This window comes from Anarhichas minor, unplaced genomic scaffold (assembly GCF_050575085.1).
Source record: "Anarhichas minor isolate MPS153535 unplaced genomic scaffold, ASM5057508v1 ptg000017l, whole genome shotgun sequence".
Lineage (NCBI taxonomy): Eukaryota > Metazoa > Chordata > Actinopteri > Perciformes > Anarhichadidae > Anarhichas > Anarhichas minor.
Genome location: NW_027466463.1, coordinates 17,038,084 through 17,170,937, shown reverse-complemented (window position 1 = coordinate 17,170,937; position 132,854 = coordinate 17,038,084). Strand labels below are relative to the sequence as shown.

The following is a 132,854-nucleotide window of genomic DNA, read 5'->3' as shown; positions in this document are numbered from 1 at the left end:
GACGTGTGAGCGTGTGTGTTATCCATCCGATGTGTCTCAGTGTTGTGCTTTTTTTGTGTAGTTCTAAATAATGAAGTGTGAGCCTGAAAGCTCTTTTGTTTCTGTGAGTGGGTTACTGGGGCTTGAGTCGCTCCACGGTGAACCTGTGAATGAGTATGTTTCATATTTAGCTCCACTATCATTCCCATGGTCTTTGTCAAACTTCAGCTGATGCCATTAGAGCTCCTGGTGCGTTCGATCAAGACGACCATGGCCACGTGAACGCTCAAACCAATTATGGCCCCTGGCAGCGGCTTACGATCAGGCTCATCTTGTGTAGAGGGATTTATGCAAATTGGATCAGGCCGCTTACAGGGACTTAGCATGACGTACTGCAACTTTGAGTTTAATCATGAGGATCCTCGGCAATCCTCCGCCTCTCCTGGAGAACGGAACATCACGATTAGCCTCACCTGTGTGTTAAGGAAGACAAAAAACGGTACAAGTTTTGGGAAATTAAGCCGTTTGTAATTTTAAGTTTCTGTCACAATGGGAGAGGAGATAGTTTTCAAGAAATAACACTCCTGCGCTGCTCCCCGGGTCCTCCTGGGTTCTTTATCTCTGTTGTTCTTGCTGTGGGATGGATCACAGGCTGAGCTGACTCTCCTGTCCCGTTGGACCAGCCAGAGGAGACTCTGACAGCAAAGAGACCGGGAAACAGGAACATCTCGGAGCTCCTGCCGTTCTAGATTATCAGTCGGCTCATCTTCACGGGCGAGCACAAATCTCAGGTTGAACAATGGCGTTGATGTTGATCAAGTTTGACCTGAAGAAGCGAGTGAAGCTCGCCCAGACAGTCTGGTTCATGTACTGGTTCGCCGTAATGGCCAGCGTGCTGGTCTTCAGCATGGGCCTGTTCTTTAAGATCGAGCTGCGGAAGCGCTCAGAACTTATGGACAACAACGAGAGCCACTTCCTGCCCAACCTGCTCATATTTATGGGTCTAGTGGCCTGCGGCATCAACGCCTTTGGAGGCAAAGTCTGCTACGACTCACTGGACCCTAGCAAGTTTGTAAAGTGGAAGCCCATGTTGAAGGGCTTTTTGTTTTGCTGCGTGGGGTTCAACGCCCTGCTGCTGGTGACGGCCCTGCTGTGCTTCTTAATGAGGATCCCTCTGCAGTTCACCCTGGCCGAGGGGCTGAAGAACGGCATGAGGTACTACAAGGACACGGACACGCCGGGACGCTGCTACATGAAGAGGACCCTGGACCTGATGCAGATAGAGTTTCGTTGCTGCGGAAATGACAACTACAGAGATTGGTTTGAGATTCAGTGGGTTAGCAACCGCTACCTGGACTTCAGCGCGAAGGAAGTCAAAGAGTAAGTGACAAGAAATCCAAACTAAATTCCTCTTAAAAACCTTATAGAGATTAATGTGTGAGATGGCGTGAAGAGGTTGTCATTAAGGCGTTTCAAGGTGGAGGCCGATGAGGTGGGGTCCTTTAGGGGTTGTCTCTAAATTGTTTAAGTTCAGTGTAAGTGGATTTGAGGTGAAGGAAAGTCAGGGCAGGTGTATTATTCACTTTCCTCCACTAAGGATTATCGTCACAGAAAGGGTGAGCCTCAGGGGCTGCAAGGGCGGAAGAGGTTACTATGCAGTTTTATGGATAAGGTTGAGGAGGAGGGACTTGAGGAGGTGATTAGGACCAGAAAAAGATACACAAGGTCAATAAGGCACGAGCAGGATTATAAGTGCATTGTTCCAGTACAGTCATACGAGGCCTCTTTGTGAAGTACCTGTTCATTTTGAGAGGACAATACATGGAGAGGACCATTTTGAGCGTTGGCACGTAGGTCGTGTTTAATCTCAAGGATTACGGCGTCCATGTCCTTCAAGAATCAGTGTCCTGTCCAATCAGCAGAAGACCTGGCAACACGCCAGGGACGGCACTGCACAATAAAATAATTTGTACCTGGGATTTTAAAATGAGTGTAAACACTGGGTGTCTGATTACAATAATACTGGGCTGTAACGTATGGAGATGACTGGCGAAAACTCATGCGATGCCATTACAGGACAGTAATCATGGAAAAGACCTTTATTTATGGCTCATTTTAAAGTTCCAAAGAGGCAAAGTTTTTTCAATCCTTCCTTAAATATCCTTAAATATCAGTACAGCCATCTTTCTAATTCATAACGTCGTGATTAGTATCCAGAACTTCTCCCACATAGTGTAGTATTTTACTGTTTGTTCTCTCGTATTGACCAAAGTTATCCGGGACATTATTTTGGGTGATCAGGTGTTGTCGTTTCCAGAAATCACTGATCCATATCTGACCCTCTCCGGTCTTAGTAATCCAATCATACACGTCTTTCCATTGACCTACTACCATCAATCTATCACAGGTGACCTGATTTGGGTCAATCCCATTAAGTATAGTTGATTTCCCATGTATTGAGTTTGTGTGACCTGTAGGACCCTGTGATAGCGATGGATCAGTATTAATCAATGACGCCTGATTAATACTGGAGTGGTTCTTCAGAAACACAACAAAAAAAGAGTACAAATGAAGCACTAGCACAATAAAATCAATACAAACCACTTCATCAGTCTGCAGTAATGCCACCTGTGTGAAGCTTAAAAGGTTTGATCTATGTTTAGCCTCTTTGAGAGAGCTGGGTAATTGTTTATTGTTGAGGAAACACTTGAAGAAACACTTTATTCCTTGAATTTGGTTCAATCTGATTGTATTTAGTAACTGAAAAGATGAAAAGCACAAAGCTCGGCAACAATAAACATCAAACCTTACAGTTGTTTTAGCATAAGTCATAGTGATAGTTCAGGTACAAATATAGTTCCTGACCATTAATCCCGTCTCACTTTCACCTCCAACCCATCATAACGTGACATTAACGTGACACTCCGTCTCATCCTCTTAGCCGCATTGGGAGCAACGTGGACGGCCAGTATCTGATGGACGGAGTCCCGTTCAGCTGCTGCAACCCCAGCTCCCCCAGACCCTGCATCCAGCTCCAGATGACCAACAACTCTGCATACTACAGCTACGACCACTACACGGAGGAGCTCAACGTGTGGAAGCGCGGCTGCCGCTACGCCATGCTGTCCTACTACGGAGGCATGATGAACACCATCGGAATCCTGGTGGTGCTGGTCACGATGCTGGAGGTCAGGGCCAGAGATGCACCAACACAGATATTCACGCAAATGTGAAATCAGTTTCTACCTCACATCTAACTGTTCAGTTTAAGAATAATGTTTACTCCATCATGTTAAATTTCAGTAGAATACATACACCATCACTCAGCGTTGTGGAGGAGATAATCCCACTGCACTTTAGAGGTGGGGAAGTTTATCATCCAACAAACCAATCAGTTAGTCTTTTCTCTTGTAACTCGGAAAAATACAGTTTAAAAACACTTTTTTAAAGCCTAAATTTTACATTTTTGTCAAGTTGTCAAAGTAAGTTTTGTAGTGCGGCGTCTTCTTCCCCTCGTTGTGGTGTGCCAAGCAAGGGAAACCCACAGTGTTTTTTTTTTATCCCCAACTGCCACAAGGGGCAACAATGAGCCCATTCTACTCTCAAAAACAAATGTCAGCAAGCGACACAAAGGTGTATGGAAGAGGATTAGGGCCTCGCGAGTAAAGAGTAAAGTTTATCTGAGATTATTCTACTGACTTTAAACTCAGAATTCTAAACTAAGAATTTAAAAACTATTTTATAGATATATATTATATGATCTATTACTACATTTTATATCCTATTTGCTTCATAGATATTATTTTTCTTTTTTTTTTAAATAGAGAATTCAGAGAATAAAGTCAGAATTTAGAGATTCATGTTTATAACTGTGTTTTATTTTAACGTCCTTACCTCTGTTAAAAAACACTTCCCTTTTCTATGAAACCATCCAGGACCCTCTCACACAGTGGAATAGACAAACGTGGCTCACTGTCCCTTTGCTATAAAATGTGACACTTAAATGGTATGTTTTAAGACAAATAGGAATACACTGCTTTTTTATGTGCTTTTTATATTTGAAAAAAAGGTAAATTACTTTTTGAATATGCAAATATTTTCATAATAACATCAAAAGTTGGACTGCTGGACACATACATGCTGGATACTTACCAAAATAAAAGATGTATCAGTGTGTATGTGCTGGAGGTTTCCAGTTTCCTCATCACTCGTGTGTACGTCACATATTGGTCCAAGCTTCCAAACTGTTGCCATAAACTCCCATTTGTATTTGAGAGACATCTCTGTGGCCACTATCTTCAAAACCACCTCACATAAACGCAAATCTGGGCCGATAACTACAGGTAAGAAAAAAAAAATGTATTTTTGATTTCAGGGCGAACCGTTCTCTTAAACTCAGACTTAAAGTGACCTCAGAGAAACTTCCCTCCGCCAGTTGATGAAAGTGAACACAGCCTTCTAGTGTCAACCTTCTGCACAGTGAAGAAATAATAATTTAATGAGATCAATTGCTCAGCTATTGACCAATGAACCCAGGGACGGCTCAGTACAATTGTTCAGGAGTCAGGTGAGGACTTCGATGGCCTGGCATCAAGCGGTGGGGTGAAGAGCTCGTGCACAAAAATGCAAAGCCTTGACCCAGTTGGCACATCTCCTCCCTCCTTTCCTTTTCCCTCCTTTTCCCACTCCGCCCCGCTATCATCTATATATTCCCAAACAACTATATCCTTTTTTCCTACTGTCAGATATCCCTGCATGTACATACCTTCAGCATTTTACTTTCTGAACGCTCAAGCAGCCAAATGGCACCTCACTGCTTGTCAACTTTCCCCTGAGCCTCCACTGCCAACATCTGTTGTTGTTGTTGTTGTTGTTGTTGTTGTTGTTTAAGGTCCAAGAAGCTGAGCAGTGACAAACAAGTACGGATAAATCCTTAAAGCCTGTGATCGTCAGTGTGTCCCTGTATCACCTCAAGCCGATATTATAGCGACACATAGATAACCCTCTGTCCCAGAAATTCAGCAGACTAACCCTTACCCTAAAAACCTTTTAGATTTATAAGGCGACCCCCTGGAGGCTGATCAGACGCACGGTCAGAGGAATGTCAGAATTAAGAGTACTTATGCAAGCGTCTCTGACACAGATAGTGGGCTCAGAGATGGAGTAATGGGTTAATCTAAGGTGAAGAGGACAGACCCTCTTCCTGGTGCGTGAGCTCTCTGATCTGAAGCCAGCAGTCTTAAATTAGGTCTTAACATTTCTCATGATAGAGGCGTCATTTAGTGTGAAGATTTAATTCAAGAATATTAATATTCAGTATAAATGTTATTTGTTTTTCATTTAAAACATGTTTGCACACCTATCCCTTTCAACGCTCACACACAGACCACTTACGTTACATGCTTTCACACATGCACATAAATATACAAATACAATAATACGTGTGTTGTTTTTTTAAAGCAAACATACATCAAACTAACAACTCTTAACCTCTGTTTTCTTTGTCCTCTTGTTGATGTCTGTACATGTTGTCGTCTTATTAAAACCTTTATAATCATGATGATAAAACCGGTTTTAATGTACTTGTTCTTTATAAACATTAATCTAGATTATTATTGGTTCCTTAAATCAAACAACATGTTATTAATTGAAATGGACTTTTTCTGTATAATTTTCTTTTCACCATCTGTTGCAGTTCATTTTGTCCTGTGACAACACAAGCAGTTTTAATTCTTCTGTTTTTATGTCGTACGGTTGCAAACGAGACTCAAAGACACGCTTTCATTGTACCGTCCTCATTAGAAGATGATTTGTCTGATATGTGTTCCTGTCCGCTGCAGGTCGCCGTGACCATCGGCCTGCAGTACATCGACAGCTCCCTGTCCACGCTGGTTAACCCGGAGGACCCGGAGAGCGAGAGCGAGGGCTGGATCCTGGAGAAGACGGTGAAGGAGACGTTCACCGACATCATGGACAAAATGAAGTCCGTGGGTAAAGGCACCAAGGTGGAGGAGGGGGGCGAGGCAGCTGTCGCCACGGTGAGCTGAGCCGACCCCTCCTGCAAAAAACTGACATCACTCCCACCTGAAGAGGAGAGGAAGGGGACGTGTGAGATCACTACATTTTTCTACCAACTCTTATTATGTAGACACACTCACATGTTCAGCTGTGAATGGACTCCTTTCAAATGGACTCCTTGCATAATTAATTATAAACTGTATATTCACACATAGCGAGAGATAATGTGTAGGCTGAGTTAAGTTATGGTTCGTCATTTTGGGTTTTTCCCCAACCAAACACATCCGTCTCGTCTTTGCTTCACAGCATACTTTTGAAGAGATTTACTGTTTTGGTTCCCAACACTCGGTGGGGTTTGGATCTTTAAAAAAAAAAAAAAAATTATAATTCAAGTAAATGTGATATGTATTGATAAATGTCAGATGCTTGGCAATCACAAGTAAAGATGTAATTTTTTTCCCGTTGTGTTGTTTGTCGGATAGTTTGGCGGGGATGGTGGTTGCTATGCAACCCCCCCTCTCATGGAAGATGATACTTACAGCACAAAAAACATTTTTATTTTTATTTTTGTTGACCGGTCTATAGTACTTTGGCTTGTAGCTGATACCGTTCATAGACAAAGCAAACAAATTAAACCCTCCACGCAGCTCTTTTTTATACTCCAGTCCACCTTTGTCCACAACGAGGACTGGATAAGCTCCTGAGATGGAGTCAAATTATGAATTGAATGACTCGCGCATGGTCGGAGAGTGAGGCATGGGAACGTGGATTTGAGCCCCGTAGAGAGGCAGGGACAACTCCAAACCTGTGGAGGATGACTGAAATTGGCAGCTAAATCTTGGCTCCTGACCCCTGTACTGTAATCTCAGATCCTCTTTGGTGTTTTCCTTCAGTATCTGTATATTGACACACATTTATGTATATTCCAACACTGTTTTGCTGTCTTTGTACATAGTGTAGAAAGGAAGACAGAGGTTCACTTTTTTTAAAGAAATATAATGTAATTAAGCAAAATATTTTATTTAAATCCATGTAAAGTTTTTTTTTTTTGCGTTTTTTTTTGTCTTTGTGTGTCTTTGTAGAAGAAGAGATTATGCTGATTGTAAAAACGAATAAAGAATTTTAGAGATGTGATTTGATGGTGAAATAATTACGTTGTGTTGCCTCGACCTTGAGTCACACAGACCTGAGATCAGGAGGCGAGGCATGCTGTGTGTGCTGCAGGGTTCCTGATTAAGGCGACAGGATAAGGGCAATCATGGCATTACTGCTTTCACATGGACATCGGATGATTCTTCAGATGTCCAATGTAAAGAGGAGGGGGGGGGGGGGGGGGTTAACACCAGATGCTTTCACCAACAAAATAGAGCCTGCACATGTGTTTGTGAGTGAGTTTTCTTTGGGAAATGTATTGATTTCATGCACAACCTGATATTTGTGTGCCTTAAATCAGCTCTAAAATGAGCTGTGACCTCAGAAGGTCCAAGATACAAATCCTTTGATCCCTTCAGGCCATACATTGATCAATAGCAACCAGTGAGGTATTGTTTATCCATTCTCTTGAAACACAGTCCACCGTAAACATTGTAGATCTGAACTGAGATCCACATGTGCTGCTAACTCCACACACGAGGAGCCATGATATTAAAGCTAGTATGGTTTAGTCAGAGCAGATGGGGGGGGGGGGGGCTGTGGAGAGTCAGCAGGAAAAGTAAAGAGGCCAACTCTGCACGGTATTTTTGTTGGACCAAAGCACATAACCAGCGCTGAGTAGATAAGAGGCCTAATCGGCTTTAGATTAGCATGAGCCCCTCGGCCAGGTGAGCAGGTGATGTCCTGCTGCAGGACTGGCGTCACGGAGACACACAAAGACGAAGATAGAAGGACAAACAAGAGAAAGTAACGATCTGAGAGGGATTAGCAAGGCTGATTTTGAGACAAATGAGGATTCACTTGAGGGACTGCAGACAAAAGAAATGTACAAACGGTGGTGGAAGAAGTAATCAGATAAGTAAAGTGAAAATCCTGCATTAAAAATCTCACTTGATTAAAAGTACACAAGTATTTTCAAACTGGTTGAGAAGGAGCTAACTGTGACTATTTTAAACATTTTATATCAGTAGAGTCAACAATGATAGATTCAACAATGCATGCAGTGTTTTTTGTAAACATGTTTTAATTTAATGCAAAGTAAATAGTAGTATAGTTATCAAATAAATATAGTCTAGTGAAAAGTACAACATTTTATAGTTATAGTACTTGAGTAAATAGTATACCAAGAAAAACACTGAAATATATCCCTAGATATATTAAATATCAGCTCAAAGTGTTGAGCAGTGTTAATCAGTATTCAGATCATTTACTCTTAAACCCCCAGGCGCCTGGCTCAGGCCCCTGCTCGGAAATGGCATTCCCAAAATGAAGTAAGTGTATCTCTGTGACTACAAGGTCTATTTGTATAGCCTTAGCATTGTAAAGAAGGTAAAACATAAGAGATTGTTGCAGAGGTGTAAGTTTCAGTATATGTGTTATTGGGTAAATGAAGATGGAACAGAATAAATTAAAGATTTAATTCCCGTCTAACAACAGTTTACATTTTTAGAGTGAATATCCCTTCGGAGTGATGCAGTTGCTGCCCAAAACCTCTAGCAAACCATATCACAACATCTGAATCTTACCTGATGCTAATAAAGTGAAGCAGAGAGGTCTTAGTAGATGCACGTTAAGGCGGAATCTTCCATTTGAATAATAATTAATGAATCAGTTAATAATAATAAAATAATTCCATCTTGTCAGGCTTCAAGTCATGCGTTTGTGTCTGTCCAGCCAGCGATCAGACCAATCAGCGTCCTGTAAGGGGCCACTGGCAGCTACGGGTGTGGCTTATGTGTTGGTGTGATGCATAACTGTCAGTTTAAAACAACAATGGCGGCTCTTGAAGAGGTCAGCGTAACTGCAATAGCATCAGAACTAGAGAGTATTTCTTCATGAAGACTGGCATGAAAACGCTCTTCTCCCGACTGATTAAAAGATGGTTCATCCAATGACCAGCCAAATGTTTTTTCGAAGTTGCTCAATTTGTTTCTCAGATGGTAACTGTAAAACTAATTTAATTCCATTTACATGTAACCATAGGTATTACATCTAAATACAACTGTGATGTGAATGTTTTCCATTCAAAGGAAACCATAACCCATTGGTCTATTAGACCAGCTCAAGGCTGTATTGAAGGCCAATGCCTTATGGATGAGTGCAGTGCAACGATTCATCCACCAGATGGAGACATAGACCGTGATTTCACTTGCAAGGCTGAGGATAGGCTGTTCGATACTGGACAAACGCAGTCTGCAAATGCTCCTCCATGCCATGCAAGTGAATGCAGACGGCTGGAATCAGCTAAAAAATGATCCAGAAAGCGTTGATATCCCCTCGAATACAACTTTTGTCCACATGTGTAAGACACGATTTATGGTTTACGTTTTTCACTTCTTCGGCTGCTAGTTCAAGTGCGAGTGATAAGACTTATACAGTCGGAATCTATGTTGTCTCAACTTTAATAACATATAGTTTGCGCAGGTAGCATGAAGAAGCAAAAAATCGCTAGCTCCACTGGCGTGCATGCACCGTTAGCAGTTTTTGCTGTGTGCTCATTTAGTTGGTTGGTGTTGTAATTGTGTGTTGCTTTGATATAAATGGTTATCATGGGCTTTTAGCCATCCAAATTTATTTGTTAATTATATTCTGTATTAATCATCAAAATGGATTATAAGGTATAATGCTTTCTTCTAATATGTAGTGGAGTAGATGTATAAAGTAGCAGAAAAATGGAAATACAGTTAGCTTAAACTCAAACTTGTACTTTATTAGTTACTTTTAAACAGCATCTAAACAGCGCTACTTTTGTTTGATACTAATCCACTTGAAGCTAAAACTAAACTCCCTTTATAATACATATTTCACCAAATAAAACCTTGCTTTCGATGTTCTTTCCAAACAATTCATACTCACAAAAAAGACTGAAGCTTTCTCCCACAGAGCCAACATCTGTTCACTGTCCTGTAAGAGACACAAACAAGCTGCAGACAGCATCCGGAGTGTCTTCTGTATTCTGCTGCTCTCTGTTGGTGACTGCAGGTAATAAAGAGAGATACAAAAAAAAAATACTGACTAATCCGTTAACGAGCTCTTACAGTGTTCTCACATGTAGTTAGGTTTCCAGCTGATTCACTTTCTTCTCTATGACAGTCTGATTTGTGATCTCACCAACACTCCCACTGCTTTGTTCGACTTTTAAACTAGTCTTTGGGTGTGATTTATTTTGACTCCAAATGTCTTCCAAACTTCCTCTTTGTTGTTGCCAAATTTGCTGGCATGCATGAACTCTTTGGGCTTCCCACTGTGAAAGGTTTCAGTTACATTAAAAGTCCACAAGAGGGTGTCTTTCCATCAATGATAATGTAACAGGAGTGGCCTCCCCACTGCTGGAAAACATTAAAGATCAAGAAAATGTTTAACTTTGGCTTGATTATAATTACAAAGAAATACATATGAGACAATTGAAATGTAGTCCCTTTATATGTAATGACGTGAACTCCTTAATAAGACCCATTTTTTTCTAGTACCGATGATGAGAGTTCCTCTCTTTCTGCAGCAGAACCCTCCAAATATAGTCGAGAAAACAAAATGGATTCAGGCTGGATATAAATGTTATTTTCATCACCCTCTGATTTGTTGATTACTTTCATGATTAATCAATTAATTGTTTATTGTATAAAATGTAACAAATGAGTGAAAAAATAACCACCACATGTTTCCAAACATTTTCAGTTCTGCTCAAATCCAGAGTGACATCTTTTGATGTCTTCTTTTTCCTGACCAACACTCCAAAACCCCAAAATATTAAATTTAACAGAGCATTTTTGCTTGATAAGTTACTAAAAATAATTAATTGATTATCAAATTTGTTGCCGATTTATTTTCTGTCAAACGAATAATCCTTACAGCTCTAAAAATGACAATCACAAGTGTCCAGAAACCAATATAGTAATAATATTCATATTACTTGTTTTGTCCTTCTAACAGTCCAAAACATACAAAAATATTTAATTTATAATGATTTAAAGCAAAAAAGTAGAGAAAAACAACAAATCCTCACACTTGAGAAGCTAAAACCAGAGAGTGTTTGGCAATCAATAAACGATCAGCTGTTTCAGAATAAAGAGATATAGATAGATTGCTTTGCATTCAGAATGTGACAAAAAAAATGAAGTGAGCAAATAAATATGCATAAAGGAGCTGCAGTGAGGGATACACGCAACATTTGAGGCATTTATTGATGATTTAAAGTGATATTGAACAGGTGTGACGTCTTCATGTTGACATGTGCTCTCATATATATTAAGTTGATCTTGTCCTTTCAGCCAAAAGGTCAGGGACGGTACTACGTATCACATCTCACTCCAAACTTCACTATGGGCTGAATAAATATGGCAGACAGAAAGAAAAGCAGAGGCAGAGGCAGAGAGAGAGAGAGAGGCCCGTGACTGGTAGATGTGTGGCCATGCTCAGAGGGGCATTGTTGGAGTTATGAGAGGACAATGCACTGCCCCCGCCCTGAATACTCGCCATACCAGCTGACCAGCCATTACCGACACTGCGGCTACCCTGTTACAATTCCTGCTGCTCTCTCCCTCTCTCACACACACACACACACACACACACACACACACACACACACACACACACACACACACACACACACACACACACTGCATCCCACCCAGTCTCCATCGTAAGTTTAAACAAGGCAAAACCATACTTTGTGTATAACAGTGGACAGAGGAGAGAGACCAGGTGGGAGGCCAGCAGCGCCTGACAAAAGGCTTAAGTCAAGGCATGCATGGGCACACATGTTGTCTCGCCTCTGTGTGTGTGTGTGTGTGTGTGTGTGTGCACATGCGTGTGATTTACAGCAAGTTAAGTTTAGCCACTAGCACCTATCTGTTCCTTCAGCAATAATGTTTCTCTTCCAGCCACCCAGAGAGCACCAACTCACACATCGCACCTTCTTATTATTTCAGGATCCTTGACAAAAGTCCTGAAAGTGGAGGGTGTGAACAGGAGAGGGGGGAAGGGGGGGGGGGTTCATGTTGTTTGAAAGGTGGACGTTAAGTCAAAGTGCCAGTACTACAGTGCAAAAATACTTCATCACAAGTACAAGCTATTTAATGCTGAAGTAAAAGTGCAGAAGTAGTATCAGCAAAGTGTACTTAGAGTGTCAAAAGGGAAAGTTGATTTGTCAATTAACAAGTAAAAATTTGATTTCATACGAATAAAATATAAGATTAAACCAGTGGTTCCTGATCGCTTGTCATATTTTAGATATTTATGACACCAAACTTCTCAGAGGGTTGAATTTAAATTACTTTTGGAGGCCCAAATAGGTAAACATATGCAATACTTCAGAATAGAAGCACAAATCAGGAATAAATCCGCACAAAAATGAATATCTCTTCTTATTTCCTCTCCCACTAGTCATGTCACGACCCCTCAGATTTATCTAGTGACCCTTTGGAGGGGCCCGACCCCTAACTAAACTATCTAACTAAATAAAGTTAAACTAGCTCCACCTTGACCAGCTACAACAATTTGCTGCTTGTACATTGATGCATCAATATCAACAATCAAATAATGTAATATACAACCAAATCCAATATAATTTGTCAGTAGAACCAGTACTTTTACTTTTGATATAATTTGCTAATGATAATTTTTTACTTTAGCAGGATTTTGAATGCAGGACTTTAACTTGTATTTCTAAATTGTTGTATTAGTACTTTTACCCAAGTAGAGGATAGTGATATTTGCTTCTTTTGTATCAGAAGTAGAGGCTAAAGTCGCATGAAATGGAAGTACTCAAGTACAAATACGTCAAAATTGATGTTCAGTACATGAGGGCACCTGGAAACACACACATACACACGCGCACACACACACACACACACACACACACACACACACACACACACACACACACACACACACACTTCACAGGACAAGTGATGCACAGTAACAAGTGTGAATACATATGTGGAGCTGTTATATTGTTATACTGTGGGTGTATGGTGTGTGTGTGTGTGTGTGTGTGTGTGTGTGTGTGTGTGTGTGTGTGTGTGTATGTGTGCGCGCGAGAGAGAGGCGGGGGCTCTGTGGGGACGAGCACGAGCCTCCTCCCCTGAGATAGCGGCGACGCGCGGCGCGCTCTTGACATCCCACTCGTGCTGCTGCTGTACTGTAATCATATGATAGGGAGTCGATACCCGCTGCAGAATACCGACACACCGGGCGGACACTAGCGGAGCAGCCGGGGCCAGTTGATGGGCGATTGTTTATTTTAGTGCGTGGAGTCCTTTGAAGTGTCGCCTGAAGTCTCAAAAAAGAGCCAAACTCCACTCCAAAAAGGAACTTTTTCAAACTCTGGAGAGAGTTGGACACAGGGGGGGGAGAAAAGAAGGGCACGCAGACGAAACGTTAACCGAAGGACAGTCGGTTTAACCGGAGCTGATATTTGAATTTGATCAGCTAACAGAGAGGCCGGTGGAAACCCCTGGGGTCCTCGCATCGCTTGTGTCGGAGCGCGCGTGTGCGTGTGTGTGTGTGTTTTGGGTGAATTTCCCCACAAGTTTCTCCACTAACGTCAGCTAGGTCACTTTATTGTATAAGCTAAAGCCATGGTCGGAGAGACAGAGGTGAAGGAGAGACCCAAGTCCAACCCGGACTACCTGATGCAGCTGATGAACGACAGGAAGGTGATGAGCTCCCTGCCCAACTTCAGCGGCATCTTTACGCATCTGGAGCGGCTGCTGGATGAAGGTAACTCGGCTTCAGTTCGGGTGTTTTAACCCCCTTCACTGAAGACTCTAAGCACTTGTCAAACAAATGTCATCCCATCAAACACTGAGATATGCTAATGATGAATTATTAACCCACATTGTATATATGTTGCTTTACACTGAATTCCTTCATAGAGATGTGGTTGTAAATTAAAAATGAGCGCGTGAATTGGATGTTTGCTTTACCTCAAGTCACATTTTAATTTTGTTGAGAGCAGCACACACACACACACACAGACACACACACACACACACACACAGTTGGTGATGGGAACAAACAGACAGTTGTTAGTCCAGTGACCTAATGCGCAGGCTTATGTGAATGATGCAGCCCATCCCTGAGCAGGAACGAGAGCGTGTCACTGTGTAAAATATTTGATTTGAGGCTGCTTACATGCTGTCTGTACAACTTATCAATGCACTTCACTTGTTGATATCTTACAATTCTTGCAAGCACTTCAGAAATGACGACAAAAGACTGGCATCAATGCAAAAAAAAAAAAAAAAAAAAGTTTAAAAGTGGCATCTTATTTTTCAAGGGCACGCTTTTTTTTAAATGTCAGTTCCCACAAGTTCCCGAGGCCTGTTGTTGCTACTGTTGTTGCACATCAGGATCACCGAGGTCCTGACTTTGTGCTCTGTGACATGTCTCATGACGCAGCAAGGTTGTTCTTATACCAGACAACCTCTGCAGCCTGACACATGGGTCAACCTCACATCTCTGGTCGTGTTCATGTAGTGTTCATCCCTCACCCACGATAATGTGACACCCTCGGTTAGAATGAAAGGCATTGTACCGTGCTCGTTTTTCAGCCTGGCTGTATCTCCTGCCTGAGTAATGTGGACAAGGGCACAGCACCAACAAAGTTTGTGCCGGGTAATAAGAAAGCCTGCCAGTCACAATACTGTCAGGGTGCATGTTTGTGGCATATTCGGAAACACTCCGGTGGAGTCCGGTCTATATATAATCCAATGACAGGTTGAAGTGTTAAGATAAGGCCTGCTACAGCTTTCCCCCCCCCCCCCCCCCCCCCCCCCCTTTATCTCTATTTCCTTCGACTCTCTTGTTCTTGTTCTTCTTTCACTTCTCAATTCCCTCCCTGTTTTAGCTGAAGTGTGACAAAAGCCCTGCTTGGCTGTGCAGATTTGTTTGTGTGTGTTTTTTTTTTTAATTGTCACTTTTGGTCTGTAACAGGTCAGAGTGGGTTATTAGAGGATCATCATTGTCCCTGTAGCTGTGGCTTTAATTATAGGATCCTACTGTAGTTATTATGGTCAGACTTATCACTCTCAGAGCGGGGAGACATGCCTGTCAGCCTGCTTAGGTCAGATGATATTTGTGCCTCGAGGCAGTTATTCTGCAATGTGTGTGTGGGTGTGTGTGTGAGAGTTGAAGCCGGGTGTCTGTGTGTATGTGTTGCATATATTTGTGTAGTGCAGTAGTCAGTTATTATTGTGCTAGCGTGTCATTACAAAGGCATCAAAGGCTAACGTCGGCCATTGAGACAACACTAAACAAGCAGACAGGCAGACAAACATAGTCTCACTTATGTTGGTGCTTCTGCACCAAACCTAAGACAAGAACTTGATCGTTTAAGTCATTTTGCAGCTTTTCTGTGGTTTATATCATTCATTTGAAGATGTCAAAAACTCTGGAAAAACTTTATATGCCAGAAGATGTATCAGTTAATCAAGACAATGGTGTGTAAATAATCACTAGTTGCAGTCTTCTTGCTTTTTAAAAATTTAGATTTTTGTGGTTGTTGAATAACTGTCCTGTACTAGAACTTCATAAAAACTGGTGGGTAAAGTAGGTCACTTTGACCCCCACTGACATGTATGTTTTTCCTTGTGTTATTTACAGACTGAAGTGGGGAGCAGTGTGCGTGTGTGTGTGTGTGTGCGTGTGTGTGTGTGTGTGTGTGTGTTAAACACAGTTGGAGAAAGAAATAGAAAGACAGAAATTGTCAGTAATAGAGGAGGCCTGATTGCAAAGCAGTCAGTGGTTAGATACTACATTGTGGTGCAGAATGCTTGTGACCGTCTCCCTGCCTCCCTGTCTATCTGTCTTAATTGTCTGTCTGCTGTCACACTCAGAGCCTCCCGTAATCCTGGTGACCGTGACTCATCGTTCTAAGAAATAGACGGTCTGAAGAAACGTGACACTTGCGGTTGCTCCTCGACACTTTCACGGACACCTTCGGTTAAACTTTGCTCCCTCTTTCTGTCTCTGTCTCCCAGAAATCGGCAGGGTACGCAAGGACATGTACAACGACACAGTGAACGGTGGCATGTTCAACGGGCGGGACATGGAGGAGCTTCCCGAAGCTGTCGGCCCCGTCGCTCAGCTGCAGGAGAAGCTCTACGTGCCTGTCAAAGAGTACCCCGACGTGAGTGGACGAATCCATGACATTTGACCTTTCAGAAGCGTTTCTGTTTACTTTGTCCGGTGACTTTATCTCCTCGTGGTTACAGAGGGGCGGCCAGAGGGTCAGTGAGGCTTTTAATCATAGCTTTACATTTTATCTACAAGCTGATTTCATTCTGAGATCATCTGTGCTCACACCCAATGATGTAATCGAGACTTGATTGATAATAAACCCTGGCCAGTGTTTCCAATAAGATAAAAATTCATAATTTACAGTAATATTTTAAGATTCAGATTTGTTTTTCTCAAAAAGGCAATATTCCCTTACTTCCTGATTACGTACGATTACACCATAAATATTTACACCACTCTTAAAAAGGTGGATGAAGTCTTTCCCCCAAATATAAAGACAAGTGCACGGCAGTCAGTGAAGGGACCAGTACGCCGCTGCTCCCGCCAAGTACAGTTAAGCACTTCGATATGAGTTGCGTTGATCCTCATGCTCACATGATTTACCCCACGCATCAGCTCGCCAATCACCGAATACAATGACAGGCTGTCCTCACTCACATGACAGGAGGCTAACAGGAGACACACACACACACACACACACTGGAAAACGGTTGAGATCAGGGTTAAATTTAGAGAGAGGTTCCTCTATCTGGATTTGCGGCCATGTCTCGGAGAGACTCTGGGGTCGCCCCTGAGCCCGGAGCGAATATGTTGCAACTGAAGATAACATTAGGTCAAATAAAGTGAAGTTAGAAAAGTAGGAAGAGGCTGGACAAATGCTATGAGAGACAAATGCTATGAGAGACAGAGGGACAGTGGCAAGGAAACAATCGCACACACACACTCACTCACAGAGGGGCAGCTGTCTAGTTAATCACTCAGTCTTAGTGACAGATAAGGTTAAGAGAACGGCGCTGTCCTGTTATGCCACCAGCACCAGCCAGCACCCGTATAATGAGCTATTTTTGTCTCTCTGAGTAACACATCACAGATGCACAAACACTGACACGCAGCACATGCAAATACACACACATTGTAAAAAAGACAGTCTGAGAATGTGATGTGAAATGTGTCTGTCTTCCTTCAGGCCTGTTTTTTTTTTACTATCATGTGTGTTTTTTTTCTTGCTCTTTTGCGTAGTTTAACTTTGTAGGGAGGATCCTGGGCCCACGTGGACTGACGGCCAAACAACTGGAGGCAGAGACCGGATGCAAGATTATGGTGCGAGGAAAGGGGTCCATGAGAGACAAGAAGAAGGTAAAAAAAACACTCACAAAAACGCACAAGACACACGCCTTCATTGTCATCTGTATGGCTCTGTTACAGGCCGTGAGAATTATTTTGCATACGCACATCGCATTTATTTTCACGATTAGTTTGCAATTCTTGAGAGTTAAAAGAGAAGATTGATACAAACTTTTATGTTTGTATGCTAAATATGAAGCTGCAGCCATGAGTTAGCTTAGCTTAGCACAAACATGGAATCTGGGGGAAACAGCTAGCCCGGCTCTGTCCGAAATCCTCAAAGTCTTGTTTTAGGTTAAAGAAATAATCCCACACATAACCACGGTTAAAACACAACATGTCATTTTTACACTGCAGTTTTTTGAACGAGCGAGATAACGAGTTAAATCTGTGCTCCTTAGAGGTGCCGGCAGGCGGATTTTGTTACCTTCAGACCGCGAAGACGAAAGCGAATAAGCATATTTCACAAAATGTCAAACTATTCCTTTAAATAGCTTTTTTTTACTTTCAGCCATTGGTTTCCATTCATATTAGCATGGTCTAAAAAGTCGGGTTGCTCCGTCATGCTGAACATTATGTGTACTTTCAATACTGTCGAAGTTACTTTCTTGGAGTGCCTCACATTGATTAGGACATGATGTTAGGATGCACATTTGAGAGGACTTTCAGCAGCTTTGGAATAAATAGATTCCAATAGCAGCCTGCAGACTGAGAAAGATAAACATTAGAAATGTAAAATATTCATGATTTGCTTTGGAAAATGTTTAGTAGTGAAATGGAGTCTATGTGAGTGAAACATGCAAGACTCTTTTAGCTTGTGGTCCTTAATTTACCAAAAACACAGATCTTCTCTCTCTCTCTCTCTCTCTCTCTCTCTCTCTCTCTCTCTCTCTCTCTCTCTCTCTCTCTTCTCTTTCTCTCTCTCTGCCCGCCCGTCCATCCGCCCTCATTCCTATCCAGCCATTCATCCCTCCCAACATCTGTCTGTCTGTCTTTCTATCCATCTATCTGTGTATCCATCCATCCAACCAACCCTTCTCTCGAAATTAGTTTTTGGATGTCAGTTTTTCTGTCCTGGTGTTCGGTCCATCTGTTCCCCCTTCCTCTCCCATGGTGTCTGCTGTTGGACGGAGTCGGCACAAGCTTTCCAAACGGCAGGTGGAGCAAGTCCAGCATTCCTCCCCCTCCCCTTGTTTCTCTCTCTCCAGAACATTCCCAACCCCGCACGCCCCTCAGAGAAAGAGAGAGACGCACAGACACACACAGAGACAGAGAGGAAGGAAAACAGAGACACAGTGGGAGGCAACGGGGGAGAAGGGAGAAAGATGTTGACTTTTGGTGTTTTTCAAAATGATACATCTCACTTGACAAAACATCCACAGAGGATAGAATGTCCCAGCTCGCAATACTGAGTTAAAAGACTTCATGATTTCGGTTTTAACTTGGGCTACGACTAACGAGTTTTGGGAAATATGTGTATTTGCCTTCCGCCGAGAGTTATATGAGAAGATTGACAACACTTTCATTCTTCCTTTCTGCAATCAGGAGGAGATGCTTAGCTTAGCTTAGCATAAAGACTGGAAACAAGGGGGGGAAACAGCTGGTCTGGCTACAAAGTCACTCCGCCTTGCCAAGAAATAGTTCCAGCGCATAAAGGTCAGGTTATGGTCAAACAGAGATAGTTCTTACGGCGTAATGTTCAACCACAATGGCAATTAAAGTGTTTATAGTTGTTGTGAACGACCTCACCCGAAGGTGGAGTGAAAGGCCTGCTGTCAATGAGATGTAATATCGTTAAAATATGGGGATAACTCTGCACAATTACAGTCTGTCATGGAAAACATGCACAGCGTTGCACTTGTTTGTACACATAAATAGTGACAGAAATAGTTGTATAATTTAAAAAAAAAAGAGAGATTTGGAGCAAAATTGAAACCCAGCTCACCTCAGCGGAGCCAATCACAGCATGCAGTGGGTGTGAATATCGAATTATCGGTATCAGAAAGTGATTGGACCCAGCTCCGCCTACTCTGACGTTGGAAAGGTGTGAGGGAGTGGGTTTCTGAAGCTATTCGACCATCTGACAAAGAGTTCTGTAAAAACATACAGGCTGCTGAACCCCCTAGAAAACCACAACAGGTTTAACAGATTAAACAAACAAAATATACTTTCCTAATTAGTGAGCTTTAGAGATGCTAGTGGGTGGATTTTGTAACCATTGGACCAAACAAAGTGAGCTGTTTCCAGTCTTTATGCTCAGCTTCCTCATATTCATAGCATATAGATATGAGAGTGGTACTGATATTCTCCTTTAACTCTCAGCAACAAAACAAATAAACATATGTCCCAAAATGTCCAGTTTTTCCTTTGAGCACAGCGGTGCTTTGAGCTAATTGCTAACGTCAGCAATGCTAACATGCTGATGTTTAGCAGGTAATGTTTACATGGAAAGCATCTTACTTTAGCGAATTAGCATGCTAACATTTACTAATTATCACTGAACACAATAAAGCTAAGGCCATTTGTTTTGCAGCTATTTAATTATAAATGAAAGTAGTGGACAGATTTCAATTTTGATCCAGTTCAGGATCACCAGAGTTATGAAGATTCATCCTCTGAGAACCATGAACATGTAATCAAAATTTCACAAAAATCCATTTAATAATTAGCAGTTATTTCAGTCTGGACCGAAGTAGTAGAATGACCGACAGACAACGTCATTCCTAGAGCCTAAAACTAATAACTAATGTATCACATAAGCCCAAACAGACTTTCTTCAAATTCTTTATTTGTCTGATGAACTTGCAAAAGAAACAAAATATTGCAATAATCTGATAAGCAGCGGATCCAGCTTGGGTTTGGTATTTTTTTCTAACTATTTGGAACACAAAGTTATCCAAACCTTCAGGAGACCAACAAACACGACCAGCAACAGGGCCCATAATCTGGTATTTTTACCTACGAAATGATTATTATTGTTATTTAATCAACATCAGAATATTTAATTGATTTTTTTGACATGGACAATGCACAGATTATTTAGCTGTACCAGAGTTAGCTATACTGATTTACATCTTCAGGACAAGAAACAGATAAAAAAAATCTCTGTTAAGAAAATGAACACTGTAAAAACACAAAGTATATTCACTATACAACAAGAACATTAAGGAAGCACAACAGCAACCACCAGATTTTACAACATTAAGTCACATCGTGTGTTTGTGTTCAGGCCTAAATTTAAAATAGTACGGCTGCAGCACTGTCTTATTAATTTGGTACTGAGCTCCAACAGTTTATCAATGAATGGACCATATGTTCGGCACTAGTTTTGATTAAGTGTCAGCGAGAGATTAGAAGGGAATAGATAAGATTTAAAAAAGTGAAGAATGGTGTGATTTGGGGGAGTGCCTTCAATGAAATGCAACTCCAAACTTGTGTAACCACCGAAGAGCAAAATGGTTATTTCGTGAGTTTGATAACGAACAAAGCTGCATTGCACGACCTTGAGCCTCGAGAGTGTGTGTGTGTGTGTGTGTGTGTGTGTGTGTGTGTAGTTTGAGGCCGATCCAAGAGCCGAGCCAAACAAGAAGAATAGTGAAATCCTGTTCCCTCTGTGCCGGTAATGGACCGAGCTTGTGTGGCGCATTCAAACAGAGCTTTTAAAATGTTTTTCAGGAGGAGATGAACCGAGGGAAGCCCAACTGGGAGCACCTCAGCGAGGACCTCCACGTCCTGATCACAGTGGAGGACACACACAACCGGGCCAAGATCAAACTCCAGCGGGCCATCAACGAGGTCAAGAAACTTCTCGTGCCAGCTGTGAGTATCAGTCCGTAAACCCCTTTGGACGGCAAATATTATGGTCTGGACTGACGGAAAAACTGCGTGTGACTGGATGAGAGTTCACTGTGTTGGTATGCATGGAAGGGGGGAAGGGGATTGTCAGTCCAAAAAACTGTGTGTTTGTGTCTTTTCTGTGTTTTTTGTGTGTCTCTGTGTGTATGAGAGAGTATGTGTAAGGGGTTAGGGTAATTAGGGAACACGTATAAAGGGGTTTCCATGGTAACCCCGGGTTGTTTGAAAGGCTGAGGGAATGAATGGAGAGTCTGTTCACTTGTTCTCCCCACTCCATCACTCCTTTCACTCGTTCACAACTCACTTCATTCCCAACTACTGGCTACAGTATTCCTTTTTTCGCCCTGTTTTTTTTTTTTTTTGTTGTCCGCACAAGGGGACGTTTTGATTGCACTCCTCAACATTTCTCACATTCTCCAGCCCACCTACATCCCCCCCCCCCCCCCCCCCCACAGACATACATACATGCATAAACGTGCACAAACATGACGACAAGAAACACACTGCACATAGATATACACACACGCACGCACACACACACGCATGCTCTAAAACATCCTGTTTTACACAGAAACACAAAAGCACATATTTTGAAAATCACAAGGCTCCTTCCTTTTTTTTTTTCTTCTGCATTATTTGCAACAATAGAAACAGACTGAAAAGACCAGCAGGGGGATTTCTATTGCAGCAATCAGCCGTCACTTCCACTCTAATCACAGCACGGTATCGGCAAACCCTCGAAGTTTAAGGATGTAAGAAGTGTCTGCAGGCAATCAGGAGCTGAGCACCTGTTCACTTCCGTTTGTAAATCCGTGTGTGTGGAGGGTTAAGTTAATGATATGTGTTGGTTTAACCCAGCCGACCTGGCTTTTCGACTGTAAATCAGTCAAGCTTTTCACCGAGCTGTAACCGGAGCTAAGAAGTTAAATGTGTCCTGTATGGTGGAGCGGCTGTGTACAAAGTCTGGTCATCTTTGTTTCAGTCTATGTTATTATTAAGGGTGTGAATCTCTCCGTATCTCACAATTCCATTAAAAAATCAGTTCTCGATTCAGTACGTAGGAATGCTAATTTCAGGATGTGCGCCAGTCTTCTGTGCGCTAATGATGGCATGAAAGCAGAGTTAAGTGTGTATAAGATTATGTTTTTATATTTGAAAAACTTATATCAACTGATTGCAATCATGTAAACACACACCTAAGACAAAAAAAGCAACATTTATTCATGCTAAACTTGCACAAATAAAAATGTTTAATTTCTATCAATATCTTATTGACTTTAAGAATAACAATTCAAGTGCTACAAAAACTAAAAATGCTGCCTGTTACATAAATAAAATTGGTAGGCCAACTTCAAAAGATAATTCTACTCAAAATAACACTTTAAAACTATGTTTTGAGGGATTTTCCAACAAATCACAGAATAATCCTTTGACACAACTTTGACTTGGTGTGTAGAATAACTGTCCATCAGCAGCAATATCTGCGTTTGTTTATAGAAACAGTGGAGGTTCCTAATCAATTCGAAATATAAGAATAAGGGAATCGTGATTTTTGCAAACAAAAAACAATTCCCTCTCGCATCATAATTAGTGTCCGCATACTGTAACATTTGCTGACTTTTTGACGCCCACAAAAGTTAATTCATTCACTTGTCGAATGGCAGTCCTGGCTAAGTGAGCTGATTGTGCTGCTCTGCTCTGTAGGCTGAGGGGGAGGACAACCTGAAGAAAATGCAGTTGATGGAGCTGGCCATTCTCAATGGGACCTACAGAGACGCCAATGTCAAGACGCGTAAGGATGACATCATAGTTAACTTGTGGAGGAGGGTTGGTGGGTGACAAAGGAGGGGTCTCGGTACAGGAGTCCACTGTATATATGAACAATGCCTCTGTTCCTCCTGTTAAATAGACTGTTTGTCCTCTCCTCTTCTCCCCTGTCTATTGTTTGTGTGTGCCTGCTTGTGGGTGTGCGCATACTTGCGTTATTGTATGTTCGTGTGCCGCACAGTCACCGCCGGCTTCCCACTCGGGACACCTCAGGCGCCTCGGCTCATCACAGGCCCGACGCCCATCCTGCCTCCTTCCCTGCGCAACACCGCCCCCGTCAACACGCAGACCATCATGCCTCTGATTCGTCAGATCCAGAGCTCCGCCCTCATGCAGGGAGGCAATCCGCACCAGACGCTGATGCAGCAAGGGCCCGAATCTGGAATCATCTACACGCCCTACGAGTATCCGTACACACTCACGCCCTCCATATTGGAATACCCGATTGACTCAACTGGAGTTTTAGGTATTTGGAGATCAAACGCTCATCAGTTCTTATAGAGTCAATGATGTATTATGAGAACTGGATAGCGGACTCCAATGAAAGTTGCTCAGCAATCTCGTACGTCAAAAATCCTCTTTGTTAGTCTCTGTCGCCGCCCACTTGTCCCATAGACGACAACTTTAGACGACAAATTGCTTTTTGCGCCACAACTGCACAACAGTTCTGCACTTGAACATGGCTTATACAGTACCTGCGTCTATGAGGGTGTGTTACGTTGACTCTTTTAACTCGTTAACTCTTCATTTATGCAGTCATGCTATCAATTGACTCGACTCAACGGTCTATATACACAAAGGTCTGGTAATGACAAATTTCAGAGCTGAATTTCATCCGTTGCTAACTGTTAGCTTGCGAGGCTAAAGCCACACGTTGGCTTTCCTTTTGTAAATGATCTCTTTTATACGAGAGTAGAGTAGTTAACACAGTCACATACAAGCTCACCCACAATTAATTTACACAATGAACATATTGCACTACAGGACAGGACCCTGAGAGACATGAAAGACGAGAAGTGTGCATTTGTGCTTGAAAAACATGACGTGCATGCACGCGGAGGACAGTTACTGACTGAGAACAAAACTGGGAAATTACTTTGCAAGGTGCTTTTGAAATCTTAACAGCCAGAACGCGATCAAAAACCTGACGTTTTCTGTTATTGACGGGTTAGGAAGCAGAACCGCACGATTTCTTTTCTGCTGCATTACCACGGTTCTCTACTGGGACAAATTGGCATCCATATCCAGCTCTTGTAATACATCCGCAACATATATAGAAGAATGCTGAAGCTCATTGCTGGGCTAACAGTCCCTTCTTCCTGTGTTTTTGCAGGTATGGCTTTCCCAACCAAAGGCTAAGCGATAGCAACCCTTCCTAGCACACACACGGACTGGCTTGCAGAGACCCCCCACCCCACCCCCCAACACATACTTATCCCACAGAGCAAACACTCAAAGTTTGCTCATACTTTAGGATGACAGATTCCTCGACAGTCATTCTGTCGTCAAGTGTCCATTCCTGTTCATTTCCTCTTTGTATTAGCAGACTAGTGTTGTGGTGTGACAGCTATTTAACTTCTTTTAATAGTTCAGCTTCTGCTTGTAATTTTAACACATTTTAGTGAACCGATAGATATTTTAGCGCCGCTGTTTGTGATTTAATATATGTTAAAGCTTATTTTAATCACAGAGCTATAGAGTGACTTTGCTTACAGCCGATGTTGAATCTACTAGTGAAGCTTAGTGAGAAATTAGTGGTTTGGATTAATATTTTCTTTAGAGAACAGAAGACCACGAAACAACAAGAACTCTGTCTCTTAGAAGTGAGATGTTTTGATTTACTTTCACCCTCAGCCTTGAACACTTTGTAGATTCCTGGTTTCACTGATGTTGGTGCCATGAGCGGACTGTTTGATGTCTTTCTGATGAGTAACCTTCTGTGTTCTGTTTTGGCGATGTCAATGGCTGTTAGCAGGTGCCATGACCACTAAGGTACGACGCTACGACAAGAGAATCCATCCTTACCAAAGGGTAGTGACCCCAGACAGAGGTTAGTTAGCTCACCAGCCACTTTATGTGTATGTGTATGTGTGTGTGTTAGTGTGGGTGCATGCAGACCAATGGACCAATTTCAGTTTACATGCGTCTGTAATACGGCATGCCTTAAAAAACGGGGGGGAAAAAGAAAGAACTGCATCAGACGAAAAAGGTCACACGCTGACACGGCATCGGCGTAAAATGTGAAAGGTATTTGTTGCAGTGAAAGTGAAATAAGTGAGCAGATTGGGAGGAACCATGTGAATGGTGACAGCTGCAGCGGTTATCTTTGCTCGCCTGGTAGATAAACTGGACGGCTTGCAGGCCGGGACCCTCTCAATTAGAATGGATCGCTCCATTCATGTGACTCGATCCTTGTGACTCTGGATTTGAAGTCCTCTCTCTCAGAACCGTTTGTGGGTTTTTTTTCGTTGTTGTTTTTATCTCTTCACTACTACTTTTGACCCGACAAATAACTGTGGGAAATTTTATTTATACCCAACTTCATTCCAGTAGATTTCCACAAATGTTTTTTTTAATTAAATCCTGTGTTGTGCCCAATGACTATATGACACTTAAAGTAACAGTGATTGTCTTTTCTCTGAAGGTCATTCAATTCAATATGATCTTTGGTCTTTACTACTAAAACACAGCGTGTGATAACTACTGAAGTCTGTGTTACAAGCTCTTTTGTATGAAATACTGTTGTTTTGGTCTTATCAGTCGCCCACTGGACTTTATCATTGGGGCTGTTTACATCTTTCATATATTTCCTAGCCAGAGGGGTGCTGTTACCATGTATTTAGCTGCAAAATAAATTTGTATATAGGAATTTTAAGGATTTAAGTGCTTATATGAAGCTTATGGAACAAGATCGCTTTGGAAATACTTGTAGTACTTTTTTTTTAGTTTTTTTTAGTTTGTAAAATTTTATTTTTGTTTTTACGATACGCTTTTTATAGATGAAGTGTCTCCATGTAAACTTCAAACTTTTGTTCAAGGTGTGTAGCTACTACTGTTTTAGTCACCGCGAAAGGTGGCAATGAAGGCAGTGTTTTGCTCTGTCTATTTAAGATGAGGTGACCTTCTGGATTCACAGGCCTCGTGACTGTTTTATGCAATAGAAATGGACTAGCTAGCTACATTATATGTGTGTGTGTGTGTGTATGTGTGTGTATTTGTGTGTGTGCTTGTGTGTGTGTGTGTGTGTGAGAGCGGTGGTGCTCTTGTTGTACACGATGGACAAAAAACACTAAAAGGCAATAAAGATGACTATTGAAAAAAAATCTCTAAAGGAAACCAAAGCCTCTAAATTCTTGTAGTTAGTCTGTCTATTGTTAAATTGTTTCTTAAGTCCCTCTAAAATCACCATCTCTTAACCTCTCATCGCTATCTCTTATGGTGCCTCTTTGCTTAGTCATTAGGTGCTCTTCTAATACTTCATAGCAAATAGATCAAACCATAATCAATAATCAGTTAATCACAACTGTTAATCACCCTGATTTTACGCCTGCTGCTAAACAATAGCTGGACTTGTCAGTAAGTGAAAGTATATCTGAGGCCCAGACACTGTTCTGTGGACATAAAGGTCACTCTCTCACCCACATGAAACCATGCTGTCTCTCTCTCTCTGTCCATGGTTTCACTGTCTGTCTGTGCTAGACGTAGTCCGGCTAGCACGAGTAGTATCACTATAGCAGCGGCCACTCGACAGGAGGGGCATCTCCTAAAGCTTAACCCTGCGGACACCTTCATGAGCGTACGAGAGCATCGCTAACCAGCCATTCCTCGTGTCACCACCCGGTGGTTGATGCGAGTCCTCCTGAATGGTTATGCAGGGCTCATGAAGGTGTTGTGCAGCTCGTAGGTAGCGCCCCTCCTGCTGTGTGACTGCAGTAGATCTGCCTTGTTGTCATCCTGACGCCACTAGCTGACACTAATCTCTCTTCTATCTTTTTTTCTTTTTATGTCCCCTTTTATGTGCCCTTTTTGTTTCCTTTCCACGTCTGTCCGTCTCTGTCTGTCTAACTCTAGCTGCCACGGCAACTAACCCATGACCCCTTGACCTTCTGACCTTTCCGCCCACTGATGACCCGCCCATCTCTGCCCGCTGGCGTTCTCATTGGCCCGCGGCCCCCGTCACTCCCCCAGCTCAGCCAACCAGACCAGCACATTGGGAACATCCCGGCTGCTTCTGTCTAACCAGCCAACCAGACGACAGCGATCATGGGAATAGACCTCAGGACCCCGCCCATCACCAAGTCCTAACCTAAACTTTACCAAACGTGCCTTCCACTCCAAAAGCCCAACGCCAGTCTGAGCATGTTTTACAACCAGTCCAAATCCCCGATCTGTAACAGCTGTTGCATAACCAGTAGACTTAACTGGGGCCAGGCCCGAAACTGGTGAAGAGCTCCTAAACCAATCCCTGTCTGTGCCCAGCTGTCAATCTGAGCTGCCCTCCCCTCAGTCCATGTGATGCAATAATAATGACTCTATTAATAACATGGTAACTATACTGATGATAATGGTACTTATCCAGCACTCCATAAACACTAAAACTAAATGAGATATGTTGATATTTTGAAACATCTTTCCTCTTCGGGCACCTCTTACTTCACTTTTCTGCACACTCTTTCAGGGGAACGGCCATTTTCAGGGCCGACCATTTCAATTAATTTATATGTCAAAGTTGGTGTTGTGATAACGACATATTAACACACTTTCCCTTCACTTGTAACACCAACAGGTGGTGTGATGTGTTGCCAGTGATGTGTTTAAAATGTCACTCGTGTTTCAAAGAGTGTGTTATTTTATGAATCTTTTCCGAGATTTCCAATTCTCCCGTTCACACGTTGGAACAAGGAAAACAAAACAACACAAAAGTGAAAGCAACAGGTGCTCGGTAAGGAAACGAGAACAAACTGGAATCCAAAATGCCAAAGTATCTTTTGAGTTTTTCTTAATAAGTCAAGTTTCCCAATACGGAGTCAACATATGCAGTGTAAATGCCAAGTCTGTACGGTGCAGATCCGCACACACAGAAGGAAGGTTGCACTTCCTTTGTCTAAATCGAGAGGACTTACACAACGATGCCTTTGCCTTTTTCACACTACAGTATTGTATGAGCTTGAACAACAGTGCCTTTATTTATTTGAGAGCAATGGAACAATGTTGCACCTAAATCTTTTGCTACCACATCGTGGGTTTGTGCCCAGCATGAAATTATGTCCTTTTGGGTTTATGCAGATTAATTGTAATCGTCTGCATTTGATGTCTTTACACCCATAACTCTTCTCAATTCAGATTTTAGTGCCAAAAAAGTTGAAAAAAAGTGGGTCATTTGAATTGGAAGTGCTGCGCAGTATTGAAGCTACCGTGTCTGAAATGTATATGTGAGGTTCGGATACCTCGAGAGAACAGTGTTATATTTTATCTATTTTTTGTGTTTGTTTGTTTGATTGTTTTGTTGGAGATGAAGTCGTCCATTTCTTTATTTCTGCATGAGTATCCTCCTATTCAGAAGGTGTGGTACAGTTACACACACACACATACACACAAACCAGCTGATGCCTTGACTTAAGAAAAAAAGAAGAAAAAAAAATCATGGAGCCGTAACATCTGTAACAAGTTTATAATGTATTTTTATATTCTATTTTGTACCTGAAAATAACATTAAATGACCTTTTCAGATAAGAACATTATGCCTTATTACGGAGAGTAATTGGATGAATATAACTATCCTTGGTGTGTCATTAGTAATCAATGTCCTGATATACTGGAGTCTCTGATGTCCTCTGTATTAACTTGAGCCTTTGACATCAACATTGCTTGCCCTCTGTGCCTTTTGTATACTATGAGTGTGACAATTAACAGTGTAGTACAACATTAATATACTCTTCAGTGCCAAGGTTACTAACTGTTACCACTTCTGTGATTATTAACCTCTTTAATGGTATCTGTCTCTGCTTTGGATTCCTTTAAAAAAAAAAAAAAAAATTACATGTGTGTCTAAAAGAAATGAAAAAGAAAGATATGTGTTGAACCATGAACGTTTAACTTTTCAAGTGAGCAGGAATAACTCTTTGTACACTATTAAACTCATAGTTGTAAAACTAACAAACTTTGTTGCTTTTTCTCTGTAGCACTTAATTATGCAAATCAGCTTCCTTTCTGCATACTAATCACCAAACACGCCTAAGACACGGAAGGGGGAAAGAAACCCAAGGAAAGGGCCAAAACATGTTTTTTTCCCACTTCTCCTTTTCTGCGCTCTGTCTCTTGTTCTCTATACTCCCGCTATTTAAGTAGACATTACACACAGCGATGTGTGTAATAAGAGAGAACAAAACACACCCAACTCACCATGGTTTCTCAGAGGCATGCACATGTATAACAGAAAAAAAGGAAGGGGAGGGGGGGGGGGGGGGGATCAGGTTTGGAGGACTAGATGGCTTGGGAATTAAAGGGAAATTGATTGTGCAAGCTCGCCCTCAAACATCTGCAGAGTAAATATTACACAGTCTGTCCCTGAAGTCTGAAAACCCACCAATAATAACCTAGATTTGTCATGGTAACTGCATTTGTGGTAATTAGGCTCCTTTTTGTCTCGGGGTGCAAAAACATTAAAATATAAAGAGGGGTGAGTAAATGTGTGGGTAATTGGAGCCTTTGACACTTGAAGTTCCCTTTAAACTGCACATTTAAGGTTTCACACGCCAAAGAGAAGAAAAAAAAAAGGAGAAAATCACACGGGGGTTTTCTGTGGTGAATGCAGCAGTGGGTGGCTCATTCGTCCTCTCCCTGCCCTTCCTGCCTTCATTGTGGAGTTGAGGGGTGATATTGAACTTCAGGCTTGGAGTTGAGCCGGGCTCTGTGGCCGCAACCCCAACACCCCCTGATCACAGAGAGAGAGAAAGGACATAATGTGACCGCTGCTGACAACCCTCTGGACAGGAAGAAGCAGAGCGGAGACAGCGAGAGAAAGTACAAGGGAAACTGTGTGGATATAAATGGGTGGGGGTGCATGGTGTGTGTTTGGATGGGTGTGTACTCTTCTCTGTGTTTTTCCTGTTTTCAGTCAAGTTCTGTGCTTTTTTTCTTCTTCTCCTAGTCTGGTATGAAACACTCTTCAAGCATCTGGTAATGTATTCTGCAGTCAGCTCTTCGCCATTGCCAACACTGGGGCCCAGAGCTCCCAGCACTTACATTCAAAGTGTGTGTGTGTGTGTGTGTGTGTGTGTGTGTGGGTGAGATAAAGAGAGAAAGTGAGAGGAAAAGACAGGTTGATTTACATTACTATGTATGCACAACATTCTCCACATAATGAACAGCTCCGGATTCTCTCCGCTTGGTAAATATTTGATGGCCGAGCGGCGGAATGATTTTAGCTGAATAACAGGAGTCCTATAAGCTGCTCAAAAGTTGTATTTCAAACCCCGTCTCTCCCTTGTCCTCTTCCCATGTAAATAAGGCCAACTCCCCCTAACTCCGCACACCCCTCTGAGGCCGTTTAAAGACCCAACACTGTCTCCTTGTCTCCTTGACAACCAGCATACACTGGGGTCCTGTCGTGGCCTCTCTGTCTTTTGTGTTTGGGAGCTCAGAGAGACAGAAAGAAAGAGAGAGAGAAAGAAAGAAAGAGAGAGAGAGAGAAAGAAAGAAAGAGAGAGGAAATGGAGGATGAAAAACGGACGGGAAAAAAAAGATAACAAAGATGACATCACAGCTATTTTATGCCACAACTGAAAATTTGGTTCGTAGCCGAATGATGAGGATGATGATGATGATTAGCCAGAGGCACAAAATGGGTGGCAGCTTACTGTGAGAGTGTGTGACCAGAGTTACAGAGAGAGAGAGAGAGAGAGAGAGAGAGAGAGAGAGGCCCGGGACTGAATGGAGCATTGTGGCAAAGACAGTGGGCACACTGGGCAGTAACACAGAGAACACTAACTCACAGATCATGCCAGAGAGTCTGAAAACACCCACACTGGGCGACAATGGCAAACTTCATCGCTCCACTTGGCCCCGTCTGAATACACACATACAATGGCAGAATCCAAATAAGATGCTCTGTTATTCGTGAAATTCAACACACTGAATTCCTTCAGTGCCTCTCTGTCCCTTTGACTGGCAGCAGATGGCCCGGGGCTGCGCTGCATAGATGTGCGCGTACGTGTGCATGTGTCTGTGTGGTCTTCACCCCCCTGTTGCATCATGGGGGAGCACCCTGTAGGTTTGCAAGGTGAGAAAGCACGCATCCAAAGGCCCGACAGGTGTCATGTTTATTTAAGCCAGCTCTACCTCTCTTCTTCAAGCTATGCAAACAGTCCAACAAATTTACCTTGCACTTGGACCTGAGAACCAATTTAACTAAATCATTCAATCAAAGCAGGAGTAACTGTAGTGAGGAGGAGTGAGGAGTATCAGAAGCAACAGGTTTGACTCTTATGAAGCTGGTCTGTTTTTACTATCAGCTCTCTGTTGCCTCCCTGTGTAGCTTGTGAGGAACTCCACTATTTTATCTGACAAGATGCATGAACTGCAACAGGTGTGCAGCAAAAAACGGTATGATAGAGCTGAAACATTCACATGTACCAGCTTCCTAAACACAAGTATTTTGGGGGGGATTTTTGTGTCTTTATTACAGATGGAAAAGAGATAACAGAGAGATGTAAGAAAGGTCTTCAGTCAGTCTCAAATTGCTGACATTTCTGTTTATAGTTGGTGTCTAAATCCACAGGGGCGCCCCGTTGTATGCAATTGTCAATACCTTTCAATTTATAACTGTTGGTCAGAGTAAAATGAGCAATTTCAAGAACTCACTTTGGGTTCTGAGAAGTTGGGATGGCCATTTTTCAACATTATAAACACAAAATGATTAATCACTAATGAAAAAGAATCATTAGTTGCTGCATCAAACAATAGATGTACTAAATTGTTAAATTACCCCATATTGCCCAAGGCTAAATAATACATGCTGTACATGTGTATACATCCAGTTTCAAATCCAGATTCAACAGCAATGTCTTTTTTTCTGCAAAGCAAACATTGAAACCACTGAACATCTTGTGTCTTGATGTCACTCCCAGAAAAGCTGTCAGCAAAAACATTTTCAGTTTGACTCTCATCACTTACTGTATGTATATAATGTACGAATGGGTAATGAAGGAGAAACTGGAATATTTACTGATTAAAAATGTAAATACTGCAGGAGAACAGTTATAATATCTGTAAGGCTTACTGGCCTTGTAAACAGACCACTTTATATTTTTATTTCATATATTAATTCAAGGTTTTTGATATTCATGTATTTTGTTCTATTTTATTTGTTATGTTTGTTTCAAGGATTTGTACATGCTTTTTGTAAATTCATTGTTCAATATTTTTTTATTGAGTTATTATAAGGCAAAATAAATACTATGATGTCAGACTCCAACTCACTTAACGGAAAGTTAAAAACATGATTTCATATATTGTATTTTATAATCCATATGTATGTAGTGTTGGTATATATCAATTTAACGACGTCGTGATAACGTTTTCTCTTTTCTTCGCCTGGAGTCAGTTTTGTAATGTCCTGGTCGTTTCATACCTCTTGCCCTGGAGGTGTCGTAAAGTCATAGGGCTTTCAAATTGTTATCAAAACGGCTTTGTAGCTTTATTTGTCACATTTAAAAGAGTTATGGTCTTGAAATCATGAGATTCAATTGATGTTTATGACAGTATTGTATGTTTTTTCCCCACATGTCATGGTACATTATGTTGACGTAACGACAGCTCAACGTCAGTTGTCGCTTTACGGCAGAGCGTGCTGCTGGACTGGAGGTCAGGGGTTTGAAGAGAAGGCGAGCTCAGTCGTCTGTAACGTAAAGCCTGTGTTTTCACCCGTAAAACGAATCCGTAATTACTAGTCCGTAATACTCTCCGTTAACATTCAACGTACACGTTAACAGGACAACGTCTGTTTGTGTCGGTGAATCCAGCCGTTTGTCGTTGATAATTTTTTCTTTGATTTTGAGCATTTTGCGACATAGCTAGCGCTTGCTAACGTTAGCCAGCTCGGCTAGTGGATCCGGTTTTCCCCAGGTGACCCGTCGAGGATCCTCCACAGCCATGGACAGCAGCTCACAAGGATCGGGAGGAATGAAAGGAGGTATCGGGGGTCTCTTTGGAGGCGGTGCACCCGAATACTCCAACACAGAGCTCGCCGGTGTTCCCTGTAAGCGTTCACATAGCTTTAGCTAGTTAGCTTAAAACCGGTAACAGCTGTACTGTTACAGCTTCATTACCTTAAAAACATTGTAAATACAACTTTCTCAATGTATATATATAAATGTAACAAGTGATCTAATATGTCTGTTGTATTGTCATTTCAGTGACTGGAATGAGTCCTCTGTCCCCTTACCTCAATGTCGACCCTCGTTACCTGGTTCAGGTAAGCTACTAAGCTAAAGTAGCATTTTAGCTCTTTTTGGTGTTAAATGAATGTGTTTTTATGTATTTTTTTCTGACTGTAACGTCTGTTGATCTTTTGTTTCAGGACACAGATGAGTTTATTCTTCCCACAGGCGCCAATAAAACAAGAGGGAGGTTTGAACTGGCTTTCTTCACCATTGGAGGATCCTGCATGACTGGTAAGAGATGAGTAACACCAGCAACATCATAGTGTCACAATTTCCCGAAATTGTACCTAAAACTAAATGTATTCTGTTTAATTGGAACATTTTATCTATAATTGGGACAAATGTAGTGAAAATAAGAGTATATTTGTACAGTGTAGGTCAGAAGTATGTGGACACAGCTGCTGTTCACTTAGATTTTTGTACTTTCTCCACTACTTTGTGTCTGTTTTTGTGTTTTGACTTGGTTCCTTAGTAGTGTAGTGAAATACAACATGCAATGATACTCGGACAACCATGTGGTTCCAACAAACTGTTTTAGAAAGGTTTTTGTTTGACCCAAAATCAATGGCTGACCCTAATAATGCCCTTGTGACTGAATGGGAGCAAATCCCTTCAGCTAGGATCCCAAAATCTTGAAAAAACCTTCCCAGAAAAGAGGAGGTTGTTACAGCAGCAGATTGTGTCTCATAGTTTGGGAATTACATGTTAAAAAGTCACATTTTTTTTTTAACCTAATGTCTCACTAGGCCTTTCTGCCTCTTTGTTGTGACTGTAGGAGCAGCATTTGGAGCTGTGAATGGCCTCAGAATGAGCATCAAGGACACTAGAGACATGGGATGGTCAAAACCTCGTAATGTACAGTAAGTGTGGAGACAGAGTTCAGTTAACCCAGCAGTATTATTCCTGTTCCTACACCTAGATCTAAATGTGAGCTTTCTCTCCTCAGGATTCTCAACATGGTGACCAGACAGGGTGCTTCATGGGCCAACTCTCTTGGCTCTGTTGGTAAGACAAAAGATAATCTCAACTAGTATATTCACTAATCTCATGGATACAAATCACATTGCAACATGTAAGCAAGCATTATCTATTTAAATGTATAATATTGTTGATGTTGGGTATATGTTCATTTTCAAGTTTCCCTCTTTTGAATGGCTTGACTCTTGTGTAAATCTGGATTTTTCTCTGCCATTGCAGCCTTGTTGTACAGTGTGTTTGGGGTGGCGATAGAGAAGGCCAGAGGAGCAGAGGACGACATCAACACAGTGGCTGCTGGGACACTAACTGGGATGCTCTTCAAATCAGGCAGTAAGTGTCTTTTCTTCTTTTATTATCTTCCATTACTGTGTAGTGTTATTGACTTCAACCCAAGAGTGCCTCTCTGTATAAAATCCTCCTGTTGAAATATTTGTGGTTTCACAAGTTGTCGTCTAAGTGAGTGATCTTACTGAACGACGACAGCATGCAAAATGTTGAATACTATTTATTATGCTAAGAATTATTTGTTGTTAGACAGATGTTTTTAATGCATGTTTGTTTTATGTTCACTCACACCCATTCTGTCACTACTGTATGTTTGCAGGTGGCCTAAAGGGTGTATCCCGAGGAGGCCTGGCTGGTTTAGCCTTGTCTGGGGCCTACGCTCTCTACAGCAACTGGGACCACCTCACAGGCTCCTCATCCTCCTCCTCATCCTCCAGGCTGTATTAGTCCTCTCCCACACTCATCTGCTTCTATATTAGGGCCAAATGTCACACAGCCTTTAACCACAGCGCTAAGAGGGATTAGACTCTGGTCAAACGCAGTGTGCTTTTCAGGGAAGTGTGGGTTGGTCCCGGTTCGCTGGTCCCCCCCCCTGTAGACACTTTCCAGGAGCACTCCTGGGGAATTAAATGAAAAAGAAGATTGGACTAAATTCCACCGGAAATCTAGATTTAGACCATCCTATAACACCCCTCTCTTTCTTTATCCTCTGACGTGTTTCTGTAAGTGATCTGATCAGTAATAAGAAAACACCGTGAGGATATTTTATAAAGATGTCATTTGTTATATCATTGTTTATGGGAGACTTGGTAGTCTTCTTTGATGCTATTCTTGAAATCAATGAACCCATGACATTTGGGTTAAAAGAGCCGATTTATAAGAGGACATACTTTCCAAGAAGTGATCACTGTAAAGCTGTTTATGTGTCTCCATCAAACCCGCTGTACTAAAGACTATATTAAAAAATGGGAAATGTTGACAAAGATTTAGCTTTTAACCAATTTTATTGCGTGAATGTAGACTGGATGCAAAAGGACGTGAGTCGTGTATACTATGCAGTGCTCTGCCACAACTTTCTGCTGTTGTAAAACCAGAGTAGTGCATAGTGAAGACTAAAATATGGTGTGTCAGAAAACAATAATTTCACATTCAGAATGTGCATTTAAATCTTGAAGTGGAAGAAACAGATTGTAAGTCAGACATGAAACGGAGCAGAGCTTATGTTTGCTGTCGGCGCTGAGTCAGGCGCTCGCTTAGTGCAGGAAGAAGTCCCTGATACGCGTGGCCTCGATCCAGGGGATGTAGGCGGCGGTGCGGGTGAAGACGCTGGGTTTGTTCTCCACGGTGCAGCCGATCGGGCCGAAGCTCACCACGCCGTGAACCTCCCAGCTGTCCTGCCCCTGCTGGCACAGCAGAGGACCACCAGAGTCGCCCTGGGAGAGAGGAAGAAGGGGAGAGACGGGTCGTGAGGTAAAAAGTCATTCTCACTTCTACCTCCAACTCTGTGTGTAAATCTCAGTCCTACCTGGCAGGCAGCAGGCGGGCCCTCGGTGTCCCTGAACCCGGCACAGATCATGGAGTCTCGGACACGGTCGCCCCAGAATTTCTTCTGCCGACAGGTCTTGAAGTCAATGATGGGCAGGCGGGCTTGATTCAAGGCTTCTGCGAGAGACACATTCTCCTTCCCACCTGAAATGTGTTCAAGAACAACAATTTAAGTTTAAACCTATTTATCAACGCTAGCCAGACTGAAATATCTCCACAACTGTTGTACAGATGGTGACAACATTGTTTTACACACATTCATGATCCCCAGAGGATGAATCCTATTGATTCACTGGCTTTTCCTATTACACAACCAGCAGTGGACCAAATAACTTTTTCCCCTTCTCATTTACATCCCCTCTCCTCCACTCACCCCGGGTGTCCCCCCAGCCTGTGACCCAGCAGTAGTGTCCTGGATTGAGGCTGGTCTGCTTGCGCGGCAGGCAGGCGTAGCGGATGAAGTTTGAAGGGACGATGTCTGTGGCAGCCTTCACCAGGGCGATGTCGTAGTCCAGCTCGCTGTGAGCCGGGTAGCGGAAGTTCTCGTGCCGGTAGATTCTCTTCACGGGGAAAATCCTCTCTGCCTTCTCTGAGCGCTTCAGCTGGTGCTTCCCCACGACGATCCTCCAGCTCCCAGCATCCTCAGCTTTACCTCTAATAGGCCAAAAAAATAGTTAAAGCACGGCCTTCGTGGTTTTCACAAAAACGTATTCAAATCACAACTAAATCCTCTACTCTGTGCTCAGAGTTTCTTACTTTTGGAAGCAGTGAGCAGCAGTTAGGATCCAGTTCTTGTGGATGAGAGTTCCTCCACAGACGTGGATGTAATGTTTGCTTCCCCTGGGACGAACCTACGAGAAACAACCAGACAGATCAGTGATGAGAAATTACTTGGTAACACTTTATAATAAGGGTACAAATCATATACTTAGGTAATACTTAACTATTGTATGACACATGGGGATTTAATGCAGGACTTGATTACAGTTACAAGTTAATTTCAGACCTGTGCATTTGCTCAGCCTCTCCATTGTTAGTATATAACTATACTACTAGTCCTGAAGTAAATATTCTCATAGAAATATGAAGCTATTTTTAAAAATCTTTGTTGGTGCCGACAATTGTTGCAGAGATGGTGAGAAATCAAGACACAACTACACCAACAGATGATCAGAAACCTGGATACTGTTATGATCATGTACACAGTGAGATGAAGATTTTGTAAACAGGAATCAGAATACAATCAAAACCAAGATAAGGCTCGAAACTGGGATACTAGAACTACTAATGTAAGCACACTCCTGTTAAAATATTAATTGAAAACATCAATCAACACATAAAGTAATCATGACAATAATTGTTTGTCGCAGCCCTAGAAGGGATAAGAGTTTGGCCGGGGTTCAGTGTGCTGGAGTTTTTTATGTTAAATTTCATACAGTCAATTCAAGACCTCCCAATACTGAACCACACCAACCCAAAGAAGTTTACCTGCAGAGAGACCTGCCAGGGCCAAGAGTGAGGTCTGGCCTCATTCCCAGACACAATCCTCTCAGCCATGTTGGGCTTAAAGTGAGCCATACCACAGTCCCTAGGCCAGTCTAAGAGGAGAAGAAGACCAGATGAAGCTCTTAAAACACAGAGAACAGACATTCAAATCAAAAAAATGTTAAAGTATGTTCTAACACGAGCCTTGGAGGTGTGTGTTTGTGCATGTGTTTTGTCCTCACCCAGGTGGAGGAGCTTGTGCTGCGGCTGTCGTCCGGGGGTGAGTGTGTATGCAGCTGCAGGCAGCGATGCCTTGCTCAACAGCAGCGGCAGCAGCAGAGACAGAAGGAGGAGCAGAGGAGGTCCCGGTACAGCCATCGTCTATCGCAGAATCAGAGGCCGGCACACATCCCACGCTATTTATACCAGGCAGCAATCGCACGCAGGTGTACACATACAGTACACACATATAACGGTAGGACAATGAGCGGTGTCACAACAAAGGCCGAGCGCTGGATCGTTCTCCTGTAGCTGCGGGTTTCCACTGCCGCTGAGAAGAAGGGGGATTTCGGGGAGTCCCATCAGCACTTTCACATACATATAGTATGCTCAAAGTACACTCACACGCACGCAGCACAAAGGCAATGCAGCACTGTACACAAACATCACATCATGTCACGTGACTTACAGCGATGACACAGTGACCTGAACATGACCTTCATCTCTGAGATAAAAAATCTCCTCTATAGTTCATCCTGTGTAAACATGACTCAGTCACTTTGATGGATCGGCATAACATCTTGTACAGACGTTCATGATGACGATGCAACATGGCGGACTCCATGAAGAGGACCCGCTCCCTCTGTAGATATGAACGACTCATTCTAAGCTCACGAAAACACAACAATTCTTAGTTTAAGATGATTGAACACTAATGAAAACATAGTTATGAATACTACATTTAACTTCTGCTAACAGATCCCAGAAATGCTACACACTGGCCCTGAAATATATCGACAACTTTTGGATGGATTGCCAGTAAATTTGGTACGGACATAAATGTTCCCCCTCAGGAGGAATTGTAAAAACTTTGGTGATCATTTGTCATCATCATGTCAAAATGTCAATGCGTCCAATACTTATGTTTGTGTTGTTACTACTCTTTATAATCCATTTTGGAGCATATTTACAGTTGCCAGATGCTGACGGTTGTTGGTGTAACGACTCACCACAGAAGAAATAGTATTTGGTGGATGGTTCAGAGTGACAGCTGCTCTTATTTGACCTGAAAGCCCGAGCTTTGAAACCAAATCGTACAAGAGGGCAATGGAATATCTTTGTCATTTTGGTGCATTGACCCTTTATGGCCAGAAGAATATAAAGTAACATAAATGAAAAGCAATAGTGACCTTCATGCCCGCTCCACTTCTGTGAAAATATGACAACAATAACTGCAGGTGGAAGCCACTAGTGAGTTGAGTCTGTGGTGAATGAGAGAGAATGTGCCCGCTCATCTGAATGGCAGCGCCTGAACCACTGTGGTTCACCAAGTTTACATGCAACTCAACTTTGTGTATGTTTTCCACAGTGAATGAGTTGAGCGAGTATGGGATGATGAGGGAGGCGGAGTTCAGTGGTGTGTTTTTGAGTTGGTGTGCTCAAACAACATAATTGAGCTGAGTCACCTCCTGCGTGATTATCTGTGTAAATATTTGTAAATCCTGACATGTGCTTTCACAGCTCTTCCCTTATTTTGTTGGATCTTGGCTGCACCTTTTATTCTTATGTCTAGAGGAATACATGACAAATAAAGTCTCAAAAGTGTGCAAAACCACAAATAGAAGTGGTGGCAAGTATACAGTGATTTTACTTGAGTATATAATTAATGTCAGCTGAATGTACTTACATTTTCAAAAGTTTAAGCATTTATTATGCAGAATTGCACCTCTCACAAGGTTATGTTATTAGAAATATTATGTAATGTGTAAGCAGCATTTTACTGATGTCAGCTGAGGAGGCGGAATTAATTACTTTATATCCTACTTAGTTACAGTGTATCATATTCTTTAAACACATTTTGTGTTTAAACTCAAGCAAAGAAACCAGTAACTTTAATAATGCTGTGGAGTAAAATGTACAATATTTCCCTCTGAAATGAAGTAGACAGATCACAGCTTTATCTGTGTACGGCCGTTAAGTAACAAGACATTGCGAGATATGTTTGAGGTAATTTAGTGTCACAGTTATTAAATAAATCAAATTTAAAGGTTGATATTTGAGAGTATCAGTATACTTAGAAATTCCATATTGGTAAGGCTCAAGTAAAGTACAAGTACATCCAAAACTGTGCTTATCATAATGATAATGTTTCAACTGCCATCTTAAACAAAACAAACACGTTGAGAGCAACAGACAAAATGTGGTTTTATTGAACATCTTGATGAAGAACTGTATTCCCTCCTGGTAGCTTTAGTCTTAGTCTGAGTAAATTGCAGGTAATTCTTTACTTTCATGAAGACCTCACAAGAAAATGCATCTACCCATCATTAAACTGCAAAGTGTAGGTTTGTTTTTAGAAAATAAATAAGTAAAATAAAAAATAATTGAGTAATATATTCTTTATAGAAATGATGGATACTTTCATTGCATATTTACAACAAGCAACTCTTTACTGGCTTTTTTGATTGATGTTTTGTTCAAGCATGTTTTAGAAGAATAGTAACTGTAAATATAAAGAGAGATTACATTTAGTTTTTTATCACTTTTTGTGTCTATAAGAGTATCTTCAGGTCGTATTCCTTTCATACAGCACTAACAACCTCAACACATTAGTGAGAGCAGCCTTTTTGGGACTTTTCCATCCAATAGAAATTACACCCTCTCTAAAAAGTATATAGATCCTAATGAGTGGAGGAACAACACTTCTAACATTGTATCTCATCTTTTTACCAAATGACAAAGAGAAAGTCTCAACAGCAGGATAAAAAACACATGAAAGTGAGAGCTGCTCCCAACGTCAATGAGTTTATTAGCAGTTAATCTGTGCATATTGAGGACTTGATCAGCCATAGATTTTAGTCTCCTAAATCAGTCAACTGCCTTGCTGGAGCCTCCACACCACCCAGGCTTCTTCAGTGACCTGATCACGCTCTTCTTGCGGATGGGTCCACTCCCACTCGAAGGTGATTTAGGATAGGTGGTGCCTTCCTCTCCGTACACCTCGTCCTCTTCTTTTGCATAAACTGCCTCTGCTCTGCTTATTCTACGAACAGCTTCTGCAGTTTCCTCCTTTTTCCGTCTGCATTCCTCTTCCACCTCCCTCCTCACTCCGTCTTCCTCTGGTGTCCCCTCGCTGTCTGTACAAGTCGAGGTAATAATCATCACAGACGGATGAAGATCCGGGGCGATGGCCTTCACCACGTTCGATATGAGAGGAGGCTTCGGTGCTTTCTTCTTCTTCGAGGTACGTCTCGGCGTTCGAGGGCTGTTCTGGAGCTCCAGATGTTTCCGTATGGCCGTGCTCAGCACCTCGGGGTCCAGCGATGCTCCGTGAACGTCCCATGTCATCCCGTCCTCGTCCCACTGCACCTGCTTCATGCTGCCCCTCCTTCCCATCACGTCACCGTCCTCTCCCATCTTCATCTTCAGACACGACCTCCTCCTCTCCAGTTCGTGTAAGGAGGCAGAGTTGACGTCCCACGTCTGGTCATCTCCTCGCCTCACCACCTCCTCCTCGCCGCTGCTCACCGGGAACATGCTGGAGGACGCAGACACCAGATTGGAGTTGGACCCCACTGAGGACTTCAGGTTCAGTCTTGATCCAGGCGGCGAGCCCAAGAAGGAGTGGGAGCCCATGTTGGAGTTGGACGTGTTCCTCCTGAGGCCCCACAAGGAGCCGACGGGAGACGTCTGCACCGCTGCATCCACCAGCTCCAGCTGTGAAGTCATTGTCCCTTCCTCCCTGAACACATGTGCCCTTGTGATGCCCTCTCTGGTGTTGAAGTTGGACCTGCAGCAGTCCCCCAATAGCGAGTCGCTCAAGGAAGAAACCAGGGGTGACTTCCAACCACGGCCTGTCGGACAGCTTGGCCCCGGCTGCCATGGCAGCTCAAGATGGCAAACTGAGGCTTCTCTTCCTGATTCCTGTTCATCTGCTGGAGAAGTAGGCGTCAAGTAGTTTAACATTTGGCCCAGGCTTCTGTCTCCTCCACCCTCCAACAGCTCCGTGCCATCAGGACTGTGCAGCTCCTCTATCACGTCATCAACAAGGCATCCAGCATCTGATGACACGCCTGCTTCTCCTAAGCTAACAGACGACGGGATCGGGGATGGGAATGTAAAAGAATTCTCCAGGAAGCCCTCGTCCTCTGTGCTGGTGAGCTGGAGGAGATCGGGGGAGTACGACGGCAACGGTGAGGAGGTGTGAGCCTGCAGGGGTGACGGCAGGGGAGAGAGTTTGGGGGAGTCTCCCTGCTGAAGTGTGCTCAGCATTAGTGTTGAAGAAGAAGAAGTTAAAAGATCTTCAGGTGGTAGAGTTGGTGTCTGTAGGGGGGAGATGAAGTGAGAGGGTGTGGTTGGTGAAGAGGTTGATCCGAACACTGGAGAACAAGGGGTTTCCTGGGTTAGACTCGAGGGCCGTGAGGTCCCACCTTTCCACACAATTGTGTCTGGAGTGCTGCTGCGGCTGTGTGTGCTGCTGCTGCACGCGCTCCAGCGATGCATGTTGGTGATCCAGCGCTCGCTGAGGGCAGGAGGGCTGTGCACGTCTGCGTGCTGGTCAGAGAGCGATGACTGGTGGCTGTTGGTGGAGTTGATGTGCTGCCACATGTGAGGGTGCAGCTGCTGCAGCGTCACCGAGTTCCGCTCGGAGTGAGTGTTGGTGCTGGAGCTGCGTTTCAGGTCCACGCGGGTCCAGGACGGGTCCTGCTTGTGCGACGGCCCCGTCGCCATCACCACATCCATGGAGCTCTTAGAGAGGGAGAAAATGGGTGCCTGGTCATCGCCATCCTCTGGTCCCAGAATCTTGGCTTCACTGGAGTAAGAGGCCGACTGACTGACTGAACGACAGACGGGCTGGTAGCTCTCAGATACGGGACGTCCGGGCCTCGCCATTGCAACAGCACCAACCTGTAAAGAAGACACAGATTTGATTTTTATCCTTAAACCTTTTAATTACTTTTTTTTTTTTTAACTAAACTAAACCTAATTCTAACCTGAACCTTAAAACCAAGACAGAACCATCAAATAGGCCTTTGAAGAAGTGAGGACCGGCCAAAATGTCCTCACCCTGAAGGTCTAAAACTCAACCTGGTCCTCACAAAGATAGATATACAAGTCTAAACACACAAAGACTCCTGAAGACAGGCACTCCCAGATTACCCTAATGGGATTACACAATCCAGATTAATTGATTATTGAGACAAACTGTAGATTGATTGAGACAGCTTAAGTGAGCATTTGGCCTTCAGTTAACAGAAGACAAAGAAAGGCAGGGGCAGTGAGAATGAATGGTCGAAATTATAACAAATTACAATTTTTGTACACACAAATTTTTTCGTATCTGCCAATAGCATGCGGTGCCTAATTTTATTCTACTGTGTATTTATGCTTTTAAAAAGATGATTATCCTTATTGTTCAGTCCCTCGCTTACTAAAAATCAATATCATCCGCCTGATTTAGTGGAGGCAAAACATGTAATTCCATATTAAACTGACCTAGCAGAGTTTCGACCACTGCTATACCTTTTATAATGTGTATGTACTGAAAGAATAAACAGCCAGTTAACGCGCAGATATGACAGCGCAATAAAAGTGCCAATAAAAGAGAAAAACAACGCCTTACCTTTTGCGATCACACCGTGTGTGCTGTTTTGCCCCCTCTGTCCTGGCAGAGAGAAGGTAGTGCTAAATGGCGTCTCTCCTTCCTCCCCTCATTCCTCCCACTCTTCCTCCCTCACTTCTTAAGACAATCTGTCTTGTTTCCAGCCGCCCTCCGATCCTCGGACACTGCTGTGACTCGTCTTCAGCTTGATGTCTTTCCTCTTTCTCTTCTCTCGTAAAAGGACCCCATGTGAAGTTGTCATCAGAGTGAAAAGGAGGATTTCTCTTTGTGCATGCGTTGTGCACATATGCGTGTGTAGCTGAGAGAGGGCCATTACTCTACCTTTAGCTCTGAGGATTAGCTGTCAATCCCATTAGCTGCCGTCCAATCTCTGAACAGTCTGTGTGTGTGTGGCGACAAGCTAATGAGCATTTTGATTCTGAACTAAGCTCAGGTCAGAGGTCAGAGCAGCCATGTTGCATGTATATTATTTAGTTTCATGTTTCACATTTAAATGTTTTCTTCCCAACAGTCAAACAAGTTTTTTGCTGGTAGTTTCTCCCCTTAAAGCGAGAGCAGCCGCCAGATAACAGCATGACGCGGTGAGAATCATCCAGCTGTGTCGTTCTCTCTCTGCTCTCCAGGGTCACATCACCTCACAGCTAAACAGGTCGACAACAAGAGACACACACGTTATAGTCACTAATGCTAAAAAGTAGCTTCAGACTGAGGAATAATCATGGCAGGTAAGCGGTAAACTGCATTAGATCCAGTGTATTTGACAGATGCCTGGACTTAATTTCCCTGTTAATGTGTTCGTTTGTTCAGACCAGGTGTTACTGCTGGCTGTTGGTGTGTCCGTGGGTCTCCTGCTGCTCGGTCTGATTGTCTATTATCTGTGGAGGAGGAAGAGGAGGAAGAAGGGTCGTAGTCAATACGAGGAGCTGATCTCTACAGTGCCTTCAGTACCGGCATGCTCTGCTCCAGTGATGCTGGTGTCTCAGGGCTCCTTGGCCACGTTAGTACCACGAAATAAACATGCACGCAGTCCTAGATATTATCGAGTTTTATGTGAAACGGTACAAACGTTATACTTTCCCAGCTAGCCAACATACATATTTCTGAAGCACTTATTTGCCTTTTTGATCATTAGATAGTTTACAGAAATGAGAGGAGATAAGACACGTGAGAAAAGAAAGAAGGATGAACAGTGATAATAACGATAATAGACATTCACAACAATCATTAGACTCATACATATCGATTACAAAGGATATGTTGCATATTATTAAATGATTTTTACAGCACGATAGAACCAGATGACCGAAGAAATCTGATCTAACATATATGGGGCAAGGCTACTCAGAGTTTTAGAGACAAGCAGGAGAACCTTACAGTCTAAGTGCAAATACTTGAAGCCAATAATGTAGTGATTTAAGGACAGGTGTAATGCGCTCTTTAAGGCACAAAATCAGTTCAAACACAAACAGGATTGAAACAATGAAAAAATATCCTTTACAACACGTTGATGCTGCTAAGCAAAGCAAAAAAGTGACCCTCTCGGTGAAGAACGGCATCCTTTACGTGGAAGCATCAGAGATTTTGTGACCTGTGGTCTTGATTTAAGTTGATATTATAAAATGCTGCAGAAGCCACAATTAATAACGTGTGTGTGTATATGTGTTTATGTGTGAAAGGCCCCGTGAGATCCCTTTCACCTTGCCTCCTCGCTTCACGACACAAAACCATGGTGATGTGAAAAATGAAGAGGAGAGGGAAGAGGAGGAGGAGGAGATGAAGATGAAGATGAAGATGAAGATGGAGGCCCACAGGGACATACTAGCTCATCGTGGGTCACTCTCAGTAGGGAGTAGGTCATCACTGCCATTATATGACAGCATGTCAAGATGGGTTTAGTCCTTTAAATGAAAGTCATTGGTAAACCTAAATTCATGGATAACTCTGGTGCTACCTCATGTGGTTTACTTCCTATGTTGTTGTTAGGATGGTACCCAGTGGGGACGGTGCTGGCCGGTCTCTACGCTGTTCCTCCTCTCAACGAGGTGGTGGCACCTCCACCCGGCATGGCCACCCGTCTCTGCTTCTCTGTGGAGTACCGACACAGCAGCGAGCAGCTCATGGTCTCCCTGCTCCGCCTCGGCAACCTCCCTCCCCGCTTTCACGGCAACGTCACGCTGGTGGAGCTGCGGCGTCTCCCTGATGACCGGCGGCCCCGCCAGGCCAAGGCCCGGGGCACGGGGCCCGACCCGGAGTTCAACGACTGCTTTGTTTTCCAGGCGAGGACACACGGAAGAATGAATGCAACCGTAGCGACAGAAGAACCATTCGTATCTCACACGCTTCCTGTGTGTTTCCCTCCACACAGGTGTCAGGTGTGTGCGTGCCTCAGAGCACCCTGAGCGTGTGTGTGCTGAGTGTGGAGCAAGACGGCAAACGCCACGCGGTGGGCAGGGTGCTGTTTCCTCTGGAGGGGGAGCTCGGTCAGGCTGGCAGGGTGCTCTGGAGGGACCTGGAGACAGAGGACGACACACAGGTACCAGTGGTGCAATGTAATTAAGTGCTTTTACTTAAGTAGCCTACTGTGCTTGAGAACACATTTAAAGTACTTGTACTAAACTTGAATATTTCCATTTCATGCAACTTTACACTTCTACTCCATTACATATTTCTGACTGTTTTACTTACTGTTCACCATTTTTCTCCACATTTGGTGATTTTTTTTTACATTTAATGTTTGTGATGAACTGAAGAAGGAAGTTCTTTTATGTGTTCAGAAAATTCTTCACTTCTTTAGTAAATTCACTTTTTAAAAATCCTGTTGGATCAGCTGATAAATGCATCATCATCACAAAGCTGAAAAGAACAAAATGTGACTATTTAGAGACCCGTGATTCTTACAGGACAGTGACGCTACAAACATGTGATGACACATAACATACATAAACATACAACATGATGCATTGCTGTAGATCAAACTTCCCAGCAGTAAATATAGGAGTTAAAATGTGCACGACCTACAGCAGTAAAAAAAATGTTTCCATATTGCCAAGCGCTGGAGTATTTTCATACTTTTACTGAAGTAAAGGATCTGAATACTTCCTCCACCACTGACAGGTACACACAGAAACACACAGGATGTCTGCATGTGTGCAAAAATTAAAATCGTTTTGTCATCTCTGATCTGTCTCAGTGTTCAGAGCTGGGTGATGTGCAGATTTCTCTCAGCTACAGTCCATGTGTGCAGCGCCTCTCTGTGGTCGTTCTGAGGGCTCGAGGCCTACAGCTGCTCACGGATGCAGGTAAGTGTTTCAGGTTAGAAGCTTGTGGACATGTGTCCATGTATGCACTGGTCATCGGACGTCTTCACAGGTTCGAAAATATGAAAACAAATCTATTTAAATCTCAGCTGAGTCGCTGGGGTAGTAACTTTGCATCTGACGTTTCCCCCAGGTGTGTGTGTCCAGGTGAGCTTACAGATACACACTCAGGTGGTGAAGATGAAGCGCAGCTGCTTGATGAAGAGTCAAAACAACCCCTATTTCCACCACAGGGTGACCTTTAAACTGCGCTCGCAGCACCTGGACGAGGCCTGTCTGAGATTTGAGCTGCAGCAGCCAAACGTCGTCCGCTCAGGTGAAACTTAATGTGCTTGCTATATATCTGATGTCCTGCTACATAAACTTCAGTGTTAAATCAGCTGTGTATTCACCTTGGCTCTGCTCCGCCTGTGTCGTTCTCCCAGAGCCTCCGGCCCTGCTGGGAGTGCTGGTGTTGGGCCCCTTCATGTACGCCAGGGGCCAACAGCTGCAGCACTGGATGGACATGGTCAACACACCACAGGAGCCGGTTGAACTGTGGCACGGACTAGGCAGAGCCACTTAAACACATAAAAACCCTGCCTTGAAGGGGCAGAAAGCAGATCGGAAGCAACTTTAATATCTTATCAACTAGAGAAGATTTTACATGTTTTTTTTTTTTTTTTAAACAAGCTCAGTTTTGCAACCAACAATTAAGTATTTTGCATCTTAAAATTGAAAGATAATTCATATTTTACACCTTTGTAACATTTCACAGTATCATTTATTTAAATATGCATACAAGATTTAATGTGAATAATAAAGTGACAGAGTTAAATTTTCAGTGTCATCATTGCTGTTTTTATAACCGTTATAACACATCTTTTTGGTTTATAATTTAGAAACTGAAAAACTCAAAGTTATCTGTTTGTGAACTAAGCGTCAATAGAAATATGTTTTATACAGCATTAAATATGAATGTAGATTGGGGAGGAAACTAGGAACGTCCACTGTGGAAAAAATAAATACAACTTGGTCGTAAGAAGACAAATGTGGACAATAAAAGCATGGTTTAATTTGACAAGTACCAGTATATTGCATAGTTAAAGTAGTTGACAGAATTAAAATACTGTTTACATGAATGCATCAATAATATTATTACAATATATATATATAAAGTTACTTTTTAGAAGCATAAAATCAGGAAAAGTACTTCCTAATGTTGTCCATTAGGTGGCGCCCTCTACTTTTATGTCATTGAGCGCAGCCGCAGTTTAAACCACCGAGTGTTGAAGCGGAAGTGAAAGAAACGTCAACATTACGGACGTGGAGGTGATTTAAATTTGTATCGGTGCTTTACATCTGGATTTTAACACCATGAAGATAAACGAGAACACTTTACTGGAGGGAAACAAAGTCGTGTTGGTTCCTTACAATGCAGAGCACGTGCCCAGGTAATACCAACGCGTGAGACGCACGAGAGCGTCTCCGTCTGTTATCTTTATTCATTCATTCAGTTTGCTCATTTCTTTAAGTTGCTCTTCTGCTGATGTTTTCTTGTTCGTAGTGTTTGGCTTCATGTTTAAATATGATGATTTGGCTCCTTAATAACAGCTTCTTTCTATTTTTGACACATTTTATTTTAACAAATTAAATATAGTAATAACTCAAGTGCTGTACTTAAGTACAAGTTTAGGTACTTGAACTTTACATGACCAGTACAAGTGAATGCTGCTACTCCACTACATTTAAATTAAAACTAAATATAAATCAACTAATAAATGATGATGTATTATTATAGGTTTAGCTATAGTGTTTGAAATTAGTCCCACCTTTACCAGCTGAAATATTAAAGTGCATGCTTAATGTATTATAATCCAGTAATAATGTATAAATTATTCTTGTATGGGCCATTCTGCAGAATGAGTACTTACACTTTTGGTAAATGATGTGTCTGTATTTGGATGCTAATACTTTTGTACTTTACCTTAAGTAAGATTTTTAAATACAGGACTTGTAACAGAGGATTTTACTTCAGTAAAAGATCCGAGTTTGTCTTCCACCACTGGATTAGTGTCATACAAGTCAGCCACGTTTCAAAAATAATAAAGACTGCGCAGACTGTTTATCTGACGTCTGAATATTAGTCACATCTAAATCGTGAATGAAGTCTATCTTTGTGAAAGCATTTAACCTGGTCTCAGTTTTTGTCTTGATTACATCAAAGACTTCATCATGTCTGTGTCTTTCATCTGTTTCAGGTATCACGAGTGGATGAAGTCTCCTGAGCTGCAGCAGCTGACCGCTTCAGAGCCGCTGACCCTGGAGCAGGAGTACGACATGCAGAGGAGCTGGAGGGAAGATAATGACAGTAAGTGTTCATCTTCCTGCAATGTGCACACAGAAAATAACCCTTCCGGTCCTTATAAAGAGCCGACATGTCTTAACAAACATCCTTTTGCCCCTAACTTTTAATTGGAGGTCGTAGACATGTAAAATATTTAGATATTTACGTCAAGAAAAGCTGTTTCGTTATTATAATCAGTCTTGAATCTGTCTTTCCAGAGTGCACGTTCATCATCCTGGACAAGCAGCGGTGGGCAGACAGCAGTGTCGAAGAGGAGCAGTGCATGGTGGGAGATGTCAACATCTTCCTGACTGACCCCACAGACCCAACACTGGCTGAGCTGGAGATCATGATAGCAGGTGACGCTCGACGCGTTATACAAACGCAAAAGCTTTATAAAACATCTGCAATCAACCTGTGCTTTGATTTTCACACATTAACCATTCATCGCACTGTTTCTTGTTCTGATCAGAGCCCAGTCACAGAGGCAAAGGCATCGGGAACGAGGTGACACGCATGATGATGAGCTACGGTGAGCATCTTATACAGTCTGTCAGAAGATTTGTTGTTTCAAACCTCTTGAATTCTCTTTCAAGTGGCTCTTGTGTTGTGCTCGTTGTCGGCTGTTTTCCTAGTCGGAAAAATAGCAACTAAAAACACATACTGCACCGACTCCCGCCCGAATTATCAGAATTTTCAGCAAGCAAAAACTTTTTGGGAAAAATTTGGAAGATGCTTTAATAATCAAATGAAAATTCTACACAACATTTTTTTTTTCTGGGTTTTCAAATCACGTTTTGCCGAGATCTGCAGCTGTAATTCCCTACATTTCATTCATGTTGCACTTCAGAGTTCACCAGCTCTGTGGAGCAGATTGTGAATGACAGTTTGTGAGTGATGGTGATCTTGTCTTCCACCAGGAGTCACCAAACTTGGGGTCAAAAAGTTTGAGGCGAAAATTGGGCTGAACAACCAGGTCAGCATCGCCATGTTCAAGAAACTCCACTTCCAGGAGGTAATACGATCACATGATCTCACTGAGTGAGACGACCCCAGAATATGAACATTTTCTGAGTATAAACCGTCGTCCTCGTGTCGGTTACAGGTGTCGGTGTGCGAGGTGTTCAAAGAGGTGACCCTCGGGATGACGGTGGACGAGTCCGTTCGTTCGAGGCTGCTGGAGGACACGGCCGACATGAAGGAGAGAGACTACAGCCAGACGTGCAGCAACAGACGGGAACAAGTTCCACAGTGAAGTGCCGAGCTGCACTAAAGACCTCCAGCTGTGACGGAGATCGTTCTTCACGGTGAAGGAAAATCTGAGCTGAGAACCAGTGTGTGCATTAAACTTTTCAGACATTTACACACATCTGCAGAGGCGGGAAGTCGATTTAATCAAGTGCAATTTGGAGGTTCTGGTTCTTTATGTAAGTATTTTAATTTTGGGTTATAATCTACTTTTCCACTGCTACATTTCAGAGGGAAATACTGTCAGGTGTTGTCGTGTTGAAACAGGAAAGGATTTTCTCCCAAAGTTTATCATTGTTTACTGCATTGAGGTTTCCCTTAATTGAAACTAAGGCTAACCCAAACCATATAAACTACCCCTGCTCCATATACTGTTGGTCATATATTGTGTATTGCCGGTTCAGATCTTACTATCAACATGAGATAAATATCTAATTTTTAAGTGTATTTCCTCTTTCCTTTTTCTGTCTCTTTTAGTCCTCTCTGATCGAGGGACATGACACTTTGCTCTTCTTTTTTTTCTTTTGATACATCGGCCCATTTTACTGATGATACTAGAGTAAAAATTCTGACTGTTAAACTTCTACTTGTGGAGTATTTTTCCGTTTCAGTATTGCAACTTTATTGCAATGCTGTACAGATTAAACAAACAAGGTGTTAATTAGTGAGCTTTAGAAGTGCTGGTCGGTGTATTTAGTTACTTTTGAATGAATATATTTTTGTTTCTAGTGTGTGTTAATTCTATTTGGATTGTCATCCAATTGAATCCTCATCAATTGAAAACACAAAACCTCATAATTTAGTTTGAGGAAACCATTTTAAGATACTTAAATCACACCGTCCACAGGAGCGTGTTTTATACGAGCATGACATGTAAAACATAACTGTGAAGTGAATGAACATATAAAGGTGAAAGGCAAGTTTGTGCCTCTTTACATTTGGTTAAATGTAACATTATTCTTTCTTTTTGGTAGTGAACTCCAAACAGTTACAGAAGAGACCAAACCATTTATCTTAGTATGCTTGTTAAGGGGTTGACTAAAACATTTAAAGTGCAGAATAAATCATGTAGGAAAGTGTAACATTTCCATTTTGTGGTGCACAATGGCTGAGGCGTAATCGGAGTGAAACATTTCTTATACGTCTCATGTTCCTCCTAATTGCCACTTTAGTCTGCTGCGTTTCTCATCATTTTCTCCTTCGAAACCGGAAGGCTGGTTGTTGAGATCAAATGCCCACTGCATAATTGAACAGCTTTCATATCGCACCACATGACCCCAAATGTGTTTGCATATAATTCTAAGTTCTTGTATCCTCTCAAACCTCTGTGTGCTATTTCCTCCTATTACAGTCAAGTAATTCAGTGTGGCTTTGTAGCACAAAGGCAGTAAAACTACCTGTGCAAAAGCACAGTGACTATAATCCTGCAGGCTGATTCAGCATTCCAAGTATTGTTCTTCTAATCTTTATTCTTCTTTTTAATTAATTTTTTTTAGTTTAATTTAAATTTTTTAGGTTAATTCAATGACATTTTTAAGTTTGTTCAATTACATTTTTTAAGTTGGTTCAATAAATTTTTAATGTAGTGTAATTTTTTTTTACATTGGTTCAATTAATTAATTAAAGTTGTTTCAATTCAATTTTTTTAATGTAGTGTCATTTTTTAAGTTGGTTCAATTTAATGTTTTAAGTTGGTTCAATTCAATTTTTTAAGTTGGTTCAATTTACATTTTTTAACGTAAGTGTAATTTTTTACATTGGTTCAATTACATTTTTTACGGTGATTCATGCTATATATGACCTTTTATGACTTTTTTCGACATGCTATACTATGACTTTTTTATCGCTTTTTTCGACATGCTATGCTATGACTTTTTGATCGCTTTTTTTGACATAGTATACGATGACTTATAGAGGGGTCTTTCTTAAGACCAACATGGTGGTAGTCAGCACCTGCAGGATAAGAGTTTACAAATTTCCCTTCGAAGTTCAGAGCTACAAACTAACTTTTAAGTCCTACATACACTCTGGTGAGCCCTTAACCTGTTGTGTTCAAAGATTTATGAATTCCTATGCGTTGTTTGAGTGTTCTTATGTCTGTTTGAGTTTGAATGTGTGTGCTTTAATGACTTGTACAGTTTTACAGAAGGACAATCTGTTTGTTTTGTTTTTTACATGAATGAATGGCTGAGAGGTTTGTATTTATTTATTGTACATTGTTTGCATCTTGTAATACATATTGATATGTTCTTGATCACTTTGTGTTTTGTCTATTTGACTGAGACTTTTGTGGGTTTTGAGGCACTGGTGGCCATTCAATGTCTTTTATAAATGCTTTGTAAAGCATATATAGTCCTCACTTTAGATGAGGTCACACAAAATGCTTACCTAACGACTAGTAACTACCTGAATTAATCGTGAATTACAGTGTAAATACGCATGTATAAAGCATATATTATCATAGTCCCTAACCATTAGTGCATAACTAAATCAATATATATATAAATGCATGAATAATGTACATCTAAATAAGTTCTTAATCATTTGCTAACACTTTATAAAGGATGTTATTAATCATCTACAACTCCTTAATAATTGGTTTGTGTATATATATATATATATATATATATATATATATATATATATATATATATATATATATATATATATATATATATATATATATACAAACACAAAGGGTTGGCCTTAAATTTGCCCGTCCCTCTTCCAATAAAAGGAGGGGTTATTATTACTGCATTAAACATTTCCAGACAACACAGAGGACAGGGAGGCTCATCAAGTGAGCAGATCTCTCACAGTCATGATGCTTGCAGGTTTCTTCTTTCTGCTCCTCGTCACAGGTAAGATGTAACATTTCTGTATGATGTATGCAGGAGGGAAATATCTTTTGCTACCCTAATACAAGTTTGTTTATGATACAGAATTTAAAAAAGACTAAAAATAATAACACTATTAGCAACATCTATTTCCTAAAGCTTTTCAGTGTGGTAAGTGGATAATTCAGCAGAACAGGGACACTGTTATTGAACGTTGCTGTTAAAATGTTAAGTTGTCATTTTACAGGGCTGTGAGCTCCACTAACAAAATCCCACTCTGCTCTATTTTTTTTAGGGTAGAAGCAAACATCTCAGAGACTGATATCTGAAAACCCACCAGAGCTCAGTGGGAAAATATTTATTAATCACTTTTGGTTTACTGATCATATTATTTATTCAAAGGAAAAATAAGTCAAAACCTTTTAGCAAAGGCTATCTAACAACACAAACGTTTCTTGTGTTCTGAGAGAGTTTTTGTTAAATGTTAACAATTTAAACTTCTGCAATTGAATCAGAGTAGAATCTGTACACCTTTTATTTTTTTTTTGTCAGATGGAAGTACCAACAATTCCTCAGAACATCCAAATCTTCAGATGAACTATGAGGACGATGTGAATAGTACAGACATGGCTGACACAAATCAACGATCTGAAGGTATAATTTAAAGAAAGAATTAAGAACATTACATTTCCTGATTTCTTTACTATTAAGATGAAACTTTCTCATATATGTCACGAGAAATATGTCATGATGTTTTCGCTGTAGATGGGAAATCCTCCAAATCTAGGTGCACCCCTCTGGATGTTTTTAAGTACTTGAACCTGACCAAAAACAGTGACCACACCATGATCCGGCCTAGTCGTGATGAATTGCACACGCAGATAGTCCTGGATGTACTGCTCTATGCCATTCTAGATGTGGTAAGTTGTTGCTTATGATAAAAAAACTTAAATTTCTTGTTGAAGTTATATTAGTTCCATTCTGTTTGTCTGTGACATATCAGGATATTACAAAACCTAATTGTATCTACTGGAAAGTTAGTCCGTAGGCCAACGATCAAGTAATTATTTTTCTGTGTTTAATCAACATGTGGCAATTTATGAAGAACTTTGCTTCACATTAGTACGCATCATAACCCTGGACATTCTGCTCTATGCCATTCTGAAGGTAGTAAGAGGTTAGAGCTTTTAAGTTCTTATTTATTTATTATTTAATTCACTCTCCCGGGGAGGATTTGTTTATTCGTTAGCAGGTAAGGAGATTTTTTGGTGTTTTAAATATTTTGCAGAACCGTTTTTTTGCCTACAAATGTTAATATTTCTTACAGTTTTCCTAGAATTGTTTGCCAAATTATTGAATGAACTGCATTTATATAGCACTTTTTTCCAAAGTGCTTTACAATTTTTGCTTCTCATTCACACATTCACACTCACACAAAGATGGCAGTGAGATGTAAACGCTGGGCTAACCATCTCCCCTTTACTGGTGTTGACCAGTGCTTGACTTGTGACCCTGTACGTTTTTTCAACTTCTCTTTAAAATCTTTGAACAGATCCCGTTGCTGCGTTTGGGTCCAAGATATTCTTTAAAAACCATAGTTGCTGTCAGCCATTCAGCAGCCTGATTGTCTGTTATCATGCTGATTTGTGGCAGATCCAAATGCAGTTGAAGAATGTCCAAACTAAGTCAGTCAATGAAATTCATATTGATTAGTTGGACTGGGTGTTGCAATCCCTGACGTTTCTGAACTACAATTGAATTGAGTGGGGTTGTTGTTGGAGATGACCACTATGTGATGTTGCTACTATTCAGACAGATCTATAATTGCGTACCTCGACGTCCCTGGGTGTTTCAGCCTTTTATCACAAGAGACTCAACCGAGGCAGACCCACCGCAGCATGATTAGACCTGGGTGTGTGTCTTATGTTCACTTGGCAGCCCAGACAGTGTTGCTTTGTCTTCAGGTCAGCATTAGTGATTGTGTTAGTGGAGGGGCGCGTAACAGCAGCATGAACGTACTGAAGGTAGAGAGACAATCAAATTTGAAAGAGACAGCAGCAAGATGATACGCTAACGATGTAATTGTGTCGCTGTGCTATTGGATAGAAGAGACCAGCTGATCTAAACAGCTGATATCATGATTCACAGCCCCAAACAATGACAGCAAGGAAAGTATGAGTGAGCATGACTGAGAAGTGAATGGCAGATGTACGAAAGAAATACGAACTTAAGCATGCAAGAGTATAGTCTTCCTGAATGAGCTTATGCTAGAGCTTCATAAAGCCCTATGCTGCTGCCTCTTCCCCACTTATAAGTTTACTAGTCTCTTCAGCCTATTGGTGTGAGAAACAGTGACCTCATAGATTTGAAAATTAAAACACCAAAGCCTCGTCTTATGGTGGTGATGTATGGTGATTTATATTCATGTAAAGCTTGCCGTTGTTATCACATTTAACTGTGATTGGCACAGCTGTTTTATAGCCATTAGACCAGTGCTGTGACTGTGTGAGAGAGTATTTAATAATCACCACACCCGCTGATCAATATTCACCTCAACCCAGTCCTTTTGCACGTTGCAGCGCTGCACATAAATTAAGCAAAATAGAAGGTGCGCATGGAGGTGCTCACACAGTCCTTACACCTGATTTCAACTGAGGGGGCAAAATATAAAACTGAGTATCTGACTGATCTGGAGGGCCTTTTAAAAACTGTCTTCTGAAATGTGATGTTTGCAAACTTTTAGAAACTTGTATTACCACTGAATCTGTGCTGAGTTTTATGACCGTTGTCAGGATGTCTGGCTGACAAATCTTTTAACACATATTTGTTTTCTCACAGAACGAGAAGGACGAGCAATTTGTTTCCTACCTTTGGGTTGATTTGGTGAGTTCTCTCGGACAAAGAAAGCACATTTTGACTGAAATAATTCCCACCTCTCACTTTTTTGGGAAACTCAAATGTCTTTTGTTTCAATGCACTTTCCTTTGTTTTCCCCTGTAGCAGTGGTACGATCATAGCATTTATTGGGATCCTGAAGATTTCTGTAATATTTCTAAGATTCATCCTCCTTCGAGTGTATTGTGGACGCCAGATATAACTATTGAAGAGATGTAAGTTTGAATCTGCATACTCTCATCCTCACAAATCCACATATGCCCACAACAGTAACTGGTGGTGGAGCATCATGTCACTGTTTAGAAACAATCAGACGTATTTAGATGCAAAAACATGTTTAATTAATTTACTATAATATTTATTGCATAAATGTATTGTATTTTAACTGTGTCAGTGAATTGGTGAAAAGTCCTCAATATACACAGTATATATAAGTACAATTGGTAAGTTATTTATTTCATAGAGTTATTGTTATGTTGAATATCATTGTGTTCAGGGATCTTGATCTAGTTTGAATATAAAGTATTGTTTTAGTGGAGCTACTGATGTTTTCTTTTGACGTTAGCTACAGCACAATATGTTCTGTGAAACCAGGTAGCGTCTCTTTGTCTCTGAGGTGGTTTGAGATTTAAATGTTGTTGTCGCCACAATCGTTCTCCTCCTTTCATTAATTATACCATAACTAACCAAGTATGTTATGAGGGAATGTAGTGTGACTGTAACTTTTGGTAAACAGCAGCCACAAGTAAAACATGTTTAATGCTAAAGTCTATTGTAACAGTAGTAGAAGTACAGAAGAGTCATAAAGTCAGCAAACTGACTAATATCAACATCAGCCACCATAAGATACTGTACCGGTCACACCAGACCGACCAACACGGCAGAAGCAAACCCCCTGAGTGTATTGAATTGAGCTATTTTGTTTCTTATGAATTTAAGTTTTCATGTGTAAAAAGTTTATATGAGTTAGTCTCGCTTTACAATTTCTTCTTTTATAAGTTACTAGTCTCGCTTTAAACAGTATTTAGATTGTAATTTATTTGAAGGTCAAACGTGTTACTCCTTTACTTTCTGTCTTCCCTTTCCTGCCAGTAGCTGTCCAGTATTGAATTGGTTCCCCATGTGCACAGAATATTTACATAGTAATTTGCAAACTGTATTGTGAAGTGTTGCCAAATATTGTAACCAGTGTGAGCTTGATTGTACAAATGTGGGAACAAGCAGACATGTGATATGATTATACATGTGTAGATGGTGTTTTCTATATCAAAAGAAACAATGGGTGACATTTGGACTTTGTCCGTTATAACATGCAACAAATGTCTCCAGGCAGAGTTGAACCAGTGATATTTTATTTACATGGTTTGGTGGTTCATACTTGTTATATTGTATAGTGTTATAGATAATACATTATGTGAAATTCAGTTCGAAGAATTTGTGTTTGTTCTCATTCAGGATAGAGAGTAATAAGATGGTTGAGAGTCCTTATGTCTCCCTTGGCTATCGCGGAATAATCTTTAGTAGGACCAACATGGTGGTGGTCACCAGCTGCAGGATAAGAGTTTACAAATTTCCCTTCGACATTCAGAGCTGCAACCTAACTTTCAAGTCCTACATACACTCTGGTGAGCCCTTAACCTGTTGTGTTCAAAGATTTATGAATTCCTCTGCATTGTTTATGTTCTTATGTCTGTTTGAGTTTGAATGTGTGTGCTTTAATGACTTTTACAGTTTATTGTCACCTGAACACACATACCATACAATCCTTTGTTAACATGCAAGGAAACCTGACAGTTTTATTTTATCTCCCAACTCAGAGGATGAAATAAAGCTTTATGCTTATGATAGCAAATGGAGCATTGAGTGGTCTCTCAAGAAGATGACCCAGACCGAGTGGCTGTTCACCAACTTGACCATCAGTAGAGAAACTGTCGACAATTTTGGCCCGACTCAAACCGTGATTGTTTACACTGTAAGTATCTCTGGACACAGACGGAAAGTAAATGTTCTACGGCCGCCTCACTATAATATATTACATTACATTAATTTATTTAATTGTAAGTCGCTTTTATCCAAAGCAACTTACAATTCACATTCTATCACACCATAGGAAGCAATTTTTGGGGTTAAGTGTCTTGCTCAAGGACACATTGACATGCGACTAGCGGAGACAGAGCCGGGGATCGAACCGCCGATCCTCTGATTAAAAGACGGCCCTGCTCTCCACTTATCCACCGTCGCCCATATAAGCATAAAGAAAATTGGAAATGATATGTGGAAAATGTGGAGAATAGATACATTATTAAATCTTTGTCAATATAGGAAAACTAAACAAAAAAAGTGAGTGATAGATTAATAGAAGTTTCAGTTCCAAAATCGAAAGAATAAGTCAAGTAGTAAGATGTGTTGCTTTCTTAATCCGACCACACTGGTGCACTCGGGTGATGAGAAACGAAGAAAGGCTTGTTTTCTCCTCAGCAACAAAGAGAATGTCGATCCTACTCCTCGGGGTAAGGAGGTGATCGGTTCAGTGGTCGCTCGCCATCTCCCTCGTCAGGAAGAGTTCAATATCCAGAACCAAAGGTATCCAGGGAACCCCAAAAACCTAGCCTGTATAAGTCAAGGCTATTACGATCATGAAATTCCAACCTATGTTATGGCCATAATGAATTACATATCAAACTTCTCAAAATAATTCACATCAATTATCACATGGAGCATTTCATCCTTCTTTAATTAACCAATTAGGATATATTTTTAAGCTATTTAACCATGAATTATGATTATCTAACGTTTTACCCCTAGATTAAACATATTGTTTCTCTTTTAAATCATGAACTGAGTAACAACAAAAATAATTTTACCAACTTCACATTCATGTTTTTAAGATGGTCTCAACAACAGTAGCAAAACAACCAACAGCAAATAATTAAGCTACAACCCATATCCACATTTTCCAGTAAATTATCAATGCACAAATATGCTGCTTTAAGTAAACATGCAACACTCTCCATTTCACAGCAGTCGTTTTAGCGCCAGCTTCACATATCAAGGCCTTCACGTCGACAGACAACGTGGCCAATACGGTTAGCATGCTAGCTGAATTTAGCAAAAACTCACCAAGACGCTGACAAAAGTTGTAAAGTCGTGGCACAAAGGTCTCTGAATCACCTCTGTCACGTTGCATGAGTGCAGTCTCACAAAGCGCTGTTTCTGACAGTTTTAACAGTTTTAACAGTTATCACTTGTGACGGCTGAACTCATTTATGAAACGAATGGCGCTCGTTCCCTCGCGTTATCTCTCACTCAGTAACATCAAAAATGTTCTGCTAGGGCGGGACTTATTTTCTTTCCCCAATCGGGAGTCTGCATTCCCCGAAATAACCAATGAGAAGCTTATCTGGGTAAAACTGCTGTGATTGAAACTTTGCTTATCAACAGAAATAAAGTTAAATTAAAATGCCATTAAAGGCTTAAATGATCTGCTGGGTTACGTCACAAATAGAAAGATAATCCTAAAAATAGAAATATTAGGGACTTAAATTCTCTACCTGGTTACACTGACAACACAACTCCCAGAGTCAAGAAGCATATTTCAAATTCAAGAAAATGAAAAACTATTGGAGCGCTAGCTTTAGTGCCGCAAAGAAAATAGATCAAGAGATTTCTAAAAACTCAACAATTAAATGTCTTCTGTCACGATCAGGCTTTGCCTTGTGTGTTCTGTGTGTCTTTGTTTAGCTTCAGCCTACCTCCCTTCACCTACCACTAATCAAGCACTCTACCTGTCAGCCACTCCCTCAGCACCAGTCCAACTCAGCCACTCCCTCAGCACCAGTCCAACTCCCTTCACCTGTCCCTGATCAGTAATCAAGCTCTCCCTCATCAGCACTACTCTCCTCACCTGTTCAAGTCACCTTATAAACCCCTGTCTCTCAGTCACTCACTGCCAGGCCATTGTTTGTGTTGTGCCCGCCTGTTTGTCTTGTCCTGCTCCCGGTTTCCCACGTCTGCCTGCCCTGCCTCGTCCTGCTGGATTTGCCCCCTTGTCTCTTGTCTCGTCCTTGGATTCCCTGTGTGTGTTTGTATTTCATTAAAACCCTTTATCTCACTGCATCTGGCTGTCTGCGCTTGAGTCCTCACCATTCCCCGTGACATATTCTTTCTTTCTTTCCTCTCTGCCTCACTTTTGTCTTTCTTTGTTTACCTTCATCCGTCCCATTTATTACATTTTTTTCCTTTTCATCCTGAGTTTTACCTGTATTTGTCTTATTTCTTCCTTCTACTTTTAGTTCTCTTTCCTCCCTTTCTTGATTGAATTGATTGATAATTGATCTAAAGATTCATAGTTTCCAGAGACTCTGCTCATCTTTCCAATGTGTACTTTTACTTTGGTTAAGTATATTTCCCTGTTTGTTTTCTTGAGCAGAAATCTGAAGGAATAATTCCACTCTTCTTATTTCATTACTACTTTTATCTAATAAACAACTTGAGTGCTTTTTGCTCCACTGTTGAAGACATGGGCAGGTTGGGTCAGATTACCTTGTAGACCTGTATTTGATTGGGTTCAGCCTTTGATGAATGTAAACTGACTGACCTCTGAACATCATTTCACAGATCAGCATGAAGAGGCGGTCTGCCCTCTACGTCGCCAACTTCTTGGTACCGATCCTCTTCTTCTTGTGTCTGGACTTGACCTCCTTCCTGATCTCAAACACTGGGGGGGAGAAGCTCAGCTTCAAGGTCACTGTGCTGCTTGCCATCACTGTGATGCAGCTTATTCTCAATGAAATTCTGCCCTCTTCTTCAGACAGGATTCCTCTTATAGGTAAGGACGGTCAGAGTCTTGCCTACACTTCACAAGAGCAGGAACAGCACATGTACTGATGCATGTGTGGTTATTTGTCCACATAATGATGCTGCCTTCCCTCGTTAGTCATCTTCTGCATTGGGATTTTTGGTTTGATGATGGTGAGCCTCCTGGAGACCATTGTGGTGATGCGTCTGTTGGAGAAAGACTCTGCATCCCAAGCCAATAAGGCAGATGAAGACCAAAGCCTGAGTGAGGACTGTGGAGACAAAGTTGGCAAAGCTAACTGTTGTACACGTGAGATTATGCATACATTCTACAAACTTCTGCTTCAAATCTACAATCTCAACTTTCATTGAATCAAACGTATTCTTTCAGAGCTGGAGAACAGGACTCCTTCTGTCTGCAATGTGTCTGTTGATGAAACTCCATCTGAACAACTTTCCAAAGAGGTGAGGATTGTGTTGCATTTTAAAAGGTCTGTTCACCTAAATTAGAAAAACAAACAAAAATAAGAAAGTATAAAAACTGTTGAAGGACTAATTTGGATGAACCAACCCTTTTAATCTCATCACAGTGGACAGAAAACAGAATATCAAATGTAGCAGCTTGCAATCTTTTATGCTCCATAATCTCATTAATTACCAATCTACTAAACCACTTCTGCAGGACAACAGCAGCCAACCGACTGAGGAGTTCAATGCTTTGGAAAAGATCTCAGATGAGCTGAAGGAGATGGAGAAAACACTGACTCAGGTTCTTCACAGCACGAAGGAAGAAGGGAAGCCCGGCTACTGGACCAGAGTGGCTAAAATAGTCAACATAGTTTTCTTCTTTTTCTATGTCACAGCTGTCAGTGTGTTGTTGAGTGTTCTCTTTATACTATGGAACAAACCAGAAGACCAGTAGTGCTCGTCGAGTTGTTAAGTGATTGCTCCAATTACCATGGACATTCATTGCTCTCATTACAGAACTGCCACAATCAACAGATTATTATTATTATTATTATTATTATTATTATTATCGATATCTTAAGCCGGTCAGACACTCTGATTTGGTCTTCTTGATTCGAGCGGTCACACTGAACTCAAAAAACATTTAAATTATGTTTCGTAAATTATATATTATCAGAAATAAAATCAAAAAAACCTTTGATGAACAGTTCTAATCATTTTACAGAAAGGAAGTGAACATGGTATCGATAAATTACAGAACCCTCGTCCTCACCCCCCCTCTACCTTGTCCTGCCGTGTGTCGGCTCACAATTTGCATGTCATAATTTCTCCTCTGATATTCTACTGTATGATGTAACGTATACGTGTTTTGGTCAATTACAGATTTGCATGAGAAATATTACATTAAATTGTTGGAAGAGGTCCCGCCCTAAGGGAGACAGCAGGAGCCCGTCCTCCTCTGTCCTTAACCACTTTCTTCACTATCCTGCAGGTGTCATGGTTTAAGCATTTTAATCAGAATTTCAATCATGGATTTTTTGTGTGGATTATACTGGGATTTGGTAATGGTTTATTTCAACAAACTACTTTTTTTAAAATGTATTTTGATCTTTGTCTTGCCTCTCAAAAAAGGGGAGGAGTAACCTCTTCTGCCTCTGATGTAGTCAATGCCCTGTTTATTTAAGGATTTTAGTTTGTTCACTCATTATACTCAGCATGCATACTATATAACAAATGAACAATTATTTGAAGACATGTAATTGTGTTTTTTCTTTTATGGTTTGTGATTTATGGAGTTTTCTATATCTGCATCTTCAATAAAGTCTTTATGTATCATACATGCTCTCCGTAAACTTGAAGATCATTTTAATATTTATATCATGATGTGTTTTCTTCTGAGGAAATAAAATGTAGTTAATGTTATTTGCTTCAGTCAATCAATTAATTTTCCAAGTTGCTATGATGTCCGCTGCGGGACTAACCATCGTCTACAGATGGATGTAAGGGAACACATCTAAAGTAGCAACCAGAGCACCTCAGCTGACTGACATTAATTTTCTATTATTATATTGTTATATCGGGCTAATACATTCAAAGCTATACATTTCTGCTACGGTTTTGTATACATTTGGTGGTTTTAGCTCCACTGGTGACGTGGCTCAGTGGATGTAAAATAATCCTAATGACTTAGTGATCCACTGACTTTTTTTCTAACGTGACATTTGTGGTTTCGATTGAAATGTCTCAAACTATTGGAAATTTGGTTTCGACATCCATGCATGTCCTTCTCAGGGTGAGTTGTGATAGACTTATCCTCTAGCGCCATCATCAGGTCAAAACCTTTATTTCTCTAATACTTCGGTTAACGATTAAACATCTTCAAACTGTCCTAGGGTACTTCTCAAGTCTCTTAAATGATAAAGCTCATCAAACACTCAGGAATTATGTAAAAAGTGTTTTGTCTCTCCAGCTCTCTCTGACTTTAATTGTATTCATAATAAAAGTTATTGAGGGAAATATCAGATCATGAAAACACAAATCTTTCTAATAAATGAAGAAAGTTGTTTGTGGTCGTTTTGTTGTTCAGACTACAATGAACATTTATTTAAACCAGATGGTGAATCAGAAACCTAATCAAATATAAAGCTTGAGTTTATTCTGTGATCTGTCTTCACTCTGGTGTTAAACTCATTCAGTCAGTCCGATAGGCTGCAGCGTCCAATCACATAACTGATGAACAATGAGGGGGCGTGTCGGCCGTTAAAAGACTTCCTGGAAGTCTGTTCTCGTGGTTCCTCGCTCATGGCTCCTCTGAGGTCCCTCCTCACATCCAGCCACTCCCTCCTGCAGTAACCACCTTTCCCTCCAGTCCCAGTCACCTGAACTTCCCCACCCTCATGCTCACCTGAATCCACTTTCCAGCCCTGCAGATATTTAATTGGCCCTTTTCTCCTCATCCCAATCTCACTTCATCCAATCAGGACAATCGATTGCAGGAGATTACATGTTTCTGCCTCCAGTTCAATCCTTCACTTTGTCGACAGTCTTAGTCAGACTCACTGACCTCACTGATGGCATATCTTTTACACTGGAACATTATCTCACTCTCCTCTCAGACAAACAGATCTGTCCATCTTGTGCTGTTTCTGTCTACTTTCACCTCACAGCTCATCTGTCACTCAGACTTTAAACCAATCACGTTCGTCCTCTCCAGCCTGATATCCTCTATGTCATGAGTACATCATCAGAAAGGGCACTCTGGCGTTATTGCAGTGGATGCAATAACAAGAGGAGACATAAACACGTGCACACTCATCACTCAGGTTTACATGTTTCGATGTTTCACCACATTCAATTGCAGTCGATGCAATTTTTATTTTAGGCATGTTTGCAGGAAATGTTGGTGATTTTGGTTGTTTTTCTTTGGATGCTGAGGAGCACTTAATGTAGCAGAGAGACCTGATTACTTCACAGATTACCTGTCTCATGTACAATCAGGATATTCTAACAGTTTGAGCAAATATGACGAAAAATATATATTTTTAATATTTCCATCTGTAATTTGAGTTTCAAGTTGTTCAATATTTTGGTTTATGACCAAATACCTGCTCAGCATCAGCATGTGAGAGCATGTTGGACGTTAGCTCCTCCTCCCTCTCCTCTCCTGCCACCTCCTCTCACATCCAGCCACTCCCTCCTGCAGTAACCACCTTTCCCTCCAGTCCCAGTCACCTGAACTTCCCCACCCTCATGCTCACCTGAATCCACTTTCCAGCCCTGCAGATATTTAATTGGCCCTTTTCTCCTCACTTCTTGTTAAATCATCAACTTTGTCATAGTTGCTTTGTCTTTTAATTCCTTTGCTTTGGTCCTCTGATCCCTCTATCCTGAATCCTGGAATCTGGAACCAGCTGTCTGCACCTCTTTCGTTTGGACTTCATACTCATGCCAGTAAGCTTATGTCTCTACACCTTTTCTATGAATCCCTGAACTCTTCCTGTCTGCATGTGTTTGGGTCGTCCTCACTTTGTTGATGAATCTCATACAACAACTCTGCCAGAGGAGTTGGGAGAAAAACTAAATTATTGTTTAATTTATATAAAGTCTTCACTCGGCTGATTAAACCCTTGACCAAAACCAAAAAGTGTCATTGTTTGTGAAATAATACCTCCGGTTCTTATGTTGACATGATCAAAAGAAAAGTACTTCATGTAAAGATGAAAAAGATCCACAATCTGTAACACAGAAGAAAACAGGGTGATTGAGCTCTTATTAATCATGCCATCATCGTTATCGACACATCACTTCCTGGTAAAAGCAACTCATTTGTATGCCATCATCATATGAAACATGCTTCTTGGACGTTTTTGAATCCTTAACAAAACCAGGAGTAAAAGATATTAGTTTCAATGTGTCCCTGACTTCCTTCACCAGATTTGATCCCATCAGCATCCGCTGGCTGTTTCTTTGTACCGCCACACGGTGGTGAGCTCTACTTTTTGCAGACGGCCAGCTTTGTGTTTTCACATTCCTCTCAATGGTACTGGTCTTTTCCCAGTAGGAGTGAGATCAAAGTTGATGATTACAGAAACTGACTAAGCAATTATTTGACTGAAATGAAAGCTACAAAATGTTAAACAAAACTTTACCTCCAAATGCAACTATATTATATTATTATATTACCTGCAACCTTACAACCTAATATGACACTTGTGTCGATAAAGAATGTGATAAAAGACATTTTATATAATTAATCATCAATTAAACATATCAGTAAAAGAATAATCCACTTCAATAACTTGTTATGCATTCTAAAAACAGGGTTGAGTTAAAAGTGGGTTGATGTTCATGAAATTTAATATAAAGTTATAACTCTGAACAGATTTCAGTATTTAAAGAGTTTGCCAAACAAAAAGTCAGCCATTTGTGATCGATGCTCAAAAACTCATGACACTTATGACCCATAGTCAAACTGGTTTATATTTGATTTGATGAGCTTAATCGTGGCACGTTGACTCTATACCCCCCCCAATTACGATTAGCCTTCCGTTGCATTTCTGGTGCATGACACTTGGCCCACACATCAAAACCTGTGGCCATTGAAAGGATATAAGACGATTGGGTTCATGTGTGTTTTGGCTCCGTAGCCCCTCTTATGTTTGCATGGCCTTATGATGGGCAAAGTTGCTCAGATATTCACCATATTTGGTATTCTCATTGCTCTAATCATTCTGACATATTTGACATTGGTTTGAATTAACTCCGCCCAACCGGTAGTAATAATTTAGGATTTTGCATGTTTTTCCTGTTTTATGCTAACTTTTTTTGAACTCCTGCGAGACGGTTTATTGGATCCATTTGACATTTGGTTGGTATTACTCTTCAACTAATGTGATGCTAAATTGCAAATGAATAGTTAATACCTCAGACGATGATGTCATGGAACAATACACCATTTTAGGTATTTTATACGTATCAAGCTTTTATTTTTCTGCTAATTTAGCTTTTAACTTACTGCAGATGTGGAACAATGAACACAGCTCATGGGACCTCGCTTAGTTTTGTGGAATTTTAAAGTTTCTAGGGAAATGCTCTGGTAACCAGACCTCTTCATTTATGAGATGTGAGCCTGCAGTTTGTTAAAAAGAAATGCGAAAACAAACTCAAATCTGATTTTCGACCTCAGGCTGGCATGGTTCTGCAATACTCCACCTCGCAACTCCTCCAACTCAACAACTTCTCTGCTCCTCCGTGTATCTCAGCCATCAAAACACTTGGACTCCTCCGTCGGCCCCGGTACATCCACAGAGCCTCCCGCAGAAAGTTTGTTTACTCCTGGCCTGATCACTCCACTCTTTCCATCCCCTCCCTCTGGTCAGCCGAGCGCACTATGAACACATCACACAGCACCCTACCCTCCCATTCCGCACAGCTTCTCCAGTTATTCTTCTTTTTTTTTTTTACCAAAGTGTTCTGTTTGTTTGTTTTGTTTGCTCCTGTCTTTCTTTTGTTTTGTTTTGTTTTGTTTCTTTGTTCTGTTTGTCTTTGCCCTATAAAGCGTCTTTGGGTATCTTGAAAAGCGCAATAGAAAATAGATGTAGTATTATTATTATTACTATTATTTTAAAGTTAAGGGACTGTATTTAAAGAGCTAGTTAGCTTAGCTTAGCAAAAGGACTGAAAACCGGGGGATACAGTTGTCTGGCTCTGCCTGAAGCAAAACAAAACCCACCTACCAGCAGCTCATTTACAAGTTATATATCGTTTGTTTAGTTTGTGAGTATAAAGAAAACGAGCTGTGGCTTTACGGCTGGTGTCGTGCCGGACTACTACTGGCTGGGAGCGGTAGAGTTTCCCGACCTAGCTATCAACATTAATTAAATACCTTGATATGTACTGATGCTACATGCCTTGTATTTGTTTAGAAGATTAATAACTTTAATGTGTGCTCACTTTTTTTAAAGTACACACAACAGTCTTTATACTATTGTTAAGAGAAATAATAAGCAAACAATATCCTGAGGTGGTGACAGGAGGAGCTCCATCATCTATTCATTCAGTTCATGATTAATGTGAAATAGCGTGTCATTTGAACGTTCTGCAAACATAACATGAAAAAATGTTGTGTTTGTTCATGTCTCAGGATACAAAAGGATTAATCCTGTCAGAATCTGTTTGTGTCCTACCAAGGTACCATCACTTCTGGACTCATCATTGATTGTGTATTGTAGAATACTTTTTAGTTTTAAAAAGACTAAGTCTCACTGGTAGGTTGTGTGCACAAATTAACAGAACATTAAATAGTGTCACAATATGACTTACAAATTTGTGCTCGGGGTTACTTTAATTTGTGATCTCGAATTGCAGTCGTACAAATTAACTGTAAAACTACAAATGTTGTAACGTAATTTTTTCCAAAGTACTTAATTCATGCTCTTGTTAATTTCTGCTCTCAAGTTTTACGCACAAATTAATAACAGAATTTAAACAATATAGTCAGTTTTGTGAATTTCATAAATTGTGCTTTCGGATTATCGGGTTTAAGCCTGTCGTTGGCCGCGTATCTGACACAGCAGTTGTCCTTCTCGAGATGCAAAGGACACACACACACACACACACACAGATTCCTTGATTTGTAGTCGGATGATGCTGCTACAGCGCTACCTATTGGCCAAGTGGTACAGCATTTGTCATTGTTACTGAGACATCATATCTACACATTTACACCAAATGTTGTTACAATAGCACAACACGTTCAGGAGATATGACATTTTTTGTAATATAAACCCCGAACCACAGCATAAAATCTAGAAGCAAATGGGCGTGGCTTATATAAATGGATTCATCTGGACCAACAGAATCAAATTCAAAAAATTACATTTTTCTTATGAGACTTGAGGTTAAAAAGTCACCTTAAGTAACATTACATACTGTCAAATTATGACTTACAAATTTGTGCTCGGGGTTAGTTTTAATTTTTGATCTCGAATTGCAGTCGTACAAATTAACTGTAAAACTAACAATTTTGTAACAAAATTTTTTCCAAAGTACTTCATTTATGTTCTTGTGTTTCTTAATTTGTGCTCTCGGATTATAAATTGGCAAATTAACGGAACATATCGTTAAACAGTATTGTCGTTTTAGCAAAAAACAGGTTGCATTTGAACCACAATGGACACAAATTGCCTAATCTATATCCGCTGGTAATGTTCCATACTTGTATAAACCAGTCTACTGAACCATGTTTGCAGGGCAATAGCAGCAAACTGATAGAAGAGTACCATGCCTTGGAGAAGCTCTCAGATGAGCTGAGAGAGATGGAGAAAACACTGTCACTGCTCCTCAACAACAGGAAGGAAGAGGAGAAGCCCGGCTACTGGACCAGAGTGGCTAAAAAGGTCAACAAATATTTCTTTATCTTCTATATAACAGTGGTCAGTCTGTTTTTGATTATTATCTTTTTTAAATGGAACAATGAATAAAGGTGGTTATTGCTACATAAAGAAAAAATGATTGAGATGAACGGTTTTCTTTATTATGACTAGCTATACCCAAAGCTAAATTTAATTTCCTTCTTTTCTCCCGTTGTTTTTGAGCTTAAAGGCCTTAACACACTGTGGCTTTTGTTTGTGTGCACATCAATATATTTTTTTAGCTGTTGTTTTGGTCATGAATACATTCCCTTTGCACGAATATTACACGGCAAACAAGCGACGGATGTTTGTTTTGTTTTGAACGAGGTTGGTTTTTCGCTCTGCAAATAAAGAAATCAACCAAAGACTTTGTGTGCAACAGACATATAATACACTATAATGAACAACAACACAGAGGCTCCTTAATCTGAACCCAGAGGGCAAAATGAATTAATCCTTTCATCTTTGTCAAAGGTAGCGCATACCAGATCCACTCCTTTCATTCTTACTTTTCACAATAAAAGCTAGACATGCACACCACATAACGTTTACCAGAGGGAACTCAAATTCACTCACAGCATTTTGCAAAATGAAAACTCAATGAAATATCTTACAATAGTGTTTCTGGAAGTTGTTCCTTGGATTTAAATCAAATTAAATTAGATGTGATTGGATTGCACAAAACTGGGCACAGCTCAGCGAATACGGCGACGTATTAGAGAGGGAGCTGCAGAGGACTGCACACTGCTCTGTGCTTTTATGTGCGTCTGTGTATGTGTTTCCCCGGTCAGTCCATCTGACTGTCAGTGACAGAGCGAAGTCGCAGACAAAGAGAGAGCAGACAGGCCGCAGTAGGATGAAGCGTGCCTTTGGCTGCATTCATTCAAAATCCAGCACCTTCCTGCAGGTTCGTGAGGAGATGTGGATGTGTTTAGCTGTGGTTTTTAAAGAAACCGCAGTAAAACAATCGGATAACGTTTTATTCTTTGACATAAGATTGAAACTTCGCATCACTTCCCCAACATACTGTATTTCAACATGGGAAACTCTTCTGTTTATTTGATATGGACTGACCCTACCTGTTGTCTGTTTCTACAGCTGAAGCTTGGTGACATTTTAGAGTAGATTTAATGTTTTATATATTGATTTATTTCAAATGACCTAATCATTGCAAACATAGTCTAATGACAACATTGGTAATGCTTTCATTGCATTCAGTTGCATTATTGTCAACAACACTGTCAGTAACTGTCACACAACAAACACCGACCTATCCTAACTGCTGGTTCTGATGGTGGTTTTATTTTACCACATCTTGCTCTGCTGGAAGATGTTCACTTATAAAAGCCTTGTTTTCCACACACTGATGAAGAAATGTGTACTTGGTGGTTCAGTATTTTGCAAATACTGTTTGCATGTTTAACTGCATGTTACATTTAATGCATATACACAGTGTGGATAGCTCTGGTTCTGTTGTAAAATTCCAGTACACTAATATAATATTTGATATTTGCATGTGTCCAGTGTGCAATATGCACAATCTTATATATTACAGGTTTTCTAAATAATTGCAGGACAGTTAAAGGTCACTCTATTTTCCTTTGAGGAAATGCAGTGCAATGTAGTTAATGCTGTTTGCTTCAGCCTACATTATGTCATACATACATTATTTATTTTATGGAGCAGTTCTGTGATCTGTTGTCTGTACAATCTTGACTTTGAAAACGTATATTAGACTCATTGTATGGTCCAAACAAAGTCTCATTTTCTCCTTAAACAAACACACACACACACACTCGTGTTTTTGTCAGTTTTGGAGACCACTGTCTTTTTGGTGACTTGTGAGAGCCACCTATTTATAGGACGTAATTTCTGTTCTACTTGATGACATTTCTTTTCATTTAATCTCTTCATGTTTATTACAGTGTATGTGATTTTACTTTACTTATTGTTCTAAGCTGTAATGTCTACTGTGGGAGTGACCGCTGTCTCATGATGGATGTTTGAGTCGAAACGCACCTAAAGTAACAAGCTCAGTGACACCGCTGAATTTTACATTTTCAATTTTGTACAGAGCATGTTAGTAATATCCTCATGAGCATGTTGGCATACTTATGTTAGCATTCAGCTAGAAAGCATCGCTCTGCCTAAGTACAGCATCACAGAGCTGCTTGTTTTTTAATTATGACAAAAACAAATTCAGAATTTTCTCCAGCTCTATGTACCAATCACTCATGGGTAAATAAACCCATGGTATGGTTGCATTTTTCTGGAGACTCCCTCTACCATGTATCACAAGCAGTGATTGTGAGGAGCACAATGTTTGGTGGTAAAAAAGGAGTAAAAATGTTATGAAAGAGATGGGAGAGCTTGGAGCAGTAACCAGTAGCACCTGAGATTAGTTGTAGATTTGTTGTAGATAAATATAAACTAGTTAGTTTAGTTTGTCTAATGTGGAGGATGTTTGCAGTTCCTGGGAGCTTTTATTGCATAAGGTGTGTTGCTATTATTAGACTGAGATAAAAAATACAAAAACAAAGGGTTGGCCTTAAAATGTGCCCGTCCCTCTTCCAATAAAAGGAGGGGTTATTATTACAGCATTAAACATTTCCAGACAACACAGAGGACAGGGAGGCTCATCAACTGAGCAGATCTCTCACAGTCATGATGCTTGCAGGTTTCTTCTTTCTGCTCCTCGTCACAGGTAAGATGTAACATTTCTGTATGATGTATGCAGGAGGGAAATATCTTTTGCTACCCCAATACACTTTTGTTTATGATACAGAATTTAAAAAAGACTAAAAATAATAACACTATAAGCAACATCTATTTCCTAAAACTTTTCAGTGTGGTAAGTGGATAATTCAGCAGAACAGGGACACTGAACGTTGCTGTTAAAATGTTCAGTTGTCATTTTACAGGGCTGTGAGCTCCACTAACAAAATCCCACTCCGCTCTATTTTTTTAGGGTAGAAGCAAACATCTCAGAGACTGATATCTGAAAACCCACCAGAGCTCAGTGGGAAAATATTTATTCATCACTTTTGGTTTACTGATCATATTATTTATTCAAAGGAAAAATAAGTCAAAACCTTTTAGCAAAGGCAATCTAACAACACAAACGTTTCTTGTGTTCTGAGAGAGTTTTTGTTAAATGTTGACAATTTAAGCTTCTGCACTTGAATCAGGGTAAAACCTGTACACCTTTTATTTTATTTTTTTTTGTCAGATGGAAGTACCAACAATTCCTCAGAACATCCAAATCTTCAGATGAACTATGAGGATGAAGCGCTTGAAGCTGAGCAAAAACAGTGACCACACCATGGTCCGGCCTAGTCATAATGAGTCGTCCACAGATATAAAGCTGGAGGTACTGCTCTATGCCATTCTAGATGTGGTAAGTTGTTGCTTATGATTACAATTTCTTGTTGAAGTTATATTAGTTCCATTCTGTTTGTCTGTGACGTATCAGGATATTACAAAACCTAATTATATCTACTGGAAAGTTGGTCCATAGGCCAACGATCAAGTCATTATTTTTCTGTGTTTAAGCATCAACATGTGGCAATTTATGAAGAACTTTATAATTTTGCCTCACATTAGTACGCATCATAACCCTGGACATGCTGCTCTATAACATTCTGAAGGTAGTAAGAGGTTAGAGCTTTTAAGTTATCTTATTTATTTATTATTTAATTCAGTCTCCCGGGGAGGATTTGTTTATTCGTTAACAGGTAAGGGGATTTTTTGTTATTTTAAATATTTTGCGGTTTTGTTAACGTTTTTTTTCCCCATAATGTTAATATTTCTTACAGTTTTCCTAGAATTGTTTGCCAAATTATTGAATGAACTGCATTTATATAGCACTTTTTTCCAAAGTGCTTTAAAATTTTCACTTCTCATTCACACATTCATACTCACACTCACACAAAGATGGCAGTGAGATGCAAACGCTGGGCTAACCATCTCCCCTTTACTGGTGTTGACCAGTGCTTGCCTTGTGACCCTGTACATTTTTTCAACTTCTCTATGAAATCTTTGAACAGATCCCGTTGCTGCGTTTGGGTCCAAGATATTCTTTAAAAACCATAGTTGCTGTCAGCCATTCAGCAGCCTGATTGTCTGTTATCATGCTGATTTGTGGCAGATCCAAATGCAGTTGAAGAATGTCCAAACTAAGTCAGTCAATGAAATTCATATTGATTAGTAGGACTGGGTGTTGCAATCCCTGACGTTTCTGAACTACAATTGAATTGAGTGGGGTTGTTGTTGGAGATGACCACTATGTGATGTTGCTACTATTCAGACAGATCTATAGTTGTGTACCTCGACGTCCCTGGGTGTTTCAGCCTTTTATCACAAGAGACTCAACCGAGGCAGACCCACCGCAGCATGATTAGACCTGGGTGTGTCTTATGTTCACTTGGCAGCCCAGACAGTGTTGCTTTGTCTTTAGGTCAGCATTAGTGATTGTGTTAGTGGAGGGGCGCGTAACAGCAGCATGAACGTACTGAAGGTAGAGAGACAATCAGATTTAAAGGAGACAGCAGCAAGATGATAAGCTAACGATGTAATTGTGTCGCTGTGCTATTGGATAGAAGAGACCAGCTGATCTAAACAGCTGATATCATGATTGACAGCCCCAAACAATGACAGCAAGCAAAGTATGAGTGAGCATGACTGAGAAGTGAATGGCAGATGTACGAACAAAATACGAACTTAAGCATGCAAGAGTATAGTCTTCCTGACTGAGCTTATGCTAGAGCTTCATAAAGCCCTATGCTGCTGCCTCTTCCCCACTTATAAGTTTACTAGTCTCTTCAGCCTATTGGTGTGAGAAACAGTGACCTCATAGATTTGAAAATTAAAACACCAAAGCCTCGTCTTATGGTGGTGATGTATGGTGATTTATATTCATGTAAAGCTTGCCGTTGTTGTTACATTTAACTGTGATTGGCACAGCTGTTTTATAGCCATTAGACCAGTGATGTGACTGTGTGAGAGAGTATTTAATATTCACCTCAACCCAGTCCTTTTGCACGTTGCAGCGCTGCACATAAATTAAGCAAAATAGAAGGTGCGCATGGAGGTGCTCACACAGTCCGTACACCTGATTTCAACTGAGGGGGCAACATATTAAACTGAGTATCTGACTGATCTGGAGGGCCTTTTAAAAACTGTCTTCTGTTTGCAAACTTTTAGAAACTTGTATTACCACTGAATCTGTGCTGAGTTTATGACCGTTGTCAGGATGTCTGGCTGAAAATCTTTTAACACATTTGTTTTCTCACAGAACGAGAAGGACCAGCAATTTGTTTCCTACATTTGGGTTATTTTGGTGAGTTCTCTCAGACAAAGAAAGCACATTTTGATTGAACTAATTCCCACCTCCCACTTTTTTGGGAAACTCAAATTTGTTTCAATGCACTTTCTCTTGTTTTCTTCTGTAGAGGTGGCAAGGTCCTGACATTCGTTGGGTTCGTGATGATTTCTGTAATATTGAGTGGATTTATCCTCCTTCGAGTGTATTGTGGATGCCAGATATAACTATTGAAGAGATGTAAGTTTGAATCTGCATCCTCACAAAATGCCCAAAACAGTAACTGGTGGTGGAGCATCATGTCACTGTTTAGAAATCACACATATTTAGATGCAAATGTTTTTTAAATTTATTTACTATAATATTCATTGCATAAATGTATTGTATTTTAACTGTGAGTGAATTTGTGAAAAGTCCTCAATATACACAGTATATATAAGTACAATAGTGCAATTAGTAACAATTAATAAGTAATTTTTTTAGTAGAGCTACTGATGTTTTCTTTTGACGTTAGCTACAGCACAATGTGTCCTGTGAAACCAGGTAGCGTCTCTTTGTCTCTGAGGTGGTTTGGGATTGAAATTTGTTTGTCGCTACTATTGTTCTCCTCCTTCCATTAATTATACCATAACTAACCAAGTATGTTATGAGGGAATGTAGTGTGACTGTAACGTTTGGTAAACAGCAGCCACCGTGGCTACAAGTAAAACATGTTTAATGCTAAAGCCTCTTGTAACAGTTGTAGAAGTACAGAAGAGTCATAAAGTCAGCAAACTGACTAATATCAACATCAGCCACCATAAGATACTGTACCGGTCATACCAGACCGACCAACACGGCAGAAGCAAACCTCCTGAGTGTATTGAATTGAGCTATTTTGTTTCTTATGAATTTAAGTTTTCATGTGTAAAGAGAATAATGTGTAATTTCTTCTTTTATAAGTTACTAGTCTCGCTTTAAACAATATTTAGATTGTAATTTATTTGAAGGTCAAACGTGTTACTCCTTTACTTTCTGTCTTCCCTTTCCTGCCAGTAGCTGTCCAGTATTGAATTGGTTCCCCATGTGCACAGAATATTTACATAGTAATTTAAAATATTTGGCAACACTTCACAATACATATTGTAACCAGTGTGAGCTTCAATGTACAAATGTGGGAACAAGCAGACATGTGATATGATTATACATGTGTAGATGGTGTTTTCTATATCAAAAGAAACAATGGGTGACATTTGGACTTTGTCCGTTATAACATGCAACAAATGTCTCCAGGCAGAGTTGAACCAGTGATATTTTATTTACATGGTTTGGTGGTTCATACTTGTTATATTGTATAGTGTTATAGATAATACATTATGTAAAATTCAGTTTAAATAATTTGTGTTTGTTCTCATTCAGGATAGAGAAGAATAAGGTGGTTGAGAGTCCTTATCTCTCCCTTTCCTTTTCCGGAGAAGTCTATACTAGGACCAACATGGTGGTGGTCACCAGCTGCAGGATAAGAGTTTACAAATTTCCCTTCGACGTTCAGAGCTGCAACCTAACTTTCAAGTCCTACATACACACTGGTGAGCCCTTAACCTGTTGTGTTCAAAGATTTATGAATTCCTCTGCATTGTTTATGTGTTCTTATGTGTGTTTGAGTTTGAATGTGTGTGTGCTTTAATGACTTTTACAGTTTCTTGTCACCTGAACACACATACCATACAATCCTTTGTTAACATGCAAGGAAACCTGACAGTTTTATTTTATCTCCCAACTCAGAGGATGAAATAAAGCTTTATGCTTATGATAGCAAATGGAACATTGAGTGGTCTCTCAAGAAGATGACCCAGACCGAGTGGCTGTTCACCAACTTGACCATCAGTAGAGAAACTGTCTTCAATTTTGACACGTCTCAAACCGTGATTGTTTACACTGTAAGTATCTCTGGACACAGACAGAAAGTAAATGTTCTACGGCCGCCTCACTATAATATATTACATTACATTAATTTATTTATTTGTAAGCCGCTTTTATTCAAAGCGACTTACAATTCACATTCTATCACACCATAGGAAACAATTTTTGGGGTTAAGTGTCTTGCTCAAGGACACATCGACATGCGACTAGCGGAGACAGAGCCGGGGATCGAACCGCCGGTCCTCTGATTAAAAGACGGCCCTGCTCTCCACTTAGGCACCGTCGCCCATATAAGCATAAAGAAAATTGGAAATGATATGTGGAAAATGTGGAGAACAGATACATTATTAAATCTTTGTCAATATAGGAAAACTAAACAAAAAAAGTGAGTGATAGATAAATAGAAGTTTCAGTTCCAAAGTCGAAAGAATAAGTCAAGTAGTAAGATGTGTTGCTTTCTTAATCCGACCACACTGGTGCACTCGGGTGATGAGAAACGAAGAAACGCTTGTTTTCTCCTCAGCAACAAAGAGAATGTTGATCCTACTCCTCGGGGTATTTCCCTGTTTGTTTTCTTGAGCAGAAATCTGAAGGAATAATTCCACTCTTCTTATTTCATTACTACTTTTATCTAATAAACAACTTGAGTGCTTTTTGCTCCGCTATTGAAGACATGGGCAGGTTGGGTCAGATTACCTTGTTGTACCTGTATTTGATTGGGTTCAGCCTTCGACGAATGTAAACATTGACTGACCTCTGAACATCATTTCACAGATCAGCATGAAGAGGCGGTCTGCCCTCTACGTCGCCAACTTCTTGGTACCGATCCTCTTCTTCTTGTGTCTTGACTTGACCTCCTTCCTGATCTCAGACACTGGGGGGGAGAAGCTCAGCTTCAAGGTCACTGTGCTGCTTGCCGTCACTGTGATGCAGCTTATTCTCAATGAAATTCTGCCTGCCTCTTCAGACAGGATTCCTCTTATAGGTAAGGAAGGTCAGAGTCTTGAGAGCAGGAACAGCACATGTACTGATGCATGTGTGGTTATTTGTCCACATTAATGATGCTGCCTTCCCTCGTTAGCCATCTTCTGCATTGGGATTTTTGGTTTGATGATGCTGAGCCTCCTGGAGACCATTGTGGTGATGCGTCTGTTGGAGAAAGACTCTGCATCCCAAGCCAATAAGGCAGATGAAGACCAAAGCCTGAGTGAGGACTGTGGAGACAAAGTTGGCAAAGCTAACTGTGGTACAGGTGAGATTATGCATAAATTCTACAAACTTCTGCTTCAAATCTACATTCTCTACTGTCATTGAATCAAACGTATTCTTTCAGAGTTGGAGAACAGGACTCCTTCTGTCTGCAATGTGTCTGTTGATGAAACTCCGTCTGAACAACTGTCCAAAGAGGTGAGGATTGTGTTGCATTTTAAAAGGTCTGTTCTCCTGAATTAAAAACAAAATCATAAAGTATAAAACCTGTTGAAGGACTAATTTGGATGAACCAACCCTTTTAATCGCATCACAGTGGACAGAAAACAGAATATCAAATGTAGCAGCTTGCAATCTTTTATGCTCCATAATCTCATTAATTACCAATCTACTAAACCACTTCTGCAGGACAACAGCAGCCAACCGACTGAGGAGTTCAATGCTTTGGAAAAGATCTCAGATGAGCTGAAGGAGATGGAGAAAACACTGACTCGGGTTCTTCACAGCACGAAGGAAGAAGTGAAGCCCGGCTACTGGACCAGAGTGGTTAAAATAGTCAACATAGTTTTCTTCTTTTTCTATGTCACAGCTGTCAGTGTGTTGTTGAGTGTTCTCTTCATACTATGGAACGAACTAGAAGACCAGTAGTGCTCGTCGAGTTGTTAAGTGATTGCTCCAATTACCATGGACATTCATTGCTCTCATTACAGAGCTGCCACAATCAACAGATTATTATTATTATTATTATTATCGATACCTTAAGCCGGGCAGACACTCTGATTTGGTCTTCTTGATTCGAGCGGTCACACTGAACTCAAAAAACATTTAAATTATGTTGCATTAATTATATATTATCAGAAATAAAATCTAAAAAACCTTTGATGAACAGTTCTAATCATTTTACAGAAAGGAAGTGAACATGGTATCGATAAATTACAGAACCCTCGTCCTCACCCCCCCTCTACCTTGTCCTGCCGTGTGTCGGATCACAATTTGTATGTCATAATTTCTTCTCTGATATTCTACTGTATGATGTAACGAATACGTGTTTTGGTCAATCACAGATTTGCATGAGAAATATTACATTAAATTGTTAGAAGAGGTCCCGCCCTAAGGGAGACAGCAGGAGCCCGTCCTCTGTCCTTAACCACTTTCTTCACTATCCTGCAGGTGTCATGGTTTAAACATTTTAATCAGAATTTTAATCATGGATTTTTTGTGTGGATTATACTGGGATTTGGTAATGGTTTATTTCAACCAACTACACTTTTTAAAATGTATTTTGATCTTTGTCTTGCCTCTCAAAAAGGGGAGGAGTAACCTCTTCTGCCTCTGATGTAGTCAATGCCCTGTTTATTTAAGGATTTTAGTTTGTTCACTCATTATACTCAGCATGCATACTATATAACAAATGAACAATTATTTGAAGACATGTAATTGTGTTTTTTCTTTTATGGTTTGAGAAATGTAATGTTGTCTTATTTATGGAGTTTTTTTATATTATACATCTTCAATAAAGTCTATGTATCATACATGCTCTCTGGAAACTTGAATATCACTTTAATATTGATATCTTGATCTCTTCTGAGGAAATAAAATGTAGTTAATGTTGTTCACTTCAGTCAATCAATTAATTTTCCAAGTTGCTATGATGTCCGCTGCGGGACTAACCATCGTCTACAGATGGATGTAAGGGAACACATCTAAAGTAGCAACCAGAGCACCTCAGCTGACTGACATTAATTTTCTATTATTATATTGTTATATCGGGCTAATACATTCAAAGCTATACATTTCTGCTACGGTTTTGTATACATTTGGTGGTTTTAGCTCCACTGGTGACGTGGCTCAGTGGATGTAAAATAATCCTAATGACTTAGTGATCCACTGACTTTTTTCTTGCGTGACTTTTGTGGTTTCGATTGAAATGTCTCAAACTATTGGAAATTTGGTTTCGACATCCATCCATGTCCTTCTCAGGGTGAGTTGTGATAGACTTATCCTCTAGCGCCATCATCAGGTCAAAACTTTTATTTCTCTAATACTTTGGTTAACGATCAAACATCTTCAAACTGTCCTAGCCTTCATCCTCATCTGTACGTTACTGGAAGTGTTATTTTGCAAATGTTATCAGGCTAACACAAAACAATAAGATGGTGAACATCGGAAACGTTATTTCTGCTAAACATCAGCATCCGTCATTGTGATCACCTTAATTACAACAAAACAATTCTGAATTTGCTACAACTCTGATTTGTGCCGTTCACTTCCTTCTTCAAAAGCCACGACTTGTCACATATACAGTATCAGGGTGACTATGGATCAGGGTCTATCCGGTTGTAGCTTTAATCCAGTGACGCTTTGACTAATAGTTCATGGCCTGGTTTTGTAGTTTATAGCAAAAGCTGAAAAGCAGAATGCAGGTCATGCAAAATAACAGGTACATCTCTAATGTCCCCCCAATAACCGGAGGACTAGTCCACGAGAGCAGGGAGAGGACCGCATTGGTGTCATTGCTAACCGTATCCAACTACTGTATGAGTGCAACAATTCAACAAATTTAAGAAAAAAAATGAAGTGCCTGGATAGATTCTTAGTATTGTTTACTTATTCTTGAATATTTTCCTGATTTAAATGCTATTTTGGCCACTTTTAGGTTGCATTTGTATTAAGGCAAAGCTCTTTTTTTTTGTGAAGACAAAATTAAAGATTCACTAAAATAAAGAAAAAGCTTAATTCAGTACGTGCTGATTAATTACTTTGCAAAAATCTAATAACACATTGTAATCATTGTCGATTCATCTATTTTGTTAAGTTAAGTCTGAACTCCAGGTGTATTTACCACCATTCTTCTTTTGTCACAAAAACAGACAAAATGTTCAAATATTTCTTGCAGTGCATAGCCATTTATTAACACGGACAATGTTTGAGAGCATGGACGAAGCTGTACAAGAACCACAGCAGCAACGGTAGCCCCGGCAAATGAAAACAAGTTGCATTTCAAAAGAACAGATAAATAATCTGCCAGTTGGTTTTTACATTTTTAGTTGAGAGATTACAAGCAGAGGCATTTCAGACTTTGAATCGCAAGCTCAATATCAGCACTTGGTCCTTATTACGCCAATGGGATTTAGGGAATTTGAGCTAGAGTGAAGTTAAATACTGCAACTACTGTACTCTTTTATATTAAAAAAAAAAAAAAAAGACCATGATTCTGTCTTTACAAGTAATATCCCCCCACTGCTCTGTGGAGCAGCGGGGGCGGAGTTTCAGGGCATGTTGTCTTGCTGCGGGCCTTCACAAGGCACGACTCATTCTAGTACTAGTTCAAAATCAATTTGCAGACTCCTGATACCGGTGTGTAATCCATCCATCACAGTGAGCATCAAGTCTGGATATTTGTGTTTAAGCTTCATTATATTTTTGTGGTAAAGTTGCTTATGTGCACATTTGGGTTAAAATATCTTGTTACTGTAATTTAAATGTAACAGAATTTATTGCAGACTTGATGTTGACTGTGATGGATTCAACATCCTTAGAAAGTTACAAGAGTTTCCTAATTATTTTCCAGACTGCACAGAAATGAATGGAAACCAATGAGTGTCGGGAAAGAAGGTCAAATATATCCAAAAAGTCTGAAACATAACAGAATGTTTTTTTAAATGGATATCTGTAAAGTAGACAGTATTTCTAGCAACAAAGGGGGGATGATCTTTTAAAACAGTTTGTGCACTAGGACATTAGAACCCGACTGATTTCGGATTGTTGAAGCTAATACAGATCATTTTAACATAAATTTGAGCTGAAACAATTAGTCACTTAATCGATTTGTAGATTGACAGAAAAATGATATATAACTATATTTGTAAATCAATTCATCATTACAGTGAGCTGGACATTTTGCTCTCTGCTGGACAAACTATGTAATGACAACACTGTTTCTAAATCACCTCAATCACATCTTTGGCATTTCTGGACTGCTGGAAGTTAGCTGACATTGACTCACATGACACTATTATATCTGTGATGTGTTAAAGATCCACTCACGTATCAGTTGGGCTCTAGTTTACATGACAGACGCGTGTGTATAAGCTGTGAGATTGAGCTGGTTTGACTGATTTAAGACTATAAAGACAGAGGAGGCCACAGACGACTGAGCTCTACATTCATACAGCCTTCACTGCACATGCTCAGACTGCCACATCCAACACTGGCTTATGCACAACCCTGACTGGCAGTTAACATGTGACTCGACACTCCAGTGCAGCACAGACAGGGCCACCTGACATCTCTCAAATACAACCCACGCTCCATGTAATGCACCAAAACACAAACCTGGTCAAAGTGCAAAACATGTTTGATGGGGAGAAATTTAAGACGATGAGTTTTTTTAAAAACAGCCTGTAGTACAAAGAGGGTACAAGCGACAACAATTCCATAGGAATTTAAGAAGATTTTAACACATCCGTCCACCCCCCTTTGTCTATCTGTACAGACGTTCCACCTCCCAGCACCAGAAACAGGGTGAGGGGATGCAGGGTTGCCCATCTTAATGATATTCATGATTTCAGCATTATTTAAAAAAAAAAATCCCAGGTGGGAGTGGAAAACCTGCAGCTCTGGAAGTTGATGGCGGCAGAGGACAGTTTAGTTCTTGGTCGCTTGTGTAGATTCAAGAAACTCCTTTGCTGCAGACGACAGATTTTGCACCAGCTGTCTGATCACGCCCTCCTGCTCTTTGGCCCAGGATAAGCCGTCGTCCACTGCGATGTTGACGGGCACACACGCAGCTTCTTTCTGCAGGTCGGTCAGCCTGCAGGCAGCGGCGACTCCTGCCAATCCCAGTAGCAGCAGGAGGAGGAGCTTGAACATCAGGCCAACGAGCGAACGTTGAGGTTTAGGCTTTTCCACAGCAGCCTTTTTATCTGCGGAGATAAAGCGAGAGTGGGTGATGTTAGAACGACTCCTAAAACACTAAAAACAAATCTCTTAAAGAAATGTACCCGAGTTTTTTCCACCACCAAAGAATCACAACCAAGTTGGTGTTGTTTCACAATGCATCTTACAAAATCCATCTTCGCTTGCCGTTTGTTTTCTAAGTTTGTTTTGTCAACATCATAGTTCATGAATGTGATGCTTTATTGGCAACTGATGGTCAAATGGCAGATGTTGATTCATGCTGACGGTCATGAATTAGTTGTCAGTGGAGGTTGAACTTGGTAAGAGACAGACATGAAATATCCCTTTAAGCGGTGCATCATTCAGACCTTTAGACTCACCTGCTGCCTGTCCGTTCTTTTTCTTCTTCTCCTCGCTCTTCTTCTTCTGCTGTTCCCGCGCAGCGACGGCCGCCATCTGAGCGTTGTACTCTTTCCTCCTCTTCTCCTTCTCCTCCGCCTTCTCCCGCTTACGAGCCTCCTTCTCTTTGGCCTCCCGCTCCCTCTGCTTCACCTCCCTCTTCCTCCCCAGCTCTGATGGAGGGATGCATTTAGAAGAGATGCATTCAGACATTAATATAACTCTATTTCTGGTTTCCTGCCATCAATAAAATGCACTTCATCTACAGCAGATGAAACTCCCATGAGACTACAGAAGCACAATCATTACTGAGAGCCAGAGAAATATAATTAACATACTAGTCTGAGTCAATATTGTTTTCTGTATCTACATAACTTTGTATAGCTGAGCTGTGTTTTCTTCTTCTTTCTCAAGACCCCTTCAGGTTGGGAGCAGCTGGACTAAATGAACTAACTGTACATAAAGTACTTAAAACTAGCTTCATCTTGACCTGCTACATGAATGAACTGCTGCTTACATGTCAATGCAAGAGCACTTATAATCTAATGTCATATACAAATCTGACCAGACATTCGAGGCTAGTTTTCAATAATGTGCCAGAAGAAACACTGTAGTTTGATATCTAGCACTTTTGATTCTGACCTTTTTCCCTCAAAAGGCGTTTCTCTCGTACACGATCGACCTCGACCTGAAGACCTCTCATGTGCTGCAGAACCTGGAACAAAATCTCCGTTAGTCATTCTTCTCTTTCTCAATTCAATTGTTTAATTCAAAAGGGGGCTTCCTTGGCATGAAAGCTTCAAGAGCAATGTTGCCAAAGCAACACCTGCCTCACCTGGGTGGCACACTGTTTGCACTGCTTCTCATCCAGACAGTCTCCTGCTGCCTTGGCCAGGACGGCCTCCAGCGGGTTGTCCTTCAGATCCAACCACTTCAGACTCTGAGAGCAAACAACATTGGAATCAATTCGAGCCGGGCAATAATTCAATATGATAATGTAGCGTCTCTTAATGGGATCACATTGTGATGAAATCATACATTGAGATATCGTGATACAGGTTTAAATTGTCAAAATTGATAATAACAAGCACATACTAACTCAAATTACTCAGAAAATCGGATTTTGGACTAAAGTTCTTAATTCAATGAGAAAATACAATTGAATAAAGTTTAATACGGCACAAAAATACGTGTTAGAAGGACTATCTACTAGATCAGCTTCATTCTCTAACTGAAGTATAAACACCTAATAGCAGCTGCACAGCATCGGTCTTGATGTTACAGGACCAGTAAATATAACTGTAACATGAGCAGACGGCAGCACCCACCCTGAGATGAGAGAAGCTGACAGGCAGGACACTCAGCTTGTTGTTGTACAGGTCCAGATGTTGAAGGCTGGCCAGGTTCCCCAGGTCATCCGGCAGACAGGTCAGCTGGTTTTTACTCAGATCCACCTTCACCAGGTAGGTCAGGTTGCAGAACTCTGGCTACAAGGAAACCGAGCCCAAAAAAAACAAGAGCTCAAGTCCTGTGTTAGTGACAACGTTGGCAAATCTAAAAAGGTGAAGTTTAAGGTTAGCAGGCTCACTTCATTTAGAATAAAAACACATAAATTTACCGTTATTAATGAAGAACATTTTAATTTTGACATAATTAAGACCATCTTTGAGAAGCTGTTTCCACTGCTTCATATTCAACATAATGAAAAAGCCAGAAAGAAAAGAACTTGAATTTAAAACGGCCTCCGTCTCAAAATCCCTTATTTTTCAGATTACAGGCGCATAAAACAAGAAGTAGTCGTTGCATAATTTAAATGTATCGCTTAACTTCAACCGCCATCATGATTTAGCACAATCATTGATAAACCCACAAGACAACTGATGTATTAAGTACGTTTCATTTCCAATCTAGGGTCCATAGGATCACCAGTTACGAAATAATTTAATGTCACGTGTTCTCTTGACTTCTGTCTGGATACATTTACCTCTTCAGGCCTCTAAAGATCCTTAAAACTAAACAATCAGAGGGTGTATTGTCACTCTATGGAGGAACTGCCCACAACTCATTCCCACACTGAAAACATGTACAAAATAATACACATTAATGTGTGTGAAGGGGTCACGAGCCGAACAGGTTTGGTACCAATAGATTTGAGGGATAAAATGTTGTATTTTAGTGCAGAATGTTTGTACTTACAGGAAGGGAGGTGATGTTGTTGCAGGACAAGTCCACGACAGTTGCTTTGGTGAATAACGCCTGTTATAAATCATAGCATGGGTCACTTTAGTTGTAGCAGTAAATGTACATTTAAAAACATGCAGCCACATCATGGCCAGCCTTGTGTTTGAAGTGAAAGCACATGCATGTGATGGTATGAATGTTTAATTCAGATTTGCACGCACAAACAGACACAGAGGCGATGAGTAACTCACCAGCTCTCTGACTGGCACCTCGGTGAGGTTACTCAGGCTCAGGTCCACTTCATTACCACTGATTTTATCCTTCAGGTTCAACACTTTGCTGTTTTTACTCATCCTGGTGTCTGAGGTAAAGTCTGTAAGCAGAGAGGAAACAAACTGTGGATTTATTGTGGCAAATAAACACCGACACGAAGGCATTTTGAAGACATTGTAGCAGTTCGTACTGCAGATACTTCTGACGAGCAGAGAGCAGGAAACCCCCTCTAACGTTAACGTTTTACACGATTTGCTCACCTGTTACGAAACTGTGTTGAAGTGTGACAGACGAAGGAAATAAAATGAGTGGTCCCAACTTTGTAATGTGAAGAAAGTTAGCGGAAAAGCTCTGAGACGTTGGTAAGTACGTGTTTCTTTTTCTTTTTTGGGCAGCACTGACTGCCTCAATGAAAATCCACGTCACTGATTGAAGCGACAGCGCGGAGCCATTGGAGCGAACAGCGCCACCTGCAGCCCCGGAGGACACAGCACAACTACAGGACATGTCCACGGAACAGCACGTAGATATACATGTGAATATACAATGAATGCATTATTTAAAAACACAAAAATAATATGCATGCATGTACATATACACGGATACATTTATTATTTATTGCATTGTGTATATTTTGGATTTGCGTAGTCTATAAATGCACTGTATTCTGTCTTCTGCACAACAATTTCATGAAGTTTTATTTTACCTCTGTCTTTTATCTTTTAATATCTGATCCATTTTCAGCCACGTCACAGTTTGGCATCTAACCAGGAGTGCAAAATACATTTAAGTGTCTACAGACAATAAAATATGGAATAGAATAGCATGTTGCATCTAAGGGTTAAGAATACACTAGATATACAGTATGGACATAGTAAGCAGGTATATACAAAAATTGCACGAAGAAAAGCAAATATTTGGCCCAAATGTCTTTGATGAATAATTTGCTCATAAACACCAACTAAAATTTCAGTATTTGCAATTTCGCTCAATGTTTTGGTTTTCTGTCCTATAACTTTACTGCTTTGGTTTACTCTCACCGCCCTCACATCATACAAAAGGAAGACAGAGAGTCGTTATTATTTTTTTTAATTTAATTATATTCAACACAAATTTCACAGGTACCCGTTGAGATCGATCATCTATTTCACAAGGGTGACCTCTCCAAGAGAGCAGCAAGAGCCACAAGAAAACATAGATGAAGGAAGTAGACCCACAGCCTTTTAAAACAGCAGTAGAATGACTTCTGTGGCTCTGGAGGACCCACATTGCTCAAATTACCACAAATCTTAAACAGAAAGCCTGCTTCACAAACTGTGGGGCTTGATGGTAAATGGACTGTACTTCTATATCTTCCATACAAGTTCTAGTCTTCCAACAACTCAGAGCGCTTTTTACACTACATGTCATTCACACCCATTCATACAATGGATGCAGGCCTATAGCATGAATTTTACCCAAACGCAAGTCTAAACAGGTATGTCTTGAGCTGATTTTTAAATGAAGTCACAGACTCAGCAAATTGTAGGGGTACCAGAGCATCCACTTTGGTGCTACTGCCTCAAAAGCTCGGTCACCACGGGTCTTAAGGCGTATGCGTGGGACAGACAGAAAATATCTGAAGATGAGTATGGGGGTGATGTGAGACTGTCTATTTGTCCTAGTGAGTAATTGGAAAACTGGATTACCTGCAAACAGTTAATAGCAGACGTGCATTACAATAATCAACGCGAGAAGAGATAACATAGAAAAGATGTATGTCCAACCCTTGATGGCATTTTAAACCGTGTTTCTGCTAGACTCGTCTCACATATTGGTTTTTCTCTATTCTTCAAGCTGCCACGTGAAACTGCCATGACATAATCTTCAATGAGACAATCTTTCAAAGAGAGGTTACATCGTAACGTTACATCCTCGTACATAACACACGGGCATCATAGCTTCAGAGAGAGACTGTTTTAAGTGTGTACTCTTTCTAATTGCATATTTTCACAGTAATATATAGTTTTACGACAAAATGCAATTTTTTTGATGTGCAAAATTATATTTTAAATTGACAAACATATGTGTAATTCACCCTCTAATGTGTCACAAACTGAAGGGGGCTGCTTTGTGGAAATGCAGCTTAAGTTTACTAGAATATTACAATACAACATGTGCTTGATGTGAACCACTGTGTAAAACATGCAAATGGAGCTTATAGTTGCAATACCACTGAATGATTAAAAACTACCCGAACAGGCAAATACACCTTTTATCACGAGCTTTGCTAAGGCGGCAGAACAAGAAACGGATAATTAGGATTCGGTATATCTCGGCCAGATGGGAGTTGAATGTAAGATTTGTGGTGAGTGACACCAAAGTTGAGGGCAGAGACTTTATAATCACCACCGCTTCACCTCCGCGTCTGCACTAACTGACCTGCAGCATGACTTGTTGTCAGTCATTAGATAGATTGGCATAATGTTCTGCACTAGTCCAACTGGAAAACATACAATATAAAAACACACTGTCAGCTGTGATATAGAAAATGAAGAAAACTTTGTCGATTGTTTTAGCCACTCTGGTCCAGTAGCCGGGCTTCATTTCTTCCTTCCTGCTGTTGAGGAGCAGAGTCAATGTTTTCATCGCCTCACTCAGCTCATCTGAGATCTTTTCAGAGTCAGAATCCTCCGTCAGTTGGCTGCTGCTACCCTGAAAAATTAGTAAAATAAACTGTGGTTAAACATTGTGAATATTTAAATACGGCTGTTGCATTTGAAATTCACATTTTTGTGTCAGTTCAAATATGAAAACCATCCAGACATGCCATTATAAGCCCCAATACAGGTAAGCTCATCGATAATAAGATGCAATTCCAGTGTCATCCATTATAATCATGGAACGTATAAACTTAAAGGGTATTATCATACCTATATGCCAACAAAATCTCATATATAATCTAATGAAAGATATCATTTGTTCATTTTCTTATAAAACTCAATGAAACAGAATTCTGTGTGCACTATACTATTTTTAATAAACAGGTTTGTGAACGACGTCTTCAGTGAGATTCGTGCAAACAAGGGAGGAAGAAAACAAACCAGAATGGATAAACATATGAAGTTACTTAATTAGGTCATGAAAAAAGCTGAAACAGTTGTGGAAGCATTTTCCATATTTGTCTTCACAGTCCTCACTCAAGCTTTGGTCTTTACCTACCTCGTTGTCTTGAGATGCAGAGTCTTTTTCCATCAGATACATCACCAAAATCGTCTCCACGAGGCTCAGCATCATCAAAGTAAAACTCCCAATGCAGTAGACCGCTGAAGGGAAAAGGCAGTATCGTTAATGTGAACAAATAACCACATATTGAATCAGTATATGGGCTGTTTATGCTCATAAGAAGGGCAGTCCAATGAAGTATTGATTCAGAGTTTCTTTACCTATAAGAGGAATCCTGTCTGAAGAGGCAGGCAGAATTTCATTGAGAATAAGCTGCATCACAGTGACGGCAAGCAGCACCGTGACCTTGAAGCTGAGCTTCTCGCCTCCAGTGTCTGAGATCAGGAAGGAGGTCAAGTCCAGACACAAGAAGAAGAGGATCGGTACCAAGAAGTTGACAATGTAGAGGGCAGACTGCCTCCTCATGGTGATCTGTGAAATGATGTTCAAGGGTCAGTTGAAGTTTAAAATGTATCAAACGCTAAATCGAGGTGCAGGTATGTAGTACACAACAAGAACAACATCAAGGTATATGATCGGCACGTGGTAGGATGCGGACGATCCGCATATTCTCCTACTTCTGGACCTTTGCCAATCACATACCTGTATAAAGACTCACAAAATTGAAATACATCAGTAAAGTATTTGTACTTACTTACTTGAGACACACAGAGGTGGAAATGCATATTTAATGTATACTTTCCACCTCTTTGTGTGTTTGTATCCAGAGATACTTACAGTGTAAACCAACATGTTTTGTGTGAGGCCAAAATTGTTTACAGTTCTGTTGTTGATGGTCATGTCCAGGAACTGCCACTCGGACTGGGTCCGCATCATCTTGCGAGACCAATCGCTGTTCCATGAGCCACCTAAGTCAACAAGCTCTATATCGTTATCTGAGGTGGGAGATAAAAACAAACAAACTGTAAGGTTTCCCTGCAGGTTAACAAAGGATTGTATGGTATGTGTGTTCAGGTGACAATAAACTGTAAAAGTCATTAAAGCACACACATTCAAACTCAAACAGACATGAGTACACATAAATAACGCATACAAATGTATAAAACTTTGAACACAACAGGTTAAGGGCTCACCAGAGTGTAAGACAGACTTGAAAGACAGGTTGCAGCTCTGAACGTCGAAGGGAAATTTGTAAACGTGCATCTTGCAGGTGCTGACCACCACCATGTCGTTTCTATTTATGACCCAACCGCTACTGTTAAGGACGAGATACGGACTCGGAAGGGCCTTGTCCTTCTCTGTCCTGTATGAGAACAAACACAAATGCGTTTAACTAAATTTCACATAATGTATTATCTATAATACTATACAACATCATCTAAAAAAATACTTAAAGTGCAATGAACTAAAAACCACCAAACCAAAAAACTGCAATATTTCTGGTTGGGGCCATTTGTTGCATGTTACAATGGACAAAGTCCTAATTTCTCCCATTGTTTCCTTAAATATATCAAACACTATCTACACAAGTATGAACGTATCGCTTATCTGCTTGTTCCTGAAGCTCACCCTGGTTAAAATATTTGGCATCACTTCATAACACAGCTTGTTAACCCAGTGGTAGGAACAGACAAGGGCAAATGTAGAAGACAGGTTGATAATAGCGGTTTTAATTACGATAAACTGTATATATTGTTTTTTTTTACCTCTTCCTCATCCAACAGCAGAGCAACAGCAGGAGCTCGACATCTGCTAGAATCAATTTTTCCACGTTAATTACATTTGATCGCCTGGTGGTTGCGCACGCTGTTTTGCCCGACACACTGCCAGGGTGCATTTTTGAAGCGGCTATTGCGGCCAGTTGAGGCGCGTTCCGGTGTGATTGGGGCCTTCGGGGGCTTGATATAACCGGTACAGTATCTTATGTTGACTAATGTTGGCAAAATTTAGATAATAGTGCTTGATTACTGAAATCACAAAGTTAATTTACTGACTTTATGACCCCCTTTACACCTTGCATTAAAAAGCGTTTCATATCCAGATTGTATCAATACAATACCAGCTGTATTAATATGTGTTTCCAGTGTCCACATTGAGATCTGATCGAGATCGGGCACTGCCGGGGAGAAAGTGCCTATTGCAAGAAGACATCAGCCTAAAATCAATTCCATATAGCGGGAGACGGCTCTGGGGTACGTCTACACTTGTTGAGTGAACGGAGAAGCACTGAGAGCTTGCTGCCCTTTGAACCCAAAAAATTGGCACTCGGGATTCCCGCACATAGTTGTTTTATGAGGACTGAAAACTCAAAAGGCATTTACACTTGTGATCAATGCCTGATCACCTCTGGAGGTGGTTTGGCTAATCGGATCACAATCCAAACACCAGACTTCTTTGATAAAAACATAAGTTTTAACTTGCAGAACACAGGAGTTGATGGTCTACCGCTGCCTCAATTAGTTTGTTTGTGTTATTGTGACTTTCAGATCCAAACTAACTTATTAGTACATTGCGTTTTTTTACGTGCCGTCACTCCTGCTTCTCCAAACTGGGAGCAGGCCGACCACCATTACTGTAATTAATATACTAACTATGGTTAAGTACCTGATATCAACACATTAGCTGGGCTAGGGCTTCAAATGTAGCATTCTCATCATGCAGAAACCTATATCAGGTCACATGAGAGAACGTTTTTGGATGGGCTTGGGAAAATAGCGTTTTGACGTAATTTAAATACATAAGATACACTACTGTGAAGCTACAGAATGATACAAAAACATAATAATGAACCCGCCCTTTGAATTACCCAGTGCATATTAATAAGTACAGTTCACAGACAGGAGACCAACAGAAAGTCTAAGAAAAACAAGGTGACAAGACTGATATTCTGAAGAATTTAGTCAAATATCGTATAATTCATTTTTATTCATGTTATAAAAATTATTGTAAATAAACAAAACGTTTCAGTTTTTGTCATTTCTAAACAGTAACATGATGCTCAACCATGAGTTACTGTTGTTATTTGTGTGGATTTGTGAGGGTGAGAGCAAGCACACACTCAAACTTACATCTCTTCAATAGTTAGATCTGGCTTCCACAATAAATGCATAGGAAGAGAAATCAGTGAAATATCACAGAAGTCATCAGGATTCCAGGAAAGGTCGTCACCCTGCCACCACTACGAGAAAAAGCAGGGGTGAAATGTGTTTCGATAGGTTGTGGAAATTCAATAAATCAAAAAGTGCTTTTTACCTCAGAGAGAACTCACCGTATCAATCCAAATGTAACAAACTAATTTCTGGTCCTTCTCGTTCTATGAGTAAAGAAATATTTGTGAAAATCCGTCCAGACAGACAACCCGGAATCTGTAATGAAACTTCACACAAATTTAGTTAAGTTTATCAAGTTACAACAAGTTTGTAAGCATCGGTGTTCTTATGACACAGTTTGGAGTCGGGGTGGGAACCACATAGCAACTCACAATACAATACTATCACAATACTTTGCCCACGATATCGATGATACCACAACATCAGGTATTTCAAATGGTGTGAATCACCCAACCACAAGAGGTCCTTGGGCATACAATCATGAATGAGCACAAAAATATATTGCCGATGAGTCCAGTAATATGCAAAAATAGCCATGGACAGACAGACACAGAGATGCACATGCACACACGCACAAACACAACTTAACACATAATCTCTTCCCAGGCTTACACTTGGCAAACAAACAAAACAAAACCTATAAGATGCACGGACTAGCCGCGAGTGGGCAGCGCCATTTTTATGATATCCGGTTGTCCTGTTAGATGATTTTACAATTTTTCTGTTATGTTACAAGCAAACACAAAAATGGAGCCAGTATAACCTCCTTGACAAGAAACGATAATTGTAATTCATAATTCTAAGCAACCACTTACCACATCTAGAATGGCATAGAGCAGTGCATCCATGTAAACTTGCATGGGAGATTCAGCACTACCAGGCCGGGTCATGGAGTACAGCTCATTATTTCTGGTCACGTTCAGGTGCTTCAACACATCTCGATGCCTGCAGCTACGATTGGAGGAGTTCCCATCTGCAGCTAAAACATCATGACACATTCTCCATGAGAGTTTACTCTTAAAAGTTAGGACATGTGATGCTCTTAATTTTTCCTTTAAATTAGAACTTCAGAGTCCTCATGTTTGAGTTATGTTCTCTCAACTATTTGTCATTTAGAAAAAAATGTATTCACTGCCGTTGAATTAATAAAATACATTTGATCATATCCAGCACAAATATATACCAGCCTTCTCTTACGCTGAGTTTTTTGAGGTGCAACAGAGGAGTTCTGCATGACTAACAGTGGGATTGTTTGAAATGATGCCTTTGCCTTGACTTTCAATATGAATCCAGCTCACAAACAGCTGCAGTAATATTTCAGTGATTGTGGTCACGTAATGACCATTATCAGATGGGCGTTGGCCGGCATATGGACGAGCACTACTCAACCACATAATGACTGGGCATTTTTACAGTACGCTTAGTCTAAATAGGCTCTCCATCTGAGATCCATATACCACAGAATGCATGTTGATAAAATGATGATCAGTAGCACTCAGAACTGTGTCTGAAAACCATATTCTTTTTATTTATTATACTATATTGATCCCTTTGTCTCTGCATTTGACCCATCCCTGTATATGGGGAGCAGTGGGCTGCCAATGACAGGTGCCCGGGGAGCCTGGGGTTCAGTGTATTGCTCAGGTACACTACGACACGTGACACGTCCCAGTCGAGGATCGAACCGTTGACAACCCTCTTAACCCAGTGCGCCACGGTCGCCCCAAAGAATACCCATACAGTCGCCAGTCGCCAGTCGCCAGTCAGTCGCCAGTCAGTTGTTTACAGCTAAAGTAAACCCAGTGTAATACAACATCCCTGCAATAAATGCTACTACTGTACCGTGGGAGCGCTACCTGGGTTTTGAGTTGTATTGCATTATACTGAGAATTGTATCTAATATTTTGTCCACCATTTTTCTATCAATGAGAGTAGGCTAGATATTATAAAACCTCCAATTTTAAGCCCAATACCATTCAACAGGCCCACAAAATGCATCTTATTAAGTTATCCTAAAGTATGAGTCAACATTTCTTTCAAACAGTTTCAACAAAACACAAACATTATACCAAATATCTCACTCAACCTCTAGTGGTATCTAGCCAGATAGATTTGAGTTTAAATATCCAGGTTGAGATATCTGTCTCTGAGGAGGATGGAATCTCTTTAGTGGCGCTCACAGCAGACACAGAGATGTCTTTGTTTGTGCGTGTAGCAGAGATACACATGCACACACGCACAAAAACGACTGAACACATAATCTCCTCCCAGGCTTACACTTGGTGGAGATAATAAAAAATGTTAACAAAACAAAACCTATAAGATGCGGACAGCACGGACTCGCTGCTATTGAGCGGTGCCTTTTTTTAAATAATATCCTGTTGTCCTGTGATATGACTTTGCGATTTCCTGTGACAGAGAAATGGAGCCAAAATAACCTCCCCGATTGAAAAATGATAATTGTAATTTATAATTATAAGCAACCACCTACCACATATAGAGTAGTGCATCACGGAAAACCTGTGTGGGAGAATCAATGTAACAGGGACGCTGTGAGGAAAAGAGAAACCTTACCAGTGAGGACGAGCAGAAAGAGGAAGCCAGGGAGCATCATGATTGCAGGACCCGTGAGAATAAAACGTCTGTGAAAGGTATGTGCTCTTCAGAAATATTACCCAACGCTTATCTTCACACTGGAAGAGGGCTGGGCAAACTGAATGACCAACCAATTTATCTCAGTCGTCGAAAGCAGCAGTTCACAACCAGATGTACTCCAGGTTGTGCATCTGCAGATGCAAGAGAGTACGTGGAAATTTGGTGAAGAATAAAATGGGGTGTTTTGATGGCCTACTAGTTTAGGCCTATACTGTACATGTACTGTAATCGCAAAGTCCCCGGTCGATTCCATCAAAGTAGACCCTTTGCAAAGTCCCGCCCCCCACAGCTGCTGTCAGACCTACGTTATCATGGAGCCCACACTGTCACTAACTGCACTCCCTGCAAAAATATTTTAAAAAAATATCACATTTTGTAAAAACGAAAAAAACTAATTCAGAGAAAAGCAACGAGAAAGTTTTGAAGGATATATCTAGGATGTCTTTCAGCGTTGCAGGTTCCTGGTTGGGTGGAGCTAGAGGTCAAGGAACTAAAGGCAGCTGGCCGGTGGTCATCGTCTCCAGGGTATTTATGACTTGCTGGCTCCCTCTTCCCTGTCACCACCTCATGCTACTTTGGGATTTTTTAGATGTTCTATATAGCTTATTTAGTATTATCTTAGCCTGACTGCATGTTTCCCTACCAGTCTTATTTGTTCTGAACAATATTTTTGTTATATCTGTTGGACAAAATTCATCTCAAAATAACTTAAGAGTGAATATTGGACATTGACATTTGCAAGGTGGCCTGAAACACAACTCCAAATTAATGATGATGTTGCTGTTGGATTTGTAAATAAGTGGATCACTAAGTCATTAGGATTATTTTACATCCACTGAGCCACGTCACCAGTGGAGCTAAAACCACCAAATGTATACAAAACCGTAGCAGAAATGTATAGCTTTGAATGTATTAGCCCGATATAACAATATAATAATAGAAAATTAATGTCAGTCAGCTGAGGTGCTCTGGTTGCTACTTTAGATGTGTTCCCTTACATCCATCTGTAGACGATGGTTAGTCCCGCAGCGGACATCATAGCAACTTGGAAAATGAATTGATTGAAGCAAATAACATTAACTACATTTTATTTCCTCAGAAGAAAACATCAAGATATCAATATTAAAATGATATTCAAGTTGAAAGCATGTATGATACATAAAGACTTGATTGAAGATGTAGATATAGAAAACTCCATAAATAAGACAACATTGCATTTCTCAAACCATAAAAGAAAAAACACATTTACATGTTTTCAAATAATTGTACATTTGTTACATAGTATGCATGCTGATTATAATGGATGAACAAACACAAATCCTTAAATAAACAGGGCAATGACTACATCAGATGCAGAAGAGGTTACTCCTCCCCTTTTTTGAGAGGCAAGCCAAAGATCAAAATATATTTAAAAAAGTAGTTTGTTGAAATAAACCATTACCAAATCCCAGTATAATCCACACAAAAAATCCATGATTGAAATTCTGATTAAAATGCTTAAACCATGACACCTGCAGGATAGTGAAGAAAGTGGTTAAGGACAGAGGAGGACGGGCTCCTGCTGTCTCCCTTAGGGCGGGACCTCTTCTAACAATTTAATGTAATATTTGTCATGCAAATCTGTGATTGACCAAAACACGTATACGTTACATCATACAGTAGAATATCAGAGGAGAAATTATGACATGCAAATTGTGAGCCGACACACGGCAGGACAAGGTGGAGGGGGGGTGAGGACGAGGGTTCTGTAATTTATCGATACCATGTTCACTTCCTTTCTGTAAAATGATTAGAACTGTTCATCAAAGGTTTTTTAAATTTTATTTCTGATAATATATAATTAACGCAACATAATTCAAATGTTTTTGAGTTCAGTGTGACCGCTCGAATCAAGAAGACCAAATCAGAGTGTCTGCCCGGCTTAAGATATCGATAATAATAATAATCTGTTGATTGTGGCAGCTCTGTAATGAGAGCAATGAATGTCCATGGTAATTGGAGCAATCACTTAACAACTCGACGAGCACTACTGGTCTTCTGGTTCGTTCCATAGTATAAAGAGAACACTCAACAACACACTGGCAGCTGTGACATAGAAAAAGAAGAAAACTATGTTGACTATTTTAACCACTCTGGTCCAGTAGCCGGGCTTCCTTTCTTCCTTCGTGCTGTGAAGAACCCGAGTCAGTGTTTTCTCCATCTCCTTCAGCTCATCTGAGATCTTTTCCAAAGCATTGAACTCCTCAGTCGGTTGGCTGCTGTTGTCCTGCAGAAGTGGTTTAGTAGATTGGTAATTAATGAGATTATGGAGCATAAAAGATTGCAAGCTGCTACATTTGATATTCTGTTTTCTGTCCACTGTGATGCGATTAAAAGGGTTGGTTCATCCAAATTAGTCCTTCAACAGTTTTTATACTTTCTTATTTTTGTTTGTTTTGCTTTTTAATTCAGGTGAACAGACCTTTTAAAATGCAACACAATCCTCACCTCTTTGGACAGTTGTTCAGATGGAGTTTCATCAACAGACACATTGCAGACAGAAGGAGTCCTGTTCTCCAACTCTGAAAGAATACGTTTGATTCAATGACAGTAGAGAATGTAGATTTGAAGCAGAAGTTTGTAGAATTTATGCTAAATCTCACCTGTACCACAGTTAGCTTTGCCAACTTTGTCTCCACAGTCCTCACTCAGGCTTTGGTCTTCATCTGCCTTATTGGCTTGGGATGCAGAGTCTTTCTCCAACAGACGCATCACCACAATGGTCTCCAGGAGGCTCAGCATCATCAAACCAAAAATCCCAATGCAGAAGATGGCTAACGAGGGAAGGCAGCATCATTAATGTGGACAAATAACCACACATGCATCAGTACATGTGCTGTTCCTGCTCTTGTGAAGTGTAGGCAAGACTGTGACCTTCCTTACATATAAGAGGAATCCTGTCTGAAGAAGAGGGCAGAATTTCATTGAGAATAAGCTGCATCACAGTGACGGCAAGCAGCACAGTGACCTTGAAGCTGAGCTTCTCCCCCCCAGTGTCTGAGATCAGGAAGGAGGTCAAGTCAAGACATAAGAAGAAGAGGATCGGTACCAAGAAGTTGGCGACGTAGAGGGCAGACCGCCTCTTCATGCTGATCTGTGAAATGATGTTCAGAGGTCAGTCAATGTTTACATTCGTCAAAGGCTGAACCCAATCAAATACAGGTACAACAAGGTAATCTGACCCAACCTGCCCATGTCTTCAACAGTGGAGCAAAAAGCACTCAAGTTGTTTATTTGATAAAAGTAGTAATGAAATAAGAAGAGTGGAATTATTCATTCAGATTTCTGCTCAAGAAAACAAAACGGGGAAATATACTTAACCAAAGTAAAAGTACACATTGAGAAGATGAGCAGAGTCTCTGGAAACTATGAATCTTTAGATCAATGAATTATCAATCAATTCAATCAAGAAAGGGAGGAAAGAGAACTAAAAGTAGAAGGAAGAAATAAGACAAATACAGGTAAAACTCAGGATGAAAAGTAGGAACAAATTAAAGAAATGGGACGGATGAAGGTAAACAAAGAAAGACAAAAGTGAGGCAGAGAGGAAGGAAAGAAAGAAAGAAGACATTTAATTGTTGAGGTTTTAGAAATCTCTTGATCTATTTTCTTTGACAATTTGAAATATGCTTCTTGACTCTGGGAGTTCTGTTGTCAGGGACAGTAGCTCCTGGTAGGGTCACCCAAGTGAAATCAGTAGCAGGTGAGAGGTCTGAAATGCATTTATAAAAAAACGTAAGAATCAGCGACTTTGAGAAAGAGCTACCTCACCTGGAAGTGAACACCAGGGCTCTCTAGGAGGAGAGTTGGGCTCAGCCTGAAGATGTGACATTGTGCTGCTGCCTTTTTGGAGCACTACCTGCAAGGCTGGATGTCAGGTGTACTGAAGATCTACGTTAGGGCCTGACTGTTGTATGGGCTTATGCACCAAACAGCTGTTTGGATTATCCAGGCTTCTTTGAGTCACTGGGTTGGATCCTGGAGAGGGTGCTATCTGAATCAAAACTTACTTAGTCTTCTATTTATCTATCACTCACTTTTTTTGTTTAGTTTTCCTATATTTTGGTTTTGACAAATTAATTTATCTGTTCTCTACATTTTCCACATATCATTTCCAATTTCCTTTATGCTTATATGATAGTGAGGCGGCCGTAGAACATTTACTTTCCACCTCTGTGTGTGTCTGTGTCCAGAGATACTTACAGTGTAAACCAACGAGGATTGAGCCCTGCCGAAATTGCTGGAAGTTCCTTTGCTGATGTTCATGTTGGTGAACAGCCACTCAGACTGGGGCATCCTACTGAGAGACCACTCAATGTTCCATGTGGTGTCTGCATAATTAATAAGGTCTAAATCGCTATCTGAGTTGGGAGATTAAAAAAAAGTAAGGTTTCCTTGCGTGTTAACAAAGGATTGTATCGTATGTGTGTTCAGGTGACAAGAAACTGTAAAAGTCATTAAAGCACACACACATTCAAACTCAAACACACATAAGAACACATAAACAATGCAGAGGAATTCATAAATCTTCAAACACAACAGGTTAAGGGCTCACCAGAGTGTACGATGGACTGGAAAGACAGTTTGCAGCTCTGAACGTCGAAGGGAAATTTGTAAACTTTCATCGGGCAGGTGCTGACCACCACCATGTTGGTCTTAAGAAAGACCTCTCCGTCCCAGTCAAGGAGGAGATAAGGACTATCAAGAACCTTGTTCTTGTCTATCCTGAATGAGAACAAATTATTTTAAATTATTTTAACTGAATTTCACATAATGTATTACCTATACCACTATACAATATAACAAGAGTGTAGTAACTTATAAAAGAAGAAATTACACATTCTTCTTTTTACAGATGAAAACTTAAATTCAGAAGAAACAAAATATCTCAATTCAATACACTCAGGGGGTTTGCTTCTGCCGTGTTGGTCGGTCTGGTATGACCGGTACAGTATCTTATGGTGGCTGATGTTGATATTAGTCAGTTTTCTGACTTTATGACTCTTCTGTACTTCTACTACTGTTACAATAGACTTTAGCATTAAACATGTTTTACTTGTAGCCACGGTGGCTGCTGATTTTCCCCATGCATATTAAATAATTACAGTGAACAGACAGGTAGCCAACACAAAGTGAAGGTAAAACAAGGTGGCAAAACCAATATTCTGGGGCACTTGGTTAGTTATGGTATAATTAATTCCCCCAAAAAATTAAACTAAAACGGTGGAAACTGTGTGATTCCTGGGGAATAAAACAAAAAAATCTGAGAAAAGCGTTTCCAACATTATGGAAAAGGTATAGCTGATAATAAACTTAGAAATTTGGTGCAATATTAATGTTTGGGGTAGAAGACTGAAAATGATAGTTATAAGTTATATAAATTTGCTGAAAAGACAATAAGTTGTTTCATAACTTTAATAAATAAGTTACCAATTACACTATTGTACTTATATACTGTGTGTATATTTAGGACTTTTCACCAATTCACTCCCACAGTTAAAATACAATACATTTATGCAATAAATATTATTGTAAATAAATGAAACATGTTTTCGGATCAAAATATGTCTGATTTCTAAACAGTGACATGATGCTCCACCACCAGTTTCTGTTGTGGGCATATGTGGATTTGTGAGGATGAGAGTATGCACATTCAAACTTACATCTCTTCAATAGTTATATCTGGCGTCCACAATACACTCGAAGGAGGATAAATCTTCGAAATAGCACAGGAACCTAGTACCCAGGTAATTCGATCGTACCACCTCTGCAGAGTAAAACAAGGGAAAGCGCTTTGAAACAAAAGACATTCGAGTTTCCAGAATAAAGTGGGAGGTGGGAATTAGTTCAGTCAAAATGTGCTTTCTTTGTCCGAGAGAACTCACCAAATAAATCCAAAGGTAGGAAACAAATTGCTGGTCCTTCTCGTTCTGTGAGAAAACAAATATGTTAAAAGATTTGTCAGCCAGACATCCTGACAACGGTCATAAACTCAGCACAGATTCAGTGGTAATACAAGTTTCTAAAAGTTTGCAAACATCAGATTTCAGAAGACAGTTTTTAAAAAGGCCCTCCAGATCAGTCAGATACTCAGTTTAATATTTTGCCCCCTCAGTTGAAATCAGGTGTACGGACTGTGTGAGCACCTCCATGCGCACCTTCTATTTTGCTTAATTCATGTGCAGCGCTGCAACGTGCAAAAGGACTGGGTTGAGGTGAATATAGATCAGCGGGTGTGGTGATTATTAAATACTCTCTCACACAGTCACATCACTGGTCTAATGGCTATAAAACAGCTGTGCCAATCACAGTTAAATGTGATGACAACAACTCGGCAAACGGAAAGCTTTACATGAATATAAATCACCATACATCACCACCATAAGACGAGGCTTTGGTGTTTTAATAACATTTTCAAATCTATGAGGTCACTGTTTCTCATGCCAATAGGCTGAAGAGACTAGTAAACTTATAAGTGGGGAAGAGGCAGCAGCATAGGGCTTTATGAAGCTCTAGCATAAGATCAGTCAGGAAGACTACACTCTTGCATGCTTAAGCCCGTATTTCTTTCGTACATCTGCCATTCACTTCTCAGTCATGCTCACTCATACTTTGCTTGCTGTGATTGTTTGGGGCTGTGAATCATGATATCAGCTGTTTAGATCAGCTGGTCTCTTCTATCCAATAGCACAGCGACACAATTACATCGTTAGCTTATCATCTTGCTGCTGTCTCTTTTAAATTTGATTGTCTCTCTACCTTCAGTACGTTCATGCTGCTGTTACGCACCCCTCCACTAACACAATCACTAATGCTGACCTAAAGACAAAGCAACACTGTCTGGGCTGCCAAGTGAACATAAGACACACACACCCAGGTCTAATCATGCTGCGGTGGGTCTGCCTCGGTTGAGTCTCTTGTGATAAAAGGCTGAAACACCCAGGGACGTTGAGGTACACAACTATAGATCTGTCTGAATAGTAGCAACATCACATAGTGGTCATCTCCAACAACAACCCCACTCAATTCAATTGTAGTTCAGAAACGTCAGGGATTGCAACACCCAGTCCTACTAATCAATATGAATTTTATTGACTGACTTAGTTTGGACATTCTTTAACTGCATTTGGATCTGCCACAAATCAGCATGATAACAGACAATCAGGCTGCTGAATGGCTGACAGCAACTATGGTTTTTGAAGAATATCTTGGACCCAAACGCAGCAACGGGATCTGTTCAAAGATTCTACAGAGAAATTGAAAAAAACGTACAGGGTCACAAGTCAAGCACTGGTCAACACCAGTAAAGGGGAGATGGTTAGCCCAGCGTTTACATCTCACTGCCATCTTTGTGTGAGTGTGAATGTGTGAATGAGAAGTGAAAATTGTAAAGCACTTTGGAAAAAATGCGCTTTATAAATGCAATTCATTCAATAATTTGGCAACCAATTCTAGGAAAACTGTAAGAAATACTAATATTTGTAGGCAAAAATACGGTTCTGCTAAATATTTAAAACACCAAAAAATCTCCTTACCTGAACGAATAAACAAATCCTCCCCGGGAGAGTGAATTAAATAATAAATAAATAAGATAACTTAAAAGCTCTACTCTTACTACCTTCAGAATGGCATAGAGCAGCATGTCTAGGGTTATGATGCGTACTAATGTGAGGCAAAATTATAAAGTTCTTCATAAATTGCCACATGTTGATGCTTAAACACAGAAAAATAATCACTTGATCGTTGGCCTATGACTAACTTTCCAGTAGATATAATTAGGTTTTGTAATATCCTGATATGTCACAGACAAACAGAATGGAACTAATATAACTTCAACAAGAAATTGTATTTACATTTTTAATCATAAGCAACAACTTACCACATCTAGAATGGCATAGAGCAGTACCTCCAGCTTTATCTCCAAGGCTGATTTATCATGACCAGGCCGGACCATGGTGTTCTCACTGTTTTTAGTCAGCTTCAAGCGCTTAAAAACACCCCGATGGGAGCACTCATTGTCGGAGGAATCCCCATCTACAGCAAAAACATCATGACATATTCTGTATGAGAAAGTTTAGTCTTAATAGTAAAGAAATCAAATGTTCTTAATTGTTTCTTTAAATTATACCTTCAGATCGTTGATTTGTGTCAGCCATGTCTGTACTATTCACATCGTCCTGATGGTTCATCTGAAGATTTGGATGTTCTGAGGAATTGTTGGTACTTCCATCTGACAAAAATAAATAAAAGGTGTACAGGTTTTACCCTGATTCAAGTGCAGAAGTTTAAATTGTCAACATTTAACAAAAACTCTCTCAGAACACAAGAAACGTTTGTGTTGTTAGATAGCCTTTGCTGAAAGGTTTTGACTTATTTTTCCTTTGAATAAATAATATGATCAGTAAACCAAAAGTGATGAATAAATATTTTCCCACTGAGCTCTGGTGGGTTTTCAGATATCAGTCTCTGAGATGTTTGCTTCTACTCTAAACAAATAGAGCGGAGTGGGATTTTGTTAGTGGAGCTCACAGCTCTGTAAAATGACAACTGAACATTTTAACAGCAACGTTCAATAACAGTGTCCCTGTTCTGCTGAATTATCCACTTACCACACTGAAAAGCTTTAGGAAATAGATGTTGCTTATAGTGTTATTATTTTTAGTCTTTTTTAAATTCTGTATCATAAACTAAAGTGTATTGGGGTAGCAAAAGATATTTCCCTCCTGCATACATCATACAGAAATGTTACATCTTACCTGTGACGAGGAGCAGAAAGAAGAAACCTGCAAGCATCATGACTGTGAGAGATCTGCTCACTTGATGAGCCTCCCTGTCCTCTGTGTTGTCTGGAAATGTTCGTTGCAGTAATAATAACTCCTCCTTTTATTGGAAGAGGGACGGGAACATTTTAAGGCCAACCCTTTGTTTTTGTATATTTTTTTCTCAGTCTAATAATCGCAACACACCTTATGCAATAAAAGCTCCCAGGAACTGCAAACATCCTCCACATTAGGCCACCTGTTGAACGAACGAAGTTCAATGCAGGTGCTTTGTCTGAAAGAAATCTTATGTCATGTATAAACTAACAAACTACAGTTTATATCTATCTACAACAAATCTACAACTAATCTCAGTTGTGACTGGTTACTCTCCCATCTCTTTCATAACATTTTTACTCCTTTTTTACCACCAAACATTGTGCTCCTCACAATCACTGCTTGTGATACATGGTAGAGGGAGTCTCCAGAAAAATGCAACCATACCATGGGTTTATTTACCCATGAGTGATTGGTACATAGAGCTGGAGCAAATTCTGAATTTGTTTTTCTCATAATTAAAAAACAAGCAGCTCTGTGATGCTGTACTTAGGCAGAGCGATGCTTTCTAGCTGAATGCTAACATAAGTATGCCAACATGCTCACGAGGATATTACTAACATGCTCTGTACAAAATTGAAAATGTAAAATTCAGCGGTGTCACTGAGCTTGTTACTTTAGGTGCGTTTCGACTCAAACATCCATCATGAGACAGCGGTCACTCCCACAGTAGACATTACAACTTAGAACATTAAGTAAAGTAAAATCACATACACTGTAATAAACATGAAGAGATTAAATGAAAAGAAATGTCATCAAGTAGAACAGAAATTACGTCCTATAAATAGGTGGCTCTCACAAGTCACCAAAAAGACAGTGGTCTCCACAACTGACAAAAACACGAGTGTGCGTGTGTTTGTTTAAGGAGTCTTTGTTCTTTATTTGTATGATACAATGAGTCTGATATACGTTTTCAAAGTCAAGATTGTACAGACAACAGATCACAGAACTGCTCCATAAAATAAATAATGTATGTATGACATAATGTAGGCTGAAGCAAACAGCATTAACTACATTGCACTGCATTTCCTCAAAGGAAAATAGAGTGACCTTTAACTGTCCTGCAATTATTTAGACAACCTGTAATACATAATATTGTGCATATTGCACACTGGACACATGCAAATATCAAGTGTTATGTTAGTGTACTAGAATTTTACAACAAAACCAGAGCTATCCACACTGTGTATATGCATTAAATGTTGATGTAACACGCAGTTAAACATGCAAACAGTATTTGCAAAATACTGAACCACCAAGTACACATTTCTTCATCAGCTTTGCCAAAACAAGGCTTTTATAAGTGAACATCTTCCAGCAGAGCAAGATGTGGTAAAATAAAACCACCATCAGAACCAGCAGATAGGATAGGTCGATGTTTGTTGTGTGACAGTTACAGACAGTGTTGTTGACAATAATGCAACTGAATGCAATGAAAGCATTACCAATGTTGTCATTAGACTATGTTTGCAATGATTAGGTCATTTGAAATGAATCAATATATACAACATTAAATCTACTCTAAAATGTCACCAAGCTTCAGCTGTAGAAACAGACAACAGGTAGGGTCAGTCCATATCAAATAAACAGAAGAGTTTCCCATGTTGAAATACAGTATGTTGGGGAAGTGATGCGAAGTTTCAATCTTATGTCAAAGAATAAAACGTTATCCGATTGTTTTACTGCGGTTTCTTTAAAAACCACAGCTAAACACATCCACATCTCCTCACGAACCTGCAGGAAGGTGCTGGATTTTGAATGAATGCAGCCAAAGGCACGCTTCATCCTACTGCGGCCTGTCTGTTCTCTTTGTCTGTGACTTCGCTCTGTCACTGACAGTCAGATGGACTGACCGGGGAAACACATACACAGACGCACATAAAAGCACAGAGCAGTGTGCAGTCCTCTGCAGCTCCCTCTCTAATAAGTCGCCGTATTCGCTGAGCTGTGCCCAGTTTTGTGCAATCCAATCACATCTAATTTAATTTGATTTAAATCCAAGGAACAACTTCCAGAAACACTATTGTAAGATATTTCATTGAGTTTTCATTTTGCAAAATGCTGTGAGTGAATTTGAGTTCCCTCTGGTAAACGTTATGTGGTGTGCGTGTCTAGCTTTTATTGTGAAAAGTAAGAATGAAAGGAGTGGAACTGGTATGCGCTACCTTTGACAAAGATGAAAGGATTAATTAATTTTGCCCTCTGGGTTCAGATTAAGGAGCCTCTGTGTTGTTGTTCATTATAGTGTATTATATATCTGTTCCACACAGTGTTTGGTTGATTTCTTTATTTGCGGAGCAAAAAACCAACCTCATTCAAAACAAAACAAACATCCATCGCTTGTTTGCCGTGTAATATTCGTGCAAAGGGAATGTATTCATGACCAAAACAACAGCTAAAAAAATATATTGATGTGCACACAAACAAAACCCACAGTGTGTTAAGGCCTTTAAGCTCAAAAACAACGGGAGAAAATAAGGAAATTAAATGTAGCTTTGGGTATAGCTAGTCATAATAAAGAAAACCGTTCATCTCAATCATTTTTTCTTTATGTAGCAATAACCACCTTTATTCATTGTTCCATTTAAAAAAGATAATAATCAAAAACAGAATGACCACTGTTATATAGAAGATAAAGAAATATTTGTTGACCTTTTTAGCCACTCTGGTCCAGTAGCCGGGCTTCTCCTCTTCCTTCCTGTTGTTGAGGAGCAGTGACAGTGTTTTCTCCATCTCTCTCAGCTCATCTGAGAGCTTCTCCAACGCATGGTACTCTTCTATCAGTTTGCTGCTATTGCCCTGCAAACATGGTTCAGTAGACTGGTTTATACAAGTATGGAACATTGTCAGCGGGTATAGATTAGGCAATTTGTGTCCATTGTGGTTCAAAGGCAACCCGATTCTAACCTCTTTGGCCACAGGCAGCAGTTCAGATGGAGTTTCACCAGTAGAGCCATCATAGATACACGCACATCGAGTCCATTCGTGCACCTCTGAAAGGACAGTTTTTTTACCAAAATTAAAATAATGTGATTAACAAGAATGTAGAAATTAAGTGAAATGACTAAAAGTCACAATGATAACAGTAAAATAAATAGAAGAACTGCTTCTATGCTTCTGGAATGGGTTGCACCAGCTTGTGTGTAAAGTCCTTCCTACAGTACCAGCGTTGATTGGATATTTAGTCTAAAGTTACTGACCTGATGTTTATTCAAATTGTTCCTAGTTTACATAATTATTAAAAAGGTTTTTCAAACAAGCGTTGGGTCAGATTGTCGACCATGTTCCATATTGGCAACCTCTTATATAAACCACAGTGTACAAGTCATAGTTTTGTCAGTTGAACTAGTCAGCTCTACAACAGTTCCACGTGGCAGATATTAGTTGTACAAATATTTTCGAAACATCTAATCTCTTAATAAGGACTAGTAACTACCAATGACTATGAAGTTATTCTTAACTACACTGTAACCAATTGCTGTTAATTTACAGCCAATTTCTAACAGTAATCAACTGTATTAATGTAATACGGTTTTGTACTGTAGTCTGCAATGCATTGTGGGCTGGCCCATTTGAAGCAACTGCACAAAGGCCCTAAACAGTATCCTAATGTTTTAAATTACAGTACACTACAGTATTTTTTGGAAATCTGCAGTTTTTCCAGAGGAGGACTGACTTCAGAGGACATGTGCTACACATCAACAAGACGTCCTGCTTCATCTGCATCAATCCAGTTGTGTCTCTACAAATTAGACGGTAATTAAAAACAATATTATTTTCCTCTCAGTATGTTATTCATACAGGTAACGTAGCATTACCGAAAATAAGGTTTGAAATCAAACTGATGCTCTGCAAGCTGTCTAGCTAGCCAGTCTATGATTCTAAAATGTCACTTATCAATGAGGTTGAGATTTGAATAGCTCAAACATTTGTATTCACATGCATTTTAGAGTCACCGTTTAATCAAATGCTAACCGTTTAATTTCTTAAGACTGGTAGCAGTTGTTGCTAGCTAGCTAGCTGATAGCCTTTTGTCCCTTGTTAATAGCTTCAAATGCCACAAAGAAACAAAGAAACTTGAAGGTGGGAATGGTTAGGGGATCATTTAAAGTAGAAAGGTGGTTTATTTTCCTCCTTAAAAACCATATGGTATTCATAATATGGGTGTCTTTGTCTGTTCCCTACAGGTGTCTGCCACCACAGCTGATGTTGAGACAACCCTCACTGTACCTGCAAGTCCTCGCCTGATACTGCCTGGTATGCATGTCATTGGTAGACATATTACACATTAGATTGGCCATTGTTTTTTGAATTTACAGATGTTTACTCAAGGTGAGAGGCATTCTGATGTTGCTATTACTTGAAGTTTCAGGTGGAACAGGGCAAGTCACTACTGGACGCTGGATGATCACCCTTGAGGGCCGTGTTATAGCTGAGAGCATCACACCAACTTTCTTGACGGGACTTGCTGCTGTGTTTGTGATTTACTATACATTCAACCTTCAATACCAAGAAGAGGCGGCCTGTACTCTAGAATTCATTCAGAGGTAAGACTCATTTAATTTCCTTGTCGTCATTATAGTATTTTTTTGGACAATTACTATTCTTGAAACCTTAATAGCCACAAATCATTACTTTGCACAGTTAAAAAGATAGTTTGGATTCTTTAGCAGAAGATGGTATTAGTTACTTACCGGTATTTACACAGACATTAACTCAGCAGAAGATTGGTCAGGTACCAAAAACATTTCAAGCCACAACACACACAAAAAAAACATGAAGCATTCATACCTATATTAAGATAATTCTGCTGCTTGATGCTCCTGTCCGATCTCTCTGTATCTTAAAAATATTTTCTTTGTTGAATTACGTCAGATTATTACTATGCAGTGGAGCCAATTCTCATATCACGCTGCCTATGAGCTTTATTAGAGGCGTAATATGTGAACTGGCTCCAGTGCGAAGTAATACTGCCAGTCACTGGCAATTTTCAACAAATAATATAGTTCCAAGATATAGAAAGGTCTAATACGAAAATCCAGCACCGGAATTACACAAAATACCTCATGACATCAGAACTGGTTAGTAACTCATACCACCTTATGTTAGAAAATTGAAACTACCCCTTTAAGACTACAAAGTGTTCCTAATAGTTTTTCATTCCGTCTCTGATTTTACACTATTGTGATTTTAGGCGCTTCATTGGTATTAATCCAGAGAGAGGAACAAAGGCCATTCGGGGCAAGGTTGTCTCCAAGAAGACGGGTGTGATCGTCCAGAAGAAGTCTACCACCGTCAATACACACGTCTCCTCACTACTGAAGAACCTCCTGGACTTTGAATGGGACTTCATATAGGTCAGTAAACTCTCTCTCGTCTCTCACTCTCTCACTCCATATGTTGTTTTGACATACTGACACTTTGGTATTATCAGCTACATAAGCGTTGATTGGACGTTGTTATTGTACATTCCTGACTCTAGAGTTATTTTGATTAATTATTTTGTTTGTTGTTGTTTTACAGTGGCAACACTGGAATGTATCTATGGAGACGAACAACCACCAGCAAGGTGATGGCCATTTCTACCTGACCCAGAAGATTCCTCTATAAATAAGGACTGTCCACAACCACCCAGACTTTTCTTCATGCACCTACCTCACAGGACTCTTAAGAGGTAAAGCACAAGCCTACCTTCACTTTATTTTTTTCAAGATGTTGATATTGATGTATATTTTCTAAATGGTCTTAATGCTAATTTTCAAAATGTCCTGACTGATTAACTTTTAAAATGTTGTTCATAGTATAGTTAGTATAGTTTACAAATGTTGCTGATTATGCATATCTTCGAAATGTTCTTACTGATGTATATTTTACAGACAGTAGAGAATGCATTGCAGTACATTTAGATATTGTCACTATTTGAAACTACTTTTTGAGAGAACATCAACGTATCTCAAATTATTCTTTATAGGTTATTTCTTTTGTATTAGTTACCTTGGTATTCAACTATTTAATTTAAAACTTATGTCTCAATTGTTTTCAAGTCGTTGACATGCAATTTAGGAATTCAAATGTATTGCCATTGTTTCAGGCAGACATGGCAGTTTTTAATTTGCTACTAAAAAATCTCTTTGGCTTGTTTCGCTGCCAAACAAGCTGGGTCGTCCAAGTGTTTTATTTTGGTTATTATTATTTTTTACACCAGCGATATTTATGTTGACACTGTCCTGTTAAATAAAAGTTTGTTTGATTTATATCCTTTCTAAGTCGTTTATTGCTTATGTTGCATAATTTACATGATAATGCAGATGTCTGTTGCCCACAGAAAAATAAAGTTGTAATGTTAATTGCATTGCAGATTGATATTTTAGATATTCTAAGCTGTTAAATTGAGTTATTGTATTATCAATGTTGCCAGTATACAGTAAACACTGAGAATTTAAAGTAATATAACTCCTTAATCAGAATGTTACTTCAAATAATCACTGAAAAATACTGCATTTCTACTGTAATAGACTGAAATATTTCAACAGTATGACTACTGTAGAATTACAGTATGTTCCTGGCATCTCTGCTGCCAGCATTTTACTGTAAATTGAAAAAAATACAGAAACACACTGTATTATAATTTTACAGTAATAGGCTGTTAAGTATTTCACGGTATGAATACTGTAGAATTACAGTACATTGCTGGTGTCTCTGCTGCCAGTATTATACTGTAGATTGAAAAAATACAGAAATATACTGTATTCTACTTTTACAGTACTATGCTGTTATGCCATTTCACGGTATGAGTACTGTAGAATAACAGTAAAGAGCTGGCGTCTCTGCTGCCAGCACTTTACTGTTATTTAACAGAGAAATTTGTTACAGTGTAGGCCAATTTTAAACCTTCAAACAGCTGGTGCAACTGGCTCCTGGTCTTACCTCCGTGAGAGTTTTGGATATTGGCCTTTCCCCGTTTGTTACCACCCTCACTCCGGCTTCGACCTTCATCTGCATCGATGTCTTTGGCTGCTTGGGAGTCTTTCTCCATCAGATGCATCACCAATATTGTCTCTAGGAGGCTCAGCAGCATCAGAGCAAAAATCCCAATGCAGTAGAGCGCTGGGGAGGGAAGCAGCATCAATAACTACTCATTGACTCAGTGCAATCAAAGGAATGACTATGAGCTTCTTTACCTATAAGAGGAATTCTGTTTGAAGTGGCAGGCAGAATTTCATTCAGAATAAGTTGTAACACTGTGACAGCAAGCAGCACGGTGACCTTGAAGCTGAGCTTCTCGCCCCCAGTGTCTGAGATCAGAAAGGAGGCCAAGTCCAGACACAAGAAGAACAGGACGGGTGTCAAGAAGTTGACAATGTAGAGGATAGACCGCCTCTTCATGGTGATCTGTGAAAAGATGTTTGTGTCAGATGGTTCAGATGTTGCTTCTTTTGCACATCTGGGAAAGGCAGCTTGAAATACTATGTAGTACCAGGTTTACAAAATTAAGGTAATCTGCACTAATGTGCTCAGCTCTCCCGTGCTAAAAAACGAAAACAGGGTCATTAAGTAAAAGTACAGTGGAAGACTAGACGTACTGCACTCAGATTATTACTGGAGTAAAAAGCAGTAAAATGATTTGTTATATTTTCAGATCGGTTAAAGAAGGAAAAGGAAGGAAATAAGAGTGAAAAAGAGAACGAAGGAGGAAGAAAACAAGATGTAAAGAAGGAAAGGTTGGTGGACAGGATGACAAAAGACAGAAGGATATAAATAAGGAAAGAAAGAAACTGAAATATACCCATCTACATCTGGCTATACGTACAGTGTAAATAATCATGTCATGGCCGACCACCATATCACTGGCGTTGTTAGCGGTAACTGTCATGTTGATGAACAGCCATTCGTACTGGGTCCGCATCAGCTCACGAGACCACTCTGTGGCCTCTGAAGAGTTGTCGCTGGGCTGGAGCCGAATGTCTCTTGCTGAGGTGGGAGAGAAAAGAGCTGTAAAGTTGTTTTAGTTGAGATAACAAGGAAAGATTAGATGATAAGTGGTGGGATCTGGTGGTGTGTGGTGGAGACAGTGAGCTGGTGCAAGTTTGATTCATAGCCTAAAGCCAGTAGGGGCAAACCCAGGACGTACAACACAAGACACGTCATCATGTCGAAGAGAAGACAGAAGCATGAGCTAGAAAGCTATTTTGGTTTACAGTTCAAAGTCTGAGGCTCTTTTTGTGACGGGTGGCAGGTTGCTGTTTGACTGACCGAGTGTAGAATAGAATGGGAAGTTGCATGTATTTTTTGGGCCAATGCAGTCCCTTGCTGGAAGCCCCTGCATTGCGGTGTCATAAAAGTTCAACAGATCAGACTGGTCGCATTCAGCATTCGTAGTTATCCCTACAAAGAACATTATGTACAACAAACAGCCATCTTTCAGCCAGGAGAACACTGTTTGTTCCCCAAGTGAAACGAGAAGTAAATGTTGATTTATTTGTTACGTAACGGCACTTCCATGGTTTTTTTTACCCAAGCGACTATCTTTTCCTAAACCTAACTAAGAAGCTTAGTTTCCTGTGAAGACGGAAGTTTATTTTGAAAAGACTGTACTCATGTAACTCAACGAGATCACAGGACATAACATTGTCAAAGCTGGAGAGAAAAAAACAAGCAGCTGAATTTCGACTTGTTTTTCCGACTTATTTCCAATAATAATATACCTCACTTCTGCACCGACTCAACCAGTTACATTTATTAAAATATATCGATGCATTTTCGTCTTGATGTTAACACCGTCACACTCTTGTAAACACAAACATGCTCACCAGTGTGTACGACAGACTTGAAGGAGAGGTTGCATCTCTGTATGTCGAAGGGGAATTTGTAAATGTGCATCCTGCAGGTGCTGACCAGCACCTGGTCGTTATGGACTTCAACAGCACCTTTATCATTGATGGTGAGATAAGGACTCGGAGGGGCTTTGTCCTTCTCCGTCCTTTATGAGAACACACAGACGCATGCAAACACAAAAACACACATGATGGCAATTTCTTCAGGACGCTTTAAAAACTACAGATGCACCGATATCGATCAAATACCAGTGCTCTGTTTCCCCAAAATTCAAACACTGTATGCCTCACTATGGGGAACTCACTGAAATAATGTCTATGCACGGTAACGTGATTAAATTTAGCTCGTAGCTTAAAACTGAGTTGTCACCTTAATATGACTGAATGTAACTAATAGTGTAAACATTAAATTTCATGATAGCATTGACAAAGAAACTGTATTTAATGTGGACCGGTCACGTTGCTGAGACCCAATCAGGGTAGTTTATCGGCATGGATTAGATTAAAAACTTTATGCTTTAAACTGCATTTCACAGGTATTCTGTACTACAAAGCTAAATCTACCAAATGTTGAAAATAATAAGAGAAATATGACAGTATGCAATAAATCAAAATCCTTGTTGGTGTTTGGTTAGATATTTATTAATAATGAACTTTGTAATAGCCACCCATGACACTTATTCGTCAACCTTTACTTGTGATACACTGTGATACAGTGCTTTGATGGAATTCAAAATATGTGTTGATTGTTAAATTAACAGATGATTACAAGAAAGAAAACGAGAATACCACGGAAGCCGAGAACGACCAAGATAATTATTTTGTGATCTTGACAAAACTAGCCTTCTTTATACCGTTGTCAGACTTCAGTCAATGTTGAACACAGGCTGTAAATAGCAGCTGGTGTTCATTTCCCTCCAAATCCAACTACGGTGACTACTTATCGAGAAATTAACTTTTTCTATACCTTAGGCACAACTACGGGAGCAATTTTGGGGTTAAGTGTCTTGCTCAAGGACACATCGACATGCGACTAGCAGAGCGGGAGCCGGGGATTGAACCGCCAACCCTCTGATTGAAAGACAGCCCTGCTATCCACTTAGCCACAGTCGCCCACATAGGCATTCATTATACATGTAAATTATAGATTTTTCGTGCAAAGTGAAATTAGTTAATACCAGTATGTGAGATGCACTTTTCCATCCAATGCAAAAAAAAATCAATAAATGTACTCTCTGTGTGTGTGTGTGTGTGTGTGTGTGTGTGTGTGTGTGTGTGTGTGTGTGTGTGTGTGTGTGTTCAACTTACATCTCTTCAATAGTGAGATCAGGCTTCCAGAGAATTTCAGCAGGAAGAGAAACATTATTGATTCCACAAAACTCATTTGGATCCCAGGAAATGTATTCGTTGTGCCACCTCTACAGAGGAAAACAAGTCAAAAACAGGAACAAGAAGGGAAAGTGAGAGAAAGAGACAATACATTTAAACAGCTCTGATAAAAACCAACAAAAATATACCATTTGAAGAAAAACATTTCCCTGCAAAAGTTCAGTCTCTACTGACAGAACTCACCATGACCGTCCAAACATAAGGGATGAATTTCTGGTCTTTTTCAACCTGTAAACAACAAAAGTGTGAGAATCTGTCCAGCCAGAGCAACACTTCAGACAAGACCAACAAATCTCTCAGGGAGCTCGTACCAGCACAGAGGTCTCACAATGCTCTGCGTTAATAAATTAGAATTTGTTTTCCTAAACTTCACGTTTCTGTAGTTACTGCTGCCTTTGTGGTTCAATATAAGTGAAACACAATCGATCGCGCGCGTATCATTTGAAATTTCGCCCAATGTGCTCAAGAGTTATGGCAGTTTACTACAACAATTTGTCAGCTGAAAGAAATATCGAAAATCGACTTGGCCTATTCTGACAAATGGTAATTATCATTTGAAATTTTGACAAATAAAGCTTCAATCACTTACCACATCCAGAATGGCGTATAGCACAACTTCCAGCGATACCAATGTGGGGCGCTTGTAGTTTTTAACGGGGCGGGTCATCGAATACAACTCGTTGTTTTGGGTCAGGTTCAGGTGATTTAAAACATCCTGATAACTGCAGTGACGCTCAGAGTAAACCCCATCTACAGCAGAAACATCAGACATCATTCTCCATGACAGAAGGAAACATACTCCTATAAAACGTCTTTTAGATTAGATTCTCTTATGTTTGGATGGCTTGGAAATGTATTGTATGTCCTTTAATTGCATGTAATTTAGAAGAAATGACAAACATTGGTCTCTGTGGGTAGCCATGCATAGCTTCTGAATCTATTAGCAAACCATGAAAAACACAAGCTCAGAAATATCTGAAGTAACATTCAGTGCTTGTGGTCGCTGAAAGGCCATTTTGAGTTGGGCGTTGGCAGAACTGTGGGGGTTTGATCTCATCAGTCCACTAATGATTTTCAAATGTGAGCATTATTGCAGTGATTTGTGCCATTTGTCACCCAATTCAAAGTACAATTTGTATCTCAAATCCTGCTATAAAAACTTGATTATGTTAGCAAACGTGTGTTAGTTTCTTTTAGTGTTCCTATAATAAGCTAATAAATAAAAGTTATTAAAAACCTAAATACATTTTTAATATAGCGTCCTTTTGTTTTGTTTTTATTTGAAATGTCACACTGGTTTCACTCTGGAATTCACATTTGTCAACAGGAAACACTTCAGACTGGAAGCATTGTTTCTTCATTCATTCATATATAAACATCAGGCAGACACATGCCAATTACAAAAATAACTGAAAGTCATATTAGCTTTCCAAGCTTTTAAATATTTTCAAAGTTTAAAAAGACAAAGATTTGTTTTTTTAATCATCAAGCCACAGGAATGTTCAGGAAATGAGTTTAGCCTTTATCCAACCTGCAGGAGTTGCCAGACATTGTCCAAGCTTACCTGTGAGGAAGAGCAGAAAGAGGAAACCAGTAAGCATCATGACTGCAACACCAGTGAGAATCCAAAGTCAGGGAGACGTCTGTAGTTAGTGTATCCCTGTCCTCGCAGTGTTGTCTGGAAATGTCACCAACTCTGTTGCGGGAATAAACCCACTGTCTGATACCGGAGGAACGCCGGGCCAACTGAATCACTGATCATTTATGTGTTCTTTTTAATAACGTCATTAGTCTGAAAGCCAGACCGCGGTCACTCCCACAGTGGTCATTACATCATGTTTCAGTGGTCTTTTAGGGGAGGAATAAGAAGCTTGGAGGCCCCTGATGGAGACAAAATGGGCTGTAATTATGTTTAATGGTAAAAATAAGTACAATTACTGCAACTAATAAACATTTTGCACACACATCCAGGCAGAAAATACATTGTCAGTAAAACCTGAAACCTGTCAGAGATATGTTTTATATTTTGTAACATGTTATTGATGTATATTATCTTCCTAATTGATGATTAATTACATTAAATGTCTGTCATCACACTCTTACCTTTACTTGTCTCTAATGTATACGTTATATTATGTATATATTCTAGTTAGTATATGTGTGTAGTTACTTTGAAACTAGAGATTGAGACCATAAACTCATGTTTACAATGTTTACTGTGGTAATAAATCAGGTGAGGATTAGGGTCCTTTTCTCTTAGATTTCCATACAATCTGACTTCTTTTTGCAGCCAGAGGAGTCGCCCCCTGATGGCCATTAGAAAGAATGCAATTTTAAGGCAATTCAGCATTGGCTTCACTTTTCAGACCCAGGAGGTGCCGCCTGGGCTGGAGGGAGGTGCTGGATGTGAGAGTGAGGTGACGGGGACAGGTGGTAAAAGTCAGAAATCATCTGGTGGACAAGAAGAGAATGACAATGAACGTAGTTGAGGAAGTGGCTGGCTGGAGAGACACAACGTGAAAAGAAATTTGGGGACATTTTGCTGAAACAACTGATGGCTGTATTGCTAAAAGCTCAAGTCAGTATGTCAACATGCTGATGTTTAGCTGTGATGTTTTGCCATGTTCACCATCTGTGTTAACATTAGCGAAAAATTTGAGCTGAGGGGAAAGTCACTCCTTTTGCAGGTATTTGGTCTTAAACCATCCTCTGGCATCGTCTGGCAATCTATAAAATAGTTCAGATATTTCAGTCTGGGCTGAAGTGGTGGACGGACAGACCAGCATTGCCTAACCCTAACCCTAAAAAATAACATCCACTGTGATTCGATGTAGTGAAATACATCTTTGTGTCTCAACAGGTTGGTGGGTGTATTGCTGGGGACCAAAAGACGTGAAACGTTGTAGTTGGTGCAATTTGGCCAGATGGTTACGCTGAAACAACAAACTTTACATTTTGGCTGGTGACTTTTTAACCTCAAGTCTCATAAGAAAAATGTAATTTTTTGTACTTGATTCTGTTGGTCCAGATGAATCCATTTATATAAGCCACGCCCATTTGCTTCTAGATTTTATGCTGTGGTTCGGGGCTTATATTACAAAAAATGTCATATCTCCTGAACGTGTTGTGCTATTGTAACAACATTTGGTGTAAATGTGTAGATATGATGTCTCAGTAACAATGACAAATGCTGTACCACTTGGCCAATAGGTAGCGCTGTAGCAGCATCATCCGACTACAAATCAAGGAATCTGTGTGTGTGTGTGTGTGTCCTTTGCATCTCGAGAAGGACAACTGCTGTGTCAGATACACGGCCAACGACAGGCTTAAACCCGATAATCCGAAAGCACAATTTATGAAATTCACAAAACTGACTATATTGTTTAAATTATGTTATTAATTTGTGCGTAAAACTTAAGAGAGCAGAAATTAACAAGAGCATGAATTAAGTACTTTGGAAAAAATTATGTAACAACATTTTTAGTTTTACAGTTAATGTGTACGACTGCAATTCGAGATCACAAATTAAAGTAACCCCGAGCACAAATTTGTAAGTCATAATGTGATAGTATTTAATGTTCTGTTAATTTGTGCACACAACCTACCAGCTGTGAGACTTAGTATTTTTAAAACTATTAAAAAAGTATTCTCCATCCATCCATCCATCCATTTTCCACCGCTTATCCGGTGTCGGGTCGCGGTGGCAGCAGGCCAAGCAGGCCGACCCAGACCTCCCTCTCACCGGCAACATGTTCCAGCTCATTCTGGGGGATCCCGAGGCGTTCCCAGGCCAGCTGGGAGATGTAATCTCTCCAGCGTGTTCTGGGTCTTCCCCGGGGTCTCTTCCCAGTTGGACGTGCCTGGAAAACCTCCAGTGGGAGGTGTCCAGGAGGCATCCTAATTAGATGCCCGAACCACCTCAGCTGACTCCTTTCGACGCGAAGGAGTAGCGGCTCGACTCCAAGCTCCCTCCTGATGACCGAGCTCCTTACCCTATCTCTAAGGCTGAGCCTGGCCACCCTACGGAGGAAACTCATTTCGGTGGCTTGTAGCCACGACCTTGTCCTTTCGGTCACGACCCAGAGTTCGTGACCATAGGTGAGGGTAGGAACGTAGACCGAGTGGTAAATTGAGAGCTTTGCCTTCCGGCTCAGCTCCCTCTTCACCACGGTCCGGTGCAGCGCCTGCTTTACTGCTGCAGCCGCACCGATCCGGCTGTCGATCTCCCGCTCCATCTTACCCTCACTCGTGAACAAGACCCCGAGATACTTAAACTCCTTCGCTTGAGGTAGGCACTCCGTCCCCACCTGGAGGGAGCAATCCACCGGTTTCCGGCAGAGAACCATGGCCTCAGATTTGGAGGTGCTAACTCTCATCCCCGCCGCTTCACACTCGGCTGCAAACCGCCCCAGTGAATGCTGGAGGTCATGATCCGAGGAGGCGAACAGGACCACATCATCTGCAAACAGCAGAGAGGCGATCCCGAGACCCCCGAAACTGACGTTCTCCGCCCCCAGGCTGCGCCTAGATATCCTGTCCATGAAAATCACGAACAGGGCCGGTGACAAAGGGCAGCCCTGGCGGAGGCCAACACCCACCGGGAACGTGTCTGACTTATTGCCGAGAATGCGAACACAGCTCCTACTGCAGTCGTACAGAGACCGGATCGCCCGTTGTAACGGGTCCGGCAACCCATACTCCCGCAGCACCCCCCACAAGACCCCCCGAGGGACCCGGTCGAAAGCCTTCTCCAAGTCCACAAAGCACATGTAGACTGGTTGGGCAAACTCCCAGAGCCCCTCCAGTAGTCTTGCGAGGGTAAAGAGCTGGTCCACTGCTCCACAGCCGGGACGGAATCCGCACTGCTCCTCTTGAATCTGAGGTTCGACAAGCGGTCGGAGCCTCCTTTCCAGCACCCTGGCATAAGCCTTCCCCGGGAGGCTGAGTAGTGTGATACCCCGGTAATTCGAGCACACTCTCCAGTCCCCCCTTTTGAAGATGGGAACCACCACCCCGGTCTGCCATCCCATGGGCACTGATCCCGACCCCCATGCGACATTGAAGAAGCGTGTCAGCCAGGACAGCCCAACTATGTCCAGCGCCTTCAGCATCTCAGGGCGGATCTCATCCACCCCCGGCGCCTTGCCACCAAGGAGCTTTTTAACTACCTCAGCGACCTCTGCCAGGGATATGGGTGAGCCTCCCCCTAGGTCCTCAGGCGCTGCCTCCTCTGCAGAGGACATGTTGGTCGGGTTTAGGAGTAGCTTCAGTTGTAGAAACAGACAACAGGTAGGGTCAGTCCATATCAAATAAACAGAAGAGTTTCCCATGTTGAAATACAGTATGTTGGGGAAGTGATGCGTTGAAGTTTCAATCTTCTGTCAAAGAATGAAACGTTTTCCGATTGTTTTACTGCCGTTTCTTTCAAAACCACAGCTAAACACATCCACATCTCCTCACGAACCTGCAGGAAGGTGCTGGATTTTGAATGAATGCAGCCAAAGGCACGCTTCATCCTACTGCGGCCTGTCTGCTCTCTCTTTGTCTGTGACTTCGCTCTGTCACTGACAGTCAGATGGACTGACCAGGGAAACACATACACAGACGCACATAAAAGCACAGAGCAGTGTACAGTCCTCTGCAGCTCCCTCTCTAATAAGTCGCCGTATTCGCTGAGCCCAGTTTTGTGCAATCCAATCACATCTAATTTAATTTGATTTAAATCCAAGGAACAACTTCCAGAAACACTATTGTAAGATATTTTATTTACGTTTTCATTCAGCAAAATGCTGAGTGAATTTGAGTTCCCTCTGGTAAACGTTATGTGGTGTGCATGTCTAGCTTTTATTGTGAAAAGTAAGAATGAAAGGAGTGGATCTGGTATGCGCTACCTTTGACAAAGATGAAAGGATTAATTAATTTTGTCCTCTGGGTTCAGATTAAGGAGCCTCTGTGTTGTTGTTCATTATAGTGTATTATATGTCTGTTCCACACAGTGTTTGGTTGATGTCTTTATTTGCGGAGCGAAAAAACAAACCTCGTTCAAAACAAAACAAACATCCATCGCTCCTAAATTTGACGTAGAAAATGAAGAAAGCTCTGTTGATTCTTGCCGGATACATAGACTTTATTGAAAATGTAGATATAGAAAACTCCATAAATAAGACATTACATTTCTCAAACCATAAAAGAAAAAACACATTTACATGTTTTCAAATAATTGTACATTTGTTATATAGCATGCATGCTGATTATAATGAGTGAACAAACACAAATCCTTAAATAAACAGGGCATTGACTACATCAGATGCAGAAGAGGTTACTCCTCCCCTTTTTTGAGAGGCAAGCCAAAGATCAAAATACATTTTAAAAAGTAGTTTGTTGAAATAAACCATTACCAAATCCCAGTATAATCCACACAAAAAATCCATGATTGAAATTCTGATTAAAATGCTTAAACCATGACACCTGCAGGATAGTGAAGAAAGTGGTTAAGGACAGAGGAGGACGGGCTCCTGCTGTCTCCCTTAGGGCGGGACCTCTTCCAACAATTTAATGTAATATTTCTCATGCAAATCTGTGATTGACCAAAACACGTATACGTTACATCATACAGTAGAATATCAGAGGAGAAATTATGACATGCAAATTGTGATCCGACACACGGCAGGACAAGGTAGAGGGGGGGTGAGGACGAGGGTTCTGTAATTTATCGATACCATGTTCACTTCCTTTCTGTAAAATGATTAGAACTGTTCGTCAAAGGTTTTTCAAATTTTATTTCTGATAATATATAATTAACGCAACATAATTCAAATGTTTTTGAGTTCAGTGTGACCGCTCGAATCAAGAAGACCAAATCAGAGTGTCTGCCCGGCTTAAGGTGTCGATAATAATAATAATAATAATAATAATAATAATAATAATAATAATAATCTGTTGATTGTGGCAGCTCTGTAATGAGAGCAATGAATGTCCATGGTAATTGGAGCAATCACTTAACAACTCGGCGAGCACTACTGGTCTTCTGGTTTGTTCCATAGTATAAAGAGAACACTCAACAACACACTGACAGCTGTGACATAGAAAAAGAAGAAAACTATGTTGACTATTTTAGCCACTCTGGTCCAGTAGCCGGGCTTCCCTTCTTCCTTCGTGCTGTGAAGAACCTGAGTCAGTGTTTTCTCCATCTCCTTCAGCTCATCTGAGATCTTTTCCAAAGCATTGAACTCCTCAGTCGGTTGGCTGCTGTTGTCCTGCAGAAGTGGTTTAGTAGATTGGTAATTAATGAGATTATGGAGCATAAAAGATTGCAAGCTGCTACATTTGATATTCTGTTTTCTGTCCACTGTGATGAGATTAAAAGGGTTGGTTCATCCAAATTAGTCCTTCAACAGTTTTTATACTTTCTTATTTTTGTTTGTTTTGCTTTTTAATTCAGGTGAACAGACCTTTTAAAATGCAACACAATCCTCACCTCTTTGGACAGTTGTTCAGACGGAGTTTCATCAACAGACACATTGCAGACAGAAGGAGTCCTGTTCTCCAACTCTGAAAGAATACGTTTGATTCAATGACAGTAGAGAATGTAGATTTGAATCAGAAGTTTATAGAATTTATGTTAAATCTCACCTGTACCACAGTTAGCTTTTCCAACTTTGTCTCCACAGTCCTCACTCAGGCTTTGGTCTTCATCTGCCTTATTGGCTTGGGATGCAGAGTCTTTCTCCAACAGACACATCACCACAATGGTCCCCAGGAGGCTCAGCATCATCAAACCAAAAATCCCAATGCAGAAGATGACTAACGAGGGGAGGCAGCATCATTAATGTGGACGAATAACCACACATGCATCAGTACATGTGCTGTTCCTGCTCTTGTGAAGGGTAGGCCAATTAAAGGAAAGACTCTGACCTTCCTTACCTATAAGAGGAATCCTGTCTGAAGAGGCAGGCAGAATATCATTGAGAATAAGCTGCATCACAGTGACGGCAAGCAGCACAGTGACCTTGAAGCTGAGCTTCTCCCCCCCAGTGTCTGAGATCAGGAAGGAGGTCAAGTCCAGACACAAGAATAAGAGGATCGGTACCAAGAAGTTGGCGACGTAGAGGGCAGACCGCCTCTTCATGGTGATCTGTGAAATGATGTTCAGAGGTCAGTCAATGTTTACATTCATCAAAGGCTGAACCCAATCAAATACAGGTACAACAAGGTAATCTGACCCAACCTGCCCATGTCTTCAACAGTGGAGTAAAAAGCACTCAAGTTGTTTATTAGATAAAAGTAGTAATGAAATAAGAAGAGTGGAATTATTCATTCAGATTTCTGCTCAAGAAAACAAACAGGGAAATACTTAAGTACTTTAGTAGTTTCTGTAAACTATGAATATTTAAATCTATGAATTATCAATCAATTCAATCAAGAAAGGGAGGAAATAAAGAACTAAAAGTAGAAGGAATAAATAAGACAAATACAGGTAAAAGACAGGATGAAAAGTAGGAACAAATTAAAGAAATGGGACTGATGAAGGTAAACAAACAAAGAAGAAAGTGAGGCAGAGAGGAAGGAAAGAAAGAAAGAAGACATTTAATTCTTGAGCTTTTAGAAATCTCTTGATCTATTTTCTTTGACAATTTGAAATATGCTTCTTGACTCTGGGAGTTCTGTTGTCAGGGACAGTAGCTTCTGGTACGGTCACCCAAGTGAAATCAGTAGCAGGTGAGAGGTCTGAAATGCATTTATAAAAAAACGTAAGAATCAGCGACTTTGAGAAAGAGCTACCTCACCTGGATGTGGACACCAGGGCTCTCTAGGAGGAGAGTTGGGCTCAGCCTGAAGATGTGACATTGTGCTGCTGCCTTTTTGGAGCACTACCTGCAAGGCTGGATGTCAGGTGTACTGAAGATCTACATTAGGGCCTGACTGTTGTATGGGCTTATGCACCAAACAGCTGTTTGGATTATCCAGGCTTCTTTGAGTCACTTGACAAAGATTTAATAATTTATCTGTTCTCTACATTTTCCACATATCATTTCCAATTTCCTTTATGCTTATATGATAGTGAGGCGGCCGTAGAACATTTACTTTCCACCTCTGTGTGTGTCTGTGTCCAGAGATACTTACAGTGTAAACCACCACAGGTAGATCAGAGTAAAAATTGTCGACAATTTCTTTACTCATGGTCAGGTTGGTGAGCAGCCACTCTGACTGGGTCATCTTCTTGAGAGACCACTCAATTCTCCATTTGGTGTCATCAAAATAAATAAGCCTCATTTCAGCCTCTGAGTTGGGAGATAAAATAAAAACTGTCAGGTTTCCTTGCATGTTAACAAAGGATTGTATCGTACGTGTGTTCAGGTGACAAGAAACTCTAAAAGTCATTAAAGCACACACATTCAAACACACATAAGTACACAAACAATGCAGAGGAATTAATAAAACTTTGAAGACAGCAGGTTAAGGGCTCACCAGTGAGTATGGTGGACTTGAAAGTTAGTTTGCAGCTCTGAACTTCAAAGGGAAATTTGTAAACTTCCATCGCGCAGGTGCTGACCACCACCATGTCGGTCCAAAGAGAGACCCCTCCGTCAAAGTCAAGGGTGACACGAGGACTCTCAACCTTATTACTCTCTATCCTGAATGAGAACAAACACAAATTGTTTTAGCTGAATGTCACATAATGTATCATCTATAACCAGTGGCGGCTGGTGGAAAATTTTCTAGGTAGGGCCATCCTATCAATTTCAGCAAACATCCCAGTATGATTTAATGCAAACAAATTAAAGTATCAAACACGCATTACAACTTTGCAGTTAAATATTTAACATTTATTCCAACATGAAAAAAAGCAGTAAATAACACTTATATAATATAACATAACATGTTTATTTATTGAGATGCCCCTATGGACCTTGTTATAGGAGGTAAAGATCAGGAGAAGTAAACATGAAGTGTAATTATGAATACTGATGTTAAATTAAGCTATGATGAGTTTTCACTGTTAATTTACCATCTCTATTAAATGTTGATGCCTCCATGACCAAGTTAAGCAGATGAGACTGAGGACAACTATGTAGAAGAAAAGATGTTCACTTTGCCTAATATGTAGCTTGCTAATATAAACTGCTTCATAGACCCGCCTCTTTTGGGCAAAAACGATTTTGCCCCCCTAGCTGCGCGTTCTGAGACGTGTCGTGCACACAGGCGGAGACCACGAGCAGACGAGCACACAGGCGGAGAGGATGAGCAGGAAAAGCATATATTTTGCGCAGATATCACATTTTACACATATTACTGGGTACATTCCACAGTTCAAAAACACAAATATTGACAATTTGTATAATTTATGATTATATAACACTCCTTTAATGCGTTTGAGCCCTAAAACGCATTAAAACGTATTCAAGAGATACAACTGGGGAGGCTCGACTGTCTTCACTGGCGTCCATGAATCGAGAAGGACTTCTTACTGGAAGTAAAATGCACGGATGTACTGAACAACCAAAATCAAACTAAATCAAGGTCCTTGAACACAATGATATTCAACATAATAACTTTACCTGTGTAATAACTCATTTTACTAATGTTATATTGTTAATCCACTATTGTACTTATATACAGTGTATATATAAGACTATTCACCAATTAAAATACAATACATTTATGCAATAAATATTATTGTAAATAAATGAAACATGCTTTTGGATATTAATATGTGTGATTTCTAAACAATGATTTTTATACGTGGATTTGTGAGGATGCATATTCAAACTTACATCTCTTCAATAGTTATATCTGGTGTCCACAATACAGTCGGAGGAGGATAAATCCTCCTAATACCACAGAAATCATGACGATCCCAAGAAATGCCAGGATCTTCCCACCTCTGCAGAGGAAAACAAAGGAAAGTGCATTGAAACAAAAGTCATTTGCGTAGTTCAATCAAAATGTGCTTTCTTTGTCTGAGAGAACTCACCAAATTAACCGAAATGTAGGAAACAAATTGCTCGTCCTTCTCGTTCTGTGAGAAAACAAATATGTGTTAAAAGATTTGTCAGCCAGACATCCTGACAACGGTCATAAACTCAGCACAGATTCAGTGGTAATACAAGTTTCTAAAAGTTTGCAAACATCAGATTTCAGAAGACAGTTTTTAAAAGGCCCTCCAGATCAGTCAGATACTCAGTTTTATATTTTGCACCCTCAGTTGAAATCAGGTGTAAGGACTGTGTGAGCACCTCCATGCGCACCTTCTATTTTGCTTAATTTATGTGCAGCGCTGCAACGTGCAAAAGGACTGGGTTGAGGTGAATATTGATCAGCGGGTGTGGTGATTATTAAATACTCACTCACACAGTCACAGCACTGGTCTAATGGCTATAAAACAGCTGTGCCAATCACAGTTAAATGTAACAACGGCAAGCTTTACATGAATATAAATCACCATACATCACCACCATAAGACGAGGCTTTGGTGTTTTAATTTTCAAATCTATGAGGTCACTGTTTCTCACGCCAATAGGCTGAAGAGACTAGTAAACTTATAAGTGGGGAAGAGGCAGCAGCATAGGGCTTTATGAAGCTCTAGCATAAGCTCAGTCAGGAAGACTATACTCTTGCATGCTTAAGCCCGTATTTCTTTCGTACATCTGCCATTCACTTCTCAGTCATGCTCACTCATACTTTCCTTGCTGTCATTGTTTGGGGCTGTGAATCATGATATCAGCTGTTTAGATCAGCTGGTCTCTTCTATCCAATAGCACAGCGACACAATTACATCGTTAGCTTATCATCTTGCTGCTGTCTCCTTTAAATCTGATTGTCTCTCTACCTTCAGTACGTTCATGCTGCTGTTACGCGCCCCTCCACTAACACAATCACTAATGCTGACCTAAAGACAAAGCAACACTGTCTGGGCTGCCAAGTGAACATAAGACACACACACCCAGGTCTAATCATGCTGCGGTGGGTCTGCCTCGGTTGAGTTTCTTGTGATAAAAGGCTGAAACACCCAGGGACGTCGAGGTACACAACTATAGATCTGTCTGAATAGTAGCAACATCACATAGTGGTCATCTCCAACAACAACCCCACTCAATTCAATTGTAGTTCAGAAACGTCAGGGATTGCAACACCCAGTCCTACTAATCAATATGAATTTCATTGACTGACTTAGTTTGGACATTCTTCAACTGCATTTGGATCTGCAACAAATCAGCATGATAACAGACAATCAGGCTGCTGAATGGCTGACAGCAACTATGGTTTTTGAAGAATATCTTGGACCCAAACGCAGCAACGGGATCTGTTCAAAGATTTTACAGAGAAATTGAAAAAATGTACAGGGTCACAAGTCAAGCACTGGTCAACACCAGTAAAGGGGAGATGGTTAGCCCAGCGTTTACATCTCACTGCCATCTTTGTGTGAGTGTGAATGTGTGAATGAGAAGCAGAAATTGTAAAGCTCTTTTGAAAAAAGCTCTTTATAAGTGCAGTTCATTCACCAAGTTAGCCACCAATTCTAGGAAAACTGTAAGACATACTAATATTTATGGGCAAAAATAAACAAAAAAAAAAAATCACCTTATCTCCAAAGGATTTGTCTGTTCGTTAGGACCTAACGGACAGACAAATCATCCCCGGGAGAGTGAATTAAATAATAAATAAATAAGATAACTTAAAAGCTCTAACCTCTTACAACCTTCAGAATGTTATAGAGCAGCATGTCCAGGGTTATGATGCGTACTAATGTGAGGCAAAATTATAAAGTTCTTCATAAATTGCCACATGTTGATGCTTAAACACAGAACAATAATTACTTGATCGTTGGCCTATGACTAACTTTCCAGGAGATACAATTAGGTTTTGTAATATCCTGATACGTCACAGACAGAATATGAACCAATATAACTTCAACAAGAAATTTTAATCATAAGCAACAACTTACCACATCTAGAATGTAATAGAGCAGTACCTCCATGTATATCCAAATGGGGAATTTACTTCCAGGCCAGATCATGGACTTGTCAATGTTTTTGGTCAGGTTCAAGTGCTCATAAACATCCCGATGGGAGCACTTATTGGAGGATTTCCCATCTACAGTGAAAACATCAGGACAAGTTGAGTCTTAATAGTAAAGAAATCAGGAAATGTAAAGTTCTTAATTCTTTCTTTAAATTATACCTTCAGATCGTTGATTTGTGTCAGCCATGTCTGTACTATTTACATCGTCCTGATGGTTCATCTGAAGTTTTGGATGTTCTGAGGAATTGTTGGTACTTCCATCTGACAAAAATAAATAAAAGGTGTACAGGTTTTACCCTGATTCAAGTGCAGAAGTTTGAATTGTCAACATTTAACAAAAACTCTCTCAGAACACAAGAAACGTTTGTGTTGTTAGATTGCCTTTGCTAAAAGGTTTTGACTTATTTTTCCTTTGAATAAATAATATGATCAGTAAACCAAAACTGATGAATAAATATTTTCCCACTGAGCTCTGGTGGGTTTTCAGATATCAGTCTCTGAGATGTTTGCTTCTACTCTAAACAAATGGAGTGGAGTGGGATTTTGTTAGTGGAGCTCACAGCCCTGTAAAATGACAACTGAACATTTTAACAGCAACGTTCAATAACAGTGTCCCTGTTCTGCTGAATTATCCACTTACCACACTGAAAAGCTTTAGGAAATAGATGTTGCTTATAGTGTTATTATTTTTAGTCTTTTTTTAAATTCTGTATCATAAACTAAAGTGTATTGGGGTAGCAAAAGATATTTCCCTCCTGCATACATCATACAGAAATGTTACATCTTACCTGTGACGAGGAGCAGAAAGAAGAAACCTGCAAGCATCATGACTGTGAGAGATCTGCTCAGTTGATGAGCCTCCCTGTCCTCTGGAAATGTTTAATGCTGTAATAATAACCCCTCCTTTTATTGGAAGAGGGACAGGAACATTTTAAGGCCAACCTTTTGTTTTTGTATTTTTTAATCTCAGTCTAATAATAGCAACACACCTTATGCAATAAAAGCTCCCAGGAACTGCAAACATCCTCCACATTAGGCCACCTGTTGAACGAACAAAGTTTAATGCAGGTGCTTTGTCTGAAAGAAATATTATGTCATGTATAAACTAACAAACTACAGTTTATATCTATCTACAACAAATCTACAACTAATCTCAGGTGTGACTGGTTACTTCTCGCTCCCTCTCTCTCTCTCTTATTAGAGCTCCCTCTCTAATAAGTCGCCGTATTCACTGAGTTGAGCCCAGTTTTGTGCAATCCAATCACATCTAATTTAATTTGATTTAAATCCAAGGAACAACTTCCAGAAACACTATTGTAAGATATTTTATTTACGTTTTCATTTAGCAAAATGCTGAGTGAATTTGAGTTCCCTCTGGTAAACGTTATGTGGTGTGCATGTCTAGCTTTTATTGTGAAAAGTAAGAATGAAAGGAGTGGATCTGGTATGCGCTACCTTTGACAAAGTTGAAAGGATTAATTAATTTTGCCCTCTGGGTTCAGATTAAGGAGCCTCTGTGTTGTTGTTCATTATAGTGTATTATATGTCTGTTGCACACAAAGTCTTTGGTTGATTTCTTTGTTTGCGGAGCGAAAAACCAACCTCATTCAAAACAAAAACAAACATCCATTGCTTGTTTGCCGTGTAATATTCGTGCAAAGGGAATGTATTCATGACCAAAACAGCAGCTAAAAAAATATATTGATGTGCACACAAACAAAAATGACAGGAGAAAAGAAGGAAATTAAATTTAGCTTTGGGTACAGCTACACATAATAAAGAAAAAAGTTCATCTCAATAATTTTTTCTTTATGTGGCAATAACCACCTTTATGCATTGTTCCATTTAAAAAAAGCTAATAATCAAAAACAGACTGACCACTGTTATATAGAAAATAAACAAATATTTGTTGACCTTTTTAGCCACTCTGGTCCAGTAGCCGGGCTTCTCCTCTTCCTTCCTGTTGTTGAGGAGCAGTGACAGTGTTTTCTCCATCTCTCTCAGCTCACCTGATGGTACTCTTCCATCAGTTTGCGGGGGACGTAGGCGCTCGGTGCTATTGCAACAGCATTTGGTGGAAATGTGTAGATATGATGTCTTAGCAAGAATGACAAATGCTGTGCCACTTGGCCAATAGGTAGCGCTGTAGCAGTATCATCCAACTACAAATCAAGGAATCTGTGTCCTTTGCATCTCGAGAAGGACAACTGTGTCAGATACGCGGCCAACGACAGGCTTAAAACCCACAGTGTCCATCTGGTGTCCATCGTAAAACGGTCAATATTGTTGACATTACACTCTTCATTTGTGCACTGGATTTAGTACTCGAGAGACAAAGTCAACACAATGCGTGAGCATGAATTTCAAATTCCAGAGCTCAAAAATGAATAACTTGAGAACGCAGAATTCAAGAGCTTGAATTAAGTTTTTTGTAAAAACAACAATACTGTTTAACGATACATTTGCCAATTTATAGTCCAAGGCACGAATTTCTGTTAAATTATATGCACAACCTACCAGTTCTGAGACTTAGTCTTTTTAAAACTAAAAAGTATTCTACGATACACATTAAATAATGACGAGTCCAGAAGTGATGGTACCTTGGTAGGACACGTACAGATTCTGACGGGATTAATCCTTTTGTATCCTGAGACATGAACAAACACAAAATCTTTTCATGTTATGTTTGCAGAACAATCAAACACGCTATTTCACATTAATCATGAACTGAATGAATAGATGATGGAGCTCCTCCTGTCACCACCTCAGGATATTGTTTGCTTATTATATCTCTTAACAATAGTATAAAGACTGTTGTGTGTACTTTAAAAAAAAGTGAGCACACATTGAAGTTTTTAATCTTCTAAGCAAATACAAGGCATGTAGCATCAGTACATATCAAGGTATTTAATTAATGTTGATAGCTAGCTCGGGAAACTCTACCGCTCCCAGCCAGCAGTAGTCCGGCACGACACCAGCCGTAAAGCCACAGCTCGTTTTCTTTATACTCACAAACTAAACAAACGATATATAACTTGTAAATGAGCTGCTGGTAGGTGGGTTTTGTTTTGCTTCAGGCAGAGCCAGACAACTGTAGTTTTCAGCCATTTTGTTAAGCTAACTAGCTCTTTAAATACAGTCCCTTAACTTTAAAATAAGATTTGTGTTTGTTTTCGCATATCTTTTCACAAACTGCAGGCTCACATCTCATAAATGAAGAGGTCTGGTTACCAGAGCATTTCTCTAGAAACTGAAAACTGAGTGGTTTCACAAAACTAAGCGAGGTCCCATGAGCTGTGTTCATTGTTCCACATCTGCAATGAGTTAAAAGCTAAATTAGCAGAAAAATAAAAGCTTGATACATATAAAATACCTAAAATGGTGTATTGTTCCATGACCTATGACATCATCATTTGAGCTATTAACTATTAATTTGCAATTTAGCGTCACATTAGTCGAAGAGTAATACCAACCAAATGTCAAATGGATCCAATAAACTGTCTCGGAGGAGTTCAAAAGAAGTTAGCATAAAACAGGAAAACAATCTAAATTCTTAATGGATTACTACCGGTTGGGCGGAGTTAATTCAAACCAATGTCAAATATGTCAGAATGATTAGAGCAATGAGAATACCAAATGTGGTAAATATCAGAGGAACTTTGCCCATCATAAGGCCATGCAAACATAAGAGGGGCTACGGAGCCAAAACACACATGAACCCAATCATATATTCTTGCAATGGCCACAGGTTTTGATGTGTAGGCCAAGTTTCATGCACCAAAAATGCAACAGAAGGCTAATCGTAATTGGGGGGGGGGGGGGGGGGGGGTATAGAGTCAACGTACCACAATTAAGCTCATCAAATCAAATATAAACCAGTTTGACTATGGGTCATAAGTGTCATGAGTTTTTGAGCATCGATCACAAATGGCTGACTTTTTGTTTGGCAAACTCTTTAAATACTGAAATCTGTTCAGAGTTATAACTTTATATTAAATTTCATGAACATCAACCCACTTTTAACTCAACCCTGTTTTTAGAATGCATAACAAGTTATTGAAGTGGATTGTTCTTTTACTGATATGTTTAATTGATGATTAATTATATAAAATGTCTTTTATCACATTCTTTAGCGACACAAGTGTCATATTAGGTTGTAAGGTTGCAAGTAATATAATAATATAATATAGTTGCATTTGGAGGCAAAGTTTTGTTTAACATTTTGTAGCTTTCATTTAAGTGAAATAATTGCTTATTCAGTTTCTGTAATCATCAACTTTGATCTCACTCCTACTGGGAAAAGACCAGTACCATTGAGAGGAATGTGAAAACACAAAGCTGGCCGTCTGCAAAAAGTAGAGCTCACCACCGTGTGGCGGTACAAAGAAACAGCCAGCGGATGCTGATGGGATCAAATCTGGTGAAGGAAGTCAGGGACACATTGAAACTAATATCTTTTACTCCTGGTTTTGTTAAGGATTCAAAAACGTCCAAGAAGCACGTTTCATATGATGATGGCATACAAATGAGTTGCTTTTACCAGGAAGTGATGTGTCGATAACGATGATGGCATGATTAATAAGAGCTCAATCACCCTGTTTTCTTCTGTGTTACAGATTGTGGATCTTTTTCATCTTTACTTGAAGTACTTTTCTTTTGCTCATGTCAACATAAGAACCTGAGGTATTTTTTCACAAACAATGACACTTGAATCAGCCGAGTGAAGACTTTATATAAATGATACTATAATTTAGTTTTTCTCCCAACTCCTCTCACAGTTGTTGTCCAGCTTTGTTTCGTCTAGTAACCGATTGTTAGTCTACAGACACTAAAGTTATGAGATTTTTTTCAAAAACAAGTCTGTTAAATTGGTGGTCCATGATCTGTAGAATGTAGTTTTATGAACACCCTGGTTACGTTTTGGTTAGATTTAGGGGAAAGACTGGTTTGGGTTTGTAGGTCAGGGAACCTTCGTCCACATGGTTTCAATAATAAACATCAAGGTTAAGGTTTGGGAAACATCATCGTCACACAAAACAGCTGCTTCAGCTGTGTAAGAGTCCACTGTTTTGTGGACCGATCCACCTCCTCCCTACATAGACATTGTCTAAAGCAACGTCACCTCACCTGGTTCCCGTCATAATTTCTACAACTGCTGGAGGGTTTCGTCACTTCAATGTAAACAAAACTGTCACGGCCGGAGGATTCTGGCTACAAAGTGAGGACGACCCAAACGCATGCAGACAGAGTTCAGGGATTTATAGAAAAAGTGTAGAGACATAAGCTTACTGGCATGAGTATGAAGTCCAAACGAAAGAGGTGTGGAGAGCTAGTTACTGGTTCCAGGTTCCAGGATTACAGGATTACAGGATAGCGGGATCAGAGGATCAAAGCAAAGAAATTAAAAGACAAAGCAGCTATGTGGAAAAGGGCCAATTAAATATCTGCAGGGCTGATTAGGAAAGTGGATTCAGGTGAGCTTGGGGGCGGGGAAGTTCAGGTGACTGGGACTGGAGGGAAAGGTGGTTACTGCAGGAGGGAGTGGCTGGATGTGAGAGGAGGTGACAGGAGAGGAGAGGGAGGAGGAGCTAATGTCCAACATGCTCTCACATGCTGATGTTGAGCAGGTATTTGGTCATAAACCAAAATATTGAACAACTTGAAACTCAAACTACAGATGGAAAAACTGTACAAATATATTTTCGTCATATTTGCTCAAACTGTCAGAATATCCTGATTGTAGATGAGACAGGTAATCTGTGAAGTAATCAGGTCCCTCTGCTACATTAAGTGCTCCTCGGGGCATTTGTAAGATTCCAAAGCTTCTGAAGACGAACAACCAAAATCACCAACATTTCCTGCAAACATGGCTAAAACTAAATTGCATCAACTGTAATTCAATGTGGTGAAACATTGAAACATGTAAACCTGAGTGATGAGTGTGCACGTGTTTATGTCTCCTCTTGTTATTGCATCCACTGCAATAACGCCAGAGTGCCCTTTCTGATGATGTGATCATGACATAGAGGATATCAGGCTGGAGAGGACGAACGTGATTGGTTTAAAGTCTGAGTGACAGATGAGCTGTGAGGTGAAAGTAGACAGAAACAGCACAAGATGGACAGATCTGTTTGTCTGAGAGGAGAGTGAGATAATGTTACAGTGTAAAAGATATGCCATCAGTGAGGTCAGTGAGTCTGTGACTAAGACTGTCGACAAAGTGAAGGATTGAACTGGAGGCAGAAAAGTTTCATCTCCTTCAATCGATTGTCCTGATTGGATGAAGTGAGATTACATCTGTCTCTGTTCGTAGTGCACACAAGATTTCGAGAATCACATCACCGGACACAGCTGCAACCTTCACTCATACAATTATATCAACCTTTTTAAATGCTGATTTTAAACCTACAGTGGAAGTGTCTTTAATAATTAAAAAACACATCAAGGTTATTGTTATTTATTTTAGCCAACAAAAAGATTCCAATATGTTTAAAGTGGTCATTGTTT

At 40.3% G+C, this 132,854-nt stretch overlaps 11 protein-coding genes, 1 long non-coding RNA gene and 2 pseudogenes across 14 annotated transcripts; 8 read left to right on the top strand and 6 right to left on the bottom strand.

The window, feature by feature from the left end:
• Positions 1 to 778: 778 nt before the first annotated feature.
• On the top strand, positions 779 to 6,063 carry prph2a (peripherin 2a (retinal degeneration, slow)). The gene is made up of 3 exons (XM_076094041.1): positions 779 to 1,359; positions 2,921 to 3,167; positions 5,820 to 6,063. Exons 1-3 carry the CDS (start codon positions 779 to 781, stop codon positions 6,024 to 6,026), a joined length of 1,035 nt encoding a protein of 344 aa, XP_075950156.1. The 3' UTR covers positions 6,027 to 6,063.
• Positions 6,064 to 13,289: 7,226 nt separating this feature from the next.
• qki2 (QKI, KH domain containing, RNA binding 2) lies at positions 13,290 to 29,591 on the top strand. Of its 3 annotated transcripts, XM_076094029.1 has the most exons (9): positions 13,290 to 13,869; positions 16,131 to 16,279; positions 17,410 to 17,526; positions 21,190 to 21,333; positions 23,074 to 23,161; positions 23,378 to 23,662; positions 24,506 to 24,529; positions 25,169 to 25,246; positions 27,268 to 29,591. In XM_076094029.1, the coding sequence occupies exons 1-9, from the start codon at positions 13,728 to 13,730 to the stop codon at positions 27,288 to 27,290; spliced, it is 1,050 nt and encodes a 349-aa protein (XP_075950144.1). In that variant the 5' UTR covers positions 13,290 to 13,727; the 3' UTR covers positions 27,291 to 29,591. The 3 variants fall into 3 exon arrangements, with proteins under 3 accessions (XP_075950144.1, XP_075950145.1, XP_075950146.1); XM_076094030.1 differs by lacking the exon at positions 24,506 to 24,529; XM_076094031.1 differs by lacking the exons at positions 24,506 to 24,529; positions 27,268 to 29,591 and having other exon boundaries at positions 24,530 to 26,519.
• Positions 29,592 to 33,043: 3,452 nt separating this feature from the next.
• On the top strand, positions 33,044 to 35,886 carry timm23a (translocase of inner mitochondrial membrane 23 homolog a (yeast)). The gene is made up of 7 exons (XM_076094028.1): positions 33,044 to 33,454; positions 33,612 to 33,670; positions 33,776 to 33,869; positions 34,414 to 34,498; positions 34,585 to 34,643; positions 34,836 to 34,946; positions 35,221 to 35,886. The coding sequence occupies exons 1-7, from the start codon at positions 33,349 to 33,351 to the stop codon at positions 35,346 to 35,348; spliced, it is 642 nt and encodes a 213-aa protein (XP_075950143.1). The 5' UTR covers positions 33,044 to 33,348; the 3' UTR covers positions 35,349 to 35,886.
• A 168-nt stretch (positions 35,887 to 36,054) lies between these two features.
• Positions 36,055 to 38,309, bottom strand: LOC142952042 (elastase-1). The gene is made up of 6 exons (XM_076094026.1): positions 38,174 to 38,309; positions 37,935 to 38,044; positions 37,203 to 37,297; positions 36,820 to 37,100; positions 36,427 to 36,590; positions 36,055 to 36,334 (listed from the first exon to the last, which is right to left on the bottom strand). Exons 1-6 carry the CDS (start codon positions 38,307 to 38,309, stop codon positions 36,155 to 36,157), a joined length of 966 nt encoding a protein of 321 aa, XP_075950141.1. The 3' UTR covers positions 36,055 to 36,154.
• Positions 38,310 to 44,491: 6,182 nt separating this feature from the next.
• syt15 (synaptotagmin XV) lies at positions 44,492 to 48,231 on the top strand. Its single transcript, XM_076092809.1, has 8 exons — positions 44,492 to 44,498; positions 44,581 to 44,770; positions 45,450 to 45,622; positions 45,757 to 46,049; positions 46,139 to 46,306; positions 46,964 to 47,072; positions 47,224 to 47,406; positions 47,516 to 48,231. The coding sequence occupies exons 1-8, from the start codon at positions 44,492 to 44,494 to the stop codon at positions 47,653 to 47,655; spliced, it is 1,263 nt and encodes a 420-aa protein (XP_075948924.1). The 3' UTR covers positions 47,656 to 48,231.
• A 138-nt stretch (positions 48,232 to 48,369) lies between these two features.
• Positions 48,370 to 52,918, top strand: nat9 (N-acetyltransferase 9). The gene is made up of 6 exons (XM_076094025.1): positions 48,370 to 48,523; positions 49,331 to 49,440; positions 49,635 to 49,775; positions 49,889 to 49,948; positions 50,337 to 50,431; positions 50,522 to 52,918. The coding sequence occupies exons 1-6, from the start codon at positions 48,447 to 48,449 to the stop codon at positions 50,669 to 50,671; spliced, it is 633 nt and encodes a 210-aa protein (XP_075950140.1). The 5' UTR covers positions 48,370 to 48,446; the 3' UTR covers positions 50,672 to 52,918.
• Positions 52,919 to 53,435: 517 nt separating this feature from the next.
• Positions 53,436 to 62,115, top strand: LOC142951312 (5-hydroxytryptamine receptor 3A-like). The gene is made up of 9 exons (XM_076092808.1): positions 53,436 to 54,421; positions 56,340 to 56,384; positions 56,502 to 56,611; positions 57,852 to 58,021; positions 58,214 to 58,368; positions 61,014 to 61,224; positions 61,333 to 61,458; positions 61,585 to 61,658; positions 61,876 to 62,115. The coding sequence occupies exons 1-9, from the start codon at positions 54,230 to 54,232 to the stop codon at positions 62,113 to 62,115; spliced, it is 1,323 nt and encodes a 440-aa protein (XP_075948923.1). The 5' UTR covers positions 53,436 to 54,229.
• A 9,369-nt stretch (positions 62,116 to 71,484) lies between these two features.
• LOC142951447 (5-hydroxytryptamine receptor 3A-like) lies at positions 71,485 to 78,284 on the top strand. The gene is made up of 9 exons (XM_076092986.1): positions 71,485 to 72,470; positions 74,367 to 74,411; positions 74,524 to 74,633; positions 75,792 to 75,961; positions 76,158 to 76,312; positions 77,070 to 77,280; positions 77,377 to 77,502; positions 77,629 to 77,702; positions 77,913 to 78,284. Exons 1-9 carry the CDS (start codon positions 72,351 to 72,353, stop codon positions 78,150 to 78,152), a joined length of 1,251 nt encoding a protein of 416 aa, XP_075949101.1. The 5' UTR covers positions 71,485 to 72,350; the 3' UTR covers positions 78,153 to 78,284.
• Positions 78,285 to 79,181: 897 nt separating this feature from the next.
• lrrc59 (leucine rich repeat containing 59) lies at positions 79,182 to 85,668 on the bottom strand. Its single transcript, XM_076094024.1, has 8 exons — positions 85,517 to 85,668; positions 85,235 to 85,356; positions 84,999 to 85,058; positions 84,131 to 84,289; positions 83,638 to 83,742; positions 83,445 to 83,517; positions 82,784 to 82,975; positions 79,182 to 82,429 (listed from the first exon to the last, which is right to left on the bottom strand). The coding sequence occupies exons 2-8, from the start codon at positions 85,334 to 85,336 to the stop codon at positions 82,152 to 82,154; spliced, it is 969 nt and encodes a 322-aa protein (XP_075950139.1). The 5' UTR covers positions 85,337 to 85,356; positions 85,517 to 85,668; the 3' UTR covers positions 79,182 to 82,151.
• A 10-nt stretch (positions 85,669 to 85,678) lies between these two features.
• On the bottom strand, positions 85,679 to 94,499 carry LOC142951311 (5-hydroxytryptamine receptor 3B-like; annotated as a pseudogene).
• Positions 94,500 to 96,212: 1,713 nt separating this feature from the next.
• Positions 96,213 to 106,058, bottom strand: LOC142951310 (5-hydroxytryptamine receptor 3A-like; annotated as a pseudogene).
• A 1,503-nt stretch (positions 106,059 to 107,561) lies between these two features.
• Positions 107,562 to 109,344, top strand: LOC142952038 (uncharacterized). The gene is made up of 3 exons (XR_012954636.1): positions 107,562 to 107,648; positions 108,296 to 108,458; positions 108,625 to 109,344. It is a non-coding gene; the product is annotated as an uncharacterized LOC142952038 (long non-coding RNA).
• Positions 109,345 to 109,874: 530 nt separating this feature from the next.
• On the bottom strand, positions 109,875 to 114,096 carry LOC142951309 (5-hydroxytryptamine receptor 3A-like). Its single transcript, XM_076092807.1, has 8 exons — positions 113,914 to 114,096; positions 113,508 to 113,552; positions 113,244 to 113,353; positions 111,912 to 112,081; positions 110,912 to 111,072; positions 110,283 to 110,493; positions 110,029 to 110,208; positions 109,875 to 109,945 (listed from the first exon to the last, which is right to left on the bottom strand). Exons 1-8 carry the CDS (start codon positions 114,094 to 114,096, stop codon positions 109,875 to 109,877), a joined length of 1,131 nt encoding a protein of 376 aa, XP_075948922.1.
• A 6,244-nt stretch (positions 114,097 to 120,340) lies between these two features.
• Positions 120,341 to 131,488, bottom strand: LOC142951308 (5-hydroxytryptamine receptor 3A-like). Its single transcript, XM_076092806.1, is given in 13 exon segments — positions 120,341 to 120,580; positions 120,802 to 120,875; positions 121,002 to 121,127; positions 121,248 to 121,458; positions 122,448 to 122,605; positions 122,793 to 122,959; positions 124,100 to 124,209; positions 124,300 to 124,344; positions 126,271 to 126,419; positions 126,507 to 126,608; positions 126,814 to 126,826; positions 126,828 to 126,864; positions 131,475 to 131,488. Coding segments are annotated over 13 exon segments (1,446 nt in total).
• Between the last annotated feature and the right edge of the window lie 1,366 nt (positions 131,489 to 132,854).

What these genes read in the sequence shown, in the direction of transcription:
- prph2a (XM_076094041.1), top strand. Translation starts at nt 779, where the DNA reads ATGGCGTTGATGTTGATCAAGTTTGACCTGAAGAAGCGAGTGAAGCTC. An exon ending in AGCGCGAAGGAAGTCAAAGA is followed by an intron (nt 1,360 to 2,920) that starts GTAAGTGACAAG and finishes TCATCCTCTTAG; the next exon opens with CCGCATTGGGAGCAACGTGG. An exon ending in TGCTGGTCACGATGCTGGAG is followed by an intron (nt 3,168 to 5,819) that starts GTCAGGGCCAGA and finishes TGTCCGCTGCAG; the next exon opens with GTCGCCGTGACCATCGGCCT.
- qki2 (XM_076094029.1), top strand. Translation starts at nt 13,728, where the DNA reads ATGGTCGGAGAGACAGAGGTGAAGGAGAGACCCAAGTCCAACCCGGAC. An exon ending in TGACTCAACTGGAGTTTTAG is followed by an intron (nt 23,663 to 24,505) that starts GTATTTGGAGAT and finishes CTGGGCTAACAG; the next exon opens with TCCCTTCTTCCTGTGTTTTT. An exon ending in TTCTTCCTGTGTTTTTGCAG is followed by an intron (nt 24,530 to 25,168) that starts GTATGGCTTTCC and finishes AATGGCTGTTAG; the next exon opens with CAGGTGCCATGACCACTAAG.
- timm23a (XM_076094028.1), top strand. Translation starts at nt 33,349, where the DNA reads ATGGACAGCAGCTCACAAGGATCGGGAGGAATGAAAGGAGGTATCGGG. An exon ending in TCAAAACCTCGTAATGTACA is followed by an intron (nt 34,499 to 34,584) that starts GTAAGTGTGGAG and finishes TTCTCTCCTCAG; the next exon opens with GATTCTCAACATGGTGACCA. An exon ending in CAACTCTCTTGGCTCTGTTG is followed by an intron (nt 34,644 to 34,835) that starts GTAAGACAAAAG and finishes CTGCCATTGCAG; the next exon opens with CCTTGTTGTACAGTGTGTTT.
- LOC142952042 (XM_076094026.1), bottom strand. Translation starts at nt 38,309, where the DNA reads ATGGCTGTACCGGGACCTCCTCTGCTCCTCCTTCTGTCTCTGCTGCTG. An exon ending in CCTGGCAGGTCTCTCTGCAG is followed by an intron (nt 37,298 to 37,934) that starts GTAAACTTCTTT and finishes TGTTTCTCGTAG; the next exon opens with GTTCGTCCCAGGGGAAGCAA. An exon ending in AGGCTGGGGGGACACCCGGG is followed by an intron (nt 36,591 to 36,819) that starts GTGAGTGGAGGA and finishes AACACATTTCAG; the next exon opens with GTGGGAAGGAGAATGTGTCT.
- syt15 (XM_076092809.1), top strand. An exon ending in TGGGTCACTCTCAGTAGGGA is followed by an intron (nt 45,623 to 45,756) that starts GTAGGTCATCAC and finishes TGTTGTTGTTAG; the next exon opens with GATGGTACCCAGTGGGGACG. An exon ending in ACAGCTGCTCACGGATGCAG is followed by an intron (nt 47,073 to 47,223) that starts GTAAGTGTTTCA and finishes CGTTTCCCCCAG; the next exon opens with GTGTGTGTGTCCAGGTGAGC.
- nat9 (XM_076094025.1), top strand. Translation starts at nt 48,447, where the DNA reads ATGAAGATAAACGAGAACACTTTACTGGAGGGAAACAAAGTCGTGTTG. An exon ending in CTGGAGGGAAGATAATGACA is followed by an intron (nt 49,441 to 49,634) that starts GTAAGTGTTCAT and finishes CTGTCTTTCCAG; the next exon opens with AGTGCACGTTCATCATCCTG. An exon ending in AGAAACTCCACTTCCAGGAG is followed by an intron (nt 50,432 to 50,521) that starts GTAATACGATCA and finishes TGTCGGTTACAG; the next exon opens with GTGTCGGTGTGCGAGGTGTT.
- LOC142951312 (XM_076092808.1), top strand. Translation starts at nt 54,230, where the DNA reads ATGTCACGAGAAATATGTCATGATGTTTTCGCTGTAGATGGGAAATCC. An exon ending in GATATAACTATTGAAGAGAT is followed by an intron (nt 56,612 to 57,851) that starts GTAAGTTTGAAT and finishes GTTCTCATTCAG; the next exon opens with GATAGAGAGTAATAAGATGG. An exon ending in AAACCGTGATTGTTTACACT is followed by an intron (nt 58,369 to 61,013) that starts GTAAGTATCTCT and finishes ATCATTTCACAG; the next exon opens with ATCAGCATGAAGAGGCGGTC.
- LOC142951447 (XM_076092986.1), top strand. Translation starts at nt 72,351, where the DNA reads ATGAGGATGAAGCGCTTGAAGCTGAGCAAAAACAGTGACCACACCATG. An exon ending in CCTACATTTGGGTTATTTTG is followed by an intron (nt 74,412 to 74,523) that starts GTGAGTTCTCTC and finishes TTTCTTCTGTAG; the next exon opens with AGGTGGCAAGGTCCTGACAT. An exon ending in CAAGTCCTACATACACACTG is followed by an intron (nt 75,962 to 76,157) that starts GTGAGCCCTTAA and finishes CTCCCAACTCAG; the next exon opens with AGGATGAAATAAAGCTTTAT.
- lrrc59 (XM_076094024.1), bottom strand. Translation starts at nt 85,336, where the DNA reads ATGAGTAAAAACAGCAAAGTGTTGAACCTGAAGGATAAAATCAGTGGT. An exon ending in ACAACATCACCTCCCTTCCT is followed by an intron (nt 84,290 to 84,998) that starts GTAAGTACAAAC and finishes GTTTCCTTGTAG; the next exon opens with CCAGAGTTCTGCAACCTGAC. An exon ending in AAAGAACGGACAGGCAGCAG is followed by an intron (nt 82,430 to 82,783) that starts GTGAGTCTAAAG and finishes TTATCTCCGCAG; the next exon opens with ATAAAAAGGCTGCTGTGGAA.
- LOC142951309 (XM_076092807.1), bottom strand. Translation starts at nt 114,096, where the DNA reads ATGTCTGATGTTTCTGCTGTAGATGGGGTTTACTCTGAGCGTCACTGC. An exon ending in TATACGCCATTCTGGATGTG is followed by an intron (nt 113,553 to 113,913) that starts GTAAGTGATTGA and finishes TGTTGTTTACAG; the next exon opens with GTTGAAAAAGACCAGAAATT. An exon ending in AAACAGAATTCCTCTTATAG is followed by an intron (nt 110,209 to 110,282) that starts GTAAAGAAGCTC and finishes TTCCCTCCCCAG; the next exon opens with CGCTCTACTGCATTGGGATT.